Source organism: Oncorhynchus keta, chromosome 17 (genome assembly GCF_023373465.1).
Source record: "Oncorhynchus keta strain PuntledgeMale-10-30-2019 chromosome 17, Oket_V2, whole genome shotgun sequence".
NCBI lineage: Eukaryota > Metazoa > Chordata > Actinopteri > Salmoniformes > Salmonidae > Oncorhynchus > Oncorhynchus keta.
Window position 1 is genome coordinate 36,573,245 of NC_068437.1, and position 126,232 is coordinate 36,699,476.

Below are 126,232 nucleotides of genomic sequence, written 5' to 3' on the forward strand. Positions count from 1 at the left end.
ACAGAGTTGAGGAGTAAAGGGAACAGAGTTTAGGAGTAAAGGGAAAACAGAGTTGAGGAGTAAAGGGAAAACAGAGTTGAGGAGGGAAAGGGAAAAGAGAGTTGAGGAGGGAAAAGAGAGTTGAGGAGGGAAGGGGAAGAGAGTTGAGGAGTAAAGGGAAAACAGAGTTGAGGAGTAAAGGGAAAAGAAAGTTGAGGAGGGAAGGGAAGAGAGTTGAGCAGTAAAGGAAAACAGAGTTGAGGAGGAAAAGGAAAAGAGAGTTGAGGAGGGAAGGGGAAGAGAGTTGAGGAGTAAAGGGAAAACAGAGTTGAGGAGTAAAGGGAACAGAGTTTAGGAGGGAAGGAAAACAGAGTTGAGGAGTAAAGGGAACAGAGTTTAGGAGTAAAGGGAAAACAGAGTTGAGGAGTAAAGGGAAAACAGAGCTGAGGAGGGAAAGGGAAAAGAGAGTTGAGGAGGGAAGGGGAAGAGAGTTGAGGAGTAAAGGGAAAACAGAGTTGAGGAGTAAAGGGAAAACAGAGTTGAGGAGGGAAGGGGAAGAGAGTTGAGGAGGGAAGGGGAAGAGAGTTGAGGAGTAAAGGGAAAACAGAGTTGAGGAGGGAAAGGGAAAACAGAGTTGAGGAGGGAAGGGGAAGAGAGTTGAGGAGGGAAGGGGAAGAGAGTTGAGGAGTAAAGGGAAAACAGAGTTGAGGAGTAAAGGGAAAACAGAGTTGAGGAGTAAAGGGAAAACAGAGTTGAGGAGGGAAAGGGAAAAGAGAGTTGAGGAGGGAAGGGGACGAGAGTTGAGGAGTAAAGGGAAAACAGAGTTGAGGAGTAAAGGGGAAACAGAGCTGAGGAGGGAAGGGGAAGAGAGTTGAGGAGGGAAGGGGAAGAGAGTTGAGGAGTAAAGGGAAAACAGAGTTGAGGAGTAAAGGGAAAACAGAGTTGAGGAGTAAAGGGAAAACAGAGCTGAGGAGGGAAAGGGAAAAGAGAGTTGAGGAGGGAAGGGGAAGAGAGTTGAGGAGTAAAGGGAAAACAGAGTTGAGGAGGGAAGGGGAAGAGAGTTGAGGAGGGAAGGGGGAGAGAGTTGAGGAGTAAAAGGAGAACAGAGTTGAGGAGGGAAAGGGAAAACAGAGTTGAGGAGTAAAGGGAAAACAGAGTTGAGGAGTAAAGGGAACAGAGTTTAGGAGTAAAGGGAAAACAGAGTTGAGGAGTAAAGGGAAAACAGAGCTGAGGAGGGAAAGGGAAAAGAGAGTTGAGGAGGGAAGGGGAAGAGAGTTGAGGAGTAAAGGGAAAACAGAGTTGAGGAGTAAAGGGAAAACAGAGTTGAGGAGGGAAAGGGAAAAGAGAGTTGAGGAGGGAAGGGGAAGAGAGTTGAGGAGTAAAGGGGAAACAGAGTTGAGGAGGGAAGGGGAAGAGAGTTGAGGAGGGAAGGCGAAGAGAGTTGAGGAGTAAAGGGAAAACAGAGTTGAGGAGTAAAGGGGAAACAGAGTTGAGGAGGGAAGGGGAAGAGAGTTGATGAGGGAAGGGGAAGAGAGTTGAGGAGTAAAGGGAAAACAGAGTTGAGGAGTAAAGGGGAAACAGAGTTGAGGAGGGAAGGGGAATAGAGTTGAGGAGGGAAGGGGAAGAGAGTTGAGGAGTAAAGGGAAAACAGAGTTGAGGAGTAAAGGGGAAACAGAGTTGAGGAGGGAAGGGGAAGAGAGTTGAGGAGGGAAGGGGAAGAGAGTTGAGGAGTAAAGGGAAAACAGAGTTGAGGAGGGAAGGGGAAGAGAGTTGAGGAGGGAAAGGAACAGAGTTTAAGAGGGAAGGGAAAACAGAGTTGAGGAGTAGAGAGGAGCAAGGGGAAGAGAGTTGAGGTGTAAAGGAAAACAGAGTTGAGGAGTAAAGGAACAGAGTTTAGGAGGGAAGGAAAACAGAGTTGAGGAGTAAAGGGAACAGAGTTTAGGAGTAAAGGGAAAACAGAGTTGAAGAGTAAAGGGAAAACAGAGTTGAGGAGGGAAAGGGAAAAGAGTCTAGGAGGGAAGGGGAAGAGAGTTGAGGAGTAAAGGGAAAACAGAGTTGAGGAGTAAAGGGAAAACAGAGTTGAGGAGGGAAAGGGAAGAGAGTTTAGGAGGGAAGGGGAAGAGAGTTGAGGAGTAAAGGGAAAACAGAGTTGAGGAGTAAAGGGAAAAGAGAGTTGAGGAGGGAAAAGAGAGTTGAGGAGGGAAGGGGAAGAGAGTTGAGGAGTAAAGGAAAACAGAGTTGAGGAGTAAAGGGAAAAGAGAGTTGAGGAGGGAAGGGGAAGAGAGTTGAGGAGTAAAGGGAAAACAGAGTTGAGGAGGGAAAGGGAAAAGAGAGTTGAGGAGGGAAGGGGAAGAGAGTTGAGGAGTAAAGGGAAAACAGAGTTGAGGAGTAAAGGGAACAGAGTTTAGGAGGGAAGGGAAAACAGAGTTGAGGAGTAAAGGGAACAGAGTTTAGGAGTAAAGGGAAAACAGAGTTGAGGAGGGAAGGGGAAGAGAGTTGAGGAGGGAAGGGGAAGAGAGTTGAGGAGTAAAGGGAAAACAGAGTTGAGGAGGGAAAGGGAAAACAGAGTTGAGGAGTAAAGGGAAAACAGAGTTGAGGAGTAAAGGGAACAGAGTTTAGGAGTAAAGGGAAAACAGAGTTGAGGAGTAAAGGAAAACAGAGTTGAGGAGGGAAAGGAAAAGAGAGTTGAGGAGGGAAAAGAGAGTTGAGGAGGAAGGGGAAGAGAGTTGAGGAGTAAAGGGAAAACAGAGTTGAGGAGTAAAGGGAAAAGAAAGTTGAGGAGGGAAGGGGAAGAGAGTTGAGGAGTAAAGGGAAAACAGAGTTGAGGAGGAAAAGGAAAAGAGAGTTGAGGAGGGAAGGGGAAGAGAGTTGAGGAGTAAAGGGAAAACAGAGTTGAGGAGTAAAGGGAACAGAGTTTAGGAGGGAAGGAAAACAGAGTTGAGGAGTAAAGGGAACAGAGTTTAGGAGTAAAGGAAAACAGAGTTGAGGAGTAAAGGGAAAACAGAGCTGAGGAGGGAAAGGGAAAAGAGAGTTGAGGAGGGAAGGGGAAGAGAGTTGAGGAGTAAAGGGAAAACAGAGTTGAGGAGTAAAGGAAAACAGAGTTGAGGAGGGAAGGGGAAACAGAGTTGAGGAGGGAAGGAAGAGAGTTGAGGAGTAAAGGAAAACAGAGTTGAGGAGGGAAAGGAAAACAGAGTTGAGGAGGGAAGGAAGAGAGTTGAGAGGAGGGAAGGGGAAGAGAGTTGAGGAGTAAAGGAAAACAGAGTTGAGGAGTAAAGGAAAACAGAGTTGAGGAGTAAAGGGAAAACAGAGTTGAGGAGGGAAAGGGAAAAGAGAGTTGAGGAGGGAAGGGGACGAGAGTTGAGGAGTAAAGGGAAAACAGAGTTGAGGAGTAAAGGGGAAACAGAGTTGAGGAGGGAAGGGGAAGAGAGTTGAGGAGGGAAGGGGAAGAGAGTTGAGGAGTAAAGGGAAAACAGAGTTGAGGAGTAAAGGGAAAACAGAGTTGAGGAGTAAAGGGAAAACAGAGCTGAGGAGGGAAAGGGAAAAGAGAGTTGAGGAGGGAAGGGGAAGAGATTTGAGGAGTAAAGGGAAAACAGAGTTGAGGAGTAAAGGGAAAACAGAGTTGAGGAGGGAAGGGGAAGAGAGTTGAGGAGGGAAGGGGGAGAGAGTTGAGGAGTAAAGGGAAAACAGAGTTGAGGAGGGAAAGGGAAAACAGAGTTGAGGAGTAAAGGAAAACAGAGTTGAGGAGTAAAGGAACAGAGTTTAGGAGTAAAGGGAAAACAGAGTTGAGGAGTAAAGGGAAAACAGAGCTGAGGAGGGAAAGGGAAAAGAGAGTTGAGGAGGGAAGGGAAGAGAGTTGAGGAGTAAAGGGAAAACAGAGTTGAGGAGTAAAGGAAAACAGAGTTGAGGAGGGAAAGGGAAAAGAGAGTTGAGGAGGGAAGGGGAAGAGAGTTGAGGAGTAAAGGGAAAACAGAGTTGAGGAGTAAAGGGGAAACAGAGTTGAGGAGGGAAGGGGAAGAGAGTTGAGGAGGGAAGGCGAAGAGAGTTGAGGAGTAAAGGGAAAACAGAGTTGAGGAGTAAAGGGGAAACAGAGTTGAGGAGGGAAGGGGAAGAGAGTTGAGGAGGGAAGGGGAAGAGAGTTGAGGAGTAAAGGGAAAACAGAGTTGAGGAGTAAAGGGGAAACAGAGTTGAGGAGGGAAGGGGAAGAGAGTTGAGGAGGGAAGGGGAAGAGAGTTGAGGAGTAAAGGGAAAACAGAGTTGAGGAGGGAAGGGGAAGAGAGTTGAGGAGGGAAAGGGAACAGAGTTTAAGAGGAAGGAAAACAGAGTTGAGGAGTAGAGAGGAGCAAGGGGAAGAGAGTTGAGGTGTAAAGGGAAAACAGAGTTGAGGAGTAAAGGGAACAGAGTTTAGGAGGGAAGGGAAAACAGAGTTGAGGAGTAAAGGGAACAGAGTTTAGGAGTAAAGGGAAAACAGAGTTGAAGAGTAAAGGGAAAACAGAGTTGAGAAGGGAAAGGGAAAAGAGTCTAGGAGGGAAGGGGAAGAGAGTTGAGGAGTAAAGGGAAAACAGAGTTGAGGAGTAAAGGGAAAACAGAGTTGAGGAGGGAAAGGGAAGAGAGTTTAGGAGGGAAGGGGAAGAGAGTTGAGGAGTAAAGGGAAAACAGAGTTGAGGAGTAAAGGGAAAAGAGAGTTGAGGAGTAAAGGGAAAACAGAGTTGAGGAGTAAAGGGAAAACAGAGTTGAGGAGTAAAGGGAACAGAGTTTAGGAGTAAAGGGAAAACAGAGTTGAGGAGTAAAGGGAAAACAGAGCTGAGGAGGGAAAGGGAAAAGAGAGTTGAGGAGGGAAGGGGAAGAGAGTTGAGGAGTAAAGGGAAAACAGAGTTGAGGAGTAAAGGAAAACAGAGTTGAGGAGGGAAAGGAAAAGAGAGTTGAGGAGGGAAGGGGAAGAGAGTTGAGGAGTAAAGGAAAACAGAGTTGAGGAGTAAAGGGGAAACAGAGTTGAGGAGGGAAGGGGAAGAGAGTTGAGGAGGGAAGGCGAAGAGAGTTGAGGAGTAAAGGGAAAACAGAGTTGAGGAGTAAAGGGGAAACAGAGTTGAGGAGGGAAGGGGAAGAGAGTTGAGGAGGGAAGGGGAAGAGAGTTGAGGAGTAAAGGGAAAACAGAGTTGAGGAGTAAAGGGGAAACAGAGTTGAGGAGGGAAGGGGAAGAGAGTTGAGGAGGGAAGGGGAAGAGAGTTGAGGAGTAAAGGGAAAACAGAGTTGAGGAGGGAAGGGGAAGAGAGTTGAGGAGGGAAAGGGAACAGAGTTTAAGAGGGAAGGGAAAACAGAGTTGAGGAGTAGAGAGGAGCAAGGGGAAGAGAGTTGAGGTGTAAAGGGAAAACAGAGTTGAGGAGTAAAGGGAACAGAGTTTAGGAGGGAAGGGAAAACAGAGTTGAGGAGTAAAGGGAACAGAGTTTAGGAGTAAAGGGAAAACAGAGTTGAAGAGTAAAGGGAAAACAGAGTTGAGGAGGGAAAGGGAAAAGAGTCTAGGAGGGAAGGGGAAGGGAGTTGAGGAGTAAAGGGAAAACAGAGTTGAGGAGTAAAGGAAAACAGAGTTGAGGAGGGAAAGGAAGAGAGTTTAGAGAGAAGGGGAAGAGAGTTGAGGAGTAAAGGGAAAACAGAGTTGAGGAGTAAAGGAAAAGAGAGTTGAGGAGTAAAGGAAAACAGAGTTGAGGAGTAAAGGGAAAACAGAGTTGAGGAGTAAAGGGAAAACAGTTTTGAGGAGTAAAGGGAAAACAGAGTTGAGGAGGGAAAGGGAAGAGAGTTGAGGAGGGAAAGGGAAGAGAGTTTAGGAGGGAAGGGGAACACATAGTTGAGGAGTAAAGGGAAAACCGAGTTGAGGAGTAAAGGGAAAACAGAGCTGAGGAGGGAAAGGGAAAAGAGAGTTGAGGAGGGAAGGGGAAGAGAGTTGAGGAGTAAAGGGAAAACAGAGTTGAGGAGTAAAGGGAACAGAGTTTAGGAGGGAAGGGAAAACAGAGTTGAGGAGTAAAGGGAAAACAGAGTTGAGGAGGGAAAGGGAAAAGACCGTTGAGGAGGGAAGGGGAAGAGAGTTGAGGAGTAAAGGGAAAACAGAGTTGAGGAGTAAAGGGAAAACAGAGTTGAGGAGTAAAGGGAAAACAGAGTTGAGGAGTAAAGGGAAAACAGAGTTGGGGAGTAAAGGGAAAACAGAGTTGAGGAGTAAAGGGAAAACAGATTTGAGGAGGGAAAGGGAAAAGAGATTTGAGGAGGGAAGGGGAAGAGAGTTGAGGAGTAAAGGGAAAACAGAGTTGAGGAGTAAAGTGAAAAGAGAGTTGAGGAGGGAAGGGGAAGAGAGTTGAGGAGTAAAGGGAAAACAGAGTTGAGGAGTAAAGGGAAAAGAGAGTTGAGGAGGGAAGGGGGAGAGAGTTGAGGAGTAAAGGGAAAACAGAGTTGAGGAGTAAAGGGAACAGAGTTTAGGAGGGAAGGGAAAACAGAGTTGAGGAGTAAAGGGAAAACAGAGTTGAGGAGGGAAAGGGAAAAGAGAGTTGAGGAGGGAAGGGGAAGAGAGTTGAGGAGTAAAGGGAAAACAGAGTTGAGGAGTAAAGGGAAAAGAGAGTTGAGGAGGGAAAGGGAAGAGTGTTGAGGAGTAAAGGGAAAACAGAGTTGAGGAGTAAAGGGAAAACAGAGTTGAGGAGTAAAGGAAAACAGAGTTGAGGAGTAAAGGGAAAACAGAGTTGAGGAGTAAAGGAAAACAGATTTGAGGAGGGAAAGGAAAAAGAGATTTGAGGAGGGAAGGGAAGAGAGTTGAGGAGTAAAGGGAAAACAGAGTTGAGGAGTAAAGTGAAAAGAGAGTTGAGGAGGGAAGGGGAAGAGAGTTGAGGAGTAAAGGGAAAACAGAGTTGAGGAGTAAAGGGAAAAGAGAGTTGAGGAGGGAAGGGGGAGAGAGTTGAGGAGTAAAGGGAAAACAGAGTTGAGGAGTAAAGGGAACAGAGTTTAGGAGGAAAGGGAAAACAGAGTTGAGGAGTAAAGGGAAAACAGAGTTGAGGAGGGAAAGGGAAAAGAGAGTTGAGGAGGGAAGGGGAAGAGAGTTGAGGAGTAAAGGGAAAACAGAGTTGAGGAGTAAAGGGAAAAGAGAGTTGAGGAGGGAAGGGGAAGAGAGTTGAGGAGTAAAGGGAAAACAGAGTTGAGGTGTAAAGGGAAAACAGAGTTGAGGAGTAAAGGGAACAGAGTTTAGGAGGGAAGGGAAAACAGAGTTGAGGAGTAAAGGGAAAAGAGAGTTGAGGAGGGAAGGGGAAGAGAGTTGAGGAGTAAAGGAAAACAGAGTTGAGGAGTAAAGGAAAACAGAGTTGAGGAGGGAAAAGAGAGTTGAGGAGGGAAGGGGAAGAGAGTTGAGGAGTAAAGGGAAAAGAGAGTTGAGGAGGGAAGGGGAAGAGAGTTGAGGAGTAAAGGAAAACAGAGTTGAGGAGGGAAAGGAATAGAGAGTTGAGGAGGGAAGGGGAAGAGAGTTGAGGAGTAAAGGAAAACAGAGTTGAGGAGTAAAGGAAAACAGAGTTGAGGAGGGAAAGGAACAGAGTTTAGGAGGGAAGGGAAAACAGAGTTGAGGAGTAAAGGAACAGAGTTTAGGAGTAAAGGGAAAACAGAGTTGAGGAGTAAAGGAAAACAGAGTTGAGGAGGAAAAGAGAGTTGAGGAGGGAAGGGGAAGAGTGTTGAGGAGTAAAGGGAAAACAGAGTTGAGGAGTAAAGGGAAAACAGAGTTGAGGAGGGAAAGGGAAAAGAGAGTTGAGGAGGGAAGGGAAGAGAGTTGAGGAGTAAAGGGAAAACAGAGTTGAGGAGTAAAGGGAAAACAGAGTTGAGGAGTAAAGGGAAAATAGAGTTGAGGAGGGAAGGGGAAGAGAGTTGAGGAGTAAAGGGAAAACAGAGTTGAGGAGGGAAAGGGAAAACAGAGTTGAGGAGTAAAGGGAAAACAGAGTTGAAGAGTAAAGGGAAAACAGAGTTGAGGAGGGAAAGGGAAAAGAGTCTAGGAGGGAAGGGGAAGGGAGTTGAGGAGTAAAGGGAAAACAGAGTTGAGGAGTAAAGGGAAAACAGAGTTGAGGAGGGAAAGGGAAGAGAGTTTAGGAGAGAAGGGGAAGAGAGTTGAGGAGTAAAGGGAAAACAGAGTTGAGGAGTAAAGGGAAAAGAGAGTTGAGGAGTAAAGGGAAAACAGAGTTGAGGAGTAAAGGGAAAACAGAGTTGAGGAGTAAAGGGAAAACAGTTTTGAGGAGTAAAGGGAAAACAGAGTTGAGGAGGGAAAGGGAAGAGAGTTGAGGAGGGAAAGGGAAGAGAGTTTAGGAGGGAAGGGGAACACATAGTTGAGGAGTAAAGGGAAAACCGAGTTGAGGAGTAAAGGGAAAACAGATTTGAGGAGGGAAAGGAAAAAGAGATTTGAGGTGGGAAGGGGAAGAGAGTTGAGGAGTAAAGGGAAAACAGAGTTGAGGAGTAAAGGGAACAGAGTTTAGGAGGGAAGGGAAAACAGAGTTGAGGAGTAAAGGGAAAACAGAGTTGAGGAGGGAAAGGGAAAAGACCGTTGAGGAGGGAAGGGGAAGAGAGTTGAGGAGTAAAGGGAAACAGAGTTGAGGAGTAAAGGAAAACAGAGTTGAGGAGTAAAGGAAAACAGAGTTGAGGAGTAAAGGAAAACAGAGTTGGGGAGTAAAGGGAAAACAGAGTTGAGGAGTAAAGGGAAAACAGATTTGAGGAGGGAAAGGGAAAAGAGATTTGAGGAGGGAAGGGGAAGAGAGTTGAGGAGTAAAGGAAAACAGAGTTGAGGAGTAAAGTGAAAAGAGAGTTGAGGAGGGAAGGGGAAGAGAGTTGAGGAGTAAAGGAAAACAGAGTTGAGGAGTAAAGGGAAAAGAGAGTTGAGGAGGGAAGGGGGAGAGAGTTGAGGAGTAAAGGGAAAACAGAGTTGAGGAGTAAAGGGAACAGAGTTTAGGAGGGAAGGGAAAACAGAGTTGAGGAGTAAAGGGAAAACAGAGTTGAGGAGGGAAAGGGAAAAGAGAGTTGAGGAGGGAAGGGGAAGAGAGTTGAGGAGTAAAGGGAAAACAGAGTTGAGGAGTAAAGGGAAAAGAGAGTTGAGGAGGGAAAGGGAAGAGTGTTGAGGAGTAAAGGGAAAACAGAGTTGAGGAGTAAAGGGAAAACAGAGTTGAGGAGTAAAGGGAAAACAGAGTTGAGGAGTAAAGGGAAAACAGAGTTGAGGAGTAAAGGGAAAACAGATTTGAGGAGGGAAAGGGAAAAGAGATTTGAGGAGGGAAGGGGAAGAGAGTTGAGGAGTAAAGGGAAAACAGAGTTGAGGAGTAAAGTGAAAAGAGAGTTGAGGAGGGAAGGGGAAGAGAGTTGAGGAGTAAAGGGAAAACAGAGTTGAGGAGTAAAGGGAAAAGTGAGTTGAGGAGGGAAGGGGGAGAGAGTTGAGGAGTAAAGGGAAAACAGAGTTGAGGAGTAAAGGGAACAGAGTTTAGGAGGAAAGGGAAAACAGAGTTGAGGAGTAAAGGGAAAACAGAGTTGAGGAGGGAAAGGGAAAAGAGAGTTGAGGAGGGAAGGGGAAGAGAGTTGAGGAGTAAAGGGAAAACAGAGTTGAGGAGTAAAGGGAAAAGAGAGTTGAGGAGGGAAGGGGAAGAGAGTTGAGGAGTAAAGGGAAAACAGAGTTGAGGTGTAAAGGGAAAACAGAGTTGAGGAGTAAAGGGAACAGAGTTTAGGAGGGAAGGGAAAACAGAGTTGAGGAGTAAAGGGAAAAGAGAGTTGAGGAGGGAAGGGGAAGAGAGTTGAGGAGTAAAGGGAAAACAGAGTTGAGGAGTAAAGGGAAAACAGAGTTGAGGAGGGAAAAGAGAGTTGAGGAGGGAAGGGGAAGAGAGTTGAGGAGTAAAGGGAAAAGAGAGTTGAGGAGGGAAGGGGAAGAGAGTTGAGGAGTAAAGGGAAAACAGAGTTGAGGAGGGAAAGGGAATAGAGAGTTGAGGAGGGAAGGGGAAGAGAGTTGAGGAGTAAAGGGAAAACAGAGTTGAGGAGTAAAGGGAAAACAGAGTTGAGGAGGGAAAGGGAACAGAGTTTAGGAGGGAAGGGAAAACAGAGTTGAGGAGTAAAGGGAACAGAGTTTAGGAGTAAAGGGAAAACAGAGTTGAGGAGTAAAGGGAAAACAGAGTTGAGGAGGGAAAAGAGAGTTGAGGAGGGAAGGGGAAGAGTGTTGAGGAGTAAAGGGAAAACAGAGTTGAGGAGTAAAGGGAAAACAGAGTTGAGGAGGGAAAGGGAAAAGAGAGTTGAGGAGGGAAGGGAAGAGAGTTGAGGAGTAAAGGGAAAACAGAGTTGAGGAGTAAAGGGAAAACAGAGTTGAGGAGTAAAGGGAAAATAGAGTTGAGGAGGGAAGGGGAAGAGAGTTGAGGAGTAAAGGGAAAACAGAGTTGAGGAGGGAAAGGGAAAACAGAGTTGAGGAGTAAAGGGAAAACAGAGTTGAGGAGTAAAGGGAACAGAGTTGAGGAGTAAAGGGAAAACAGAGTTGAGGAGTAAAGGGAAAACAGAGTTGAGGAGTAAAGGGAAAACAGATTTGAGGAGGGAAAGGGAAAAGAGATTTGAGGAGGGAAGGGGAAGAGAGTTGAGGAGTAAAGGGAAAACAGAGTTGAGGAGTAAAGTGAAAAGAGAGTTGAGGAGGGAAGGGGAAGAGAGTTGAGGAGTAAAGGGAAAACAGAGTTGAGGAGTAAAGGGAAAAGAGAGTTGAGGAGGGAAGGGGAAGAGAGTTGAGGAGTAAAGGGAAAACAGAGTTGAGGAGTAAAGGGAAAACAGAGTTGAGGAGTAAAGGGAACAGAGTTTAGGAGGGAAGGGAAAACAGAGTTGAGGAGTAAAGGGAACAGAGTTTAGGAGTAAAGGGAAAACAGAGTTGAGGAGTAAAGGGAAAACAGAGCTGAGGAGGGAAAGGGAAAAGAGAGTTGAGGAGGGAAGGGGAAGAGAGTTGAGGAGTAAACGGAAAACAGAGTTGAGGAGTAAAGGGAAAACAGAGTTGAGGAGGGAAGGGGAAGAGAGTTGAGGAGGGAAGGGGAAGAGAGTTGAGGAGTAAAGGGAAAACAGAGTTGAGGAGGGAAAGGGAAAACAGAGTTGAGGAGTAAAGGGAAAACAGAGTTGAGGAGTAAAGGGAACAGAGTTTAGGAGTAAAGGGAAAACAGAGTTGAGGAGTAAAGGGAAAACAGAGTTGAGGAGGGAAAGGGAAAAGAGAGTTGAGGAGGGAAGGGGAAGAGAGTTGAGGAGTAAAGGGAAGGGGAAGAGAGTTGAGGAGTAAAGGGGAAACAGAGTTGAGGAGGGAAGGGGAAGAGAGTTGAGGAGGGAAGGGGAAGAGAGTTGAGGAGTAAAGGGAAAACAGAGTTGAGGAGGGAAAGGGAACAGAGTTTAAGAGGGAAGGGAAAACAGAGTTGAGGAGTAAAGGGAAAACAGAGTTGAGGAGGGAAAGGGAACAGAGTTTAAGAGGGAAGGGAAAACAGAGTTGAGGAGTAAAGGGAAAACAGAGTTGAGGAGTAAAGGGGAAACAGAGTTGAGGAGGGAAAGGGAACAGAGTTTAAGAGGGAAGGGGAAGAGAGTTGAGGAGGGAAGGGGAAGAGAGTTGAGGAGGGAAGGGGAAGAGAGTTGAGGAGTAAAGGGAAAACAGAGTTGAGTAGGGAAGGGGAAGAGAGTTGAGGAGTAAAGGGAAAACAGAGTTGAGGAGGGAAGGGGAAGAGAGTTGAGGAGTAAAGGGAAAACAGAGTTGAGGAGGGAAGGGGAAGAGAGTTGAGGAGGGAAAGGGAACAGAGTTTAAGAGGGAAGGGAAAACAGAGTTGAGGAGTAGAGAGGAGCAAGGGGAAGGAGACCCAACTATACTATCATTTGGACAGAGACACTGACCTAAGTGATGGATAATACTGGGGGGAGGTGGTGGGGAAAATTAAGAGGAGTAGAATGTGAAAGAGAGTTAGAGAGAGAGAGCAAAAGAGAGACAGAAAGAAAGTATTCGAAAGACAGAAAACGAGAGAGAAGGTAAGAACAGCTTGAAAGAGAGAGCAGGAAGAGACAGAGAAAAAGAGTGAGGCTTCTCTTCTTCAGAGCTGATGACTGAGCTGCTTTCTAGGGTCAATCAAGACTGTGGATTGACAGGTGTGCAGAGTGAAATACAAGGGTCAACTCAGGTACCGCTTGCTGTGCAGAAGCAGAGAGAACAGTCTATGGCTTGGGTAGCAGAAGACTTTAACGATTTTCCAGTACTTCCTTTCCTGGGCCTTACTTGCGTTGTAGATATGTGTTGTGAAAGCTGTTAATGGTATATAACTGCCTTATAACTGCCTTAATTTTGCTGGACCCCAGGAAGAGTAGCTGCTGCCTTGGCCCCTCCTGCCATTCCAAACTCAGCTCATGTTTATTCATCAGCCACTTAAAGGACTTTGTTTAAGCTAAATCAGAGGCCCTTTTTATGGTCCTACTCCTTACCCCAGGGGTCAGACAAGTTGGTGCTGAGGGGGACATGACCCTGGGGGCACAGAGTTGTGGCGGGAAGAGGGCACAGAGTTGAGGAGTGAAGGGAAAACAGAGTTGAGGAGGGAAGGGGAAGAGAGTTGAGGAGGGAAGGGGTCCTACATGTCAGGAATCTCGGCCCCAGTGATGTACTTGGCTGTCCGGACCACCCACTGAAGCACCATGCGATCGAGAGCGGTGCTATTGTCATACCAAGCAGTGATGTCAAGATGCTCTCAATGGTACAGCTGTAATACTTTTGGAGGATTTGAGGGCCCATGCCAAACCTTTTCAACCTCCTTAGGGGGAAGAGGCACTGTCGTGCCTTCTTCACGACTGTGTGCATGTGTATGGATAATTTTATGTCCATAGTGATTTGGACATAGAGGAACTTGAAGCTCTCGACCCGCTCCAATGCAGTCCTGTCGATGTGGATGGGAGGCGTGCTCCCATCCACAGCGAGTATAGGAAGGGACTAAGCACACACCCCTGTGGGGGCCCTGTATTGAGGGTCAGCGTGGCAGAGGTGATGTTGCCTACCCTCACCACCTGGGGTCAACCCGTCAGGAGATCCAGGATCCATTTGCAGAGGGAGGTGTTCAGTCCTAGGGACTTAAGCTTGGTGACGAGCTTGGAGCGGATAATGGTGTTGAATGCTGAGCTATAGTCAATGAACAGTATGCTCACATAGGTGGGTGTGGGCAGTGTGTAATTGAGATTGAATTGTCTATGGATCTGTTTGGGCGGTATGCAAATTGGAGTTGTGGAGTTGATTTGTGCCATAACCAGCCTCTCAAAGCAGTTCATTATTACGGATGTGAGTACTACAGGGTGGTAGGCATTGAGGTATGAAGCCTAAGAGAATGATGGTGATCATCTTAAAACGTGGGGATTACAGACTGGGGCAAGGACAGGTTGAAAATTACTGTGAATATGCCATTCAGCTGTTCTGTGCAAGCTCTGAGAACACACCCTGGAATTACCGTTGGGCCCCTCGGCCTTGCGGGTGTTGACCTGTTTGAAAACCTTACTTACCCAGGCCCTCACACCAGTCCCTCACGCCCCGGCATGATGTTGTTATTGTCAAGGTGTGCATAAAATGCATTGAGTTCATCTGGTAGAGAGGCATTGTTAGGCAGATCATGGCTGGGTCTTCCTTTGTAATCTGTAATGGACTGTAGCCCCTGCCAAACGCGGCTGGCGTTAGAGCCTGTGTAATATGATTCCACCTTATTTCTATATTGTCCTTTTGCATGTTTGATGACTCTGCAGCGGTCATAGTGGGACTTCATGTACTTATTCCTGTCCTCAGCCGTAGCCTCAGGGTTGTCTGTGGTAGCCATGTGTGTGGTAGCCCTGTCCTTTAGTTTGGCCCCAACCTCAGTGTTAATCCAGGGCTTTTTATTGGGAAAGCAGCAAACCTTTACTGTGGGGACAACATCGCCGATGCATTTCCTAATGAAGCCAGTGACGTAGGTGGATAGCCCGTCGATGTTGTCGGCGGAGTCTCGAAAGACATTCCAATCAGTGCTAGCAAAGCAGTCCTGTAGCATAATCTCTGATTCTAGTGACCATTTCTCAAACGGCGCGAGTCACAGGTACTTCCTGTTTGAGCTTCTGCTCGTAAACAGAAAGCAGCAGTACGGAGTCATGATCTGATTTGCCAAATGGTGGACACGGGAGGGCCTTGTATGCTTGCTTGTGGTTAGAATAACAGTGGTCTAGGATTTCCTCGCCCCTAGTGGCAAAGGAGACATGTTGATGGAAGTTAGGCAACACGTGTCTTAATGATGTGGAATTAAAATCGCCGGCACCCAGAAAAGCAGCCTCCAGATGTAATTTTTCCTGCTTGTTTATAGCCCCATACAGTTTGTTAATTGCCAGCTTGTTATTTGTCTTGTCCTGAGGTGCAATGTATACAACAGTCATGATAACAGCTGAAAACTCCCTCAGGCGATACAGAAGAGTCGAGAATCCATCAAGTTGTCCAAGATGCATGTTTCAGAAAAGCAGAGAATATTTCAGTTTCGTGAGTCCTGTTGGTACCAAATCCGCAACCGGATATCATCCATTTTATTGCCAATTGACCAGTAGAACGGAGGGGAAAAGTTATTGTCAGCTTAAAAAAGTTATAGCTGATACATTTTGTGAAATTAAAGTAAAAAGAATCTACAAAATAATCACACAATAGCTAAATTGGGTGACGCTTATGAATGATAAATATCTGCATCTCATCTATTAAAATGTTGTTACAAAGTTATAGTATGTTAGTAGTCTGCTGTACTTGGAAAAATAACTGTGACATAGAGTAGACCGCTTACAAGTAAGCCCATTAAACCTTATGAGCATGAATCACCATTCATTGAGTGATTCTTTTTTATTGGGGATAAGAAGGTATTCATTTTTTTTATTAGGGAGAAAGATCTAGACAATGAACACCTCCCGCCACAGTTGGTGACAACCTCTCGATCAGCTGATAAACAAGTTCCATCTTTATCAATCAGACTCTTAATCCGATTTTATATATTGGTGTATTCAAATGTCAACTCCAGAAAGTTAACTTTATGAGTTGCACGTCTCAGACCCTCATAGTGTACAGAGGTATTCAGGGCATTATGTTCAGTCTCTCATAAAGACACTTGTAAAAACATCCAGAAGTCCATAAAAGTGTTCATAAAGTCTTCTCTTCGCATTATCCCCAGCCTCTCCATAGTTTTCTCAAAACAAGTTTCAGCCTACTGTCTGACCAAACATATCTTATTAGGAGACGTGGAATGTGATGGATACATACGACTTCTATCTATGCCACACATATCCAACAGTAGAGCATAGGAACGGTAATCCTTCCACCCCCACCCTTTTCTGCTCTGTCACAGCCCACTGACCACCACCACTGCCCAGCCCTGGCCGCCCCAGGCCGCTAACTGGCCCCAGAGGTTGGTTAAGTGTCCCTATCGGACCACAGTGGAGAGGAACAGCAGATTAGCCATGATCCTATCCATCTTATCCACTAGCAGTCGGCCCCTTCATACGCTCTGTTACACCAGTGTTTAAAAGGAGGAGGTTTGTCCATTCAGGCCCTGGCATATGAATCCCAGACTCAGCGCACAAGAACAGACTCTTTCAGCCACAGAAAATAGGCCTTTTTGGCACCTTTTATTCTGGTTGCTAAGGACCCCAGGGTTCAATGGCGAGCCCCCATTGTGAAAGGACAATGGCCCGCGGTCGCCCGACGACGGTTGCCAGAGGAGGCATAATGTATGGGGAGGGACAGCGGGTGTTGTGGCCAGACGAAACGTCTCTCTTAAGACCGGCAGGATCTGGTGATTGACAGGTGGCTATATGCTCCAGTGCTGATCGCCCGCGAGGTCTGTCCTTCCTGGGGCCTGTGTGTGTGTGTTTGTGTTTGTGTATGTATGAGTGTGTGTGTGTGTGTGTGTGTGTGTGTGTGTGTGTGTGTGTGTGTGTGTGTGTGTGTGTGTGTGTGTGTGTGTGTGTGTGTGTGTGTGTGTGTGTGTGTGTGTGTGTGTGTGTGTGTGTGTGTGTTTGTGCACTACCAATAGAATAGCGTTGGTGAAACCCTGAGAGTTCTGTTTCTAAGTCAATAGGATGGGGTCTCTCAAGTTTCAACTACTAGCACATATTCTGGTCCATAACCTGCCCAGTTCACTATGGCCTTAAGGGGGAAGTATGCTCCATCAGTCAATCAAGTGCCACCTAAACACCCAGTGAGTCCACTACATGTCTGCTGACTGTCTGGGCCCCACCAGAACATCCATCAGAGCTCTTTGTTCCCCCTAGTCAAGACTAGGTTCCCAGGGCCCTCAGACTGCTTTGTAAAATGCAAAGTGAATCAATGTGGTGTTAATGTACATTCCAATGTCTAAATAGACAGTGCAGATATACAGTGTGGGATTCTGATTTCATGTGTTTATTTGCCTATAAGGATATAATGTGTTTATGCAGTTAATATATGTGTGTTTGTGTACGCTAGTACCTTTGTCTTTGTCTGTGTACCCTCTTTACACATCCCTGTCTGGGAACCAGCACCCCACAATACCCAGACAGTCCCTCAGCAGTCCCCCTGTTCATTTGGGCCCAGGGGGTAAGGGAAACCAACAGAGGGGTGGAGTGGGGTTGGGTGAGGAGCTCTCAACCAGACATCTGGAACAGTCTGGACCCTTCTCTCCCAGACAGGGACCCCTAGCACCCCCAAATGTGCTCAATATGCTCCCATCCTTCTTTCCCATTGACCTTGACCCCCCTGTCACAGTGGCCCTCCAGACAGACTGGAGTCAAAGGTTAGCCTGGTAGCCACACATCAGACATGGTTGACGGCCCATGCCTGCATTGATGTGCATGGGAAATAACAGTAATCAGATTGAGAGTCAGCCTGTTGGAATGTGGCTAGTGCATTCCTATAGACATGAACCCAAAGACTTCAAATAATTGCAGCAATAAAGCACATGAACAATCCATATGGTCCTTCTGTAGCACAGTTGGTAGAGCATGGCGCTTGTAACGCCAGGGTAGTGGGTTTGATTCCCGGGACCACCCATACGTAGAATGTATGCACACATGACTGTAAGTCGCTTTGGATAAAAGCATCTGCTAAATGGCATATTTTTTTTAAATTTTTTTTAATTTTTTTTAATTATTATTATTTTTTTTTTATATGGCCAATGGATTTATATTTTAAAAGCATTAGTTTATGTTTAAGCATATGACAGGACATATTGCTTTATAATTGGTCATTGTTGATGTTGTTGTTAAAGAGCGACTGCCTCTAAAAAGCAACTTCTTGTTTATAAAATGTGGGATCGAGTCAAAATTGACTACAAAGTGTGAATAGGATAATTTTGGTCATAGTCAGTCTCGTCCAAAACTGAGATTTGCAAGAGGTTAGGAAAATATTGTATGCCACGGAATGAAGGGTACCGTAACAGTTTTCCATGGGTTGGGTTCATTTTAATTCTGCCTACATGTCCACAGCACCCAAGTAATCATCAATTTGGAGCACAGGTGCACACCATCCGATCATAATGTCCATGGTCAATTCAATATCCCTATGGGGCTAGTTAGGGACCATCAGTAAGTTGCACTATGTACAAGTAACAATATTTCAAAAGGTAACTAGCTCCAAATTTCAATTACTTAAAAACCTCAAAACATAAACTATACATTGTATAAATTCATATACAAATATTGAAAGCATGAAATGAGACAACTGAAAGATGTGCAACATTAAAATATTGTACCATTTACATTATTTGATTTATTGACGGTCCCTAACTATCCCCAGAGATAGGCTGTCCATAGTCAAACCAATTATTCTAAGATTGAACACCAGCTGAAACGGCTGAAACGAATTGGCTAAATAATTTGGCTAACTCTTCCCACCCGCAAACACACACAATAGACACCCACATCAAACCACATCCCTAAACAGACTCACGTTTGAAATCAGTCATGGCCGCTAGCATTTTTTTATGATCCAAATCTAAAATGAATAAGGAAGTGTAGTCGCCCTTCTGTAAAACGGTATAGAATCACCTTGATCCCCTCTGTCAAAGACGCTTGGACCTTCTTTTTGGATTTTTCAGTGGTATCGTTAACAAACAGGCCTCCATAATGAAAATGAGAATTAAAAACAGGTTCAGCCCCTGGTTCGACTGTGATCTTGCAGAGTTACTCCACCTCAATAATTGCATTTGGCGAAAGGCTCGGCACACGCATACTAAGGCTGACTGACTCTCGTTCAGGCAAATGAGAAATAAGTGCACTCAGGCTATCCAGAAGACCAAAGTTAGTTACTTTAAGGAGCAGTTCTCTCTCTGTGGGTCTAACCCCAAGAAGTTCTGGAAAACGGTTAAAGACCTGGAGAATAAACCCTCCTCCACACAGCTGCCCATGTCCCTTAAAGTTGATGATGTAGTTGTTACTGACAAGAAGCACATGGCTGAGCTCTTTAATCACCACTTCATTAAGTCAGGATTCCTATTTGAATCAGCCATGCCTCCTTGCCCGTCCAACATTTCCTCATCTCCCACCCTTTCTAATGTGACTATCCCCAATGCTTCCCCCCCGCCTCGCTACAAAGTTTCTCCCTGCAGGCAGTCACTGAGTCCGAGGTGCTAGAGGAGCTCCTGAAACTTGACCCCCAAAAAACATCTGGGTCACCGCCAAGGCTATCTCCGACCTTTTTAACCTGTCTCTCCTTTCTGGGGAAGTTCCCATTGCTTGGAAGGCAGCCACAGTTAGTCCTTTATTTAAAGGGGAGATCAAGCTGATCCTAACTGTTATAGGCCTATTTCTATTTTTCCCTGCATCAAAAGTGTTGGAAAACTTGTTAATAATCAACTGACTGGCATTCTTGGCGTCTATAGTATGCAATCTGGTTTACGCTCAGGTTATGGATGTGTCACTGCAACCTTAAAGGTCCTCAATGATGTCACCATTGCGCTTGATTCTAAGTAATGTTGTGCTGCTATTTTTATTAACTTGCCCAAAACTTTTGATACGGTAGACCATTTCATTATTGTGGGCCGGCTAAGGAATATTGGTGTCTCTAAGGGGTCTTTGGCCTGGTTTTCTAACTACCTCTCTCAAAGAGTGCAGTGTATAAAGTCAGAAAATCCACTGCTTCAGCCATTGCCTATCACCAAGGGAATACCCCAAGGCTCAATCCTAGGCCCCATGCTCTTCTCAATTTACATCAACAACATAGATCAGGCAGTAGGAAGCTCTCTCATCCATTTATATGCAGATGATACAGTCTTACACTCAGCTGACCCCTCCCCGGATTTTGTGTTAAATGCTCTACAACAAAGCTTTCTTAGTGTCCAACAAGCTTTCTCTACCCTTAACCTTGTTCTGAACACCTCCAAAACAAAGGTAATGTGGTTTGGTAAGAAGAATGCCCCTCTTCTCACCAGTGTGATTACTACCTCTGAGGGTTTAGAGCTTGAGGTAATCACCTCAAAAAAGTACTTGGGAGTATGGCTAGACGGTGCACTGTCCTTCGCTCAGCACATATCAAAGCTCCAGGCTAAAGTTAAATCTAGACTTGGTTTTCTCTATCGTAATCGCTCCTCTTTCACCCCAACTGCCAAACTAACCCTGATTCAGATTACCATATTACCCATGCTAGATTATGGAGACATAATTTATACATCAGCAGGTAAGGGTGCTCTCGAGTGGCTAGATGTTCTTTACCATTCAGCCATCAGATTTGCCACCAATGCTCCTTATAGGACACATCACTGCACTCTATACTCCTCTGTAAACTGGTCATCTCTGTATACACGTCACAAGACACACTGGTTGATGTTTATTTATAAAACCCTCTTAGGCCTCACTCCCCCCTATCTGAGATATCTACCGCAGCCCTCATCCTCCACATACAACACCCGTTCTGCCAGTCACATTCTGTTAAAGGTCCCCAAAGCACATACATCCTTGGGTCGCTCCTCTTTTCAGTTCACTGCAGCTAGTGACTGGAAAGAGCTGCAACAAACACTCAAACTGGACAGTTTTATTTCAATCTTTTCATTCAAAGACTCAATCATGGACACTCTTACTGACAGTTGTGGCTGCTTTGCGTGATGTATTGTTGTCTCTACCTTCTTGCCCTTTGTGCTGTTGTGTGTGTCCAATAATGTTTGTACCATGGTTTGTGCTGCTACCATTTTGTGTTGCTACCATGTTGTTGTCATGTTGTGTTGCTACCATTCTGTGTTGTCATGTGTTGCTGCCTTGCTATGTTGTTGTCTTAGGTCTCTCTTTATGCAATGTTGTGTTGTCTCTCTTGTCATGATGTGTGTTTTGTCCTATATTTATGTTTTTTTAATTAATTTTTTTAATCCCAGCCCCTGTCCCTGCAGGTCTTTTGCCGTTTGGTAGGCCATCATTGTAAATAAGAATTTGTTCTTAACTGACTTACCTAGTTAAATAAAGGTAAAAAAAATTAAATAAAGTGACCTCAGACCTGTAAAATATGATAGACAATTTTCTATTCAATTTCATTATTGGATTTGCTATTAAATATACATAGTTTCAGCCACTGTTCTTAGTAACGTTGTTCTGTTTCTGTATCCATAACTCATAGCTCAAATACACTCTACCTTTTACCTTTGGTGACTCCCCCTGGTTTCAACCAATACTTATTTCACTCTCATCCCTGCCTCTTTGTTGTGACTGATCTTTAACAGAGAGGATGGGCTTCATCCTCACTGCACTGATCACCTGGTCAGTCCATGTGGTCCTTCTGTAGCTCAGTTGGTAGAGCATGGCGCTTGTAACGCCAGGGTAGTGGGTTCAATTCCCGGGACCACCCAAATGTAGAATGTATGCACACATGACTGTAAGTCGCTTTGGATGAAAGCGTCTGCTAAATGGCATATATTATGTATCATGTAGCTCAGATGGCTCCCCCTCTCTCTGACTGTCAGCATCCTTTCTTTCTCTTTCCTCCTCTCCATCTATCTCTCTCTCTCTCTCTCTCTCTCTCTCTGTGTCTCTGTTTTCCCTCTCTTTCTCCTTGTTTGTCTCTGGAAGATAAATCGTTCCATTAAGAGCTAAGATAACATTAGGAGATATGCCACCGATCCAAACACATTTCAAGCCATGGTCAAACACAGACAACATGAATCTACCTCTTATTCACTGGCTAAATGAGTAGCTCTAATGAATCCTGAGAGCTCTTTTCAGGTGTGCAGCGCTACAGAACGTTCAGATAGAAATGTACTGTGTAGAACAAACCTGGTTGTCTGCCATGTTGAATAGGAGGCACATTTCTACATGCAATGTTTGGAATGTTTCACCTTTCTGAAAACACTCATAATGAGTTACTCAAATTGGTTGGATTGTTTTCTAGAGTGGTGGATGAAATTGCACTTTTCTCATTCAACCTCCTAGCCTACAAGCAGTAATGGGCTATTTGTTTGTCTCTTGCTGTAAGAAGGAGGGAGGCTGAGTGTATTCAGCATTCCTCTCCTCCACCATTGGACATCAACATTAGACCCATGCTGACTCCAAAGGTTCCCACAGTTGTGTTAAGTTGGCTGGATGTCCTTTGTGTGGTGGACCATTCTTGATACAGACAGGAAACTGTTGAGCATGAAAAATCCAACAGTGTTGCAGTTCTTGACACAAACCGGTGCACCTGGCACGTTGGGCATATTTAAGGCAGTTTTGCGCCATAAGAAATTGCTTTGCAAACAAGTATGAATACGAAGATTAAAAACATATATATATATTTATATACTATTATAAATAGTAATTTACAATATACTGGAATAAAATGAACGAAAATGTGTGCCAAAATCTCTATTTCCCTCTCTCCCTCTTGTTTTCGTTTAATAGCATTTACGTTTCACACATTATGTAGGCATAGGTTATGTTGCCTTCATCAGAAGGAAAGGCCTGAACAATAGCCAGAACAAAACAGTCTGAGAAATAATTGCACTAATAAACGTCAATTATTTGACTGTGAAATATTTGTATCCCACTTTCGACTAAAATGTTTTCTTTCTCAATGGAATAAGAGAGCATCAGAACATTCACTTTCACTTGCAGAAAGGCTTTTCAATACGTTTCGTTGACATATTCCAAGTTTGATAACAATTAGCCCTACCATTAGTTGCTAATATGAGGATTCAATCAAGAAATGGAAAGGGAATCAACTTTTTTTGATTTGCCATTGTGTTGTAGGAAATGTTACTGTACGAAAATCAATTCGAACAATATACTGTAATTTCGTAAGAAATGCGAGAATGTAATATACAACATTTATATTCCAAATATAGCAAAACGTTTGAGGACAAGGAGCTATTCATATTATAGGCCTACATGTTTAGTACCAATTTTACAGGTCTAAGGTAAGGTATGAAATAATATGATTTATTAAGACAATGATGTTGAATAAATTATATTCACATCTTGTTTTGAGCCCTACTTATGCTCTGGGAAGAGAGCCAGACATCGCTCGCCTCCAATAGAGCTACATTACCCAGCTGATAAATGTTCCAGTTTATAGGTATTACTAACAGGGCGGCAATTATTCTGAGAGTGAGGCTTACGTTGTATCATATAGCAAGTGCCACGGACATAAGAGCATTTACCCGATCTAATGCATTGAGAGAGTGATGTCTGACATTCTTACTAATTGATTGTGACCTTACATTAATTGCATCTATTATTAAATGCAAGTTATTCGACGATGTCATAACAATACATCGATGAAAACGCATACGACCTAAATAAAACGGTTATTATTGAATATTAAAAGACACAAACTGGAACCATATCATGTGCATAAATACAGATTAAATAAGCCTTCGCTGTTTGTGTCCGGTCCTGAATTGCAAGCCAGTTACAGATTAATTGGAAGTAGTTTATGTGGTTACTTTCAGCACTTCGAATCCATACCATAAATTAGCCTATCTGACATATGTAGTGGTATTGCTAATTAATCTTCCCTTTCTCCCAATAGGCATTGGCTACAAATAAGGTTTTGCTGGTTAAGTGGCCTAATGTTTTGTGTCAATGTTTCATTCAAACCAATTGCAAACAATGAGATGTCAAGAATTAAAGGTACAAGGCACAAATTGTCAAGGAAGCTTAAATTAAGTCAAATTTCTCAAAAGGTGTAATTAAATAGGCCAAGATGCACATTCTCTGTCATGTAGGGCTTTTTTTTAGCTATATTCCTGACATTCATGTGAGACTGGATTTTACAGCCTGAAATGTTTCTTCTCCGTGTCAGTCTTTCAAGCCAGCCCTCAATGACTGCATCTGAGACTCCATTGCTGAGAAGATTGAACATTTCACTGAAGCTCTGTCACTATCTCTTTGATACAAATATTATCCTCTCAGACCAGCTTTCTGCATCATGTTTTATGCCCATTGCATTATCCCTATTATAATTCACACCTTTGAATTAGCTGTTCCAGTTCAGTGACACCTTGGAATTGAATGTGAAATTAGTGATTATGATCAGAGTGACACCATTCTAATTAGGATTAGCTACAAAAAGCTTAGTGATTATGTGGAGGCCCAGGTTCTTTAGGAAGAGAAAGGGGCCCCCGTTGTCTCATACCAGCTCCTCAGACTCCTCCAACATCCAAGTCCAGATGCCCATAAACTGGATGAGGGTGGGATACCCTATAGTTTGGAATTGAGGTTGATGTATGCCTTAAACAAACTGCTGTACCCCCAGTCTGAAGAAGTGAGGGGTGAAGATGTGTAGAAGGGATACAGCAGTTTGTAGGATACATTACACCAGTGTGATTAGGAGTTTAGGCATGGCGCAGATCTGACGGCAGCTCTCGAGTGATACTATTTAAATCCCGAGAGAGAGGTCAATGGGTCAGAGAAGTTCACAGGACCCATGTCTATTCTCATGCTACACTCACTGTATAGAAACATAAACAAATCCTATTCTCTACTGTGAAACTTACTTCCAGCCCCCACAGACTACTGAATTGGAAAATAAACACAATCTTCCGATTGTTTCTTTCATTTAGTACTTGCCATATAAAAATGTTAAAACTATTCCCTTTTCACAAGACAACATGATTTTAACATTGTGCAATCATCAATTATCAATCAGAAAATAAACAAAATTGTAGTTACTACAGTATTATACAGATTACCACATATTACACTTGAAATATGCCTGAAAAACTGTGTGGTAAATACCCCAGTAAACACACTCTGTAAAATGTCTCATTATTGCTCCCTCCAGTAGTCTCCTGATTGTAGTAAATCGGCTGTAATCACTAGTTAGTTTAGTTAGTTCATCACCATGTAGTGTTTGGTAAAGCCTGGTCATCAAGGACTTCCCCAAGCCTCTGTCTGTCTCTCTCAGCCAAACGGTCACTGGGGAATGGCAGGAAATAGCCACTTAATTACTGGCCCTTGATTGCTGGCTGTGACCCCTGACCTTGATATCTAGCTGGCACTGTTTGTTGTCCTCTGGGGGACTGTCCAGAGGTTGACCTCCTGACTCCAACATCTAGCCGCCACAAGGAAATTATACCAACAGGTCCATGTGCCTCGGACCCACTTTGTCTCATCAAAGAGTATGCTTTCATCACCTCAAGCTGCTAATTTAACTGACTCAATACTAACAAAGGAGGTGGAGAGTAGGCATACTTTTCAATAAATAAATATGACATTAAATTATAATAGTATACATATATAAATTATTCTGTGTTTTCCTTTGTTGTCCAGTCAAATGAGACAAATTACATCCACTTGTGATCATAAACTACAATATAGACCATTATATTCATGATGAAGAGAGCTTGCTGCCTTATATTTCAGGAAATATTTTTATACATGTGAAATACATGGGAAATGTCACAGTAAATGCACAATTTGTAAGATTACTTGTGCAGTTGTGTAAATTCTGTCTTTGGGAGATGAAAGAAAATATCATGATTTATCAATTTAAGAAAATATTTGTTAGAAAAAAAAATCTAAATGAATAATCAACAGTTCTGCAATTGTATTACATTTCAATGTATTTCAATAATTTCACTCCAACAAAACATCAATATTTGCACAGTTTTTCAACATAAATTAAGCAATATCCTAGACAACTTTGTAAGTGTTATCAACAATACCAATGATAAGCATTAATTTACTACATTTTTTCTGTCACCAACAAACATGTTTTGACTATAACAACACAAAGAAATAATCCCCTCTTGACCTTACTCCTGTCCACATGTTGTTGAATTTGGACTGATTGAGGTCAAGGGTGAGATATTGGAGGGTCCATCAAATCAGACCTACACTGTATAATCCCAATCCAGATTTGGTGTAAAAAATGGTGTCACTAATCAAGTCTGTTAAATCAAGAATTAGGAGCAGCCTCTTGTCAGAGTAAACAACTCCATCAAAACACGATTCTAACTTCAGATTTACCCTATTTCAGAAATTATAACGTTAAATATGAGAATATTCGATTACCTTATATTTAGCCTACTAATTGACATTTTATCACGTGTCTGAGGCATAGAAATTCACACAAAAAATACTGAATTCGTATTTTCTAGCACTTTTTCGTATGTTGTCTAGGCATACGTTTTAACACAGTACAAAATACCCTGCCACACTGCAATTGCCAATTTTAATATCAGGGGAAATTTAGTAAGGCGGGTGCTTGGAAGGCCTACTGTTTCCCACACACCGGGAAATGGGGCGGATTCCGTGCACGTTCTAACGTCTGGTCCTCACGTCACTGCCATTCAGTAGCCTAATGGCAGCTGGCGGTGGGGTCACGCGGAGACTCTTTCTCACATATTTGCGTGTGAATCTGTCAAAATACCAGACAACCTGATTGATAAGAACAACTTCCAGAACGCACCGTCTGTCTTGTCCACAATTGTTTTTTTACTCCCGCCTGCATAAATTAGTCTGTTATAAGCCCAAATGCAAAGGAAAGGAGCTGAAGCTTAACCCATTGTATTTCCAATGTACCAATGTACTTAAACAAGAAGGCTAAATTATAGGTTGCTTGCTTAGTTGACACTTGCCAGCTTCAAAGTTTTTTTTGCAGCATGGTAGATTACAATTGTTTTCATCACCATACTCCTGTGCGATTTTTCTAATTCCAGTTTGGGGCAGGTGTCCTTGGTCCTACTCCCCACCCAATGTGTTATTTTGGTTCCCTACATTTGCCTTCACTTAAAATATTGATAAACATGAAGCAAGACACAAATTATCATTGTACAATGCAAATTGTATAATTCTATTGAAAATAATGCGAAAGCACTTTCTTCAGGGTTTGTAAACGGCCATGTCATCCACATAGTTGCATGTATGCACACGTACACGCATGCACACGTACATGTACATGCACACACACATACATACACATACAGCAATGTCATCCACATACAGTGCCTTCTGGAAAGTATTCAGACCCAATTACTTTTTACATATTTTGTTATGTTACAGCCTTATTTTAAAGTGGATTGGGAAAAAATCCCCAGCATCTACACACAATACCCCAAAATGACAAAGCAAAACACTGGTTTTAGAAGAAAAAAAATAAAGAAATACCTTCTCTATATAAGTATTCAGACCATTTGCTATTAGACTCGAAATTGAGCTCAGATGCATCCTGTTTCCATTGATCATCCTTGAGATGTTTCTACAATTTGATTGGAGTCCACCTGTGGTAAATTCAATTGATTGGACATGATTTGGAAAGGCACACACCTGTCTACATAAGGTCCCACAGTTGACAGTGCATGTCAGAGCAAAAACCAAGCCATGAGGTTGAAGAAGTTTGGAACCACCAAGACTCCCAGACTTTCTAGAGATAGTCTCCTTGCCAAACTGAGTAATCGGGGGAGAAGGGCCTTGGTCAACCTGATGGTCACTCTGACAGAGCTCTAGAGTTCCAGAAGGACAACCATCTCTGCAGCACTCCACCAATCAGGCCTTTATGGTAAAGTGGCCAGACCCGCTTGGAGTTTGCCAAAAGGCACCTAAAGGACTCTCAAACCATGAGAAACAAGATTCTCTGGTTTGATGAAACCAAGATTGAACTCTTTGGCCTGAATGCCAAGTGTCACGTCTGGAGGAAACCTGGCACCATCCCTATGGTGAAGCATGGTGGTGGCAGCATCATGCTGTTGGGATGTTTCTCAGCGGCAGGGACTGGGAGACTAGTCAGGATTGAGGCAAAGATGAACTGAGCAAAGTACAGAGAGATCCTTGGTAAAAACCTGCTCCAGAACACTCAGAGGCGAAGGTTCACCTTCCAAAAAGACAACACCCAGCCAAGACAAAGCAGGAGTGGCTTCGGGACAAGTCTGTGAATGTCCTCGAGTGGCCTAGCCAGAGCCCGGACAAAGCTGTACATCCATGCTCTCCATCCAACCTGACAGAGCTTGAGAGGATCTGCAGAGAAGAATGGGAGAAACTCCCCAAATACAGGTGTGTCAAGCTTGTGTGTCATACATTTTCAGTACTTTTACATCAAATACAGCTTGTGATTTGAGAGCATAAGTGGGTTCATAATGTTTTTCATGATTATTTAATTGAATCAGTAAAAGAACAACAAAATCAATCAAGAGTGAAAGTCAAAGTGTGAATGTATTCCATGAAAGAAATATCAGATTTCTCCAATATTTTCTAGTCTCTTGTGATTTGGTTCTGGGTGCTGAGATTAGTATTTTCAGATATTGTCCCACCCCCATTCTTCTATGGAATGATATTATTTTTGGGGGGGGAGCCAACGTATCTCTTAAGCAGTGGCGGTTCTAGCTTTAATGGCTCCCTGGTTGAACCCCCTCCCCCCCAAAAAAAGCAGCACCATTCTGCACTAACTGTCATTTTTATTCAGACATTTGGAACAACACAAATAATCATAGCATTTAAAACTATATAAATATATACAAAAATAAGACTCAAATAATAAATATAAAAAGAAGTAACAAAGACAAATAGAAACACATTGTAGTATATAAATACAATTTTTAAAAAAAATCAAATCATTACACTATTACCCTATTGCTAACAAAAAAACACACAAATAAAACTAAATTGCACAAATCTTCCCTCTTCCTTGTCGTGGTCCTCTGGTTGTATAAACTTTGTATGACAGTGACAGAGATGGTTTCCAATAGTCTGATTGTTGTTTAGTGGTTTGGTCCATACTGTACCAGGAACACCAATAGAGTATGCAGAATCTCCCTCCCCACTGACCACTCCACATCCAAACCTGAGAATATAGGACAGAAGTAAATGGTTAAGAATCATTAGCATTAGAATGAGGACAAGAGCTACAAAACCTGCAGTTAATAGACAAGCACACGAGCACACACACAGACATGCACACACGCATGTATGCAAGCTTATTGGCAAGCTTATGGGAAGCTCAGATGCTCAATCAAGCTGAATGACACCCTACAAGGTTTAACTATAAATGCATTTCACTGCCTACCCGAAACACTTACAGAATCTATAACAATGCCAGATCCTTGGTCAACATGATAGCCACCTCCACAGTCCACTATCGTTATTTAGGCTACCATAACATTTACATTTACATTTAAGTCATTTAGCAGACGCTCTTATCATAATTCATCTTTATTTTTTGTTCATTTTAGACACTTTCAAACATTTATTTAAGCCTGAAAATGCAAACAGTATTTTTCAATATTTCAGCAAATAGGCCCTGCATGCACAGCACTGTGTGCGTTTCCTCTCCTCCATTTTAACTCTGTATGAATGGAGCTCTGTAGGCTTTAATCACTTCAGGGAGCCGGCCCAAACTCTTTCTCTGTCAATTTTCACCCACTCACCCATTCAAAAAGTCTCTTTCTCTCACCAGCCCCACAATGCAGGGTTTGTCCCCTCTCTCTTTGTCCACCTCTGATGTATTTTTGGACTGCTCCCACTTCTCAGACGGCATGCAGCGTATGCAAATAGAGACCCTTTCATTTGCAAGACCCCTCCCCTGAACGGGTACAACCTCGAAGGGGACCACACTCACACACACGAACAGACTTACAAACGCAAACACTGGCACATACAGACTGACATATCAGTTATTTTACACTGAAAAGTGAAACTGTTATCTGTCCTGGCCTTACCACAGCCATAAGGTGGTTCTGTAACACTGGAGGTTTATGCCATCCAAATGAATCCTCAATTCAACACACAGAAGCATTCTACTTCAAATATTTGTAGGCAAAGCATGCAGTGAGTGGCAGAGGGAAAGTTTTAATGTAGGGCCGTGGATGCATGGATTCTCTTCTATATGGTGAGGGTGTTGTTGTAGACTTTGAGGTAGAGTCTAGACAGGGATCAAGGGTGGGGGTTACCCTACACAGATCTACAGAGGGGTAGATTGAAGGATGGGCCAGACTGGAACTATGGAGCGTAGACTGAGTACTTGGGTTTTGGGGGTGAACTGTGTGCCTATGATCGGTTAGATTGTGTGTCTGAAGTTGGGGTTCCAGTGGGGATGGGTAACTGGAGTTGTAGTGGGGGGTGGAGGGATAGACTGAAGCTGTAGTGGGGGGTGAAAAATAACCTCACACTCAACATCAACAAACAAAGGAGATGATTGTAGACTTCAGGAAACAGCAGAGAGAGCACCCCCCTATCCACATCGATGGGACAGTAGTGGAGAGGGTAGTAAGTTTTAAGTTCCTCGGCGTACACATCACGGACAAACTTGGTCCACCCACACAGACAGCGTTGTGAAGAAAGCGCAGCAGCACCACTTCAACCTCAGGAGGCTGAATAAATTTGGCTTGTCACCAAAAGCACTCACAAACTTCTACAGATGCACAATTGAGAGCATCCTGTCGGACTGTATCACCGCCTGGTACGGCAACTGCTCCGCCCCCAACCGTAAGGCTCTCCAGAGGGTAGTGAGGTCTGCACAACGCATCACCGGGGGCAAACTACCTGCCCTCCAGGACACCTACACCACCCGATGTCACAGGAAAGCCATAAAGATCATCAAGGACAACAACCACCTGAGCCACTGCCTGTTCACCCCGCTATCATCCAGAAGGCCAGGTCAGTACAGGTGCATCAAAGCAGGGACCGAGAGACTGAAAAACAGCTTCTATCTCAAGGCCATCAGACTGTTAAACAGCCACTACTAACATTGGGTGGCTGCTGCCAACACACTGACTCAACTCCAGCCACTTTAATAATGGGAATTGATGGAAATTGATGTAAAATATATCACTAGCCACTTTAAACAATGCTACTTAATATAATGTTTACATACCCTACATTACTCATCTCATATGTATATGAATATACTGTACTCTATATAATCTACTGCATCTTTATGTAATACATGTATCACTAGCCACTTTAAACTATGCCACTTTGTTTACATACCCTACATGACTCATCTCAAATGTATATACTGTACTCGATACCATCTACTGCATCTTGACTAAACCGTTCTGTACCATCACTCATTCATATATCTTTATGTACATATTCTTTATCCCTTTACACTTGTGTGTATAAGGTAGTAGTTTTGGAATTGTTAGGTTAGATTACTTGTTGGTTATTACTGCATTGTCGGAACTAGAAGCACAAGCATTTCCCTACACTCGCATTAACATCTGCTAACCATGTGTATGTGACAAATCAATTTGATTTGATTTGATTTGGGTGGAGGTGGAGGGATAGACTGGAGTTGTAGTGGAGTGGAGGTGAAGGGATACACTGGAATTGTAGTGGAGGTGGAGGGATAGACTGCAATTGAGGTGGAGGTGGAGGGATAGACTGGAATTGTAGTGGAGGTGGAGGGATAGACTGCAATTGTAGTGGAGGTGGAGGGATAGACTGCAATTGTAGTGGTGGTGGAGGGATAGACTGCAATTGTGGTGGAGGTGGAGGGATAGACTGCAATTGTAGTGGGGGTGGAGGTGGAGGGATAGACTGCAATTGTAGTGGGGGTGGATGGATAGACTGGAATTGTAGTGGGGGTGGGGAGATAGACTGGAGCTGTAGTGGAGGGATAGACTGGAATTGTAGTGGATGTGGAGGGATAGACTGCAATTGTAGTGGAGGGATAGACTGCAATTGTAGTGGGTGTGGAGGGATAGACTGCAATTGTAGTGGAGGGATAGACTGCAATTGTAGTGGGTGTGGAGGGATAGACTGCAATTGTAGTGGGTGTGGAGGTGAAGGGATAGACTGGAATTGTAGTGGAGGGATAGACTGGAATTGTAGTGGGGGTGGGGGGATAGACTGGAATTGTAGTGGGGGTGGGGGGATAGACTGGAATTGTAGTGGGGGTGGGGGGATAGACTGGAATTGTAGTGGGTGTGGAGGTGAAGGGATAGACTGCAATTGTAGTGGAGGGATAGACTGGAATTGTAGTGGGGGTGGAGGTGGAGGGATAGACTGCAATTGTAGTGGAGGGATAGACTGCAATTGTAGTGGGTGTGGAGGGATAGACTGGAATTGTAGTGGATGTGGAGGGATAGACTGCAATTGTAGTGGAGGGATAGACTGCAATTGTAGTGGGTGTGGAGGGATAGACTGGAATTGTCGTGGGGTGGAGGTGAAGGGATAGACTGGAATTCTAGTGGAGGTGGAGGGATAGACTGCAATTGTAGTGGGGTGGAGGTGAAGGGATAGACTGGAATTGTAGTGGAGGGATAGACTGCAATTGTAGTGGGTGTGGAGGGATAGATTGGAATTGTAGTGGAGGGATAGACTGCAATTGTAGTGGAGGTGGAGGGATAGACTGGAATTGTAGTGGAGGGATAGACTGCAGTTGTAGTGGGTGTGGAGGGATAGACTGGAATTGTAGTGGAGGGATAGACTTCAATTGTAGTGGGTGTGGAGGGATAGACTGCAATTGTAGTCCAATTTGTAAGTCGCTCTGGATAAGAGCGTCTGCTAAATGACTTAAATGTAAATGTAAATGTAGTGGGTGTGGAGGGATAGACTGCAATTGTAGTGGAGGGATAGACTGCAATTGTAGTGAGTGTGGAGGGATAGACTGGAATTGTAGTGGGTGTGGATGGATAGACTGGAATTGTAGTGGGGGTGGAGGGATAGACTGTAATTGTAGTGGGGTGGTGGGATAGACTGGAGTTGTGGTAAGGAGGTGTCTGATGAGCATAAAGCCCTCCTTCCCTCAGAGCTGACATCCCCCAGCTCTGGGCCTGTGCCGTGTGTGTGTGTGTGTGTGTGTGTGTGTGTGTGTGTGTGTGTGTGTGTGTGTGTGTGTGTGTGTGTGTGTGTGTGTGTGTGTGTGTGTGTGTGTGTGTGTGTGTGTGTGTGTGTGTGTGTGTGTGTGGTGGGAGCTGATGTGTCTTAGACAGCTCAGCCTTCTCACTGGTGCACTACCCTCCCCTAGCAACCTCCGCAGGGGTCAAAGGGAAAAACAACTCCTCCGCACCACCTCCAAGACCACCTCTCCCACTGGCCAGACACGAGGCAGTTTGACAGCCATGAATATGAACTTGACGAACTTGACCCATAATACAAAAAAATGTAGAAACAAAAAGCCTGCTCATTATATAACTTTTGATAAGACGGTGATATTTGTCAAATATAAATCGGGTCAAATAATATAGAATCAGTAGTAGAATGATCAAAATGGAGAAAGAACCAGTATGCAGTATCAGTAAGAACTGAGCGTTAGAAATCTATACAGTGTTGACACTGGAAAACTGACACTCCTCTTTCTAAGTGTTCCCCGCTTCTCTCAGTTCGCAAACCTGAAGTATTTCAGAGAAGGAAAAACACAATAATTACAGAACTGTAGATAGTACTATACAGTAGCTATAAATCTTCAATCAGATTAAGAGATACACAAAGATTTTTTTTAAACAGGTCACCCCATCCTCCCTCCTCCAAACTTCATCTTCCCCTAGTGTGATTATACAGTATAAGATTACTGTAAACTCAGTCACCTAATTCTCCTCTACTTTCATTGGAGCACAGAAGACCCCTGCTCCAGGACTACTAGGGGCAGACAGACATAATCTGAAAAGTCCTGGATATAGAAATTTCTGCTGTGTCTTCCTCTATAAGATACTTAAAGACAAGGCTTTGTGCTAGATTAGTCTCGGCAAGAGTTACATTAAGGAGGACTGATGAGGCCAGCCTGACCCACATTGGACCCACAAATAAATGCGCACACACCCAGAGATGACCCATGAGCCAGGGTTAATATATATCCGAGTGAAAGTTTATACTATCCACACAGCGAGAGGGCAGTCCAGAGAGGTAACTGGGGAGCTGAACTTATTTCATTACCTGTTTGTGGGCTACTTAACTTACGTATAGAGAATGGGAAGTGTAGGAACACACATATTTGGGCTCCCGAGTGGCGCAGTGGTTTAAGGCACTGCATTTCAGTGTTAGAGGTATCAATACAGACCCTGGTTTGATTCCAGGCTGTTTCACAACCGGCCATGATTGGGAGTCCCATAGGGTGGCACAGGGTAGGGTTTGGCCGGGGTAGGCTGTCAGTGTAAATAAGAAGTGACGTGCCTATATAAATAAACATGATCACTTTTTGTTTTGACTCTCAATCACTGAAATAACTCCAAACATTAGAAAATACTTTATTCAAATAATAAAATCAATTTAGAAAAAATATCCAACAGGTCCAGAAACCTCAAACAACAGTTATATGATTAAATTAATGCTAGGCTCCAATATATTTTCTAATTCCTTCTGTGGTGGTCACCAAAGCCCACACATTACATTCCATATACGGATAGCTATGTTTGTTCAGAGATTAAGGTCAAATCTATGGTTGAGGTATCCATACACGGGAGGGGGAATCTTGGGAACATTTAGATCCCAAATCCTCTTGACACCATGTCTTAGTGCCACTGACCTCCATGACCAATCACTGAATGGACATTACCACATTCTTGATTGAAACCTGGTTCTTTGTTAAAGAACAGTTTGAAGTCTTCCTCCTTAAGCATCTCAATACTGGCACGTTATAATGACCATCAAGCTATGCCACATTTGACTTGTTTTGGATCATTTTGGTATTTTGTGTTAGAGTTGATTTTCTGTTTTCTGTTTTGATAACAATTGAGGTTTTACTTCCATACTAAATTCATATGATCTGGAACTGTTGGACAGAATGTATTATATATGAACTAACTGTGTTCTTTCCTTCATTTAATGCAACGATGGCTTAGTGTATCATTAAAGAAAACACGTAGGGGAACAGTGCATGTCTGTGAACACTGAACAGATATGCATGGACAGTACTGGGGCTGGATGGGGGGTCTAAATGCATGCATGCCCGCTTCCAGTATTTGAAAGAAAAACGTGTCTCACTAAATACTAGTAGAGTGAACATGAATACATTTAGATCGCCTGACAAATCGGTCGTCACTGTGCCCCTGCCAACGACTGTACCATCTGTCACATCGAGCTGCGCACACACCCGCGCGCACGCACACACGGGCACACACATACGCGCGCACGCACGCACGCGAGCGCGCGCACACACACACACACACACACACACACACACACACACACACACACACACACACACACACACACACACACACACACACACACACACACACACACACACACACACACACATCCCCCTAATGCTCCATTACTGATATGCAATTCAACACATAGAGATCCTTTGGAAGAGCATGCGTCTCACTGTTCCTCTACTTACAGTAGCTTGTGCTCTACGCAGGGAGACAGAAGGAATAAAGATGGCAGCTCACCATCTACACACTGTCACTTGTCTCTCTCCTCCTCCCACTTAGCATCTCTCTGCATCTCTCTCCCTGTCCTTTTCCGCTCCTTTCCACCCATCTGTCTTTCCCCCTTTTCGTTGAACAATTGTCATCGGAAATGGCATTCTATAGTTGTTTTTACCTTTTCAAAAAGCAGATTGTCTGTCAAACAGGTTTTCTTTCTCTCTTTGTTTACTATAACACAGTACACCACTTTAATAGAAAAAGAGATTAAGTATAATATGAGCAAATTGTCTCTCTCTTTCTGTCTCCATCATAGCTCCACTTATGCTGTATAGACATAAAACAAATCGCCCTAATGCAGTTACAGTATATATAGAGCTGTGAGTATCATTCATCTGAATAAAAAGGGCAATACATTATGGGCAGGTTCTGATTAAGTCTGTTCCTGGACTGAAAAGCATGCTCAATGGATATTCTCTATTTAAAGTGTATTTTAGTCCAGGACCAGTCTTAATCTGGGTCTGAGAAACCAGCCTTCCAAATATAAACGACACATTCGTTAAACCTGCATGATGAAGAATATAGATGATTAGTCCGCTGTTTAAACACACAGGTTTGCTGACAATGCTCAGTCAATCAATCACTTTTCATCTACTTCGCCCAAATTGACTACCATTAGCTTTCCTCTGATGCAGCCAGTGTTTCAGTGTCTTTTCTTTATCTTTACCTGGTTCCTTTGTGGAACCCGTACCATGCACCCCAGAGATAAACAGAGAAAAATTAGGTAGAGGAGGAGAACTTGGCAGAGAAGAAGCACGTCAGACCCACTGATAATACTGAAACACTCCCTGGCTTTTTCTCCAAATCTATTTTATCACTTAAGGCAACACAATCTAGAACGCAAAATACAATATGTTTCTCATACAATCAAAATAAGATTGATGAGTAACATTTCACCTGTATTGCAACTTATATTTCTATCATATGCCAGCTTGGTGCTGTGTGTATACTGTCAATGTATGTATTATGGCAGTAAAATCTCCTATACGTTTGTCAAAGAATATCCCAGGCCACAGGATTTACACCCTTCTTAGACATGCAGAGCAGATTGAATAGTCAGGTGGCACTCCAGTGTGTAAACCTACCCACCATCCCTCAGCCACCCAGCCAACATATCAAATGCACATATTAAACACACACCACACACACATTAAACTCAGTCGCTCACAAGACCCTCCTGATCGGCTGTGAAAGTCTAATGTCTGTGGCATCTGCTCATAGTCTAGTCTGGAGGGCCTTTCCCACCCTGCCCCAGGCCCTCCAGACCCAGGGCCTGCCGCACCACCAGCCCTTACAATGGTGGGAAAGCATGGGCTTTTTTGAAGGGTGGGTGAGTGGGGTGGGGTGGGGGTGGGAGGGGGTGAACAGCCATTGAGGGGGAGAGAAAGTGGGGCTGAATGATAATGTGAAAACGGAAGGCTCTGTTCATTAACACGCGAATTCAGGCTGCAGCTGCACATTGGCCCTTTAAGCAGACTCTCTCTCTCCTCGTTTCAGGTTGTGGGAGAAACAGCCAGGGGCACAGGGCGTTATTCATATCAGACACAAGTCTGATTTTGGTGTGAGTGTGTTTTGCATGTTCATAGAGCTTAATTACCACAGTAGTGGATACATTGAAAGTCATTTGATTAGGATGGCGAACACACACAACCATTGCAACAACCATGAATCAAGGCAGTTGTGCAATATATGCAATGCTATTTCTATAATATTTGTGATTATAATGGTCTTATCACCAATATTTGGGAGTAGAATATATACAGAAATGTGGGAGTAATTTATGAGTAAACTATGCTCACACAGATGCACACACACACACACACACACACACACACACACACACACACACACACACACACACACACACACACACACACACACACACACACACACACACACACACACACACACACACACACACACACACACACACATTTGATTCAATTTTATATAGATTAATATTAATAAAATAATAATTTGAGAATGGCAACACACAATGCAATTAACAGCCGAGTATGAGCCTTTCCTGTTTTACAATTAAACTTGTTCCTGTGAGTCTTTGTGGATAAGAGCATCTGCTTAATTACAAAAAATGTAAATGTAAATCATGCTTGATGTGTGTTTGATAATCTCCCACAAAAGGTAAATAACTATTCTAGATCAATTATCATTCAACAACTGCACTGTATATTAGTCTTCATCTGAACAAAAACATAATGAGAAAAAGACAAAGAAGATTGAGAATTAATTAATAACTATTTGCATCAAGAAAACCAACCATCAACACAACCCACACTAGCATATTTTCCTAGAGCACTAAGCCTTTAGCCTTTCAGAACAAAAATGTCCCTGCCACCCTCCAAAACACAACAAAGAATAACCAACCATATTGTCAAAATACGGTTACATTATTACATAACATAATCAATTGCTTCTCAGAATAACATATTCTACTTGAGTGGGAGGAATAGGCCTTCAGCATGTGTTCCTCTACTGTAAACCAGGAAAATACGTTGGGGGTGGGAGGGGAGTAAAGAGTAAAAAGCCGCCATGACAAGAGAAAATGGCAGGCTTTCTTGCAATCCTCCAATCGGTGCCAGCTCATTCATTTTGTTTGCCTCCCAGCCCTCTGCCTCCTCCACCTCGCCCCAACCCCTTCTATTCTAATTAGTAGTATCAGATAGGGCGAGGGAAGAAGTGTGAGTTGTGAGGAAATAGGGAACACCCTCCTCCCTTCACCACCCACTAACTATTTTTCACCCCAACCCCACCAAACACAGGACCATAATGCAACTCACGTTGTATGCCAGCCCAGCCATCTTAGGTGCTGCAGCAATGTCTCCCAAGATGGCTCCTCTCTCTGCTCTCAGCGTGCCCATCCTCTGGAGATCTGGCTTTGTCCCCATCTTGGCATAGGCACAGCGTCTCTTGTCTCCCATTTTGCAGTACAGATGGCATTAGAGGCCAGTGGGTAAAGGGGGTGGGGTATTGTGTGGCAATTCTCCTCCTCATTCGCTTTTTTTGATGATTCTGTCCCCTATTTGTGCTCCTTGATCACACCATGTTGTGAATGAGTCGCCTGTGAGGAAGGCAGGTGGAGGAGAGAGAATATGAGAATTAACAATAAAACAGACACTATGTTATGTTATTATTGCAGATCTGAAACCATGGCAACTACCTCTGCAGTTTATTTATAAGAGATAAATGTGAACACAACATTCCTGTATTGTTCCTTTAGTTCACTATAATGATAACATACAGAAACCAATTCTACAGTGATTTAGTAATTATTTAATTCCATAAGTCTAATACACATTCTACCTACACAGTGATTAAGTAATTATTTCATACCATACTTCTCCACACATTCTACTAACACAGAGGTGAATTGTCTGTCAGCTGCCTCTGGAAGATTGTATGGTAAGCACACGCACACACGCCTCTCCCAGAAGCCTCTCCCCAAATCATAATTTTTACATCACACAACCAGGCTAACAACACCACAATTAATGGAATCAAAGGAAATCTAAATTATTGCAAGATTTTGTGATGGCATACAGAATTCCCAGAATACTGTGAAGACCACACTGAGTGAAAGCTTTGGCCCATGCCTGCAAGGGAAAAGACCTTGGACTTTTCGCATAAATCCAATCTCCCTATTTGAATCAAAGCAATTAGCCAGGCATGGACTGACAGTGAGCTTCGCTGCAGCAGGTAGTTAAAGGGATGAATGAAAACTCATCTCACTTTAGAGCTCTCTAGGCTTTACAATTTCAGTTGCTTAATTCTCTGCCCAAAGCATACATAGTAGGTGAAGTACCAAGTTCAGATGTTCAAGCCCTGTATCCCGGATGCCCCTGCCCTTGTTATTGAGAGGTAGAGGTCAAGGTATTGGTAGAATTACTCCCAAGCTCTCAGATGCACTTTAATTTTAACTGCAGTCTGCAAGTGTTTTTCTTACCCATGGGTGTATTCTTAGAGTAGGCCTAAACCATACAACTTCAGTTGCATTGCTAGTGTATTGTTTATTCAAATAGCCTACACTGCCTGAAACACTTAGTGCTTTGACCATTATTTCAAACATCCTTACATTTTTTGTTTTCCTAATGGCTTGAACAAGGAATAGGCCTACAATAATATTTTGCCAAATTGTAAAAGAGATTAATTTCAGTTAGGAGGCCTAATTGTGTACACATTGGTGGTGATGACGCCAGAGAGCGCGCGCCGTTCTCTCCGAGTGGGCGCGAGCTGTTTAGCATTCAGCACCATATTCTAGAATGGACGGGACAGCTCCCAAGTGGCCAGGCTCCGCGGATAATCGCCCCAAGAAGACAAACTAATCCAACCAATCGAAATAGATTCATACAACCCAGACTAATGCCACCAACCAAAATTAAATCGAAATCGAAAAACATTTGTCAATATCAGGCCTATTTATTTATTACAAATGTAAAGAGAGGCCTGTAGTCCTTATTAGGCCACAAACATAGTCATTAGGACTAATATGTCAAGAAAAACTGTCGAGAGGGCCATATCAAAACTAAGACATGTTTTACGATGTCAGTGAGTTGGGAGAAAAGTAGGCTAGGCCGTACATCTGTTCATATTTTTTGTCTGAAATTAAAAAGTCTGCCATTTTTTATTGTTGATTTGATTCGATTTGTAAGCGTTTGACAAAATATTAAAAACACAATAATTTTGTACCAATTCCATTGCAAGCAGTGTGACAACAAATATGTTAATTGTTTTAAAATGAACAACATGGCGTGTTGCTTACCTTTGAGTTGGAACTTGACGAAACTTGTCAAAAGGCCTAACCTAGTTTTAGGCATATCATAGGCCTTATTTTCCACCGGAACAAGAATGTGGAAGTAATTTCTACTTTCGGTTATCTAGCTTTATGACAGGTATTTAACACTCATACAGCTAGATAACCAAAGACAGAAAACGACCTCCGGTTCACATTTTCGTAGACTACTTTATCTTGCTGCCTCAGACTCATGGCGGATTGGTGAGCGGGTAGTGATGGCGTGCTTCATCAGACACCTTAAGAGAGGAAGAATGACATATATGATTTAAATATGTTTATGACCATTAGGCTATACATTTTCTTTAAAATGATGGCCGAAAATAAGAGAGGAAGAATTATTTTCTATTCTAGAGATGTCTATTTATTCTATTCGTAGATGTCCATGTGGCGTGAAGACAGGACACTGACAGCAAAGCAACAAAGTAATTTTTAAAAGACCAATAAGACCTGGAATAACATGGACTATAAGTGTGTTTATACAGTTTGGCCTGTAATTACAATATAGCACCACTTATTTCAGGCTATGACAACAAAAAGGCCTATACTGATACACATTATTATTAATAGGCATGTCATTCGATTATATTTACTTTTCTAATATCTATAATAGATTCCAAATAAAACATAATCAAAACTAAGTTCTATTAACAAGTAGCCTATAAAATATCTAGGGCTACAATCGATTCGCGTTAAAAACTACATTGCCTTTGATTGAATAAAACATATATGTATGTGTAGATTACCAAAACTAAAACAAACAAAAAACAGTACGAACAGAGAGGTTCGTCATTTGTTCTATGATAAACACAAGTATTTGTATCATATGCGCATGCGACCTGGCTTATGTTGAGCCTATCTGTCACCAAATTAAATTATTCAAGTATCGTAATTTAGGGGATATCTCTACAACATTTTGAGATGTTTTCATTTATCTCGGAGAGAGAAAAATAATGGATATTCTCCTGTAGTCTAGTATGAGATCATAGTTTAGTAAAATAGTATATTATTGTGTTATATCTTGAAAATGACGATTGTAATCTAAGTAGCTAAATTCATAAATGTGATGTGAAAAGTGTTGATCAATTAGCATGACACTGACCTAACCAACAGGTGCTTTGTTACATTTAATTTGGCTAAAATAATTGGACAACACTTACACAGAAATTAAACTATTTTGCTTCCACTGAAAAAAAGGCAAAATTACATTTCTATTTACGAAATTACTAATTAGTTGTGTAAGGGTTTAGGCTGCATAGGGCGTACTGGTTTTGTTTGCATTTGGTCAGTTATTTTCCTTCTATCCATTAATAAAGGTTACAGAACTACAACCAAATTTAACAGGTCCTTGTCTATAATCAAATTACATAGGCATATAGACAATTGAAAGCAGGCCTAGGTTTACTTCTATTCTGGGAGTCTTCTTAATCGCAATACTTATTTGTTGTGTATATAATTTTAAGAACAACAACACTAGGCCTAGTTGTGCATACTAGCTTCAAAGACTGATTTGCTCATAGCCTATACGTCCCTGTTTAGAAGTTTAACATATTTAGAGGATGACTTGGACGTGCAATGAAAATGGAGAAAAGATCGTACAGGTCTCGGCCCTTTGCCACGCTTCTGTTCAACCACGTTCCGATCTAAAAACCACCGACCCGTTTACAAACATACAAGACATGAAAGGAGACCTATTTAACAGACTGTCATATGATTGCAGAGTTGCCTTTGTGTGCTTCTAGGCCTGATCACTTTTAATGAGACTTCGTGCCAATGACCTGCTTTCTGAACCAAGGGCTATTCTCCTCAAAAGCAAGGCTATAACCTACACAATTACTGTATTGTAATCTATTACTGAAAATAACACAGTAGGCCTACATTGTTATAACACTTTGGACAAGAATGTAGGATTATTTTATATTTGATGTAAAGAAATAACATATACCCCAATCTGCTCAATGTCACCGATGCCAGAAGCGCACGCCTATTTCTAAACATGGCACAACTAAAAACCGATAATTGTAAGTAAAAGGCGACCACCAGCAAATCAGACACATCCAAGGTAGCAGGCAGACCATGGACATGACGAGAGAACAGATTCATTGTAAAATGCAATCAATTCATGGAATAAGATACCATGTCAGTTCTTAGTGATGCTGATATGGCTTACTTGTGTTTTAGGTCCAAGATGAAGAAATATATTTTTGGAATCCCCTTTTTGTAGTCTTCAGTTCTATCTTCCCTCCAAGTGCGTATGTCTGGCTAATTCGCGGTCTCACTCTTCATCTGGCGATCCAATCATTGGATAAATACGCACGGTCTTCTCCTGGTTAGTCCGTCTCCTTCACTAAGTCCTCCGAGCTCTACTCGTCTGCTGCGCGCGTCCTCTGTTGACAATTTACGGCCGCCGTGACGTCATTCCAGTGACAGTTCGTTTTATGTCCAATCACAGAACCAGATGTAACCAATGGTTTTTATGTGCGCATGTGTTCGTAAGGTGCATGGGTGCCACGGGTATATAGTCTTTACATTTCTTATTAACACTTATTGAGTTACTCCATTATCAAGTCAGTGCCAATTGCTACACCGTGGGAATCCAAATGTGCCGGTTATTGAAGCGTTATTGTATGCTTGGGGTTATGGAGCAATCTACAGTATAATATATTTGGTGATTCCCAGTTATGGCTTCTTACAACAAACGTTATGACTCATATTTACTCTATAAATGTAGGCCATCACATAGCCATATAGGGAAAGCCATCACGCAGACACAAAACTAAGAGGTATTTGTAAGTTTCACTTGATAGCTATAATAATTTATGCGTAGGCCTAACTGGTGGGTAAAAGGCGATTTTTCATCCAGCAACATTGATTACAATATGGCAACGTACACGTAGGTGATTGATTAATGTTATAGTAGCCTAATTCAGTAACATTAAATTCTAACTGATCTATGGCTGAATGATGACTCAATTCCTATATGGGAGTTTATATTTAAATGTAAATTTAATTTGATTCCCTGACGTTCGAAGCCATTATATTATTTGAATTGGTGGAATTTGAACTCAGACTTTATTTTTCCATTGGACTAATCTGCCATGAATGAAATTATGACTTTTCTCTCAGTAGTTGGTCCAATGTTCTGGTGTTTATTTTGTTTGTGAACACAAACAACACTTATTGTGGTGTACGTTGAATATATGTCCCTATAAACTTTCCAATTAAATAGATGACTAATGCGCGTTGAAACAGCCTATATGAGTGATGTTTTGCGAATGGCTTTGTCCAAATAACTGTTCGAGCTTGGATATTAGTTTCCTGTCAAAAGGGACATGACTGTCTATCTCACCAAAAAAAACTGTGAGCATGTGTAGCCTACAGTTAACCACCTTGCATGGTTTAACTGTATAGCCAATCAGCCAGGTGGTTCAAGATTGACGTCAAAATTGGATGTCTATCCATGTCCATGGATAAAGTAATCCTTCTCACCCCCCCCCCCTTAAAAGATTTAGATGCACTATTGTAAAGTGGCTGTTCCACTGGATGTCATAAGGTGAATGTGCACCAATTTGTAAGTCGCTCTGGATAAGAGCGTCTGCTAAATGACTTAAATGTAAATGTAAATGTAATGTCCTGAGGACGTCAGGAAATGCCTTCAAAACTGGCCACTAGGGGCAAAATTGAGCACTATTATCAGAGCTTCTACACCCAGAGGCGCAACATCGGGAGACTAAGAAGCCAATCTTACTGAAACATACAGTACTCTAGTTAAAAATTGGACACACCTACTCATTCAAGGGTTTTTATTTATTTGGACTATTTTCTACATTATAGAATAATAGTGAAGACATCAAAACTATGAAATAACACATATGAAATCATGTAGTAACCAAAAAAGTGTTAAACAAATCAAAATATATTTTAGATTTCAGATTCTTCAAAGTAGCCACCCTTTGCCTAAATGACAGCTTTGCACACGCTTGGCATTCTCTCAACCAGCTTCACCTGGAATGCTTTTCTAACAGTCTTGAAGGAGTTCCCACATATGCTGGCTGCTTTTCCTTCACTCTGCGATCCAACTCATCCCAAACCATCTCAATTGGGTGAAGGTCAGGTGATTGTGGAGACCAGGTCATCTGATGCAGCACCACATCACTCTCCTTGGTCAAACAGCCCTTGCAAAGCCTGGAAGTGTGCTGGGTCATTGTCCTTTTGGAAAAAAAAGATAGTCCCACTAAATACCTACCAGATGGGATGGCGTATTGCTGCAGAATGCTGCTGTAGCCATGCTAGTTAAGTGTGTCTTGAATTCTAAATAAATCACAGACAGTGTCACCAGCAAAGCACCCCCACACCATCACACCTACTCCTCCATGCTTCACGGTGGGAACTACACTCACAAAGACATGGCGGTTGGAACTAAAATCTCAAATTTGGACTCTTCAGACCAAAGGATAGATTTCCACTGGTCTAATGTCCATTGCTCATGTTTCTTGCCCCCAAGCAAGTCTCTTCTTATTATTGGTGTCCTTTAGTAGTGGCTTATTTGCAGCAATTAAATCATGGAAGGCCTGATTCACGCAGTCTCCTCTGAACAGTTGATGTTGAGATGTGCCTGTCACTTGAACTCTATGAAGCATTTATTTGGACTGCAATCTGAGGTGCAGTTAACTCTAACGAACGTATCCTCTGCAGCAGAGGTAACTCTGGGTCTTCCTTTCCCGTGGGAGTCCTCATGAGAGCCAGTTCCATCATAGCGCTTGATGGTTTTTCCAACTGCACTTGAAGAAACTTTCACAGTTCTTGACATTTTCCTCATTGACTAACCTTCACGTCTTAAAGTAATGATGGACTGTCGTTTGTCTTTGCTTATTTGAGCTGTTCTTGCCATATTATGGACTTGCCATATGATGTACCAAATCTTCTGTATACCACCCCTACCTTGTCACAACACAACTCATTGGCTCAAACACATTAAGAAGGAAAGAAATTCCACAAATTAACTTTTAACAAGGCACACCTGTTAATTTAAATGTATTTCAGGAAGCTGGTTGAGAGAATGCCAAGACTGTGCAAATCTGTCATGAAGGCAAAGCGTGGCTACTTTCTCCTTCCTTAAACAATTATCGCCTCCTTCTGAAAATATTAATTTTCCAAGACAAAATCTCTTTTTAGCCTCCTTGCGAGACATGCTAAGCCCTGTACTCCCTCCACTTCAAACTCGGTCAGCCCAAACTGTTCTTCTAACTGAAGTCTACATCAAATGGGCATTACTGGTGTACAAAAATCGGTACAACGTCCTAGTTGAGTGACCCCCAAAAAACACAGCTCAATCAAAACCGGCAAAAGTATAGCAGAGCACTTTTGACACACCCATTCCTTTCCACACGCCCACTAATTTCCTTTCAACACACCCACTCGCTCATACTCCAATCGCCATATTGGGATGCAGCTACCCCCTGTCACGCCCTGATCTGTTTCACCTGCTCCTGTGATTGTCTCCACTCCCTCCAGGTATTGCTTATTTTCCCCAGTGTATATATCCCTGTTTCCTGTCTCTCTGTGCCAGTTCATCTTGTATGTTTTGTCAAGTCAACCAGCGTGTTTTTCCCGTACTCCTTATCCTAATCTCCTTTTTCTAGTCCTCCCTTGCCTGTTTCTGGACTCTGATGTGGTTTGGACCTTTTTGCCGGTCTACGACCATTCTCTTGCCTACCCCTTTGGATTATTAAACATTGTAAGACTCCAACCATCTGCCTCCTGTGTCTGCATCTGGGTCTCGCCTTGTGCCTTGATAACCCCCTTTTCAGATTGTTGACATTTAAGCTATATTTTGTCTCCAATGTTTATTGAAAACAAAGTTGCACAATGCACACATTTCTCTCAAATACATCGTTACAGTTGTTGGTTAGCTAGCACATTTTAGCCATAGACTTGGCAGTCAAAACACCTCAAAACAAGACTTGGTATCAAGAACAAGATCAAACGAGCCACTTATGATTCAACACATGGCAGGCAGTTTCTTGTCATTGTTGCTAGCTAGCCCCACTGATGTATGCTCATCGGTCGTGACACTGTCAGCTGACCCAGCTATAACAAAGCACATGGAGCAGGGCAGTGGCCAAGTTCTTGCCGGTGACCCTACCAGAGCTACAAGACTGTGACCTACTGGTGTCCACGCATTCCACTCCCTTTGCACCACAGTGGCAACATTTGAATGCATTTAATTTTTTTTATGTAGGCTTACATTTGACAGAAATTATGAAAAAAATGTCCTACAACATGCCCAAATGTAGTCCAAATAGCTGAATACAAATTTATGCCACGAGAAATTGACATATAATAAACGTAAGGTCATTCTACTGGGCCTATCACCATCATGACGTTGTAATGAATATCGGCCTATCTAATTCGTTCTGAGATTTTGTTATTGATGTGTGCCTTCCTTCATGCAGAGGGTAATGGGAGATTTATTTTCAGTTTGAATGGACAGACTGACCCCTAGCGATGGTTTTCCATAAGAATTTTTTACATTTTTTAAATCATACCTTGGTTAAGGATAAAGGCCAAATCAATTGAATAGCCCAGCAAGTTTACTTTGCAAAGAGCATGAAGTGCACAGAATGTCATCAAGAGATTGATTTTTCTATTCAGGAATAACTAAGAGACGAACATATCGTTGATTCCCATACTATATAGCCTGTTGTATTATTGTATCCGTGATCATCACATTGACTGACGAAGCAAGCCGTGCATGTTAAGGTCCATTATCCGTCAATCATTTCCCAAAAAGCCGACCCCGGCAGGACTCGAACCTGCAATCTTCTGATTCGAAGTCAGACGCCTTATCCATTAGGCCACGAGGCCGTCAAACAGTTGATGAAAACACGCGATAATATTCGATAATATTATTAGTTTTAGCCAGTGACTAATTTATTTATGTACCGTATTTTCGTCAAATACTGGCCATGTACTTTGCAAAACATTCGCTTTATTTTACACACTTCCGCAAGGGGAGGTCATCCCTGCCACTGGATATCGCTAGATACCTGGTCTGCTGCAATGTTTCACAATCCATGCCTGGAAATCCCGATTAACATTGTTTATATGTGTCACATTGATGCGAGTTGAGGATTGCAAAACGTTGGCTAGGAATTTTAGGGATATTTTTATTCTGTTGTAAACAGAATGCTCTGACCATTCTCTGCAATGCCGCTTGTAGTTATAGCAGTTTTCTAAAATAGGCCTATTTAAGAATCATCATGTTTTCATGTTGATGATCTTAATATTACATTTAATGTTTATTGATTATTTTATCAAATCAAAATCAAATCAAATCAAATTTTATTTGTCACATACACATGGTTAGCAGATGTTAATGCGAGTGTAGCGAAATGCTTGTGCTTCTAGTTCCGACAATGCAGTAATAACCAACAAGTAATCTAACTAACAATTCCAAAACTACTGTCTTATACACAGTGTAAGGGGATAAAGAATATGTACATAAAGATATATGAATGAGTGATGGTACAGAGCGGCATAGGCAAGATACAGTAGGTGGTGTCGAGTACAGTATATACATATTATATGAGTATGTAAACAAAGTGGCATAGTTAAAGTGGCTAGTGATACATGTATTACACGAAGATGCAGTAGATGATATAGAGTACAGTATATACGTATATTTACATTTACATTTAAGTCATTTAGCAGACGCTCTTATGAATAATGTAGGGTATGTAAACATTATATTAGGTAGCATTGTTTAAAGTGGCTAGTGATATATTTTGCATAATTTCCCATCAATTCCCATTATTAAAGTGGCTGGAGTTGAGTCAGTGTGTTGGCAGCAGCCACTCAATGTTAGTGGTGGCTGTTTAACAGTCTGATGGCCTTGAGATAGAAGCTGTTTTTCAGTCTCTCGGTCCCAGCTTTGATGCACCTGTACTGACCTGGCCTTCTGGATGATAGCGGGGTGAACAGGCAGTGGCTCGGGTGGTTTTTGTCCTTGATGATCTTTATGGCTTTCCTGTGACATCGGGTGGTGTAGGTGTCCTGGAGATGCTGTCCCAAAACCATCAGAAGCAGATCTTCCGCGGCGCGTAGCAGGGGTACAAGGACGAGAAGGTGAAGTGGAGTATCAGGCACCTGCAGAGGCACCAGCTGTGGGGAAAGAGGTCTCTGCTCCCTGGCATGAAGCTCCAGCTGCCCCACATGGAAGGGAAGGACATCGACGGCCACTTCCGCCTGCTGGCCCAAAAGCAGAGCCTACCCTACCTGGAGGTTGCCAGCAAGCTTCAGCAGGCTCCGCTGCCGCCCATGCCCCAGGACCTGATGTGGGAGGTGAGCTGGATGCGCTACAGGCCGGATGGGGAGGCCAGACGGGTGGATTTCCCAGACGAGGCAGGCCACACTGGCTGTGGCCGTGTCTACCACTGCCTGGTGAGACTGAAAGAGAGGACCAAGACCCTCTACTGTGGGAGGGAGGGTTTTACACTGGAGGAAAAATACTACTTTATTTCAGTACAGGACAGTTTATAACACTTCTAGGTATTTGTAACTGTAAAATGATCTGTAAGTGTAAAAATAATTTGTAAATGTCAAAAATACTGAAAGGCTTTTGTAGTGAGGTTAATAGATGGTGTATAATATTGTGTTGGGACTGGGCAGGAATGATTACAGTTATTTAACAAGGACTATTTATTCTGAGCCAGAGTGGATTGCAGTTTCACTGAATACTCTGTATTCTATCATTCTGTTTCCTGACAGGTACTCGTGGTCCAGCAAGCGTCTGATAGAGGAGAGATACTCCTGATCCAGCCAGCTGATGCCTGCTGACCTCATCCCCTTGGAGACCCGGACAACTTTATCCGCCCCCCCGGGGGGCCAGCGGAGGGAGAAACTGATTGTGGACCACAATGTTAGCTTTGACAGATCTTACATCAAGGAGCAGTACCTGCTGAAAGTTCACAGGGTTCCGGGGGCCCGTTTTGAGGTGTACTTCATCACTATTTAGTGTAATTAACAGTAATTTATGCTGTATTCACACTATAGGGCCGAATGGAACCCTACTGTGCTGGCTCTGATATTTTATTTTCCCCAGGCAAGCCCAGAAATGACAGACTTGGCTCGGTTAGGCCCAATAGTTTGAATCAGGCATTGATTGGGGTCTTTGGAGTGGCTCATGCTCTGTCTTTCGTCTGGCTGTTTCTCATAGAGATAGAGGACTCATATTTGTATCTGTGCCAACGCCATTGAGGCTATCTCAATTTTGAAGTAGTACATTTTCTTCTTCACTATTGGCTGATCCCCCGGTTGGACATGACTCCAACAGGCTAACCAGGAGGGATCAGACAATGAAGTTGGATGTCCAACACAGTTGACTACATTAAAATGGTGGAAGCTCTCAATGGCACTGCCCATGATAATACTGCCCTTTGGCCACTAAAAATCAAATCTGATTAGTCACATGCGCTGAGAAGAACAGGTGTGTAGACCTTACAGTGAAATGCTTACTTAAGAGCCCCTAACCAACAATGCAGCTTTAAAAAATACAGATACGAAAGCCCTTTATCAATCTCTATGCTGTTTCCCAATCCTCAACGATGCTTCCAGTGGAAACAGGTAGGCAGCAGGTAGCTGCCTTGGATTGAACCAGTCTCTGTATATGTTCTCTGTCCCACAGGGTTCTCGGGCTAGTTTCCTGGACGCAATGAGTCTCCACATGGCCATCTCTGGTCTGACTGGGTTCCAGCTCACGCTGTGGATGGCCAACAAGCACGGCAAGAAGTGGGGCCTCCAGGAGGTCAAAGAACACATGAAGAAAGTGGGTCGGCCTTGGCGGGAGGAAGGACCCATGATCAGTACTATCGGTCATCTAGCCTCACGATTAGTAGAAGTACACAGAAAACGATTGATTTGCAATGGTTCCATACTTGTAGAAATGTTCCTGTTGCCTATCTATCAGTTAACAAGTTCGTTCCACAGCTCTCCTTCCCTTGATTGGCTCCCTTGATTTCCTTCACGAGTCCGAAGTTACAAAATAAACTCAATGGTTAATAAATGGTTTTGAATGTTGTTGTTGTGTTTGTATGTCTATATTGGCCTTGGTGGAAGAGTGGGGTAACATCTCACAGCAAGAACTGGCAAATCTGGTGCAGTCCATGAGGAGGAGATGCACTGCAGTACTTAATGCAGCTGGTGGCCACACCAGATACTGACTGTTACTTTTCATTTTAACCCCCCCCCCCCTTTGTTCAGGGACACATTATTCCATTTCTGTTAGTCACATGTCTATGGAACTTGTCCAGTTTATGTCTCAGTTGTTGAATCTTATGTTCATACAAATATTTACACATGTTAAGTTTGCTGAAAATAAAACGCAGTTGACAGAGGACGTTTCTTTTTTTGCTGAGTTTAGCTAGTTAGTGGTGAGTGCTTGTGACATAGACTACATTACCAAAACTATGTGGACACCTGTTCGTCAAACATCTTATTCCAAAATCATGGGCGTTAATATGTACAGCTGAAGTCAGAAGTTTACATACACCTTAGCCAAATACATTTAAACTAAGTTTTTCACAATTCCTGACATTTAATCCTAGTAAGAATTCCCTGTCTTAGGTCAGTTAGGATCACCACTTTATTTTAAGAATGTGAAATGTCAATAATAGCAGACAGATTGTAACAGGATTCTTCCTGGGAAGGAGAGGCGGACCAAAACGCATCGTGGTTATTTTTATACATCTTTATGATGATAACTTGAACAATGTATAATACAAAATAAGAAACGTGAAAAACCAAAACATCCCTATCTGGTGCAACAAACACAAAGACAGGAACAATCACCCACAAAACCCAACACAAAACAGGCTACCTAAATATGGTTCCCAATCAGAGACAATGACTAACACCTGCCTCTGATTGAGAACCATATCAGGCCAAACATAGAAATAGACAAACTAGACACACAACATAGAATGTCCACTCAGATTACACCCTGACCAAACAAAACATTCCTCCTGACAGAGCTGGTGTAACTGACTCAGGTTTGTAGGCCTCCTTGCTTGCACACACTTTTTCCGTTCTGCCCACAAATATTCTATAGGATTGAGGTCAGGGCTTTGTGATGGCCACTCCAATACCTTGACTTTGTTGACCTTAAGCCATTTTGCCACAATTTTGGAAGTATGCTTGGGGTCATTGTCCATTTGGAAGACCCATTTGCGACCAAGCTTTAACTTCCTGACTGAACAAATTGCAAAAATCGCTGAAGTTGGAGACTTTTATCTCCCTCACCAATTTCAAACATCTGCTATCTGAGCAGCTAACCTGCAGCTGTACATTGTCTATCGGTAAATAGCCCACCCAATTTTACCTACCTCATACCCATACTGTTTTTATTTATTTAATTTTCTGTTCTTTTGCACACCAATATCTCTACCTGTACATGACCATCTGATCATTTATCACTCCAGTGTTAATCTTCAAAATTGTAATTATTCGCCTACCTCCTCATGCCTTTTGCACACAATGTATATAGACTCTCTTTTTTGTCTACTGTGTTATTGACTTGTTAATTCTTTACTCCATGTGTAACTCTGTGTTGTCTGTTCACACTGCTTTGCTTTTATCTTGGCCAGGTCGCAGTTGCAAATGAGAACTTGTTCTCAACTAGCCTACCTGGTTAAATAAAGGTGAAATAAAATAAATAAATAAAAAATGTCTTGAGATGTTGCTTCAATATATTCACATAATTTTCCTTCCCTTTGATGCCATCTATTTTGTGAAGTGCACCAGTCCCTCCTGCAGCAAAGCACCCCCACAACATGATGCTGCCACCCCGTGCTTCACGGTTAGGATGGTGTTCTTCGGCTTGCAAGCATCCCCCTTTTTCCTCCAATCATAACAATGGTCATTATGGCCAAACAGTACTATTTGTGTTTCATCAGACCAGAGGACATTTCTCCAAAAAGTACGATCTTTGTTCCCAAGTGCAGTTGGCCTTTCAGTTTATGTCGATATAGGACTCGTTACTGTGGATATAGATACTTTTGTTCCTGTTTCCTCCAGCATCTTCAGAAGTTCCTTTGCTGTTGTTCTGGGATTGATTTGAAACTTTTCGCACCAAAGTACATTCATCTCTAGAAGACAGAACGCGTTTCCTTCCTGAGCGGTATGACGGCTGCGTGGTCCCATGGTGTTTATACTTGCATACTATTGTTTGTACAGATGAACATGGTACCTTCAGGCGTTTGGAAATTGCTCCCAATAATGAACCAGACTTGTGGAGGTCTACAATTGTTTTCTAAGGTTGTCAGGATGAAAATATATGGCCAAACCAAAGCATTAAATAGCGACTGAACCGAAAAAACAACGTCTCTGGTTGAAAATGGCCTGTGTGGCATCGATATGAGTTAAACATTTATTCTAGTGGCAAAATTGACTACAAAGTTAATAATTTTGGTCACAAAGTCAGTATATTCAAAAACTGTATTTTATGACATCTTTGTAACTGAGGATGTCACAATTTACATGAGAGTTGGGTTTTGATTTAAACTCTGCGCACACGGGACCACTGCCTGGCACAGTCTAATCACTGCCAGCAGTAATCAAATCATTCGGTTCACAGCTTCCCGTTGTGCTGCAGTGCACGCTATCCAACTCAGACATCCTCACATTCGTGAGCTAACGTTAGCATCACAAACACAACTGTCATCAAAGATACCACTCTAGCTATTTCTTTACTCAATTGGTAAACTGATTGACCACCCCAAGATATCCCTGCACAATGTATATTTGGGCCCCTACCAGATGGAAACTACAAGTGTAATGGCTGCGCTCAATGCAATGGCACTTATAAATGTAGATCCTTCAAACACCCCCAAACGGAAACAGATCCCAATCAAAGGTGTTATCACGTGCTCCACTAAGGCAGTTATTTATCTTATAACTTGTTCTTGTGGTAAAAATAATGTGGGTAAAACAAAGCGCAAATTAAAAATACGAATCTCAGCGCATCGTAGCACCATTAGGTGCAAAAACTCAACTTACACAGCTGCGAAGCAAACCACTCGATTTAGTCCCTTCATTATATCGGCATCGAACATGTAACCCTCCTTGGGAGAGGGGGTGACCTCAACCATTTATTGTTTAAAACGAGAGGCTGCCTGGATCTTTAATTTAAAGACCCTTTTTCCCTTCGGCCTCGACGTAGACTTTGATCTGAAGCCATTCTTGTGATTATTGTGATTTTGCTGTTCATTGTAAATGTTTGTAGGCCTCTGTAGCCAAATCTGATCTATGATCGTATGCTATCCATTCATGTTTTTGGTATGTTATTTTTATATCTGAGAATTAACCAATGATATCAGGCCACACCCAGCTATGATTACAGACACCTGTTTGTGTCCTTTGACACTATATAAACTAGTCACTCCACAGTGTTCATCATTATACCCTGATGAAGACAGCTTGTCTGTTGAAACTTTGGTTATTAGGTCGTTCAATTATTGCATTTGAGCTCCAAGAGTGCGGCTCTCCTTTAATTTTTCATGGGGCTACCTGATGCCTGGCTGCAGGGACAACATGATGGAGCCCCAGGGGGAGGATGCCACGGAGCCTGTGTACCCCATCGGTAGGTCAGAGAACATCAAACAGCTCAGGGACACGGGCACCAGGGGAAATGGAGACAAAAGACAAAGGTAGCACGGGGATGAGTCAATGAGCCAATAAGTGCATTACTGACTGAATTAGTTTTAATTAATCAGTCAACTTTTTTTTAGCAGTACATCACTGGGTGTACTATACGTGCATCCACCAGAGGAAGTGTGTGTGTTGCTGTGACTTGTAGGGCCATCGAGAGTGTGTACAGTCGTGAGAATGACATTAACTTCTGGGCCACATCCTGACTGATGGCAGCCCATTCTTGCATAATCTATGCTTGGAGTTTGTCCGAATTTGTGGGTTTTTGTTTGTCCACCCGCCTCTTGAGGATTGACCACAAGTTCTCAATGGGATTTAGGTCTGGGTAGTTTCCTGGCCATGGACCCAAAATATTGATGTTTTGTTCTCCGAGCCACTTTTGCCTTATGGCAAGGTGCTCTTCATGCTCGTGTAATGGATGTGAAATGGCTAGCTAGTTAGTGGTGGTGTGCGCTAATAGCGTTTCAATCGGTGACGTCACTTGCTCTGAGACCTTGAAGTAGTGGTTCCCCTTGCTCTGCAAGGTCCGCGGCTTTCGTGGAGCGATGGGTAACGATGCTTTGTGGGTGACTGTTGTTGATGTGTGCAGAGGGTCCCTGGTTTGAGCCCAGCGAAGGGACAGACTAAAGTTATACTGTTACACTCGAAAGGGCATTGTTCATCACCAAACTGTTCCTGAATGGTTGGGAAAAGTTGCTCTCAGAGGATGTGTTGGTACCATTCTTTATTCATGGCTGTGTTCTTAAGAAAAATTGTGAGTGAGCCCACTCCCTTGGCTGAGAAGCAACCCCACACATGAATGGTCTCAGGATGCTTTACCTTTGGCATAACACAGGACTGATGGTAGCGCTCACCTTGTCTTCTCTGGACAAGCTTTTTTTTTTACGGATGCCCCAAAACATCGGAAAGGAGATTCATCAGAGAAAATGACTTTACCCCAGTCCTCAGCAGTCCAATCCCTGTACCTTTTGCAGAATATCAGTCTGTCCCTGGTGTTTTGCCTGGAGAGAAGTGGCTTCTTTGCTGCCCTTCTTGACACCAGGCCATCCTCCAAAAGTCTTCGCCTCACTGTGCGTGCAGATGCACTCACACCTGCCTGCTGCCATTCCTGAGCAAGCTCTGTACTGGTGGTGCCCCGATCCCACAGTTGAATCAACTTTAGGAGACGGTCCTGGCGCTTGCTGGAATTTCTTGGGCGCCCTGTAGCCTTCTTTACAACAATTGAACCGCTCTCCTTGAAGTTCTTGATGATCCGATAAATGGTTGATTTAGGTGCAATCTTATTGGCAGTAATATCCTTGCCTGTGAAGCCCTTTTTGTGCAAAGCAATGATGACGGCACGTGTTTCCTTGCAGGTAACCATGGTTGACCGAGGAAGAACAATGATTCCAAGCACCACCCTCCTTTTGAAGCTTCCTGTCTGTTATTCGAACAGACTGGAAGACTTGTTATTCGAACAGAGTGATCTCCAGACTTGTCCTCGTCAACACTCACCCCTGTGTTAACGAGAGAATCACTGACATGATGTCAGCTGGTCCTTTTGTGGCAGGGCTGAAATGCAGTGGAAATGTTTTTTTGTGGATTCAGTTAATTTGCATGGCAAAGAGTGACTTTGCAATTCATCTGATTACTCTTCATAACATTCTGGCGTATATGCAAATTGCCATCATACAAACAGGCAGCAGACTGTGAAAATTAACTTTTGGCCACGACTCTACTGTGAGCAGAAAGGTAAGGCGCAGTCTAGGTGTTTGGATAACTGCCTCTCTGATGACCTCATTCTGACCGACAGCTCACTGTGGCAGACGGTAAAACCCTGTCGCACACAGGATTGGTCTGTCTTCATGACATCTCCTGGATGACCATTTTTAATACATGATAACTGTGTAATACACAATGATAACTGTGATAAACACAATGATAACTGTGTAATAAAGAAGTACACACAGAAAATGAGCTGCCCATATCAATTAGGAAATCTGTGCAAATATCAAATATGCTCTTCTGTCAAATAGTTCAACAGGTGGTTGTCTTTCCTGTGCTGACCTGTAGGTGGAGTTGAGTCACCTTGAGAGTGTCAGAGGAGAATGGCGGCAGCGTGACAAGGACCAAGAGAAATGAGGTGAAGTGTCCTCTCCATATCGATGGGACGAGGGCACACCTCTCTTTTACATTGCTTGATTCTTGTGGTAAGTGCACCCTCTATCTCAGTGGTTCCCAACCCTGGTCCTTGAGTACCCCCAACAGTACACATTTGTATTGTAACCCTGGACAAGCACACCTTAACTAATCATCAAGCCATCAATGAGTTTGTCCAGGGCTACAATGAAATTGTGTATTTTTGGGAAACACTGCTCTCTCTATAGTCCGCCGCTACACTAATTGTTACCGCAAGGATCTTTAGGGTTGAGTAACCGGGTGGTAGCCGGCTAGTGATGGCTATTTAACAGTCTGATGGCCTTGTGATAGAAGTCTTTCAGCCTCTCGGTACCACCTTTGGTGCACCTGTACTGACCTCGCCTTCTGGATGATAGCGGGTGGTTGATTTCCTTGATAATATTTTTGGCCTTCCTGTGACATCAGGTGCTGTAGGTGTCCTGGAGGGCAGGCAGTGTGGAGAGCCCTGCGATTGCTGGCGGTGCAGTTGCCGTACCAGGCGGTGATGCTTTCAATTGTGTATCTGTAAAAGTTTGAGGGTCTTAGGGGCCAAGCTGAATTTCTTCAGCCTCCTGAGGTTGAAGAGGTGCTGTTGCACTCATAAATGCTTGAGACTGTTTTGGCTACAGGATGGAAACGACAACAACATGGGCGGCCCCTTCTCCAATGACTTTCTGTCCAAGATGGAGGACGGGACCCTGAGGGCAGGACAGGGGGGCACCAACGCCACCCGGGTTTTAGAGATCAACAAGATCTCCTTCTGGAGGAACACTCAGAAACACCTAGGCTCCACTGTATGTGGACAGTTGCATGTAAGAATGACCTCATAAATAGGAATTACATTGATTTAATAGAGAACAATGGTTGAAGACATACTGCATTTACATTGCTAATGATCATACACAATAAACTATCTGAAATGACTGCTCCTACAGGGTTAAAGTAAGGTGGTGTGGCTGAGGCAATGGGAGCTCCATCGCACTTTCAGCAGGCATGAGGAGGGGCAGTATGGCGCCATCTGCCCCAGGTCTTCACTGCAGGAACCATCACCTGTAGGGCTGAGGAACCAACATGGCTGACTGCCAGCAACACTCAGGTAAGAGAATAATAGAGAAAAACATATGGGGGGGTGGAAGTGGACTGGTCAATACAGATTTTTAATGGAACCACTGACATAGCCTTTGCGTGCTGTCTGTGCAGCGGGATTGTGAGCAGTGAGCTGAAGGCCATGATACAGGAGCCCCCTGGGTACCACCTGGTGGGATGGATGTGGACTGCCAGGCGCTGTGGATTGCTAACCGGCCTGGGAGAGGCCCACTTCGCTGGCATACACGGTGAGACCTCACTCCTGGCACTGATACTCAGCTTGATGCAGCATTCATTTTGTTATGAGAATCATCAGAAATCTGAGTTTCTGACAACTTCCAAACAATGATTATGCAAGCGCCCAAGAAAGTAGGCAATCTAATAATGGGGAACTCATGTTACAAAACATTTCCAGTCAGAATATTTGTGTCTGTTTGCATTTTGTGTCACATATATATTTTTTACACAATATACATGTTACAAAAGGTGGCATATCTGGCTGGATATTTGAGAAATCCATTAACAATAATAAATGTAGCCAGTTCATGTTACTGTATGTCCATGCTGCAGTGTTCGGCTGGATGACCCTGCTTGACAAGAAGAGCCAGGGCACTGACCTCTACAGTCGCACCACCGACATGGTGGCCATCAGCCGCGAGCATGCCAAGGGCTTCAACTACAGGCACATCTACGGAGCCGGGCAGCCCTTTGCCAAGCGCCTGCAATTCAACCTCAGCCAGCCGGGGGCCACCAGCAACCCTGCAGATGTATGCCCTCATCAAGGGCCTAGGCAGGTACAGGAAGGACAGTGGTGGATTGGATTTGGTTAGTGATGACCCTCTTTGTCCGAAATGTCACGCTTGGAAATAGAATTGACCATTCCAGACACAGACCTAGTGATCAAAGTGCTTCAGATTGTAAGGATGAGGGTGGGGGTGACTCACCTCATCCACTACCAGTGTGTAGTATCAGAGGGGTACAGGACAGTTAAGATTATGGCAGTTTAGAGCTATACTTTGAAAGTCATAAAGTAATCTCTGCTTGCTCTTTTGGATGTGTACACTTTGATCTAAGCACTTTAAATGCATCTACACTGAACAAATGTAATAAACACGAGATGTTAAGTGTTGGTTTCATGAGCTGAAATAAAAGATTCCAGAAATGTTCCAAATGCACAACTTATTTCACTCAATTTTGTGCACAAATTTGTTTACGTCCCTGTAAGTGAGCATTTCTCCTTTGTCAAGATAATCCATCCACCTGATGGGTGTGGCATATCAAGATGCTGATTAAACTGCATGATCATTACACAGGTGGACCTTGTGCTGGGGACAATAGGCCACTCTAAAAAGTGTTGTCACACAACACAATGCCACAGATGTCTAATTTTGAGGGAGTGTACAGTTGGCATGCTGACTGCAGGAATGTCCACCAGCGCTGTTGCCAAATTTAATGTTCTGTACCATAAGCCGCCTCACACGTAATTTTATAGAATTTGGCAGTATGTCCAACTGGCCACGCAACCACAGACCATGTGTAAGTTAACAGTATAGCTTCTGTCCCTCTCTTTTCCACTACCTGGGCTCGAACCAGGGACGTTCTGCACACATAGACAAGTCACCCTTGCAACATCGCTCCACAAAAGCTGCGGCTCTTGCAGAGCAAGGGGTACAACTCCTTCAAGGTCTCAGAGCGAGTGACGTCACAGATTGAAACGCTATTAGTGCGCACCCTGCTAACTAGTTAGCCATTTCACACGGGTTACATAAGCATGCCAACAATTTCTGCAAAAACTCTCAAACCGCCTCTGGGAAGCTCGTCTGCGTGCTCTTCGTCCTCACCAGGGTCTTGATCTGACTGCTGTTTGGCGTCCTAACTGACTTCAGTGAGCAAATGCTCACCTTCGATGGCCACTGGCATGCTGGAGAAGTGTGCTCTTCACAGATGAATTCCGGTTTCAACTGTACCAGCCAGATGGCATTGTGCGGATGAGCGGTTTGCTGATGTCAACGTTGTGAACAGAGTGCCCCATGGTGGGGTTATGGTATGGGCAGTCATAAGCTACGGACAATGAACACAATTGCATTTTATCGATGGCATTTTGTACAGAGACACCGTGACGAGATCCTGAGGCCCATTGTCGTGCCATTCATCCGCTGCTATCCCCTAATATTTCAGCATGATAATGCATAGCCCCATGTGGCAAGGATCTTTACACAATTTCTGGAAGCTGAAAATGTACCAGTTCATCCATGGCCTACATACTCACCATGTCACTCATTGAGCATGTTTGGGATGCTCAGTTTGGCTTTTAATTTGCTATTGAAAGTTGTAATATTAGAATGCACAAGGTGCAATTTCGAAATGGGGTAGTGCATCATCAGTTTTGCTCTTGTCATGACAGTCATTGCAGACCTTAGATAACTATTTATAACTTGTCAGAAATGATCATCTAAACCATGTCAGCTGTTTTTTAGCTAGGTTTTTTTAACCCATAGATTTTGTTGTAATGTTTCTCACACAAATATCAAATTAATACACATTAGAGATGGCAAAATGTAATTGAAAGCCAAACTGAGCATCCCAAACATGCTCAATAAGTGACATGGTGAGTATGTAGGCCATGGATGAACTGGTACATTTTCAGCTTCCAGAAATTGTGGAAAGATCCTTGCCACATGGGGCTATGCATTATCATGCTGAAATATTAGGGGATAGCAGCGGATGAATGGCACGACAATTGCAAGACAATGAGCTTTAAAACTGTAAAATGTTCTCTGCACCGCATGACAAAATGTGTAGAATTGCAGGAAATAAGCTATACACTTGCTAAATGTTCTCTCCACCAAGAAGAGGATTATGAACCGTTTCTGGCATGAACAGTGCTTGTGCCATAGAAATACATGTGGTTTGTGCATGGGGGTGCGGGATGTACCCTAGTGCTGGAAGGGGGCCATGAGTGAAGAAGTTTGGGAACCCCTGATAAGTTAATTACTTCATTATCTCCATGGGGAAATGTGGTTTGCGGCTTTGGGCATACATAAAAACACATAATCAAAGGACATACAGACAAATACAGGAAGAAAAAGTGAAATTCATGAGTGATCGATGATCATCATTATCAGGTTCCTTAAGTTCTGCAAAAAAACAAAGGTATAATGGTTAGAGATACTTTTGGTCATGTTGTGTATGTTGACACTTGCTCGTCGAACATCTCATTCCAAAATCATGGGCATTAATATGGGGTTGGTCCCCCCTTTGCTGCTATAACAGCCTCCACTCTTGTGGGAAGGCTTTTAATTAGATGTTGGAACATTGCTGCGGGGACTGGCTTCCATTTAGCCACAAGAGCATTAGTGAGGTCGGGCACTGATGTTAGCTGTTTAGGCCTGGCTCGCAGTCAGTGTTCTAATTCATCCCAAAGGTGTTTGATGGGGTTGAGGTCATGGCTCTATGCAGGCCAGTCAAGTTCTTCCACACCGATATCGACAAACGATTTATGTATGGACCTTGCTTTGTGCACGGGGGCATTGTCATGCTGAAACAACTTTTGTTGCCACAAAGTTGGAAGCACAGAATCGCCTAGAATGTCATTGTATGCTGTATCGTTAAGATTTCCCTTCACTGGAACTAAGGGGCAGTTAACTGGGGAAGCTCTAGCAGGGCAGAAATTTTACAAACTATGACGGTGTCACGTTGAAAGAGAATCAATCAAATGTATTTATAAAGCCCTTTTTACATCCGCCGATGTCATAAAGTGCTATACAGAAACCCAGCCTAAAACCCCAAACAGCAAGTAATGCAGATGGCTAGGAAAAACTCCCTGAAAAGGCAGGAACATGGGAAGAAACCTAGAGAGGAACCAGGACCTGAGGGGTGGCCAGGCCTCTTCTGGCTGTGCCGGGTGGAGACTAACGGTACATGGCCAAGATGTTCAAACGTTCATAGATGACCAGCAGGGTCAAATAATAATAATCACAGTGGTTGTAGAGGGTGCAACAGGTCAGCACCTCAGGACTAAATGTCAGTTGGCTTTTCATATCCGACCATTCAGAGTTAGAGACAGTAGGTGCGGTACAGAGAGAGAATCAAAAACAGCAGGTCCGGGACAAGGCAGCTGAGGCCATTCTACTGCCAATGTTTGTCTTTGGAGATTGCATGGCTGTGTGCTCAATTTTATCCACCTGTCAGCAACGGGTATGACTGAAATAGCCAAATCCATTAATTTGAAGGGGTGTCCACATACTTTTGGTGATGTAGTGTATTTTTGAACCGGGCAGTAATGTCAGCTTTGTATGAACTGAAGTTCTTCACAAACACTGACCCTGAATCAATCGAACCACTAGCTCTTCCCCCCCTCGATACCCATGTAGATCTGGCTAGGAACACACACTTTCACATTCTATCTCACCCTCTCATTATTTGGGTGTGCAGTTCTCGGAAGAGGAAGTTGGAGGTGGCAGGCCAGTGTTTGTGGTCTGGAGGTACGTTCAACAACCTGGAGAACATCGCCCACTCAGCTCAGCCGGCCACCCCTGTCCCGGGCTGCAGGATCAGCAGACCGTGAAGGATGAGTTCTGGAGAACTTATGCAAACACAATCATAAAAGCACATAAAATGTACATAATTATAACACACACACGTAACACACTCAATTGTAAGACACACTGTCTGACACTCAAACAAACACTTGTTGTAGATGAAAATATTGACATGTGTGTGTGTCAGTTCATCACCAGCAGGGTGAACTGGGTGGTACAGTGTTTGGCGGTGTACTACTCCCACTCTTATGCTGGTGGCCGTACGCTGACTGATGGAGGAGTATGACATCGACGGATGCTTCCTGTATTAGTATCCACAACGAGGTGCGCTACCTGGTCCGCAGTGAAGACCGCTACTGGGCAGCACTGGCTCTGCAGATCACCAACCTGCTCATTCACTGTCTCCTGCTGACTTCTTGCCAGGTCACCCTAGCAAAAGATCTAACATCAATGGTCTTTTCGGGCTAAATAATACATAAATGACCATGTGGTCATTTAAATGGTTGGGATGTAGCTAATTGTAAGTTAAAATTGAAACTATTGTCATTCATAGCCAGTGAATTACTCGTTTTACATGTCTCAAACGTCTGTTCAATAAGCTGCTTGTGTTCGTCCATCTTTTATCGTTGTGCTTTAAAAGTGTATGTTTGCCCATGCGCTGAGTATGCCGGACATGCCCCAGTCATTGGCTTTCTTCAGTGCCATGGACATTGACCAGTGTATGAGCAAGGAGATGACCATGGACTGTCTGACTCCCTCCAACCCCACAGGGCTGGAGTGCAGATATTGCCTACCAGAGGGTGTCTTGTATATCATCATTGTACTTCATTCTTTAAAGTCTTTGCGTTGTAATATTGTAGTGTGCATGTGATGGCAATCAGATCTATATTTAACAAAAAATATAAACGCAACATGGAACAATTTCAACTATTTTACTGAGTTACAGTTCATATAAGGACATCGGTCAATTGGAATATATGAATTACGCCCTAATCTATGGACTTCACATGACTGGGCAGGGGCACAGCCATGGGTGGGCCTGGGAGGGCATAGGCCCACCCACTGGGGAGTCAGCCAATCAGAATGAGCTTTTCCACACAAAATTGCTTTATTCCAGAAATACTCCGTTTCATCAGCTGTCCGGGTGGATGGTCTCAGACGATCCCTAAGGTGAAGAAGCTGGATGTGGAGGTCCTCGATTGGCGTGGTTACATGTGATCGGCAAATTCTTTAAAATTACATAGGAGGCAGATTGTGACAAAGAAATGAACATTAAATTCTCTGGCAACAGCTCTCTGGTGGACATTCCTGCAGGCAGCATGGCAATTGCACGCTCCCTGTAAACTTGAGACATCTGTGGCATTGTTGTGACAAAACTGCACATTTTAGAGTGGCCTGTTATTGTCCCCAGCATATGGTGCACCTTTGTAATGATCATGAAGTTTAATCAGCTTCTTGATATGCCACACCTGTAAGCAGGATGGATTATCTTGGCAAAGGAGAAATGCTCACCAACAGGGATGTAAACAAATTTATGCACAAAATCTGAGAGAAATAAGCTTTTTGTGCACATGCAAAATTTATTGAAGTTCATGAAACATGGGACCTACACGTTATGTTTCTTTTAATTCAGTATATAAAGACGTTTGTTGCCATTACAAACCATGTTACCCCCCTTGGGTTGTGCCGTGGCGGAGATCTTTGTGGGCTATACTCAGCCTTGTCTCAGGATGGTAAGTTGGTGGTTGAAGATATCCCTCTAGTGGTGTGGGGGCTGTGCTTTGGCAATGTGGGTGGGGTTATATCCTTCCTGTTTGGCCCTGTCCGGGGGTGTCCTCGGATGGGGCCACAGTGTCTCCTGACCCCTCCTGTCTCAGCCTCCAGTATTTATGCTGCAGTAGTTTGTGTCGGGGGGCTAGGGTCAGTTTGTTATATCTGGAGTACTTCTCCTGTCCTATTCGGTGTCCTGTGTGAATCTAAGTGCGCGTTCTCTAATTCTCTCCTTCTTTCTTTCTCTCTCTCGGAGGACCTGAGCCCTAGGACCGTGCCCCAGGACTACCTGACATGATGACTCCTTGTTGTCCCCAGTCCACCTGGCCATGCTGCTGCTCCAGTTTCAACTGACCTGAGCCCTAGGACCATGCCCCAGGACTACCTGACATGATGACTCCTTGCTGTCCCCAGTCCACCTGGACATGCTGCTGCTCCAGTTTCAACTGTTCTGCCTTACTATTATTCGACCATGCTGGTCATTTATGAACATTTTAATATCTTGGCCATGTTGTTATAATCTCCACCCGACACAGCCAGAAGAGGACTGGCCACCCCACATATGCTCTCTCTAATTCTCTCTTTCTTTCTCTCTCTCTCTCGGAGGACCTGAGCCCTAGGACCGTGCCCCAGGACTACCTGACATGATGACTCCTTGCTGTCCCCAGTTCACCTGACTGTGCTGCTGCTCCAGTTTCAACTGTTCTGCCTTATTATTATTCGACCATGCTGGTCATTTATGAACATTTGAACATCTTGGCCATGTTCTGTTATAATCTCCACCCGGCACAGCCAGAAGAGGACTGGCCACCCCTCATAGCCTGGTTCCTCTCTAGGTTTCTTCCTAGGTTTTGGCCTTTCTAGGGAGTTTTTCCTAGCCACCGTGCTTCTACACCTGCATTGCTTGCTGTTTGGGGTTTTAGGCTGGGTTTCTGTACAGCACTTTGAGATATCAGCTGATGTACGAAGGGCTATATAAATAAATTTGATTTGAAACAGTATAAAGCAGCTTTGGCTGTTCAAAACCCTAGGAAAAAAAACACTGATACCAGAAGGAAGTAGTGTTGACTGGCAGTGAACACACAAATGGGCTACAAAAAAATATATTTCACACAATTACATTTAATGTATAATTCTTCAGATTGTAAAGTAACAAACATGTTTACATAATGGCATTTTTACTGTTAATGAATAATTACAGCAGAAATGCTCTTACATGCTCTCAATCTTCTTAGTAAAAGCTTTTAACAAAATCATAATGCAAAACATCATTTTTGATCTTTCTCTGTACAGTATGTATACCTAGAATAACAACACATTGACTCTTCACCAAATCAGACATCACCAAAGGCTCTCTGGGAAAAGGGAAATAACAGGGTGAACCGAGCAGTCCTCTATGATGTAGCTAGTGTAGCCAGAGACTTCATGGGATAGATACACAGGTCCTCCAGAGCTACCCCAACCCAGGCACTGAGTCATCAAACCAATGACGTCAATAGGAACTACTGGTTCTATGCAGGTTCATGATAATAAGGCACTAAATAGAAGAAAACGGTCCGAAGCGGGGCTATCTGAACTTGTCCAATAAGAAACACACATTTTTGTTTTCTGATGCAAAACATTTTGCTACGGTGTGGCCTAATGAGCACGACCCAACTCAGCAGATCATCAGAACGCATCCGGATGAATGGGGGCAACTCCAGACTGGTTAAGAGAGGAGTGTACTGAGAGGTTTAGAAGGGCCAGGGTATTATTGATTTCCATTACTGCTTCTTCCTCTTCTTCTTGGGCTCCTGGCTCTGCTCTGGCTCCTGGGAGGCTATGGTCTAAAGGGAGAGGAGAGACAAAGCAGCACTTACACATGTATCCTCCTCAAAACGCACTTGGATATGTGGTGTCAGACACTGACGAAATGAATTACTTCAGCTCAGACCATTGGGTCTGGGAAAGACACAAAAACGATCCATGGAGTTCTAACTTTTGAATGTGGGCGATAGCAGTAGATTTGAGGAATGCGGGAGTATTGACAGGACTAATTAAGCATTAGTGAATTTGGTGTGACAAGTCATGTTGGGGCTGAGTGAATAGGAGACTAAATCAAAAGTTTTAGATCGGCGTCATCTATACAGTATGTGTCAGTGGTATGGTTGATGCTCACTTGCTGACTGTTGTCGTGCTCCTGCAGCGCTGCCTCCAGAGTGGCTGCGTTGATGCGGAAATCTCTGGACGTGCTCAGTTTCATGTACTGCATCAGGTTCACCTACACAACAATAACACCCAGACACCTGTTTCTCACTGTCATTACAATAATGCAGTGCTTTGGTTAGTTCTGGAGATTGGTCTATTACTGAGAAGCGCCCATACGGCTCTATATCTTCTAATTGTGTCCTCCATTCCAGATCTTGATTTGTCTGGTTACAAGCAGCTACACTCATCAATTCAATGTGAGACAATCTCCCATCCCAAACCACTCCCTTACATACCTTTGATTTCTTGGAGAGGGTGATGAGGTATTTCTCATACTGTTCTATACTGTAGATCAGGTTGGGAATGGCCTTGGTCTCACGTAGGAGTTTGGCCTTGAGAATGGGAGAACAGCACACAGGGTTTTAGTTAGACCAAGGCTCCGAAGATCAGTTGAAGTGGTTGTAAATAAAAGGTCTAACAGAAACTCTTACTGATGCTGTAGCAGTGGCCTCCCCCTCCTTTTTCTTCTTCTTTTTATCATCTGCACCTCCACCGGCCAGCTCACCACTCTGCAGGAAAACACACATCTCAAAGGTCATAACAACAAAGGCCTCCTAGCTAGAGGACAGTGTCAACAAGAAATGTTTAATTAGCATTTGCACCGGGTGAAAGTCTATCCCTTGCTGAAAAAAACAGGTGCAGACACTTAGTAAATCTGGCCCATACTGTCAAATGTCGAGGACAGAAACAAATGATGCCACCTGCTGGCAGACAATGGATGATGGGGAGGCTAGATTACGTCAACACGAGGCTATACCTGCACGTAGGTGATGAAGGAGTAGCACTGTGGAGTCAGATGAGAGCCGGACAGTTTGACCTGGAAATATAGGGGTATTAGAGATTTTAGTGGACACACGCACACCTGGGGCTCATATGACAGGTAAAACAGTAATGTACATTGGGACAATGCTGCAGACTCACCAGCTTCTCCACACGTGCTGGGAGCAGGCCCTGTTGGCCTGAGCACAGTTGAATATACTGCAAAGGAAAAGATAAGTGGGTAATTCATTTTAGAGGGAATATAGTAGGTAGGTATAGTGAAGTCAGACTTACATATTTGACCAGGGTGGTGAGGATGGTGTATGTGGGTATAGTTAATGTTAACTCGAAATGACACAACCACAAGGTTCCAGTTTAACAACGGTTACTAAACCGTATTAGCAAACTACATAGTTGCCATTGCACTCAGGCCAGGTCCATCGACAACGAGACTGCTGCGCAGGCGCACTAATAACAGAGTGATAGTCCCGTAATAACAGAAATATAGGGATACTTAAAATATGAACTTAACAGTTAAGTCAGACTTACATATTTGACCAGGGTGGTGAGCATGGTGGATGTGGGTATAGTTAAGTCACACTTACATATTTGACCAGAGTGGTGAGGATGGTGTATGTACGGCTCAACTCTCCCAGCAGTGTGTTGGTGCAGACTCCAGATGGCAGGGCGGTCTGGACCAGCTCGTTCAGGGCCGTCAGGAGAGTCCCCAGCTGCAGCGTCAGCGCCTTCTCCACTGGGTCCTGCTGGCCCGCAGCCTGGGTGGCATCATCTGGAAACACACACATGAAGATGAAGGACAAAGATGGTGCATGTGTGTGTGTGCAGACAGGACGGGGACGGACAGAAAGACAAACTAGGGCAACGACCACATTCACACACAGGGTACACATATCCTCTCCCCTGCTACTCATCCTTCCCAGTTGAGGACTAGTCATGCTGTGTGTGTACCGTACCAGAGCTGAGCCTGTCAGGGACCAATTGGCCTTTCTTCTTGGTGATCAGCCAGTCCACCTCATCCAATACTTTCCCCACCTGAGACAGCACCAGGAGCTGAAAGAAGAGAAATAGGACAAAGGTTAAGTAAGAATTTTGTCCACAAATGTACCGAAATGTCTATTATACAGTGCATTGTGAAAGTATTCAGACCCCTTCACCTTTTCCACGTTGTTACGTTACAGTCTAAATCTAAAATGGCTAAAATACAATTTTCTTCATCAATCTACACACAATACCTCATAATGACAAAGCAAAAACTATTTTTTTCTTCTGAAAATGTATTTAAAAAACAGATACCTTATTTACATAAGTATTCAGACCTTTTGCTATGAGACTTGAAATTGAGCTTGGGTGCATCCTGTTCCCATTGATCATCCTTGAGAGATGTTTCTACAACTTGATTGGAGTTCACCTTTGTTAAATTCAACTGATTGGACATGATTTGGAAAGGCACACACGTGTCTATAAAAGGTCCCACGGTTGTCAGAGCAAAAAACAAACATGAGGTCAAAGGAATTGTCCGTAGAGGTCCGAGACAGGTTTATGCTGAGACACAGATCTGGGGAAGGGTATCAAAAAATGTCTACAGCATTGAAGGTCCCCAAGAAAACAGTGACCTCCATCATTCTTAAATGGAAGAAGTTTGAAACCATCAAGACTCTACCTAGCGCTGGCTGCCCGGCCAAACTGAGAAATTGGGAGAGAAGGGCCTTGGTCTGGGGGGTGACCAAGAACCCAAAGTTGCTTCAACAAAGTACTGAGTAAAGGGTCTGAATACTTACGGAAATGTGATATTGCCGTTTATGTTTAATACATTTGCACAAATGTCTAAAAACTTGTTTTTGCGTTGTCGTTATGCAGTATTTTGCGTAGATTTGTTGAGGAAAAAAATGATTTAATCAATTTTAGAATAAGGCTGTAACGTAACAAAATGTGGAAAAAGTCAAGGGGTCTGAGTACTTTCTGAATGCACTGTATATAAATAGTTACAGATTAGTGAAGGCCATCATATATTTATTTTGTTAAATACTTTCCCTTATTAACTGAAATCAAACTTTTTCAAATCCATTTTAGCTGTCGCGCTAGGTGTTTGGTCCGAATAGATTCACAAATCATGGGAATTTGTCACGCAATGCAGACCCCCCGAGGTCCCTGTTCCCTCCGTGGCTAAAGCCAGTGTGAGAAACGTTCTAAGGTAAGTCTTGTAGATCTTGAAGGATGGGATAGGTATAATCTGTCTAAAATCCTGCCGAGCATTCCAAAAGCTAAATGGACAATGGACATAACTGTGAAGTTAACACCAAGAATGTACTTTTAGATCTACACGTGCCTAGGGGTAAGGGTCAATTAGGTAGGAAGGGTGAGACACAATAACACTTTGCATTTAAAATGCAGGTAGGTAAGCGCCACTCACTGTTGTCGGCGAGGCGGTCTTCATGTTGACGATGGCAAAGTGAGACTGCTTCTCCACTTCCAAATCCTGTTATTGTATAATTAAACCACAACAGTATGGCTACAGTAAAACAGGATTGGGGTCAATTCCACTTCAATTCAGGAATAAATTGAATTTCAGTTTAATTCCTGAATTAACAGAATTGAAATTGACCCTGCAGTAAGGCTAATAATAGAGCGCTGACATTTTCTCTCTGATCATAATGATTTCTTGTTACGGGTCAAATACTGTGACCGTCTGAAGGCTGTTGTCAGTGAGATTGCCTGGTGATACAGTGCGGTCTGTAGCAGTCGGTACCTGGTCAATGTCTCCCAGCTGACTGTGTATGTCTTGACAAAGCTCCCACAACAGACTGACGGGACTCTTGTAGAGCACGTGCAGACTGAAGAGCAGGGAGAGCAGGCCTTTACTGAACGCTATGTCCTCTGGAGGGAGGGAGGAAAAGAAAGCCAGAGAGAGGGAGTGAGTGAGCGAGCGAAAGATTGAGGGAGGGAGTAAGAGAAATAAAGAGGGAGGGAGTGAATGAGGAAAAGAAAGGAAAAAGAGACATAACCACTTCCCGTTCTACTAAATGCAGAACTCTTAGCAGCATTAATGCCAAACTGATTCTTAGGAACAAAAGCTCTTGCGTATGTTGTGACAGAATTCAAATGGCTCCATTGTGTCAGTTCAGACCTGTTCAATCTGCAGTGTTTTAAAATCAATTAATTGAATTTTAATCAAAATTGCACTATTGATTTGTGCAATATCTCATGCCATGAGAGTAACATTCTAACTTAATAAGGGTCCCCTAGGAAACTCTGACCAACACTTTCGTTCCTACAACGTCTACTGTACCAGGCCTTTTCATTAGTTGTAATGCCAAACAACACCAACCATAGAATCGGGAATACATATTTTATTTCTATGGTTCCAACAATTCACCAAAGGGTTTTAATCTAAATCACAAGTAAAATCACAATCGCAATAGTTGGTAAAAAATGATTATTTGCCCATATCATGCAGCCTTGGGCCGAGGGTTCAAAACTGCAACACTTTACCTTGACTGTTGCCATTTACTCACCAAAGCTGGTCTCCTTGCAGATTTTCACTGTCCATGTGATCATTTGAACAAACTGGGAGAGAGAGAGAGGGGAGAGAGTGAGCAGGAGGCCTAGCCCACTCATCCGAGTCCTCACTGGCTCTATGAAGTGCACTTGGGAGGTTGCCTACCTGCTGGGAGGAGGGTTCTAGCTGGCGTGAGAGCACACTCAGGATGTTTACCAGGAGCTGAGCCTCCTTGCTGTTGAAGTCCTCCTCCCCTCCATTCAGCTGGGTAAACAGTGCCCTCTGTGGATGGACAGGGCAACAGCGTTAATTTTGGCACTTTTCTTTTAGATTTAGCCTAGTCTTAATAATTTTTTGCAAATACCTTTTCATTTTTGTCACATCACATTTTGCATTGCCTCATTAAAATCACTGACTTCCATGTGCACAAACATACAGTACCAGTCAAAAGTTTGGACACCTACTCATTCAAGGTCTTTTCTTTATTTGTATTATTTTCTACATTGTAGAATAATAGTGAAGACATCAAAATTATGAAATAACATGAAATCATGTAGTAACCAAAAAAAGTGTGAAATCAAAATATATTTTATATTTGACATTCTTCAAAGTAGCCACTCTTTGCCTTGATGACAGCTTTGCACAATCTTGGCATTCTCTCAATCAGCTTCACCTGGAATGCTTTTCCAACAGTCTTGAAGGAGTTCCCACATATGCTGAGCACTTGTTGGTGGCTCCAACTTGGCTGGTTTTCCTATACTCTGCGGTCCAACTCATCCCAAACCATCTCAATTGGGTTGAGGTCGGTTGATTGTGGAGGCCAGCTCATCTGATGCAACACTCCATCACTCTCCTTCTTGGTCAAATTGACCGTACACAGCCTGGAGGTGTTGGTTCATTGTCCTGTTGAAAAACAAATGATAGTGCAAACCAGATTGGATGGCGTATCGCTGCAGAATGCTGTGGTAGCCATGCTGGTTAAGTGTGCCTTGAATTCTAAATAAATCAGTGTCACCAGCAAAGCACCCCCACACCATCACACTACCTCCTCTAAGCTTCATTGTGGGAACCACATGCGGAAATCATCCGTTCACCTATTCTGTGTTTCACAAAGACACGGGGGTTGTAACCAAAAATCTCAAATTTGGACTCATCAGAAGAAAGGACAGATTTCCACCGGTCTAATGTCCATTGCTCGTGTTTCTTGGCCCAAGGAAGTCTCTTCTTCTTATTGGTGTACCCTTTAGTAGTGGTTTCTTTGCAGCAGTTTGACCATGAAGGCCTGAATCACACAGTGTCCTCTGAATAGTTGATGTTGAGATTACTTGAACTCTTGTGAAGCATTTATTTGGGCTGCAATTTCAGAGGCTGGTAACTCTAATGGCAGTTCTCATGGCAATCCTCATGAGAGCCAGTTTCAACATTGCGCTTGATGGTTTTTGTGACTGCACTTGAAGAAACTTTGACTAACCTTCTTGTCTTAAAGTAATGATGGACTGTCGTTTCTCTTTGCTTATTTGAGCTGTTCTTGCCATAATATGGACTTGGTCTTTTACCAAATAGGGCTATCTTCTGTATACCACCCCTAACTTGTCACAACACAACTGATTGGCTCCAAAAATTAACTTTTAACAAGGCACACCTGTTAATTTAAATGCCTTCCAGGTGACTACCTCTTGAAGCTGGTTGACAGAATGCCAAGAGTTTGCAAAGCTGTTATCACGGCAAAAGGTTGCTACTTTGTAGAATCTCAAATATAAAATATATTTAGTAGTGAATATTATCCTATAAAGTAGAAAATAGTACAAATAAATAAAAACCCTGGAATTAATAAGTGTGTCCAAACCTTTGACTGGTACTGTACATACCCTTGTCCTACCAACATATTTGTATGCATTACATCCTATTCTCTTCCCAACAGCAGAAATATTACAAAAATATATAGGAACATATAATAGTTATCTGGCCATGTAAATGTCTAATTCAGCCTACATAGATATTGCACATTACATACAAAACAAACAGACACACACACGCCAGAGAGACAGAAGCAAAATCACCAGATGGTGCCACAAAGTATTGTCAAAGTAGTATGAGTTGCACCTCCGTCAGTCGGTCGTGTTATTGCCATTGTAATCAATGTTCCACAGACGCTGCAGACACATTTATGTCCAGAAGTAGAATGGGAGCTAATGACTGTTTCGCCCAGTGATGTAGTCAAGTCACTAAACCAAGTTCAAATCGAGTCCCAAGTCCCCTGTGCTCAAGTCAGAGTCCAAGTCCAAGTTATTTCTGTGCCACGTTCTTGAACTTTGGAGATAGAAATGCCATGAATAGAGCAAACGTTATTCCTTATTCATCATGTCTGAGGCATGTTTGTTCTACATAGCATACTTCCATCTGAACGTTCCAAAACGTTGGATCCTGCTGAACGCACCCCAAGTTGTTAGCTATAGCTAGCTAATGGAGTAACATGACTGAACAAGGTGTAGCCTAACAAATGGTCAACAGTCCGGTCCACAAGTAGCCTAGTTTTAGAACGGACCGCGATATGCTTTATGAATATAAAATGCGGCCCACTAATGCACAATAAAAATAAAAAACATAGCACCGCTATTATGGGTAATTTATTTTGTGCGTTAATCTCTCAAGCCATTTTCTGGGTAAAAGAGGGAGATTTGGCTACGTAACCTGGCTATGAAATGCAGTGGGGAAAGTGGGAGGGTTGAGTGAGACTACAAATGCAAAGACAGCCTACTTTTCTAAACTCAAGGGAGAGAAAAACAGAGCTTGACTGTTGTTAACTATTAAACTCAATGCTGCTATTGTTTTTAAATTTCAAAAAGCAGCTTGTGTTTCTTAACCAGGCAAAGGGTAGTGGCTGGTGGTAACTGGTTAGCTGCAGGGAAGCAAGACAGTCACCTGCTCGATGTGTATAATCAGATCTGGAGCGAAGCCTTTCTGCCCACACTCATTGCTTGCGCTCACCAGCTGATGTTGGCTGTGTGTGCGAATCCTTCCCATTGCTGAACAGAACTTTGCTGATCTTGGAATTCCTGACAGGCTGCCCCCAGGTGGTAAGGGCAGGTGACAACAAATCCGCCACGCTGATCCTCAACACGGGGGCCCCTCAGGGGTGTGTGCTCAGTCCCCTCCTGTACTCCCAGTACACTCATGACTGCGTGGCCAAGCACGACTCCAACACCATCATTAAGTTAGCTGATGACAACAGTGGTGGGCCTGATCACCGACAACGGCGAGACAGTCTATAGGGAGGAGTTCAGAGACCTGTCAGGAATTATTCTGAGACCTGTGGTGCAAGGACAAAAACCTCTCCCTCGACATGATCAAGACAAAGGAGATGATTGTGGACTACAGGAAAAGGAGGGCCGAGCACGCCCCCATTCTCATCGACGAGGCTGTAGTGGAGCAGGTTGAGAGCTTCAAGTTCCTTGGCGTCCACATCACCAACAAACTAACATGGCACAAGCACACCAAGACATTTGTGAAGAGGGCATGACAAAACCTATTCCCCCTCTGGAGACTGAAAATATTTGGCATGGGTCCTAAAAGGTTTTACAGCTGCACCATGGAAAGCATCCTGACGAGTTACATCACTGCCTGGAGTGGGAATAGCTCAGCCTCCGACCGCAAGGCACTAGAGGGTAGTTTGTTTGGTCCAGTACATACCTGGGGCCAAGCTTCCTGCCATCCAGGACCTCTATACTAGGTGGTGTCAGAGGAAGGCCCTAAAAATTGTCAAAGACTCCAGCCACCCTAGTCATAGACTGTTCTCTCTGCTACTGCACGGCAAGCAGTATCAAAGCACCAAGTCTAGTTCCAAGAGGCTTCTAAACAGCTTCTACCCCTAAGCCATAAGACTCCCGAACATCTAATCAAAAGGCTACCCAGACTATTTGCATTGCCCCCCACACACACACACACTTTACACTGCTGCTACTCTGTCATTATCTATGCATAGTCACTGAAATAACTCTACCTACATATTACCTCAATTACCGTGACTAACCGGTGCCCCGCACATTGACTCTGTACTCTTGTATTTTACTGCTGCTCTTTAATTATTTGTTAATTTCATTTATTTTTAGGTATTTTTCTTAAATATGCATTGCTGGTTAAGGGCTTGTGAGTAAGCATTTCACTGTAAAGTCTACAGCTGTTGTATTCGGCGCATGTGACAAATAACATTTGATTTGAACAGAATGATCTAGAATCTATCCAAGGTCACATCCTGTACACTTTCACACTTCAGTCACACCTGGAACTGGCGAATGTAGAAAGCAGTCTTCTCTGTGACGCTGGCATTCCCTGGCCCGTGATCACTCCCTTCCTCCACAGAGAGATCTGAAAGGAAACCACCACATTATATGTTTTTACAAACTGTTACGGACAAGACATCTGTTATTCACAAAATCACATCTACAGGAACCGACTTTGACGAGGAAGCCATTCACAAGAACTTATTTAATTCATTCAATTGACGGGTGTGAATTAACAGTTCTGTTTGGTAGTTCAAAGTGTGTGGAGTCAAGACTTGGGCTTTAAGGAAACTCCCTGTTCTGAAAGCATTGTGAATGAGAGCTGTCTGAAGATTTTAGTATTGTGGTCTCAAACTTGCTTCATTGTGTCTGTTCCGAATGTATGATCATGCGTTTTTAAACTGGAGACATCTTGGCCAGCTCTCCCTTCTAAAAAATATTCTGTATCTCAATGGGATATCCACTGTGGTTTTGCATTGATATCAATAGATTATTTGAAAGATACTTTAAAGTTTCAACTATCTCATTTCAGGATTTGAGCTTTACAGAAGACCCTTTGGTGTGACACATTGAGAATGAGAGCAGTTTGTGTGTGTCCCACCGATGGCAGAAAGGAGCTGGGCCACCCTGCCTGGGTAGCGCTGCTGCCCGGTGCTGAAGATCCTCAGCAAGCCCTCCAGACACAGCAGGGACACACTGCAACGCTTCTCCTTCTTCCCAGCATCCTCCACTGCACACGGGATGTTGGTGTACCGCCACATCAAGACACTGGGGGAGGAGGCGGAATAAACCAGTTGAGGTCACAGAGAATATGACCAGTTGATGTCATAGAGAACCTAACCAAGCGATGTCATAGAGAATCTTACTAGGTGGTGTCACAGAGAATATAACCTGCTGATCTCTCAGATAAAATCTGACCTAGTGATGTCACAGAGGTGGTGGAAGGTCTTGTCTGTGTTCTGTCCATCTGGGCCATCAGTGTGTCCAGTTTCCTCCAACTGTGTAATCTTTTGCAGAGCCACGCTCACAGCGTAACGCAGGAAGTCCCCACTAGATCGCAGTACCAACAGAGCCTCCTCTCTGCTCTGAGCGCTGTCTCTGGAAGAACACACATACTTTCAGGTGCAAGACAAGCCACAAAACACACAGGTACTGTATGACTTTGAACTAAAATGTGGCACTTGTCTATGCAGCCTTGACAGAAAATACATTCCCCCATACACACACACGCACACCTGAAGAGTGCAGTGAGCAGTGTTGACACAAAGCCCATAGACAGCAGGCTTCGAGGGCTCTTGCTGCTCTTGCCCTTTCCAGACTTCTCCTTCAGGATCTCAAACAGCTTGTTATAGCGACTAAACAGCTCCAGGAGTTCCTCGAAAAGACTCTTACTGCAACACACACAGTGTCATAGTAAAAGACAAATTCACTCACTGTCTCACAATGTAGCATATTATACATCCCAGTCCTACATATCCTCAAGAGTTTTGTTGCTTGACACATTGAAATAAATAAAAATCCTATTCAGCACGTTTCCCACTCTTTTACTTCACGGGGACGGAGTATCCTGAAAAAAACATTCCTAATTTCTAAACATTGATTTAAGCATCTGAGCACACAAGTTCATTATTCAAAACACTGATACAGTAGCTTCTCCCACAGATCCAGTGAGCCAGTCTTCTTCAGGTTACCTGTAGTTGGCCTTGGTGAAGTTGTATTCGATGAGCACCTCGTACACTCCCATCACCAGCACGGCATAGATGCTGTTCTTCACCCCCACACTGGACAAGGAGAATTCAGCCGACTTATCCTAGAGGGGGGGTTGCACAGAGATAACATCACTTCAGTCACAGTGTACTGTTGATGTAATCTCTGCCACTGGACAAGCCGTCACTGTAAATACAAATGTTTATTAATTGACTTACCTGTATTGATAAAGGTTAAATAAGGAAGATATATACATCATCCCTCGTGTACATGTACAATTCAAAACACTATGTGCACGTTTCAAGTTGATAAAGCGAAGAGAAGTTAAGTTATTATGGTTTAATTGGACACAAATATTTTTTTTATAAAGATACCTTATGGGTCCTTGAGGAAAATTTGGTCCTTATGATGAGAATCAACGCTATACCAAGTTTTGTGGTTGTACGTCAAAAGGGGCGAAGGGGCTGAGCCTTAAACTTAAACCAATTGGTGACGTTTTTGGTGTCTGAGAGTAGCGGTGTTGATATAGCCAAAGTATACTTTTTAACCAACTGGGCAATGAGACATTGCGAAATAAATAATTCCATCAGAAATAATAGGTTTGCTTGCTTGCAGTGTCGCTGCCAGCACCACTAATAAAATACAGTACTCTACTGCTGTTCATTCTACCAATCAAAAGCATTCCGCTTTTCTCCCCCGTAAGATTTTCTTAGAGTTGAACTTAACCACAAATTACACGACCACTAACCACAACCTTAAATATTACTACAGTACTCCTTATGATAAACTAAACTAATCATAACTACATATTTTAAAAATGTTTATTTGAGAGAAGGTTGAAAAAAGGCCCCTGAACAGCAGGTAGAATCCCAAAAAAGACTTGTAATGATACTGTTGGAATCGGCTAAACTTTGATAATTGAGGTAGTAAATGAATGTTAGGAAATGAAAGAGACTGGCTGTTGTGTTACAAGTGAATGGTTCTCTGAAGAAAGACAGAAGGCTTTGGAATGTGTTTGATGGAGGAGAGGAGAGTGATGTGTTGATATAGGGAAGACAGATGGATATCTGTGAATTTGGTGAAGGAGGGGATGAGATCAGGAGGTGAGGTCAGTTCTCCTTAAGGGAGTAATCAGGGTTAGTATCTGGTTTCCTTCTTTCCTGTGGAGCTATACACTGTAAGGAGGAGGAGTGTCTTAAGTAGGATGCATATAAACTGTGATATCTGAAATGTTTTGCTGTCTGATTTCAGCTGTACAGAATCTTTGGGAATAATTCAACTTGGTTAAAGCTTCTCCAGTGTCCGTGGGTTATTTATTCTGAAAAATGAGAACCTAACAGTACAGATGTCATACTTCGACGTGTGTGGACCAAACAGGACTTTCTCTATGTGACCTGCTGTAATATAATATGCGGATCTCAGGGCTCTACTCGCATACACACCTAAATATTTTGCTGTGCGACCTGGAAATTAAATTTAGGAGCATCAGTGAGCCTAGAAAAATTCAGAATTGTAGCTTTATTACCTCAAATATTGTTCATTGTGCTCCTACATTTCTTTGTGTACACCTACATTTTTCAACTGACACATGGTCCTTGTAAAATAGGTCAGCGTAGAGCCCTGGATCTGCTCCTCCTTTTTAACCAGGCAAGTCAGTTAAGAACATATTCTTATTTTCAATGACGGCCTGGGAACAGTGGGTTAACTGCCTGTTCAGGGGCAGAACGACAGATTTGTACCTTGTCAGCTCGGGGGTTTGAACTCGCAACCTTCCGGTTACTAGTCCAACGCTCTAACCACTAGGCTACGCTGCCGTAGGTAACTGCCAAATAATGGAAACACTTGAGTAAATGAGGGATACAAAGTATATTTAAGGTACTTCACAGACTGTTCTATGAAAGTCACTACTCTGATACACACCAGCTCAAAGTCCTCCAATTCACACTTGATCATCCGACGCGTGATGCTCTCCAGGATGCTCTGCAGCTCGTCTTGAAATCCCCCTTCCTCTTCATCATCATCATCGTCACTCCCACCTGCGTTGGGCCGGGCTGAACGGCGCATGCCCTGGTACCACAGCAGGCAGTGGACTGTGCAACTCAACAGATGGGCCTGAGAGGAACAGGAAGCATCTATGTCTTGATGTTCTTGTGGACCTACGCCACACACATACAAGCATGCCAGACAAGGGAGAGAAAAGCAGTAGAGTGGACTGTGCTGCTCACTAGTTGGGCCACTTCTGCACGCACGCACACACGAGCACGTGACATAATAGGCAAAAGTTAATACCAGAGGCTCCTGGAGGAAGACTTGGTCTCCTTGAGCACCGATGCATAACTCCAGCTTCACTGGGGGCAGAAGGTCCTGCTCTGGCTCATAGTACCGCCTCACCTAGACAGAACACACGCGTCAAATCACAGTGCAGTATACCACATGTAATTACACCTTAAGATATCACACACACCTGCGAGAGCAGGGTCTGCATGATGGAGCTTGCTAGTTGAGAGTTGCGGCGGAGGACATCATGGAAACCCTACAAATAAGGCACACATGACAACCTTGTGTTAGAAGATAATATGTATACTGAAAAATGTAAATACAAAAATGTCAAAGATTTTACTGAGTTACAGTTCATAGAAGGAAATCAGTCAATTGAAATAATTAATTATGCCCTAATCTATGACATGAATTGGCATGGATGCAGCCACTGGGGAGCCAGGCCCAGCCAATCAGAATAAGTTTTTTCCCACAAAAGGGCTTTATTACAGACATAAATTGTTTGTATATGGAGATTGCATGGCTGTCGATTTTATACACCTATCAGCAACGGTGTGGCTAAAATAGCAGAATCCACTAATTTGAAGGGGTGTCCACATACACTGTATATACAAAAGTATGTACTGTACATTCAGTCTTCTAACACTTATCAGCCAAAGCTGGCATTGTGTAGCTTAATCCCAAATATTTTTGTGCTGTTTTGTGAACACCTATGGTCACTGTCTTGTAATGGTCATTGGTACGAACAGATCTGGGACCAGGCTAGACGTTGTGGTGTGGGGGTTCCGACCTCGTAGAGCATGAGTCGTACATCGGCCTGCTGGCCCAGACATCGGCGCAGGCTGCTGAGGATCTCCAGGCAGAAGGCCTCGTTGGCAGCAGAGTTGTAGCGGGAGTGAACGTCCACCTGGACCTGGGCACAGGACACGTCACAAATGAATGGACCAATAGAAATTCCCTCATAATGGCTTGAATACATGAACGAAAGTGCAGGGGTACACTCAGTGTGCACTCAGTCACTATGAGTGGTGGTACTGATATCAAGACACTAATATCAGACAGACCGAGACACACACCTGGCTAGAGGAGATGGCCTGGCTGGCTTGGCTGGAAGCCATGCTACCCAGGACCCGGAAGTTCTTCAGCAGCAGCAGGAAGCCCGTCACCGCAGACTTCCTCCCATCCAACTGGCTGCAGGGGGTCAAATGACAGGAAAGATTATTTGAGTATGAGCCCAGGGGCTGTATGAATCAAGTGTCTGAGAGTAGGATTGCTGATTTTGGATCAGTTTGGCCTTTTACATCACAATGAAGGAGACAACATGGACAGGGGTGACCTGATCCTAGATTAATACTCCTACTCTGAGACACTTGATACATACGGCCCCATCTCTGATCAGAGCTATGTCTGGTTAGGACAGAGGGAGGGGGAATTTACCTGGAGAACATGGCCTTCCTCAGAACGAGAATTAGAGCATCCTTCATGGACATACTGACCTTCAGCAGAGGCTGGGGACACCACAGAGAGAGAAATCACACAAGCAGCCCCTGCACTGAGCCTGGTGTAGGGTTAGTGTGTGTGTGTGTGTGTGTGTGTGTGTGTGTGTGTGTGTGTGTGTGTGTGTGTGTGTGTGTGTGTGTGTGTGTGTGTGTGTGTGTGTGTGTGTGTGTGTGTGTGTGTGTGTGTGTGTGTGTGTGTGTGTGTGTGTGTGTGTGTGTGTGTGTGTGTGTGTGTGTGTGTGTGTGTGTGTGTGTTACCTGGACAGCCTTGAGTAGCCCCTGCACAGTGGCCAGTGGCAGGTAGGACAGGTGATCAAACGTCTCTGTCACCTTGGATGATGACTCCAGAAGGATCATGGGAGCCGAGACCACAATGTCCGAGAGAAGATCTGATGATGAAGATGAGAGAGAGAAATCAGATAACATCCAGAAACAATCCCTAGCCCCAACCGTTTGGACACGTGGAGATCGGAGAGGATTGGACATGTGTACGCAAAAGGTCCAATGCCAAATAGCAACAAACAAAAAAATACACCTATCCCATCAGAGTGCAAGGAGAACAAGATAAGTATATTTACCTATGAAATGAGTGACAGGGGAGGCCGTTTTGGTGACCAATCGGTTCAGGACTTGCTCCAGAATCTCACCCCTGATTGGCTCATGCATCTGTTTAAATAAACCAAAGAAAGTGGTTGAAATTAGAGGTCGACCGATTAATCGGAATGGCAAATCAATTAGGGCCGATTTCAAGTTTTCATAACAATCGGAAATCGGTATTTTTGGGCGCCAATTTTTGTATATATTTTTTTTATACCTTTATTTAACTAGGCAAGTCAGTTAAGAACACATTCTTATTTTCAATTACGGCCTAGGAACGGTGGGTTAACTGCCTTGTTCAGGGGCAGAACAACAGATTTTCACCTTGTCAGCTCGGGGGATCCAATCTTGCAAACTTACAGTTAACAAGTCCAACGCTCTAACCACCTGCCTCTCATTGCACTCCACGAGGATCCTGACTGTTACGTGAATGCAGTAGAAGCCAAGGTAAGTTGCTAGCTAGCATTAAACTTATCTTATAAAAAACAATCAAATCAATCAATCACTCAATCAACACATGGTTGATGATATTACTAGTTTATCTAGCGTGTCCTACGTTGCATATAATTGATGCAACGCTGGGGGATGATTTAACAAAAGCGTATTTGCGAAAAAAGCACAATCGTTGGACAACTGTACCTAACCATAAACACCAAAGCCTTTCTTAAAATCAATACACAGAAGTATATATTTTTAAACCTGCATATTTAGCTAAAAGAAATCCAGGTTAGCAGGCAATATTAACCAGGTGAATTTGTGTCACTTTTCTAGCATTCATTGCACGCAGATTCAGGGTATATGCAACAGTTTGGGGAACCTGTCTCACTGCAAACTCATTTGCCAGAATTTTATGTAATTATGACATAACATTGAAGGTTGTGCAATGTAACAAGAATATTTAGACTTAGGGATGCCACTCGTTAGATAAAATACCGAATGGTTCTGTATTTCACTGAAATAATAAACGTTTTGTTTTCAAAATGATAGTTTCCGGATTCGACCATATTAATGACCAAAGGCTCGTATTTCTGTGTCTTATTATATTATTAAGTCTATGATTTGATAGAGCAGTCTGACTGAGCGATGGTAGGCAGCAGCAGGCTTGTAAGCATTCATTCAAACAGCACCTTTGTGCGTTTTGTCAGCAGTTCTTCGCAAGCACAGCGCTGTTTATGATTTCAAGCCCATCAGACTAATGGCTGGTGTAACTGATGTGAAATGGCTAGCTAGTTAGCGGGGTGCGTGCTAACAGCGTTTCAAACGTTACTCACTCTGAGACTTGGAGTGGTTGTTCCCCATGCTCTGCAAGGGCCGCGGCTTTTGTGGAGCGATGGTTAATGCTGCTTCAAGTGTGGCCGTTGTCGATGTGTTCCTGGTTTGAGGCGGCAGGGTAGCCGAGTGGTTAGAGCGTTGGACTAGTAACCGAAAGGTTGCAAGTTCGAATCCCCGAGCTGACAAGGTACAAATCTGTCGCTCTGCCCCTGAACAGGCAGTTAACCCACTGTTCCTAGGCCGTCATTGAAAATAAGAATTTGTTCTTAACTGACTTGTCCTAGTAAAATAAAGAAAAAATAAAATAAAAATGAGGCGAGGAGAGGGATGGAAGCTATACTGTTACACTGGCAATACTATAGTGCCTATAGAGAGAAATAGTCCTATAAATACTATATTAACTATAACCTAAAACCTCTTACCTTGGAATATTGAAGTCTCATGTTAAAAGTAACCACCAACTTTCATATGTTCTCATGTTCTGAGCAAGGAACTCAAACGTTAGCTTTTTTACATGGCACATATTGCACTTTTACTTCTCCAACACTTTGTTTTTGCATTATTTAAACCAAATTGAACATGTTTCATTATTTATTTGAAGCTAAATTGATTTTTATTGATGTATTATGTTAAGTTAAAGTAAGTGTTAATTCAGTATTGTTGTAATTGTCATTATTACAAATTTTACATTTCATTTAAGTCATTTAGCAGACGCTCTTATCCAGAGCGACTTACAAATTGGTGCATTCACCTTATGACATCCATATGACATCCAGTCATAAAAAATTAAAAAAATTAAAATTGAACGATTAAACGGTATCTGCTTTTTTTGGTCCTCCAATAAATAGGTATCGTTGTTGAAAAATCATAATCGGCCGACCTCTAGTTGAAATATCAGATGAACAGGAGATATCTTACAGGAGAGCTGCTTTAATATTCAGTGTTCCAAAATACATTGCCTGTTACAGCACTCTAATATTATAGCCTGGTTAAAGCACTGAATTATGCGCTCACCATTGTTTCACTGAGCGAAATATTCAGTCTGGTTTAACCGGGTTAGTACTAATAAAATCAGCTCTTTGAAAGGCAACTGGGGATCAGAATCATCCCAAATCAGATATAGTGAGTTAGTTCTCAGCTGAGAACTAACAGATGGATCATAATCACTATAATGACATTAGCACGTGGCTGTCACTTCAGATCCTGTTCCTTATATAATCTATTAATTAATCACTGTCAGTCTACATTAAATGATCCAGGGGAGGAGGCCATAGTCACCGTACCTTGAAGCCCTCCAAGAGGATGTGTCCCCCCAGCCGACAGGCCTGCTTTGTGGGTGTTTTGGCTGTGGCGTTGGCCCCTTCGGTTGCAGTCTTCCCGAATGGTCCTGCCTTGGGGCCAAAGGCGTCCATAAGGATGAAGCCCAGTTGGACCAGCCCCTGGGTCACATGGTCCCAGCCAAACACACTGCAGGGGTCAAAGGTCAGTGATGGTGTCCTTAGTTACCACACTAGCATCCCCCTGAGGTGATGCTGGAGTAAGGATCAGTTCTCCCTTTTAGATCATAATGAATAAGATTATACGGACAGGGAGGACCTAATGCTAGATCAGCACTCCTACTCCAAACTGCTTTCTGAATACGAGCCCTGACCTGTTCTTGACAGTGTCCAGGATCATCTGAGCAAGGCTGCAGCGCTGAGGCAGCAGGTCCTGCAGGAACTTGGAGCCCTGCTGCAGATGCTCATCCTTGAAGCTCTTAGTGATCGCCCCCTTCAAAAAATCAAACAACTACACCACCAGGGAGGGAGGGGGTTAAAGGGTAGAACAGGGAGGGTCAGAGAGGCTCTTTCCCCAATGGTCTTTCCTCGATTCCTTGCGTACAGTCTCCTCATTGGAGACGTAATTTCAAGCTCCTTCCCCTCTAAATCTTCTCCTCCCATGCATTTTGAGAAGCAGGCAAAGAGAAGATACGAGGAACATAGGAAAGACAAATTGAGAAAGATAATTTTCTTTATTTTTGTGATTGGAGGTTGTCTGGGTTCCTACCTGCTCCTCGTAGCGTTGAATCCTGGCCACCGAGAGCAGCAGAGCAATGCTGAACGGACAGAGCTCCCCCTGGGACCCCTGCAGAGGACAGAGACCAAACACACAGTCAATACTGTCTAAGCACCATACTGAACATTATTCATCATACATACACGGGTGACTAAATTCCTGAATATCTGGATAATAACAATGTTCAATTTATAGACAATTTAAAGCCTCACTCCAAAAGCAGTTTGAACAGCACACCAATAAAACACCCATTCTTTATCGTTACTGTCAATCTATTTAAGGGGTGGGTGAGAGAGTACGTGAGAGAGTATCTAGGACCTTAACGCTTTTCAGGAACTCCCTCCCTAGCTCCTGGTCAAGCCGAACTGCAAAAACTATGTGCAGGATGGCTGTGCCCTCCACATGCCTCAGCTGGTCCTGAGGAATGGACTGAACCTCCACGTCCATACTCCTGCGTGTGTATGTGTGTGCGAGAGTGAGTGAAAGAGAGAAAGAAAGATCGTAGAGTCTTCTCATTAAGGAAGTTCACACACAGCTTGTCATTGAATGAGACATTATGGATTATTGGTGTCATAATGCTCACTCACTCTCCATCTTTCTGTTCCTCTTTCTGGCGAAGATCCTGCTCGTTAAAGTAGCTGATGATTCCTTCCAGGACCTGTTTCTTACAGCCCTGGTCGACAACACAAACACAAGAGGTTGTTCATTCACCAAGCTATGTGGAAACATATAGGACATTGTACATACAAACAGACACACACACCTTAGCAGCCAGCAGCAGCAGCTGGTAGACCAGAGGTGGGATCTCCTGCAGGTCTAGTTTGAGGAACATCTTCAGGACCTTCTCGACCAGGAACTGCAGCTCCTCTGGTGCCAAGGGCACATCCCTGGAGAAGATTGTTTAAGGCGGGGTGTTGATGCACTCATTAACTTAGTGCCAATGCACTCATCAACTAACATCAAACATTTCTATTGAAACCAAGTGAAGCCCAATTCTTTCAGGTTTACCTGAACATAGTGGTCAAGTGGATCACACACTGTGGGTCCCATCTGTAAACACAGAACAAATACATCTAAGTTGCATTGACCACAAGCTCTGTGTGCCATATCAGTAAGCAACCATGGCTCCCTGAAGTACATCCAACTGTTTACATCAAATATCCGTATGTGAAATGTATCCCTCTTAACAGTGCGCTGATATGAGACTATTATAACAGCACCTTAAACACAAGCCATTATAAGACTGGTGTCAGGATCTGAATTAATTGATTGTATGGTAACACTTAGAAGAAGAGTGTCACTCAATGTCATGAGGGATCTTTCTAAATGTCATTTCCAGTGTAATCCAGGACCTTACCTGCTAGTGATAGGATTATTATATATCCTTTTTAATCGAGTTACATATCGGGATATTACTTTTGGCAATATATCGCAATATTATTTTTGCGCTAGTCAGCTGTACCGGCATAGCTTGCTCTCCATCTTTTTAAATAGTGAGAATTTGCTTCCAGCACTTTTATTTCAATGACTGATCAAAACTTGCGTTCTCAAAGATCCCTCTTGTCCCTCTGCAACAGACTTATATGGTGTGCAATATGTTAGAAACATTTACTTGCAATAAAATAGCAGTATTGAAACGCAATATATATATATATATATATATATATATATATATATATATATAGAGAGAGAGAAAATCGTGAGAATCTAAATACACATTGTATCAGTACCTAAGTATCGTGATAATATCGTATCAGGAGTTCCCTGGCAATTCCTAGCCCTGGTCATTTCCATGAAAGGTATATATCTGGGTTTCCCAAACTCTGTCCTCGGGACCCCAAGGGGAGCACGTTTTGGTTTTTGCCCTAGCACTACACAACTGATTCAAATACTCAACCAATCAACAAGCTTTGATTATGTGAATCAGCTGTGTAGTGCTAGGGCAAAAACCAAAACATGCGCCCCTTGGGGTCCCAAGGACAGAGTTTGGGATGTGCTGGCAAATATAAATTTTTCAACCATTTTCCATTCAAAATATTAGGAATAAGCAAAAGCTTTGATTTCTGCTCAAACAGATGGAAAATGTATCTCAGAAAATGTCTACCAGAAAAAAAAGAAAGTCTTAAAAAGTATAAGAAATACATCAAATCACAACATTGTTGAAATAATGATCCCCAAAAACTAACATCAACACAAATTTAAATGATGGATAAATGTTTCTGCCTTCTGTAAGTTTAAGAAACCTTGCCTTAATTCCGGTAACAAAAACCCACTTATCGAAGATATTTTCTCTCCCTCATGAGAGAAGGTAAACCTATCAATAAGTTTTTGTTTTTACTGATATCAATTTTGTTATTATTAAGTGATTAAAACTGGAAATTCCGTTGCAAAAATTTAATTTTTAAAATGTTTTTTAAAATCGGTAACGGAATTTCTGCAAATGAATTGGCTACAATGGGAAATCATAGTAGTCACAAAGCACAGTTGGGTTCACCAGTTTGAACAACACAGTAGAATACAGTAAAGGAAAGTAGAGTATAGTTCAGTACAGTAAAGTTCAGTACACTAGAGTTGAGTACACTATAATGTATTGTATTGTATTGTATTGTATTGTATTGTATTGTATTGTACCATACTCTGCTGTATTCTACTTATCTGTACTTTGATGTCCAAACTTGTGAAACATAGACATCTATGAGTGGTTAAGATTTGGTCTGGTCTGGACCAACCAAATTCAGTCTTCTTTGGGTACAAAGCTCATTAAAATAATAGCCTGTGTCTAGAATAATATCCGAATATGCAGAGGATGGATATTGCATATTTATACATTTGTGTACCTATTTAGGATACATCACCATAAAGACAATGACTTTCATATCCATAATTATGCATGTCTGTGTAGTACAGATTAGGGACCCATGATAAAATTCTGTTAGCGCAAATCCACTCCACTTACTGTAGTTCATTAACCAAAATAGATTTTTTCAAACTCAAGGTGTCATGTGATAGCTGACACCGCATTCTTTCTGCAGACATTCTGAATCTTAATTCGGAGCAGATATTTAACAGTTTTTGGAAAACTTGAACACAGAAAAAAACAGAGGGAGATTTTACCAAAATTCTGATACCAAACTTTGCATCTGCAGTTCTTCCAGTAAATGTGTTTTTGTAAACATTTCTGTGAAATTGTTAAAAGTAGTCCTTGTGCATGGAGTTGTATAGTTTGTTAAACTTTTAAATCTGCGCAATTCCGTTACCATAGAATCGCCCCCCTATTACCTGCTGGAACAGAGGCTGTTGATGAGCTGCTTCTTGTACTCTTCCCCACTGAGCTCACCTGTAGATTTATCAGGGTAGAAAATAAGGGTATAGAAGACGATTTAGACAATTCTGTAAGGTCAGGTTTCTGCATTCATGGTTTTGAGTTTGGTTTTGTACCTTTGCCATAGGATAGAGCCTCAGTGGCAGCCAGGGCAGTGAGGACTGTGGGGAAGAGCTCCAGGGATTTGCCACTGCCCATCTTACCCAACTTAATGGCATCAACGAAGAGAGACGCCAGCTGTGCCAGGGAGGGGCCGGGCAGGTTGTGGGTCTAGGATGAGAAAATACAGGGACAGGGTTATTGGAACAGATGAGTCTAATTATCTTCTTTTTTTTTTAAATTTTACCTTTATTTACCAGGCAAGTCAGTTAAGAACAAATTCTTATTTTCAATGACGGCCTGGGAACAGTGGGTTAACTGTTCAGGGGCAGAACGACAGATTTGTACCTTGTCAGCTCGGGGGTTTGAACTCACAACCTTCCGGTTACTAGTCCAACGCTCTAACCACTAGGCTACCCTGCCGCCCCAATACGAAACAACTTAAGTTTAAGCATGAAAGAAATGGCAAAAAGCATCCCTCCTCCGGTTTGTGAATAAATAAATCTGCCTATGAAACTGCGTAGCCTAATTAATGGCCACGCGCAAAACAACCTTTGTAAGAAATATCACTGTACCTCTAGCATCAGCAGTCCAATGATGTCTGATGCCACCTCTGTCTGGAGATCTCCAGACTCACACAGGGGGATGCAGTGCTGGTACAGGAGCAGCCTGCGACTCGCTCCCTCTGGGGCACTGGGCGGAGAGCCTGAGAGAACACACACACTTTGAGACGCCATACTTCAACATTGCAGAAGCATCCAAAGGAAATACCATGAGACAATGACAAAGGCCTGGGTCATAGTGTCAAGAAATATTTTGTATATCACACATGGTTACCTTTGAATATGGATTTGACCATGGCTCCAATGTCCTTCCCCTTCAATGCACTGTTTGTGACCACAGTGGTCAGCTAGAGGAAAAACACCCAGAGATTATTCAAGAGTTGGGTAAATAGTTTAGCCTGGTTGCCATTCTGTTTCTGCTCTCTTATGGAAACGTCTTATGGAATTAACATGGCATGACAATGACAGTTGGCAAGACGGCACAAACAGATCTGGGGACTATGCAATACCTAGTTAGATACAAAGTAGTAATACAATGTGTCAATTAATACATTATTGAAATGTGGTCAAATGGATAAACATTATCATAATTGTGTTGTAGGGTGTTGGGAAAATTTGTGTTGACTGGTAACCTGGTCATCAGTCAGGGATGAGAGGTACTGCTGCAGCTCAGGGATGCGCTCTCCATCAGACAACGAAACTATCTTTTCCATTATGTCAGCTCTCATGTTGGACGTCTACAAGGTAAAATACATACACTTTCTGATATGATTTGCAGTGTATTGCACAATGTTCAATAGGGTGTTAAATTATAACAACGTTGACAAAGTTAGCTAGGTACACCACTGCCAGTTCACTACTAATCATTGGCTTTAAGATAACATTAACTACCTCACGTTAGGCTAGTTAGCTATCGCGCTTCCAGTCGTGTGAAAAAAAGTTGCTTAAAAAACTTTCAGATGAAACTACAATACCACCACTTTGGTTGAACCTACCTTTGCAGGTCCTAATTTTTATTTTATCGAGTAAAACGGTTTATTTTTGTATTTGTCGGACAATTTCACCAGTAGCTAGCATGCCAGCTTCTACTAACGTTTCGAATTAGCAGCGAAATGAAATTCCGTTGTCACTAGCTAGTTACCACATTCACAGAGTGAAAATTGTCAATATCGTAAAAATGTATAAAAACAAAAAGGTCATTTTTGTTTTTAATTTAAGGTTAGGCATAATGGTTATCAGTGTGGTTAGGGTTAAAGTTAGATTTGAAGAAGATACATTTTAGAAATAGTCGGAATTTAGCCATAATGTTGACTTTGTGGCTGGAGTAACTAGTGACGACCGAAATTCCCGCCAGCAAACCTTTTCCTGTTGTCAATGTTTGCATGCCAGTGATTGGCTCTGTATGTGTATGGAACGCCCACCATGTGCTGCCTACAAATGTCTATTTCTTTACAATAAAAAAAGAAAAGCAGACGAGTAAGCTACTAGCTCATTTACATTTCCAACGATTAGCTGGTTAGCTATATGAACTATTGAAATATGCATATTCCCACGTTGTATACCAGGTGTTAGCTGGATAATTTATCTGACAGTGTCAAGGAAACGTTAACAGACAGACATACGAGATATGGAAAAACATTCACTTAAACTGTCTTGTTTGCTAGCAGGTAACATCAGTGCATTAGGCTACATCGCGTTAGTACAGTTGGCTAACAACTTAGCTAGCTACAGTACTTAAAGTAACAAGCTGTGTGTTTTGACAGGTTGTCTAAATAGTTTGTCACATCATCAAAATAGTCTGTCAGACCCAATATTTCCATACTTGTGTGATTTCATAGTAGGCCTATGTTTTGTCACACCCAGCTATCTAACGTTGGATACTTTGAAATTACTTAAACGTTACTGTGGCTAGCTAGCAAGACGTTTATATTGAATAAACATGTAATTCTGTGTGTGTTCTAATGTGCTGAGGAAGTGAAGATGTTAGGTAAAGGTTAGATGCCATTCATTTAATGTTCCATCTATACATCCAATCAGCTCACTGTTTTAAAATGTACATCTTATACTCACTCATCCTCTCTCCTATTTCCATAGCTTCAAAAAGTGACCAGATGAGAGCCGGTCTGGCTGCATCACCACATGTAAAGGCAGCTGCACTGTCCTCTGGAAGATCACCAAGGACTTCAGCCATAGCCTGTTCTCGCCACTTCCGTCTGGCAGACTATAACGGAGCATCCACCACCAGGCCATGAGACAGTGGAAAAGCCTGGCTATCCACCTGCAGAACCTGCTGTTCACCTGCACTGTAAGAGACTATTTCTACTGACTCTGTAGCAATATTGCTTCCATCCCTCTCCTTGCCCCAACCTGGGCTTGAGTCAGGGACCCTCTGAACAGATCGACAACTTGTCACCCACAAAGCATCGTTATCTATCACTCCACAAAAGCTGTGATCTCCACACCTGTGCCCAGCTAGGCCTCTGTTCATGACCTCCACATCTATGCTCGGTTGTCCCTCAGTCACCCCCATCCTCTGCTCTACTCCAGTTGCTCTCCATTTTCAGTTAATTATATATAATTGTAATTATTTGTGTTCAATCGTTTGTCCCTCTGTGGTGTTTATTTAACTGTATATACAGAATAATTTTTCATTGATGTATTACTCAACAGTATGCCCCCCTTCCCTTCACTCTGAGCAAAAAAGCCCTTTGCTGAATTCTCTAATTATATTTTGATCAATTAATGTGCGTTTTTGAAAGCTCCACTGTATAAACTATTTAATTATCCTGTTTGTGTGCCCTGTGCACTGATTTCAAACAATTATTGTATATTTGTCATTCTCATGTCTTCCTCCAATTCTGTGTCTTCAATTGATTTACAATCAAAACAACTTATCGAACATTAGGTTTATAGATGTGAACTTTATATTAAATGTATAGATTAAGCCATTTATCTTATTTGAGATAAACAAGATTTAACTACTGTGGTGTTTATGTTTTTATTTAACCTTAATTTAGCAAGTCAGTTAAGAACAAATTCTTATTTACAATGACGGCCTACCCCGGCCAAACCCAAACGACGCTGGGCCACATATAGGCAACCCCTCTACAAATTCAAATCCTGAAGCGGGTGAACGGTTTGACAAAAAGAGACCGCTTTTCATAATAACAATGTATGGATGATGACAGATTTACGGGGTAAAAGGAACGAGGACTGTCGGAAGAAGCCCGATGCTATTCTAGTCTCAGATTTTCACACGAAAGGAAAATAAAGCATAAAACAACAATTCAAGGTTAAATACGTCAGCCGTGTCCGAATTCCATACATGTTGATCCTTCGTAGCAAATGCCCATCGAATTCGCTAAACTTCTTAATTCCCGGTGGCATGACCTCGATTAATGTTATATCAAATTGATAACGCGTTTGACTCCTGGCTAACACTTTTTTCCGCATCTAGGTGAATTGTATTGACAGATATTGTATTGACAGATATAGACAGATATTACTACATTCCATCACGCATTTACAACGCATGTAAATGCATAGATATACAGTATATCCACGTTTATCTGGTTGAAACCTTGTTGACAATTCAATTGGAAGTCCCTACGTAGCGCCGTCGACTTTGCGTAATAGGTTTCCGCCCAGGCACGCAAGGACGGGGGAGATAATTGAAACTGCAGCAAGTACAGTTGTTGTGGTGATGTAATGTAACCCTTTTGGTGACTACTACGGATGGCTGTGTGTGCCAGGCTCTGCGGAGTGGGTCAGTCGCGGAGGTGCAGGCGGCGACAGCGGCATAATCAACAGGACCAGGGAAGCGACTCCGACATGGACGATGAGGAAGGGGTGCGGATTGTGGGCAAGACACAAGCCGTCACTGGCGGCCCCGAAAACCCCTCGGCCGCGGCAGGGCCGAGTGTGGCCCACGAAGCCACTGCTGAATGTGGTCGTGCAAATGTCAGACTTTCGTATGGGCAAAGTGCAAGCACCGGACCACCGAACCCGCAGTCCCTGTTGGATCTGCCCCCAGAGCTTTTGGTGGGAATATTCTCCTCGCTGCCGGGCACAGAGCTTCCAAACCTTGCGCTCGTCTGCAAGACATTCAGGCAAATCCTCAGCACGGAAACCATCTGGAGAAGGCGATGCACGGAGGGTAAAATAATGCGGTGATCGCTCATCATTGCAGATATTCTTCTATCATGTCCTATGCAAAATGTGGCGTTTTATCAAACGGGAATTGACAGTAGCCTATATGATTTGGGACGTAGGTTAGTCTATAGGTTGGGCCAGGGAAGGGTCCGGGTATTGCCTTCTTGTTTTTGCAGTTTCTAGTTATATATTGTGCTTTGGTCCGGAGAGATTCAATGTAAGAGTTTTCTGAAAGCTTTCTTATCGACCAGTCTACGGGCACCGAGAAGGAACTTTGTTGATTGCTGTTATGCAATGCACTGTTCCAACCTTTGCTTTGAACACACCATTATGAAAGACTACATTGCCTCAACTATTCTTGTCGTCTACAACCCTATCTAAATATCATAACCCATAGACATAAATTACAGTAAAAGGGTTCATGCAGCTCTACCTCCTGTCAATTATTAAAATCGGAGGTCCAGAGTACTTCTAGTTTTGACTTACCTAATTATTGCGCCCATCTGGTGTCCCAGGTCCAAATCAGTCCTTGATTAGAAGGGAAGAATGAATCGGCAGAGGAATTGGCTTCAAGGCTAAATTTGAATTTGCCTGGTATACACCATGTATTGGATTTAGATTTTTCTTACTACGTTCGTAGTATCCAATTCATTATTGGGTCAGTTTTACTTTTGAAATGTGGGATGTGCATATCTCATACAAGGCTGAGGGGCTTGATCTGAATGTGTTTAAGCCCAGTGGTTCCCAAACTGTGGGTCGGCAGGGTGGCCGCGGGGTCCCCCCCACATTCTTTTCACTGCATAGCTTAGAGAGCTGTTTTATAACTTGTCAGAAATGTCCAGATCAACAAGCCTATGTCAGCTAACATTTTTATTTTGTTTTTTTAGCCCATATATATTGTTGTCAATTTAATCACTCAAATATCACATGAATACACATAGACATGCCAATATGTATAGAAATGCAAGAAAATTAGTTTTAAAAGTGAACAGTTTGTGTCATGAACAGTGCTTGTGCCCATAGAAATAGACATGGGAGCGCGGGATATTCCACAATGCTGGAAGGGGGGCACCTCGAGTTAAAAAGTTTGGGAACCCCTGCTTTAGCCAACGCTTGACTTTTATTGTCATGCCATCATGTATTGCACAGTTGTCTGGTCACTAGATCTGTATGCACAATTAGCTTTGACCAGGGTACTGTCACAACCTACTTTGTCCTTCAGTGTCACATGTCTGTTTTATAGAGAATGATAGAGGCCCCCAGTGGCCAAAAGTCCATATTGGCATGGTCAGAGCTGTTGAGGGCTTCCACTATTTTAATGGAGGCAAATAGGTGGGACTTCCAACTTCATTGGCTGATCCCTCCTGGTGACCCCGTTGGAGTCATGTCCAACTGGGTCATCAGGAGGGATTAGCCAATTGTGAAGAAGTACATTTACTACTTCAAAATGGAGTAGTCAATTCACATAATGGCACAGCTACAAAGATGAGTCATCTATCTATCTCTATGGTCTGTCTCTATCTCTCTCCCACAGAGTTTGGCATGAGGGAAGACCTGCGCAAGATAGAAGTGGTGGGTGTGTCCAGTCGGGAGCTCTATGCCAAACGTGAGTCTCTCTGTAAAACCCAACCCACTCCCTCGCCCCTACCAACTCGCTCGGAGGGTCCTTCATTGTACCACGTTGCTGACAACTCAGAGGGTGACTTCCAGAGAATGGCGAGGGGATCAATAGACCCATAAACTTCGGGACACACTCCTGACTTGAATGATGCAATTCATGGTCCACTTTTAAATAATAAATTGAGTATGATATTCAAATGAACTAACCCCCCTGTTGTTTTACCAGATTTAGACCTCTGTAACAGTTAAACATTTCATTTGGGAGGTATTTAACAGTGGAGGCTGCTGAGGGGAGGACGACTCATAATAATGTCCAGAATGGAGTGAATGGAATGGTATCAAACACAGTTTCCATGTGTTTGATTCCATTCCATTCACTCCATTCCAGCCATTACGCTCCATTCCAGCCTTTATTATACGCCCTCCTCCCCTCAGCAGTCTCTACTGGTATTTCATCTGTAACATGTGTCGCATTGTGAAATCCGACAAACAAATTCAGGTCGCTTATAATTAGGAACACCTAGGGCTGTTGCGGTGACCGTATTACCGCCACACCAGCGGTCATGAGTCATTAAGGCAGGCAAATTCCAAGTGACTTTTTAGTCATGATAATTAGGCTTCTCCAAGCTCTGATGCTGCTGATGGTCATTAGTAGCTTACCAAACTTGCTTACTGCCTGGTCCTCTGCACTCTATTGTCCCTCTAATCACTTTGACAGCAATGCAAATGTAATAGAAAATCGAATCAAACACGTGATGAGAGCCCATCTTGCGCAACATTTCTATAGGCTATGTAATTGCGTGAGAAAACAGAGTGATGGCCTCTAAAAATAGTAGGATCCCATCAGCTTTCTATAGGCTAGGCCTACAGGAGTATAGCCTACCTGGCTGGTATGAAAATTAACAATGGGAAAAGCGTCCTCCATTTGCTATTTAAGTGCATAGATGACATGTACTTTTTCCTGCTGCCCCTGTTTCAAGACAGGTGCTTGATAATGGACCATTCTAAATCAAATTTCGCACATATCATTTAGTATATGTAAAAACAAGATTAAATCAAGAATAGTTTGGTGACAATATTAGCTGATCACTTGTGAGTTATATGTTATCACTTGTGAAGGGGCAAGGGGAAGGGGGTGATTTGGGATTCAGCCACTCTAACTAAAACATCAAAAATACACTGCTCAAAAAAATAAAGGGAACACTTAAACAACACAATGTAACTCCAAGTCAATCACACTTCTGTGAAATCAAACTGTCCACTTAGGAAGCAACACTGATTGACAATAAATTTCACATCCTGTTGTGCAAATGGAATAGACAACAGGTGGAAATTATAGGCAATTAGCAAGACACCCCCAATAAAGGAGTGGTTCTGCAGATGGTGACCACAGACCACTTCTCAGTTCCTATGCTTCCTGGCTGATGTTTTGGTCACTTGAATGCTGGCGGTGCTTTCACTCTAGTGGTAGCATGAGATGGAATCTACAACCCACACAAGTGGCTCAGGTAGTGCAGCTCATCCAGGATGGCACATCAATGTGAGCTGTGGCAAGAAGGTTTGCTGTGTCTGTCAGCGTAGTGTCAAGAGCATGGAGGCTCTACCAGGAGACAGGCCAGTACATCAGGAGACATGGAGGAGGCCGTAGGAGGGCAACAACCCAGCAGCAGGACCACTACCTCCGCCTTTGTGCAAGGAGGAGCAGGAGGAGCACTGCCAGAGCCCTGCAAAATGACCTCCAGCAGGCCACAAATGTGCATGTGTCTGCTCAAACTGTCAGAAACAGACTCCATGAGGGTGGTATGAGGGCCCGACTTCCACAGGTGGGGGTTGTGCTTCTAGCCCAACACCGTGCAGGACGTTTGGCATTTGCCAGAGAACACCAAGATTGGCAAATTTGCCACTGGCGCCCTGTGCTCTTCACAGATGAAAGCAGGTTCACACTTAGCACATGTGACAGAGTCTGGAGACGCCGTGGAGAACGTTCTGCTGCCTGCAACATCCTCCAGCATGACCGGTTTGGCGGTGGGTCAGTCATGGTGTGGGTTGGCATTTCTTTGGGGGGCCGCACAGCCCTCCATGTGCTCGCCAGAGGTAGCCTGACTGCCATTAGGTACCGAGATGAGATCCTCAGAACCCTTGTGAGACCATATGCTGGTGCGGTTGGCCCTGGGTTCCTCCTAATGCAAGACAATGCTAGACCTTTTGTGGCTGGAATGTGTCAGCAGTTCCTGCAAGAGGATGTAAAAAAATATCAATGGAAATCAAAATGATCAACCCATGGAGGTCTGGATTTGGAGTCACACTCAAAATTAAAGTGGAAAACCACACTACAGGCTCATCCAACTTTGATGTAATGTCCTTAAAACAAGTCACAATGAGGCTCAGTAGTGTGTGTGGCCTCCACGTGCCTGTATGACCTGTCCAGATGGGTTCGAGGCTAGTCAAGATGCTGGAATTTGGGTGCTAACCACTGGAAAGTGTTTAACAGCAGCCCCTGTCCAGATGGGTTCGAGGCTAGTCAAGATGCTGGAATTTGGAGGAAGAAACCATCATCAATGGTTTGCAGAAAGTGACAGTTTGTGGTATTATTCCTGGACCTTCAATGCACAAGTGACCCTAGCGTGACTTGGTTTAATTAGTCAGTGTGGAAAAAGATGCCTATTATAGTCTGTAACTATGGCCCAGAGTCTTTCCAGGTCAGGTCACATAGTCTGGTCAGGAAAAACTTAAAGTCCCAATAATATACACTGCTCAAAAAAATAAAGGGAACACTAAAATAACACAACCTAGATCTGAATGAATGAAATATTCTTATTAAATACTTTTTTCTTTACATAGTTCAATGTGCTGACAACAAAATCACACATGTAAGAGGTGTTTCAATTGTTCACTAAAATGTTTCAACGAGGCCTCCCGGGTGGTGCAGTGGTTAAGGGCGCTGTACTGCAGCGCCAGCTGTGCCACCAGACACCCTGGGTTCGCGCCCAGGCTCTGTCATAACCGGCCGCGAACGGGAGGTCCGTGGGGCGATGCACAATCGGTAGGGATATTCTTGACTCATCGCGCACCAGTGACTCCTGTGGCGGGCCGGGCGCAGTGCACGCATTGCTAGGTGCACAGTGTTTCCTCCGACACGCTGGCTTCCGGGTTGGATGCGCGCTGTGTTAAGAAGCAGTGTGGCTTGGTTGGGTTGTGTATCGGAGGACACATGACTTTCAATCTTCATCTCTCCCGAGCCCGTACGGGGGTTGTAGCGATGAGACAAGACAAGATAGTAACTACTAAAAACAATTGGACGAAAAAGGGGTAAAATTAAAAATACCTTTTTTTTTAAACTGAATTTTTTTTTTTTTTTTACAAATGTTTCAACGCTGGAAATACATCACATTAGATGGACAGAAAAAAATTATATGGGCAGACACCAGAAATACTGATACAGACGGGACACTAGATGGAAGGATGGACAGAAATATGGATATAATACTGAATTTAAATATAAACATGTAAAGTGTTGGTCCCATGTTTCATGAGCTGAAATAAAATATCCCAGAAATGTTCCATATGAACAAAAAGCTTATTTCTCTCAGATTTTGTACAACAATTTGTTTACATCCCTTTTAGTGAGCATTTCTCCTTTGCCAAGATCCATTGCCACATATGTCTCAAGTTTTGAGAGAGAGTGCAATTGCCATGCTGCCTTCAGGAATCTCCACCAAAGCTGTTGCCAGAGAATTGAATGTTAATTTCTCTAAGCTGTCTTCAACGCCATTTTAGAGAATTTGGCAGTACGTCCAACCAGCCTCACAACCGCAGACCACGTGTTACCACGCCAAACCCAGGACCTCAACATCTCGCTTCTTCACCTGCGGGATCATCTGAGGCCAGCCACCTGATGAAACTGATGAATATTTCTGTAATAAAGCCCGCTTGTCGGGAAGAACTCATTCTGATTGGCTGCGCTTATGCCCTCACAGGTCCACTCAATGCTGCGTGCCTGCCCAGTCATGTGAAATCCATGGATTAGGGCCTAATTTATTTATTTCAATTGACTGATTTCCTTATATGAACTGTAACTCAGTAAAATCGTTAATTGTTGCATGTTGCGTTTATATATTTGTTCAGTATGTTTATATATCCATACTAGTCCAAAGTTTGGACACACCTACTCATTCCAGGGTTTTTATTTATTTAGACTATTTTCTACATTGTAGAACATTTAAAAAACCATCAAGCGCTATGATGAAACTGGCTCTCATGAGGACCACCACAGAAAAGGAAGACCCAGAGTTACCTCTGCTGCAGAGGATAAGTTCGTTAGAGTTACCAGCCTCAGAAATTGCAGCCCAAATAAATGCTTCACAGAGATCAAGTAACACACATCTCAACATCAACTGTTCAGAGGAGAATGTGTGAATCATGCCTTTTATGGTCAAATTGCTACAAAGAAACCACTACTAAAGGACACCAATAATAAGAAGAGACTTGCTTGGGCCAAGAAACAAGAACAATGGACATTAGACCGGTGGAGTCCAAATTAGATTTTTTTTGCAGATTAGGTGAACGGATGATCTCCGCATGTGTGGTTCCCACCGTGAAACTTGGAGGGAGAGGTGTGATGGTGTGGGAGTGCTTTGCTGGTGACACTGTCTGTGATTTTATTTAAAATTCAAGGCACACTTAACCAGCATGGCTACCACAGCATTCTGCAGCGATATGCCATCCCATCTGTCTTGCGCTTAATGGGACTATCCTTTGTTTTTCAACAGGACAATGACCCAACACACCTCCAGGCTGTGTAAGGGCTATTTGACCAAGAAGGATAGTGATGCATCAGATGACCTGGCCTCCACAATCACCCAACCTCAACCCAATTGAGATGGCTTGGGATGAGTTGGACTGCGGAGTGAAGGAAAAGCAGCCAACAAGTGCTCAGCATATGTGGGAACTCCTTCAAGACTGTTGTAAAAGCATTCCAGATGAAGCTGGTTGAGAGAATGCCAAGAGTGTGCAAAGCATCATCAAGGCAAAGGATGGCTACTTTGAAGAATCTCAAATATAAAATATATTTTGATCTGTTTAACACTTTTTTTTGGTTACTACATGTTTACATATGTGTTATTTCATAGTTTTGATGTCTTCACTATTATTCTACAATGTAGAAAATAGTAAAAAAAAAATAAAAAAAAATGGAATGAGTAGTAGTGTCCAAACATTTGACTGTTACTGTATAGACTATCAGCATATGAACTACTACCTTAACTGGGACATCTGATGACTAAAACTGATACTGAAAAAAAATCACTGTTTGTGTGATGTGTGCATTTAACATGCTAGTCAACATGGTTAGTGCTTGGTGACGGCGCCTGTTTAATTTGTCTGCATCATGCACTCTTTTGGAACAATGGAAACCATGCCCTTGATATAACTTCACGTGTCACCCGTCTTCTCATGCGAGTACAATAACAATGTGTCCCCTCTGCCATATCTACTGTCCATGAGTTAAGGCCAGACCTCGACTATGGTGTGTTGAGTTGTCATCAGTTTCTCAGTGTAAATTCTGTTATGTATTGCTGTGATACCCTGTGATTGAACTGTTCACCACTTAGTGTTTAACCCTTTGTTGCACTGTTGTGTTGCAGTGCTGCACCCATACAGACACATCCTGGGTCTTTGGCAACCTGACATAGGGCCGTACGGAGGGCTGCTCAACGTGGTGGTATGTAAATAAGAACACACACACTATTGTGTTCCTTCTTTGTCACATTTAAATAAATAAAAAATGTGTCTTTTAAATTGTTCAGCCCACCTTGTTGTAGAAATGAGTCTTTTCCCATCAAAACATTTGATTTGTGTTAGGTGGTGATCACTTTTTCCTTTTCTTCTCTCCCTTTACTTCTCTACTACACCATCCCTCTCCAGGTTGATGGGCTATTCATCCTTGGCTGGATGTATCTGCCCCCTCACGACCCTCGGGTCGAGGATCCCATGAGGCGTCGGCCACTCTTCCGCATCCACATGTTGGAGAGCAACAAGGCAGCAGTGGAGTGTATGTACGGACACAAGGGCCCTCACAAGGGGGACGTCCAAGTGAGTCCATTTTCTTCTTTTGTGTTTTGAATGGGCGTGAAACCAACATTGGTGATTTATTGTACCTGCAGTTCTTTTTAGAGGGGCAATCTGCAGTTGGCAAAAATCTGAGGGATAGGCCTGGAGAAATGTAACAACTCTTAAATTCATGAGCTATTGATGCAAGGACAATATCCACAGTATCAAAATGATGGTGTTAACCATATTTTGGGTCTATACGGTATTTGTTTATGTTTACAAACATTTGAGTTAAACAAGCTGATATTTTGGGTTCTGATGGGGTTTGACAATTGAACTACGGTAAGCTTGCGAGACATTTCTAAGTTCTATTTCAATCAATTAGTTTATACTGTATCATTAATTTATAAGTAAAAAAATGGATGTAGCAACTGTGGATTGCCCTTTTAATGTTTGCTCAGGAGTATAATTTAACTGATCTACTGACCTGGATGGCATTCTTTGAACCAGCAAGTCCCACAAGGTCAACTACTTTAAAATCTTGTATGTCTTTTGTCACAAGTTTTTGTTGATATAGCTTTTCCAACTTTGTAGTGCCCATAAGAGGGACTGTTAGGTGAGACCGACAACACAACTGATTAATCGATAATAAAGGAAATAATGACTTTGCCACTTTGTTTACTTTGTCTACATACTCATCTCATATGTATATACTGTACTCGATACCATCTACTGTATGCTGCTCTGTACCATCACTCATTCACATATCCTTATGTACATATTCTTTATCCCCTTACACTGTGTATAAGACAGTAGTTTTGGAATTGTTAGTTAGATCACTTGTTGGTTATCACTGCATTGTCGGAACTAGAAGCACAAGCATTTCGCTACACTCGCATTAACATCTGCTAACCATGTGTATGTGACAAATAAAATTTGATTTGATTTGAATGATGTGCTTAAATAGTCATAATCATCACTGATGTTATCCTTTTGTAATGTGTAAGCCGGTGCACTCACTGTGTGGTGAAGTAGTCCCCTGTCTTCCATGGCTTTGTGATTTAAGATGGGATGTCTTCTCTTATTTCCAGACTGGGAAGAAGGACGAGTTCTCGACCAAGTGCAACCAGACAGACCATCACCGCATGCCAGGGGGGAGGCAGGAGGTGAGGAGGAGAGAACGATCTCTTGTAACTTCGCAACAGTTTGTATATTGTTCTCACATGGCTGAGGCAACTCAGTATTTGTCAAATTAATGAATTAATCAATCACATATTTGTATTGCACTTTTTGCAAACACATTTAACCTCAAAGTTATCACACTGAAAGTGTTCCGATTGTCTAAGATTTGTGTTGAATCAAGTCATTCAGCAGATGGTAAATAATTGTCAAGCAGGCAAGAGTGACAGCTATGCATTGTTACAGGATAGATACTGTGATGACAGTTGATTTCGATAGGGGATTGGTGCAAATCGATAAGTGGGCATGACCGTGGGCTTTTGATGTTCTGTTGGCAGGAGTTCCGGACGTGGCTTGAGGAGGAGTGGGGGAGGACACTGGAGGACATCTTCCATGAGCACATGCAGGAGCTCATACTCATGAAGTTCATCTACACAAGCCAATATGAGTAGGTTTTCCTTATGACATAGTCCAGGGGTTCCCAAAATTGGGTCAGGGGTGTGTGCAGGTACTGCAGGGGGTCCGTGGCCAGATCTCTTTTTCTCTCTCTCTCGTGTGTGTGTGTGTGTGTGTGTGTGTGTGCTACCCTTCAAAAGTTTGGGGTCACTTAGAAATGTCCTTGTTTTTGAAAGAAAAACAAACAAATAATTGTCCACTAAAATCATATCAAATTGATCAGAAATGCAGTGTAGACATTGTTAATGATGTAAATGACTATTGTAGCTGGAAAAGGCTGATTTTTAATGGATTATCTATACAGGGGTACATAGGCCCATTATCAGCAACCATCACTCCTGTGATGGTTACACACTTAATGAAGCTGCCCGTTGAGGTCTTGTGAGGCGTCTGTTTCTCAAACTAGACACTAATATACTTGTCCTCTTGCTCACTTGTGCACCGGGGCCCCCCACTCTTTCTATTCTGGTTAGAGCCAGTTTGCACTGTTCTGTGAAGGGAGTAGTACACAGCGTTGTACGACATCTTCAGTTTCTTGGAAATTTCTCGCATGGAATAGCCTTCATTTCTCAGAACAATAATAGGCTGACGAGTTTCAGAAGATAGTTCTTTGTTTCTGGCCATCTACATAGGCGTACAGATGCCTATGATGCAACCATCACTCTTGTGTTTCGATGGCACGTTGTGTTAGCTAATCCAAGTTGATCATTTTAAAAGGCTAATTGATCATTAGAAAACCCTTTTGCAATTATGTTAGCACAGCTGAAAACTGTTGTTCTGATTAACTTCTTGCGTCGAGCCAACCCGGATCCAGGATCATGACTACAGCCTCAAGCCCATTACCATAACGCAACGTTAACTATTCATAAAAATCGCAAATGAAATGAAATCAATATGCTAGCTCTCATGCTTAGCCTTTTGTTAACAACACTGTCATCTCAGATTTTCAAAAATATGCTTCTCTACCATAGCAAAACTAGCATTTAGCATTTAGCGTTAGCATTTAGCATTAGCATTTAGCGTTAGCATCACCAGGCAACATTTTCGCAAAAACATTCAATAAATCATTTACCTTTGAAGAACTTCGGATGTTTTTAATGAGGAGACTCTGTTAGATAGCAAATGTTCAGTTTTTCCTGAAATATTTTTTTGTGCAGGAGAAATCGGTCCGTTTGTGGTGCGTCACGTTTGGCTAACAAAAAAAAACGAAAATTCAGTTATCCAAACGCCAAACTTTTTTCCAAATTAACTCCATAATATCGACTGAAACATGGCAAACGTTTTTTAGAACCAATCCTCAATGTGTTTTTCACATATCTCTTCAATGATGTATCGTTCCTGGAAGTGTGCTTCTCCCTCTGTTATCGCATGGTAAAATGATTGCTGGGAATTACGCACCAACTTAGACAAAGGACACCGGACGGACCCCTGGCAAATGTAGTCTCTTATCGCCAATCTTCCAATGATATGCCTACAAATACGTCACAATGCTGCAGACATCTTGGACGAACGGCAGTGGGGATAAGCTCGTTCACAGCACATTCACAGCCATATAAGGAGACGATAGTAAAACAGAGCTTCAGAAATTCAGCTCATTTCCTGTTTGAGGTTACATCTTGGTTTCGCCTGTAGCATCATTTCTGGGGCACTCACAGATAATATCTTTGCAGTTTTGAAAACGTCAGTGTTTTCTTTCCAAAGCTGCCAATTATATGCATAGTCGAGCATCTTTTCGTGACAAAATATTGCACTTAAAACGGGAACGTTTTTTTAATCCAATAATGACATAGCGCCCCCATAGGTTGAAGAGGTTAAAGAAGAAATAAAACTGGCCTTCTTTAGACTAGTTGAGTATCTGGAGCATCAGCATTTGTGGGTTCGATTACAGGCTCAAAATGGCCAGAAACAAATAACTTTCCTCTGAAACTCGTCAGTCTATTATTGTTCTGAGAAATGAAGGCTACTCCATGCGAAACATTGCCAAGAAACTGAAGATGTCGTACAACGCTGTGTACTACTCCCTTCACAGAACAGTGCAAACTGTCTCTAACCAGAATAGAAGGAGGAGTGGAAGGCCCCGGTGCACAAGTGAGCAAGAGGACAAGTACATTAGAGTGTCTAGTTTGAGAAACAGACGCCTCACAAGTCCTCTACTGGCAGCTTCATTGAATAGAACCCGCAAAACACCAGTTTCAACGTCAACAGTGAAGAGGTGACTCCGTCATGCTGACCTACTACTAGGCAGAGTTCCTCTGTCCAGTGTCTGTGTTCTTTTGCCCATCTTAATCGTTTATTTGTATTGGCCAGCCTGAGATATGGCTTTTATTTTGCAACTCTGCCTAGAAGGCCAGCATCCCGAAGTCGCCTCTTCACTATTGAGGTATTTTGCGGGTACTACTTCTACTTTTCTGCGTTTCAAACCTGAACGTAAAACCGCATCAAAACTTTTTATAAACAGCTGAATGTTTGACCTCTTTCCAAACAGGTTACACAAAACGTTGGAGGCTATGACATCTTCGTCTTCTCTGCTATTCAAATCTGTTCGCGGAAAAAAAAAATCTGGTACGGATTTAACCGTACAGCTGTTTTAGTAACTGCATTTAGAAAAATCGAACTTTTTCCAAAGAACTGCTGTTTTTACCACTCCCCCAACAAGTCAGACAACTTTTAGCGTATTAAATCTTCCTCTACTTCTCTGCTATTCAAATCTGGAATCAGAACAGAATTATTTTACAGCTGTTTGTAGGAGTTTATGCATACTAACAAAAACTTAAAGGGTATGCATCTTGTTCTACTTCTTTACTTTTGAAATCTGGAATCAGAAAATAATTATACTACTAATCAAGAGGTACAGCTGTTTAAGTAACCGCATCACCTAATTTAGCTGACTTCCCACTGTTGAATTAGCTGCCATGGAACCTTCAAATTATAACAATGGGGGAGCACATAAGAGCTATTATGCCACACAGCTCACTCGAAACCCACTAAACTCGCCTACCACTGCCTGTAGTTATCTTTTATCTTTAGCACTGGTCTGTAGGCTAAAATTCTGTGCTTGCCACCTACTAGAACCAAGGAATTTTGGAACATTTCTTGCCTATAACCCGGAAGTAGGATTGGAGACGACTTTCTTTTGATTTAAAACATTCTTTGTGTGGAGTAAAGGACATACTGACTTACACAACATATTCACAACTCCCATTTGACCGAAAATGTCAATTTATTCACATTCCATATCTTATCTTTGCATTCATCTCTTCATCCATTAGGTGCCTCTGTTCTGGACCTGTCATAAATTACATTCCTAATTTAAAATGTCGACTCAAGAAGAAGGGAATGGACGTGTGGCGAAGACTCACTATAGAGCGCATTCTGGAGAGAGATGCGCCTGTCTTCCACTAATTTGTGCGCATCATTGTGTGAATTTCTTTGCCCTTTGTTTGTTAATGTATTTTTTTTTTATATAGGATATTTTGCTTCAGCACTCGTAGAAGTACCTATCCTGTGTGCAAATGTAGGCCTATTGAAGTTCCTATCTGGGGATGACTGAGCCTAGTATTTCTGAGCTGCGGAACTTCTCAAAGTATTTTTTTCATCACCTCACACCGAAAGTCAACAGAGTGTTTTGCATCAATTGCAAATGACAATAGTTCCTCACTGCATTTGAAAAATCACCCCAACCCTCTCCCCACTGGGCAAAAACTGTTTGAATCAACCCCAAAAAACTACAGTGCATTTGGAAAGTATTCAGACCCCTTGACTTTTTCCACTTTTTGTTCTAAAATTGATTAAAATATGTTTTTCCCTCTTCAATCTACACACGATAACCCAAAATGACAAAGTGAAAACAGTTTTTTAGAAATGTTTGCTGCTTTATTAAGAATGTAAAAAAGATTACTTATTTACATAATTATTCAGACCCTTTGCTATGAGACTTGAAATTGAGCTCAGGTGCATCCTGTTTCCATTGATCATCCTTGAGATGTTTCTACAACTTGATTGGAGTCCAGCTTTGGTAAATTTAACTGATTGGACATGATTTTGAATGGCACACACCTGTGTGTGTATATAAAGTCCCACAGTTGACATTGTATGTCAGAGCAAAAACCAAGTCATTAGGTTGAAGGAATTGTCCGTAGAGATCAGAGATAAGATTGTGTCGAGGCACTGGGGAAGGGTAGCAAAACATTTCTGCAACATTGAAGGGCCCCAAGAACACGGTGACCTCCATCATTCTTAAATGGAAGAAGTTTGGAACCACCAAGACTATTCCTAGAGCTGGCCGCCCGGCCAAACTGAGCAATCAGTGCAGAAGAGCCTTGGTCAGGGAGAAGACCAAGAACCCGATGGTCACTTTGACAGAGCTCTAGATTTCCTCTGTGGAGATGGGAGAACCTTCCAGAAGGACAACCATTCTCTGCAGCACTCCACCAATCAGGCCTTTGTGGTAGAGTGGCCAGACGGAAGCCACTCATCAATAAAAGGCACAAGACAGCCCGCTTGTAATTTGCCAGAAGGCACCTAAAGACTCAATCTTGTTTCTCATGGTCTATCTGGTCAGTTGAAACCAAGATTGAACTATTTGGCCTAAATGCCAAGTGTCATGTCTGGAGGAAACTTGGCACCATCCTTATGGGGAAGCGTGGTGGTGGCAATATCATGCTGCGGGGATGTTTTTCAGCGGCAGGGACTCGGAGACTAGTCAGGATGGAAGGAAAGAGTGCTCAGGGCCTCAGACTGAGGCGAAGGTTCAACTTCCAAAAGGACAATGACCCTAAGAACACAAGACAACAAAAGAGTGGCTTCAGGACAAGTCTCTGAATGTCCATGAGTGGCCCAGCCAGAGCCCGGACTTGAACCCGATCAAACATCTCTGGGGAGACACCTGAAAATAGCCCTGCAGCAACGCTCCCCATCCAATCTGACAGAGCTTGAGAGAATCTGCAGAGAAGAATGGGAGAAACTCCCCAAATACAGGTGTGCCAAGCTTGTAGCGTCATACCCAAGAAGACTCAAGGCTGTAATTGCTGCCAAAGGTGCTTCAACAAAGTACTGATTAAAGGGTCTGAATACTTACAGTACCAGCCAAAACTTTGGACACACCTACTCATTCAAGGGTTTTTCTTTATTTTTACTATTTTCTACAGTGTAGAATAAGTGAAGACATCAAAACTATGAAATACCACATAGGGAATCATGTAGTAACCAAAAAAGTGTTAAACAAATCAAAATATATTTTATATTTGAGCTTCTTCAGTAGCCTCACTTTTCCTTTGACAGCTTTGCATACTCTTGGCATTCCCTTAACCAGCTTCACCTGGAATGCGTTTCCAACAGTCTTGGAGGAGTTCCCACATATGCTGAGCACTTGTTGGCTGCTTTTCTTTCACTCTGCGGTCCAACTCATCCCAAACCATCTCAATTGGGTTGAGATCGGGTGATTGTGGAGGCCAGGTCATCTGATGCAGCACTCCATTACTCGCCGCCTTGGTCAAATATCCTGTACACAGCCTGGAGGTCATTGTCCTGTTGAAAAACAAATGATAGTCGTACTAACCTCAAACCAGATGGGATGGCGTATCGCTGCAGAATGCTGTGTGTGCCTTGAATTTAAATATATCACTGACAGTGTCACCAGTAAAGCACCATCACACACCACTTATCTTCTGCAGCAGAGGTAACTCTGGGTCTTCCTTTCCTGTTGCGATCCTCATGAGCCAGTTTCATCGTAGCGCTTGTTGGTTTTTGAGACTGCACTTAAAGAAACTTTCAAAGCTCTTGAAATTTTCCGGATTGACTGACCTTCATGTCTTAAAGTAATGATGGATAGTCGTTTCTCTTTGCTAATTTCAAATCAAATCAAATTGTATTTGTCCCATGCGCCTGAATACAACAGGTAGACCTTACAGTAAAATACTAACTTACAAGCTCTTAACCAACAATGCAGTTAAGAAAAATAAGTGTTAAGTAAAAAATAGATTAGTAAAAAAAAAGCGAATAAAAGTAACAAATAGTTAGAGCAGCAGTAAAATAATAATAGTGAGGCTATACTCAGGGGGTACCGATACAGAGTCAATGTGCGGGGGGCACCGGTTAGTCGAGGTAATTGAGGTAATGTCTGAGCTGTTCTTGCCATAATATGGACTTGGTCTTTTACCAAATAGTGCTATCTTCTGTATACCACCCCTACTTTGTCACAGCACAACTGATTGGCTCAAACACATTAAGAAGGAATGAAATTCCACAAATTAACTTCTAACAAAGCACACCTGTTAATTGAAATGTATTTCAGGTGACTACCTCATGAAGCTGGTTGAGAGAATGCCAAGACTGTGCAAATCTGTAATCAAGGCAAAGGGTGGCTACTTTCTCCTCCCTAAAACAATTATCGTCTCCTTCTGAAGATGTTACTTTTCCAAGCCAAAATCTATTTTTAGCCTCCTTGAGAGACATGCTAAGCCTTTGGTTACCATGTGTGTTATTTCATAGTTTTCAGTGCTAGAGGCGTCAGTGCTAGACGCGTCACTACAGACCCTGGTTCGATCCGGGGTTGTATATCAACCGTCTCTTAGGGCAGCGCACAATTGTCCCAGCATCGTCCGGGTTATGGGAGGGTTTGGCCTGGGTAGGCCATTATTGTAAAATAAGAATTTGTTCTGAACTGACATGCCTAGTTAAATAGAGTTCGGTGAGTCTGTTGTGCGGCACACATGAGGTGATGAAGTTACACTTGAATGCAATTCAATAGTAAATGTTTGCCATAAGATACCTTATGTCTTTCTGCCAGAAGTCAAAGATCTCTGGATGGGTTGTCTGTACAACTGCCATTTTTCCCTGTGGTTCCTACTAGCGTTCTTCTCCACTTTGCTCCATGTACACGTCGCTCTTTCTTCAGAAAAGCAGGCATCACAACTTTGTTCATTTGCACAATTCACTTTCGCTTGTAAATGTCCACAGTCCACATAACATTTTCCGACAAGATAGAACTACTGCAATCTACTACTACTGCAATCTACTGCAGAGATAGCCTGCAGAGTTCTGTCATACTATCCAGGTCTGTGCACAAAAAAATCGAGCTTCTACTTCTAAAAATCTACCTTTCCAGAAACAAGTCTCTTACCCTTACCGCTTGTTATATACCACGTTCTGCCCCCAGCTGTGCCCTGGACACTATATGTGAATTGATTGCCCCCCATCTATCTTCAGAGCTCATACTGTTAGGTGACCTAAACTGGGACATGCTTAACACTACAATCTAAGATAGATGCCCTCAATCTCACACAAATAATCAATGAACCTACCAGGTACAACCTCAAATCCATAAACACGGGCACCCTCATAGATATCATCCTGACCAACCTAGCCTCTAAATACACCTCTTCTGTCTTCAACCAGGATCTAAGCGATCACTGCCTCATTGCCTGCGTCCGTAATGGGTCTGCGGTCAAATGACCACCCCTCATCACTGTCAAACACTCCCTAAAACGCTTCAGCGAGCAGGCCTTTCTAATCGACCTGACCCGGGTATCCTGGAAGGATATTGACCTCATTCCGTCAGTAGAGGATGCCTGGTTATTCTTTAAAAGTGCTTTTCTCACCATCTTAAATAAGCATGCCCCATTCAAAGAGTTTAGAACCAGGAACAGATATAGCCCTTGGTTCACTCCAGATCTGACTGCCCTTGACCAGCACAAAGTCATCCTGTGGCGTACTGCATTAGCATCAAATAGCCCCCACGATATGCAACTTTTCAGGGAAGTTAGGAACCAATATACACAGGCAGTTAGGAAAGCAAAGGCTAGCTTTTCTAAACAGAAATTCGCATCCTGTAGCACAAACTCCAAAAAGTTCTGGGACACTGAAGTCCATGGAGAATAAGAGTACCTCCTCCCAGCTGCCCACTGCACTGAGGCTAAGAAACACTGTCACCACCGATAAATCCATGACAATAGAGAATTTCAATAAGCATTTTTCTACGGCTGGCCATGCTTTCCGCCTGGCTACCCCTACCCCGGTCAACAGCCCTGCACCCCCCACAGCTACTTGCCCAAGCCTCCCCAGCTTCTCCTTCACCCAAATCCAGATAGCTGATGTTCTGAAAGAGTTGCAAAATCTGGACCCCTACAAATCAGCCGGGCTAGACAATCTGGACCCTCTCTTCCTAAAATGATCCTCCGCAATTGTTGCAACCCCTATTACTAGCCTGTTCAACCTCTCATTCGTATCGTCTGAAATCCCCAAAGATTGGAAAGCTGCCGTGGTCATCCCCTTCTTCAAAGGGGGAGACACTCCAGACCCAAACTGTTAAAGACCCATATCTATCCTAGCCTAGCTTTCTAAGGTCTTCGAAAGCCAAGTTAACAAACAGATTCCCGACCATTTCGAACCCCACCGTACCTTCTTCGCTATGCAATCTGGTTTCCGAGATGGTCATGGGTGCACCTCAACCACGCTCAAGGTCTTAAACGATGTCATAACCGCCATCGATAAGAGACAATACTATGCAGCCAAATAGACCTGGCCAAGGCTTTCAACTCTGCCAATCCCTGCATTCTTATCAGCAGACTCAACAGCCTTGGTTTCTCAAATGACTGCCTCGCCTGGTTCACCAACTACTTCTCAGATAGAGTTCCATGTGTCAAATTGGAGGGCCTATTGTCCGGACCTCTGGCAGTCTCTATGGGGGTGCAACAGGGTTCAATTCTCGGGCCTACTCTCTTTTCTGTATACATCAATGATGTTGCTCTTGCTGCTGCTGATTCTCTGATCCACCTCTACGCAGACGACACCATTCTGTATACTTCTGGCCCTTCTTTGGACACTGTGTTAACAAACCTCCAGACGGGCTTTAATGCCATACAACTCTCCTTCCGTGGCCTCCAACTGCTCTTAAATGCAAGTAGAACTAAATGCATGCTCTTCAAACGATTGCTGCCCGCACCTGCCTGCCCGTCCAGCATCCCTACTCTGGACGGTTCTGACTTAGAATATGTGGACAACCACAAATACTTAGGTGTCTGGTTAGACTGTAAACTCTCCTTCCAGACTCACATTAAGCATCTTCAATCCAAAATTAAATCTAGAATCGGCTTCCTATTTCGCAACAAAGCATCCTTCACTCATGCTGCCAAACATACCCTCGTAAAACTGACTATCCTCCCGATCTTTGACTTCGGTGATGTCATTTACAAAATAGCCTCCAACACTCTACTCAGCAAATTGGATGCAGTCTATCACAGTGCAATCTGTTTTGTCACCAGAGCCCCATATACTACCCACCACTGCGACCTGTATGCTTTCATTGGCTTAGCCCTCGCTTCATATTCGTCACTGGTCACCATAACAGCACCCACCCATAGCATGCGCTCCAGCAGGTATATTTCACTGGTCACCCCCAAAGCCAATTCTTCCTTTGGCCGCCTATCCTTCCAGTTCCCTGATGCCAATGAATGGAACGAATTGCACATACCACTGAAGCTAGAGACTCATATCTCCCTCACTAACTTTAAGCATCAGCTGTCAGAGCAGCTCACAGATCATTGCACCTGTACATAGCCCAACTGTAAATAGCCCATCCAACTACCTCATCCCCATATTGTTATTGATTTTTTTGCTCTTTGCACCACAGTATCTCTACTTGTACATTAATATATTGCCTTACGTCCCTAATCTTACCTCATTTGCACACACTGTATATAGATTTTTTCTATTGTGTTGTTGACTGTACGTTTGTTTATTCCATGTGTAACTCTGTGTTTTTGCCGCACTGCTTTGCTTTATCTTGGCCAGATTGCAGTTATAAATTAGAACTTGTTCTCAACTGGCCTACCTGGTTAAATAAAGGTGAAATAAATAAAAACTCACAGAGAATAATATTCGGTAGCTTCTAGCTATGCTTGTATAACTTTGGATTTGCTTGTCTTTGCAATTTATTTTTCAATTTTTGCTCGTTAGCATTTAGCTAGCAGCGTCTATGTGATTTCGCTATTAGTTGTGCAAATTTTGTTAGCAGTCTACTAATAGAGGCCCAATGGGCTTTTCTTTAATTTTTAGCGCCCCCTTGTGTGCCATGCCAGTAATACTGTAAATCCCAGAAAATAAGAGAAGGAAGGTACACTATACATACAAAAGTATGATGACACCCATTCAAATTAGTGTATTTGGCTATTTCAGTTACACCCATTAATGACAGGTGTATAAAATCTAGCATACAGTTATGCCATCTCCATAGACAAACATTTTCAGTAGAATGGCCTTACTGAAGAGCTCAGTGACTTTCAACGTGGCACCGTAATAGGATGCCACCTTTCCAACAAGTCAGTCTGTCAAATTTCTGCCCTGCTAGAGCTGCCCCCGTCAACTGTAAGTGCTATTATTGTGAAGTGGAAACATTTAGGAGCAACAATGGCTCAGACAATAAGTGGTAGGCCACACAAGCTCACAGCACGGGACCGCTGAACCACGTAGCTCGTAAAAATCATCGGTTTTCGGTTGCAACACTCACTACCGAGTTCCAAACTGCCTCTGGAAGCAACGTCAGCACAATAACTGTTAGTCGGGAGCTTCATGAAATGGGTTTCCATGGCCGAACAGCCGCACACAAGCCTAAGATCACCATGCGCAATGCCAAGCATTGGCTGGTGTAAAGTGGTGTAAAGCTCGCCGCCATTGGACTCAGTGGAAACGCGTTCTCTGGAGTGATGAATCGTGCTTCACCATCTGGCCGTCGGACGGACTAATCTGGGTTTGGAGGATGCCAGGAGAATACTACCTGCTCTAATGCATAGTGCCAACTGTAAAGTTTGGTGGAGGAGGAATAATGGTCTGAGGCTGTTTTTCATGGTTCGGGCTAGGCCCCTTAGTTCCAGTGAAGGGGAAATCTTAACGCTACGGCATACAATGACATTCTAGACGATTCTGTGATTCCAACTTTATGGCAACAGTTTGGGGAAGGCCCTTTCCTTTCCTGCTTCAGCATTATAATGCCCCTGTGCACAAAGCTAGGTCCATACAGAAATGGTTTGTCTAGATCGGTGTGGAAGAACTTGACTGGCCTGCACAGAGCCCTGACCTCAACCCCATCAAACACCTTAGGGGTGAATTGGAACGCCGACTGCGAGCCAGGCCTAATCGCCCAACATCAGTGCCCGACCTCACTAATGCTCGTGGCTGAATGGAAGCAAGTCCCCGCCGCAATGATCCAACATCTAGTGAAAAGCCTTCCAGAAGAGTGGAGATAGCAGCAAAGGGGGGACCAACTCCATATTAATACCAATGATTTTGGAATGAGATATTTGACGAGATATTTGGTCATGTAGTGTATGACTATGAAAATCTGGACACCGCCCAAGCCAAGTGATGATGTGGAAAACTGATTGGGTTTGCAAAAAGTAATCAATGTAAGGGCATTTATGTTTACTCCATGTGTAACTCTGTGTTGTCTGTTCACACTGCTATGCTTTATCTTGGCCAGGTCGCAGTTGCAAATGAGAACTTGTTCTCAACTAGCCTACCTGGTTAAATAAAGGTGAAAAAAAAAAAAAAAATGTAGACTTTTTTTCACCAAACTTTTAACCTAATTCCAATGACATGGTGACATTTGTTGTTGGTTGACAACTCAACCAACTGTAAATCCAAACTAGACTGACGTCTGTGCCCAGTGGGTCCTTCTCGATAGGCCTAAGTAACCACCGTGCTTCAGTGTGAAATAGCAACATATTGCTGATCCCATATCTCCAGTGAGAATGTCATAAAATAAAACATTTACAGTTATGTCTGTTCTGAGCTCATTGGCTCGGGAAACAGTCAGGGCCCAGTTGAAACAATGTTGCAAGTTTGCTATAGCAAAAGCTCAATCCAGACCAAGAGAGGTTGACAGGCAGAGGAGAGCACTTAACGCTCTTGACTTAACCAACCGCCATGCATAGTAAATGTGATTTAAAGAGGATATTTAAGCCAATTTTCATCAGGATGTTGTCTTCAAATATAACTTTGGATCTGGTAAATATTTCACATATTTTCCGACAAATCCGAGGTCCATGGCCACCGAGCATGATCCAAACCGGGATCTGAGGGTCAACTGCAGAATTTTGCATCCGACCTGTTCATATATCTGGTTGGTAATCGGGTTAAGGTATATCCGTGAAGACCTCTAGTTAAAACAGCTAAAACAAACTTCTAAAAAACTTCTTCCACTAGAGGCGCCATTGTATTTCCCTCCCCAAATGATAGCATAAACGTTTCTAATTCCTTATGCGTAATTATTACAGTTTGTATATACTTTGATTTTCTAGTAGGAGAATTTGAAAGTGTAGTCGTATTATTTGTGATGAAATATGTGAGCCAACTGCCCCACACTCTAAAGTAAATGTTGTCTATAAGACCAGACTTGACTTCATTTCACCACTTCACTTCAGTAAAATGTTTTAAGCTTCTTCCGCCACCATTAAAATATTTTTCAAAGAGCTGAAGCAAGTCGCACAATTTTTCTTCATGGAAAATGACCATCTAGTTGTCTTCATTAATGTTGATGATCCTGTAATGTTATTTTCTGACAGTAACTGCCTGACGTACCGGCGGATCTACCTCCCTCCACGACTGCCCTCTGATCTGTTGCAGCCGGGCCTGTTCAAAGGCACCTACGGCAGCCACGGCCTGGAGATCATCATGCTCAGCTTCCATGGGCCTCGCGCCAGGGCCACCAAGCTCACCGTGAGTCCCCGACTTCCACCGCACCCCGGCTGGGCTCTCACCCCGCCTGGCCCCTAATGTTTCCAAACCAACAGTTTTTGAAATGGAAAACCAAATCAAATGTTATTGGTCACATACACGTTTAGCAGATGTTATTGCGGGTGTAGTGAAATGCTTATGTTTGTAGCTCCATCAGTGCCGTAATATCTAACAATTCACAACAACACACACAAACCTAAAAGTGAAGGAATGGAATTAAGGGATATATAAATATTAGGACGAGCAATGTCGGAGTGGCATAGACTAAAATACAGTAGAATAGAATACATTATATACATATGTAATGAGTAAAGAAAAAATATGTAAACATTATTAAAGTGACTGGTGTTCCATTATTAAAGTGACCAGTGATTTCAAGTCTATGTATATAGGGAAGAACCTTCTAATGTGCTGGGTCACATAGCCAGTTGGAAGCCGCCTAGTGATGGCTATTTAACAGTCTGATGGCCTTGCAATAGAAGCTGTTTTTCAGTCTCTCGATCCCAACTTTGATGCACCTGTACTTACCTCGCCTTCTGGATGATAGCGGAGTGAACAGGCCGTGACTCGGAGGGTTGTTGTCTTTGATGATTTTTTTGGCCTTCCTGTGACATTGGGTCCTGTAGGGAAGGTCAAAGGTAGTTTGCTGCCGGTGATGCATCGAACAAACCACACCACCCTCTGGAGAGCCCTGCGGTTGCTGTACCAGGCAGTGATGCCTGACAGATGCTCACAATTGTGCATCTGTAAAAGTTTGTCAGGGTTTTGGGTGACAAGCCAAATTCCTTCAGCCTCCTGAGGTTGAAGGGGCACTGTTGCGCCTTCTGCACCACACTGTCTGTGTGAATGGAGCATTTCAGTTTGTCTGTGATGTGTACGCCGAGGAACTTAAAACTTTCCACCTTCTCCACTGCTGTCCTTTCGATGGATAGGGAGGTGCTCCCTCTGCTGTTTCCTGAAGTCGCCGATCAGCTATTTGTTTTGTCGACATTGAGTGAGAGGTTATTTTCCTGGCACCACACTCCCAGGGCCCTCACCTCCTCCCTGTAGGCTGTCTCATCATTGTGGGTAATCAAGCCTACTACTGTTGTGTTGTGAAAACAAACGTCCCTATTACGTCCCTATTATCGATGTTTGGGTAGTACCTCTTCCATTTCAAAATGTTTTCCCCTTACTGAACATGCCCCTGTCCTTTCCCCTCCCTCCCAGGGGGATCCCAACGTTCCAGCAGGTCAGCTAACGCTCGATGTGGACCTGAATCGGCCTGTGCACCTTCCGGACCTCGAGCACCAGCGCAGCGTGGAGGAGCTGTCTCGCCTGGTGCTGGGGGTGCATGAGGAGGCGCAGCAGGAGGCGCAGAGCCCAGATGTGGCCCCCCAGGGGGTTGCTGTTGGAGAGGGGGCTGTGGCCCCCCAGGGTGTTGCTGTTGGAGAGGGGGCTGTGGCCCCCCAGAGGGCTGCTGCTGCAAAGGGGGCTGTGGATGGTGGCGGGGCAGAGGGTCTGGAGTTGGCTATGGAAGCCCAATCAGAGAGCCGCCAGCCTGGGCCCAGCAGTAGCAGCAGCAGTGCTCCCTCGGAGGCCCAGCCCTTTGTCCTGCCTCTGGGGGTCATGGCCCGCAACGAGGTGTACCCCCGTACCTGCAAGATGTGGTGAGTCCATCTATTTCACACATGTTCAAGTTGTTTTGCACATGTCCTCGTATAGCCAAGAGTGCTTGTCAAATGTAGCTGCATAGCAGAGTGAGAAGAGATACTCACACATGAATGTACACTTGTAATAGAATATAATGGTAATTTAGCAGACTCCTTCATCCAAATGGACTTAAAGTTAATGCCTGTATTCAGTATATGTGGCCCATGTGGGAGTCAGACCCACACAACTCAAGTGTTACAAGCACAACTCAAGTGTTACAAGCACAACACTCCGGCCATCTGAAACATTGGATCGCAACATGTAGACTACGCAACAGGATATCTTGATCATTTTTTTTCTTCATCGATTTCAGTTTCTACGGGACAGGCCTGATTGCCGGCCACGGCTTCACAAGCCCGGAGCGCACGCCTGGCCTCTTTATCCTGTTTGACGAGGACCGCTTCGGCTTCATCTGGCTGGAGCTCAAGTCGTTCAGCCTATACAGCCGCCTGACCGACCAGCTGGCCCACGCCTATGCCCCCAACATGGAGCTCTTTGAGGCTATGCTGCGCAACATGCAGTCCTGGACATCTTGATGGGGCAGATCCACACGTCTCATACAAACATGTTTACTTAGGCCCCTACACACACCCCAATGTGTTGACTGCACCTGGAATATCTCTAGGCCCCTAGTTTGTAAACTATAAGTAATTCCCATAGTTTTTTCCTGATTAGGTCATGTGGTTAGGAAAAACTCTTGGCCCTAATTATCACTAATATGTATGTATATTTTCCCTCTATAGACCCCGAAAACACAACACGATATTTACCCACTACTGTATGCACACACAGCTTTACAACCCAAACACCTCGACACCGTCCCACACATTTCTGGGCCTGGACAGAAACAACCTTTAGCCCCCTACCCCTTAGGCACCTAAAAGTCCCCCTAGCCTATTGGAGGGAAATGTGGAGATAGTACCATATCGCTTATTATCTAATCGTCTCTCCCTGTCCAATGTTTCCCCTCCTCTTACCTCCACTTGACCTCAGTATCTCTACTGCTGAGGCATGTCCACAGGTCAAATGATATGACACTAAGGCTGCGTTTACACAGGCAGCCCTATTCTGATATTTTTTACACTAATTCGTCTTTTGACCAATTTGATCTTTTCACATCAGATCTTTTTCACAGCTGATCTGACGGGTCAAAATACCAATTAGTAGCTGCCTGTGTAAACCCAGCCAAAGGCTTCCTCAAAAGCTTCTTATTTATTTTTAAACCAAAGAAGAGGATTTGTTGACATTTCATCCCACAAACTCTGGAACAAAGTATCTGTGCCTCTGACTGCATTTTTAGCCAAATTATTTTGCTTTTTTTCACTCATTGATCTTTGGACCACTCAGATCAGTTTTGAAAAAGATCTGATGTGATTCGTCAAAAGACCAATTATTGAAAACAAATCAGAATTGGGCTTCCTGTGTAAATGCAGCCCATGAGTTCTAACTATATACCATGTCTGCATTGCCTAGGGATTTCCTATTCATTCTACTAAAGCTATTATTGTGTAACTATTTGAATGCCTCATGTTTGGATGCATGCAGCATTTAATTTGTTTAATGCCACCTGTCTCTAATTATCTTATTCACAATCCGATTAAACACTTTTGGTTTGCTGTATATTGCTTATAGGTGCACAGATGGCATTATGGAATTGGAAAAGACTGCATCTCAGGCACTTTCACTCTTTTTGTGACTCGGTCAAGGAAATGATACTGTAACTATGTTAATATTACACAATGGGGCATGTGCATATCAGAAATGATTATGTTTTATTTGCAAAATACTTCTGATGGATAGTATGTAGTAAAATGGAAATGTTGAATGAATGGAGATTTGAAAATTGCGTGTTTGGTACAAGCTTATGCTGTACTGTAGCTGTATCAGCCATTCTTAGTTGGACTGATAGCATTGTCCTTTGGATGCTTTTAATAACAGGGTGTTATAAAGATATTGCAACATCCTCAATAATAATGACCGTTTGCAAAACATTGCACAATACAAAATGTAATTCAAGGTACTCTCATACTTTACATTATTTACATTGTGAAACATGTGTGTTTGTCTCGCATTAGCCAACAGTGGTGCCCAGGGGGTCTCCTATTGCAAGTGAACTTTTCTAGGCAGGTCAGTGGATGGTTGTCTCTCAACTCCTCTATGGTTCCCTTTCCTTGACTCCTTTCCTTCATGACCACAAATGGACCAGGAGTGTCTTTCCACCATATGGCTTTCACCAGTCTTTTCCTGTCACCTGACATGTCAGTGATCATGGAGGGCAGGACATAAGGAAAATAAGCTAGTGGGCAGTATTGAGATAGTCACTATCTCATGGGAGGCTTCATTCAAAGCAGTACTTTTGTATTAGACTACAGCTTTACTAACATTAGCAAAAAACGAACTCTATAGAGCATAAATAAGTAATATATATTAATGAAAGGAAACTATTTAATAAGTATGTTTTGATATTTTTATTTTTGGGACAACTAGACATTTTTGAATCATTGCTTGTTGATTTGTGTTTTGTAAGCACATCACTCATCTGTTTGTAACTAATGCTTCTGTACACCGCTGTTTAAATGAATCACATTTGTAAATTGAGTCTTGCGCTTTATAAATTGCCAATCCCAGTGGCACGACTCCGCTGGAAACTGTTTGACCTGGTGAACTGCTCTTAATCTGATTTCAGGGAGCTTTACAGCCTACGTGCTCTTTCTCTTCTCAATAAAAGAAACAACACATTTCTACTCTCTTTTTCCACACAATAATGCTGACATTTTCCATTTAAAATAAGCGCACACATTTGCTCATTCTGCCTGCCTCTTGGATCTAAAAGCACTTTCTAAAGTGTTAGTGCAATCTGGGACGTCCCTACCTTAAACCCTGACCGTAACCCTTACCCTTGACTTGGGCAAGAGCTCACTGGAGCTGAGTACCTGCACCTCAAATGTTCTACTGCTTGAGCTCCTGTTCCTCTTATAGAATATTAGGTCAAAGTATTGTGGAGATCCTGCACTGAAATATAAAGCCAAAATGAGTACTGTAACTTATCAGTCCAACTCAAGTACTGCCCATATTAACCTTAACCATTTTAAAGGGCAACTTCAATGGGGTGAGACGTCCCAAGGATTCTGGGTAGCATTCTAAAGCCTGTCGCATGCTTACCAGTCAAAACACATTTTGTGACGTTTTTGTTCGTTTTGGTGTTCGGTAGGTTTATTTTTTTCGGCTGTTCAAGCAAACAACATTTTTACCTGAGGGAAGCCGAAGTTATGCCCCCTCGTCTGTAGTTGGTCAACAGTACTAGGTCTGTCTACTCCTAGTACAAGTGGGAACTATGTACAGGATTCTTCGAGGAAGTGTTGGTCATTAAATGCTAGACCAGTTTTCATGCAATGTTTTTCACTTTTTTCACTGCACCAAACATCTTAGTTAAAAGAGTGTCTGAGACCTTGGCAGAAACATAAAAATAAATGACAGATTTCTTTATTCATCTTAGATTAATTTAGACTATTTTGAGGAAGTGTATACTGGCTATGTTGCTATGGCATATCAAGAGGGACAAACAGTAATACACTACCATTCAAACGTTTGGGGTCACTTAGGAATGTCCTTGTTTTTGAAAGAAAAACACTTTTTTGTCCATTAAAATAACATCATGTTGATGATCAGAAATACAGTGTAGACATTGTTAATGTTGTAAATGACTATTGTAGCTGGAAACTGATTATTTTTAATGGAATATCTACATAAAACCCTTTTGCAATTATGTTAGCACAGCTGAAAATTGTTGTCCTGATTAAAGAAGCAATTAAACTGTCTTTCTTTAGACAAGTTGAGTATCTGGAGCATCAGCATCTGTGGGTTTGATTACAGGCTCAAAATGGCCAGAAACAAAACTTTCTTCTGAAATTCGTCAGTCTATTCTTGTTCTGAGAAATGAAAATAAAGAGAAGGGGGAGACAGAAAAGTTATGTTTGGGAAAGATTTTAAGTGTTAAAAGACAATGATAGCAGTGCCTATGTTATGTGTGATTGTGAGGCCCTATACAAATTAGACAGTCACAAGAAGGGGATTTGAAATAGGCCTATGGTACGCCAAGAGAACTGTAGCCTGCTGTTCAGATTGGTTAAATGGAAACTTAAATCTGGTCACTGACTGTAGATCTATGACCTCTTCAGTGGAGGCTGGTGGGAGGAGCTATAGGAGGGGCTCATTGTAATGGCTTGAATGGAATACATGGAACGGAGTCAAATGTGGTTTCCATTTGTCTTGAGTTTTATATCGTCCCAAAAATTCCATTCCAGCCATTACAATAGCTCCTCCCACCAGCCTCCTCTCTCATGTAATATTAAAGACTAACTCATGCATAATTATGTATTTCTTGCAGTAAAAGTATACACCAAATGTACATTTTGACTCAGGAACAGGAGTAGAGAGATTTCTTTCTTTCAGCATTTTGAAAGAATGTTAATGCACATTTAGGGACCATCTGTAGAGGTGCTATTATATCAGCATCATAAAAGCTGATCGTATTTCAACCACTTTAAATATGCATCCAAGCCAAACTTATATCTAATGAGGAACATGTTGGGTAGTTTTCACATCTTCCACATTCCTTACAACTGGTCAAACTGCTTTTTGAATTTTTTTTCTCAGAAAATCTTACCCATTAGTTTATTTTTTATTTTTTTCATAGCATTTTCTTCCGGGTCCCAAAACTTCTTTGCTCTGCTTAAAAAGCATAGGAAATGTTACTGATGTTCTATAATTTGACATTTTTCTGGTGAGCAAGGGTTTATTTAGTCCTTTTGGGCAACATATAATGACAGAAGAGAAGCTGCATGTATCTTATAGACAAGGTGAAAAACAAATAGCTTACCAAAATGTTGGAAACTATAAGCAAAATCATATCTAAATTGGGCCTCAAAAAATACTCCACCCCGTCAAAAAATTGTTCTGTCGTCTGACTATAGCCTACAGGGTATTTTCTATTTTTGCCGGTCAGGGTTAGGTGCGGGCCTCAGATTTTCACTTCATCACCATAGGCCAGATCCCGACCTGAGTTAAGCGTGTGTAAATTCAACGTAATATTTTTATGCACTTTTCTCTCTATCCATATTCTGACCTTGAATTTAAGTCTGAGAATAGTGCTATTCACCTGCTATTTATTTTGGGTGGATATTGAATAAATTAAGGTGTGGCGGAGGTGTGTCTACAGATATGCTGTATTCCGACTTTTACATAAATCCCAAATAATTCCAATAGTATGCAACTGCAGCCCGCAATTCGGGGGCGTTCCTCCATGTGGACATTCCTTTTCATGCTTGTGAGACACTTTTGAATGTGGTTCAATAGGGAAAGGGAAAAAAATATATTATCTGAGTTTTGTTGCCCCAGCCTGCTGTGTACCGGAGTTCTCTTTGCTAACTAGCAGGAGCGACACTAGTAGATAGTGTCCTTTGCTCCCGCCTGCCCTCACCGTCATTAACAGAACTGCGGGAAAACAGTGCACGACAGGCAGGGCGAAGGACGGGAGGCTGGGGCGACACCATGTTCACTTGCTAGTTAGCGACACCGTGTACTAGTTTGATACTGAGCGAGACTATTTGCTAGCTTGCGAAGGACACTGTCTACCGGTGTATCCCCCGCCTACAGCTAGCTACTCCTGTACACAGCATGTGGGGACAACACCGTATGCTAGCTAGCTTGCTATTTAATTATCTAGTATACGGTGTTGCCTCCCACCTCCTTTGTATCGGAGTCCTCCTTAAGACTAGCTGGCTAAGCTAGCACACAGTGTTTTTTGCTCCCAACTAAAACAGTGCATGACAGGACACTACCAGTGTGTACTAGCTATTGCTACTTACCATTTTCGCCCCTGCCTCTTCTGTGGGGTTTATCGGTGGTTGGCATCCAACGTTACAGTGCATTACCACCATCTACTGTACGAGAGGGCCCATGCCTCCTACCTATGTACTGGAGTCATAGCTTAAAAATGTACCAATAAAAGTATAAAGAGGGGTTCCTGCAGATGCAGGAATGCCCACATGCAGGAATGCCTCAAATTGTGGGCTGCAGTTCCACCCTTGCACTCAATAACTCCACCTCCATGCAAATGTAAATGCACTTGTTTAATGATACAGTATCTATGCTGCAATAGCCTGATGACACCTGGCTGTCCCCAATCCACCTGGTCGTGCTGCTGATCCAGTTTCTGCTGTTTTGCCTGTGGCTATGGAACCCTGACCTCTTCACCAGAAGTGCTACCTTGTCGTGCTTGCTGCTCCAGTTTCAACTGTTCTTCCAGAGGCTATGGAACCCTGACTTGTTCACCAGACGTGCTACCATGTCCCGGACCTGCTGTTTTCTAACCTCTCTCTCGCCCTCCCACTCGCCCTCCCTCTCGCCCTCCCTCCCTCTCTCACCTGCTCTCTCGACCTCTAGCCTGTAAAGTTGATGAAAAGCTGTGCCATTATGCAGAATTTAAATTGTATTGCCTTTTAACTTGAAGGAATGGTCACTTGAATGTCTTAATTATAGGCTACCCCAACTATCTCTGTATCCTATTTATATCATGTTAAATATTAGCCACTATCAGTATCGACCTTTAGTAGGTATAATAAGAACACATATTCAACTGCCAATCCCTTCAGTTGTGTCATGACTGTCCACGAGAATCCAAATAGGTCAGATCAGGTTTACAATGATTAACTTCAATCAGACCCCCTCTCACCCACAGAGCGGGAGGAAAGAACTAGATGGGATTAACAACTCATGTCCTGTTGTATATCAAGGGGAGAAGATTCAGGTCTCCCTCTCCAATATTCTCCAAAGGAATGTCCTTTGTTTCAAGATACTTTTCCTGCCGAAACTAACACGTTCAAAGCAAATACTGGAACAATATTTCTAACATAGAACGTGGGGAATGGTCAGAGGCGATCTATAGAACACTAATGTAATTTTGTTTGTTATTTTAGGATGACATAAAATATGTTATAGGGGAAATACTGTAACTTGGAAAGTACACCCACTACCACACTATGTGTTGTGCATGTAATATAAAACATGATGAAAGTGTTTTTGTTATGAGGGGGATGTGACATGAGAAGCTATAAGAGATCATTGTTTTTATATACCCGTGCACAGTAAGTAGCCACCGCCCTGAGTGAGGTCAGAGAGCATGTCAGCCTGACGGAACCTCCCCTTTCAAATAAACTGTATAAAATGATGGGTTAAGAAATGAACATGCAAGACCAGAAAAGTGTCAAGCTGTAGCTGCACGTTTAAAGTGGTTTGAACTTTTAATATCAACACGAGGTAGAGACAATAAACTCACCTCAGCCACCGTGCTTCTACATCGGCATTGCTTGCTGTTTGGGGTTTTAGGCTGGGTTTCTGTACAGCACTTTGTGACATCGGCGGATGTAAAAAGGGCTTTATAAATACATTTGATTGATTGATACTACTCTGCTCAAACCATCGTATTACTCTACTCTCATCACTCCACTGGGAACCGTCAACACGGCTGGCTAGCCTATCTTCAAAGAAGCATCTTCAAGAGCGAATTGAAGGAAAATAAATTATGTAGTTCTGTTCAGGACTGCACGAGAAGTCACCGGATACCGGACAACTACAGAGGAGAACAACAGTAGAAGACTTGTTGGAACCCTTTTGGACAATCAGAGCCTTACAAGCGTGCCGCGAAAAGGCCCAACTCCTTTTCCACCGAGAGAGACCCACGGTGGACTCATGTAAATACATTAATATATATATAATAATATATATATCATTTATCAGACGCTTTTATCCAAAGCGACTTACAGTCATGTGTGCACATTCTACGTATGGGTGGTCCCGGGGATCGAACCCACTACCCTGGCGTTACAAGCGCCATGCTCTACCAACTGAGCTACAGAAGGACCACACATTCATGATTTCTTACTCAAAGCGGGCAGTGGTTCGTGTGCAAAGTATATGGTTACTGTAGGTGAGTGTTGTTTCTAAATGTACCAATGTTAAGTGTTTCTGTCTCTCTCACCCTCGCCATCTCTTTTGTAACAAGCAGCCATATTGTTGTCATTCTGCTAGGGACCTATTTTTAACTTAAGCGTGTATGTTTATCCTGTGTTGCCATTTAATTAGCTAGTAATAAATAATTAAACCAATTTGTGTAGTACTGAATTAGTTCCTGTTCAGAATGGTGATATGATACGAGGTTATGATTAATAAGTTGACTGTTTATAGATGTGATAGGTAAATGTGATAGGTAAATACTTTTTAGAGTTTAATTCGGGAGATGGTAACTCTTTAAAGAAACACTCTCGTGGTGCCCCAGATCCTAATGAGTTCATTGTTACATGATTAATTTAAATCCTGTAACAATTAAACGTAGTTAGTTGATTAGATAAATAACAGTCCTCAGATTGTTAGTCAAGCCACGACAGCTGGTATAGCCTACATTATCATTCAATATAATTACATTGTTTCTTTAACTTAATTTGCTTCCTCCGTAAACGCCATCACAGCCATGTGGTTGTTGCTGAGGATCAGATGATAATATAAAAAAAGACGTTCTAATTAAACCGTTATGGTGCGGAACGCAGATCAAGCCGTAACTGTTTGAAGTCGATGCATGGCGCAACACTTGGCTGTGTCATCACACAGTAACCACACATGGTTAGTGCAGGCAATAGATGAGGGTATAGTCTATTTTTGAACACGAATCTACCTATTATAATTATATGTACACTAATCTTCCAACATTACCATGGGTTAAAAAACAATGTAGCAATTTTCTGAATGAATCAAACCATAATTTTCTTTATTTTGTGCGTAAAGGCTCTCCAAACCTGTTTTTTTTATGATTCATAAATACTTTCCAAACCCTAAATAATCTACAAGAACAAAGTATTTTTTAAATCTATCAATTGGTGGTGAAACTGAGATGAATATGCATATATTTAGATGGCTTTCTTTCATTGATCCCTAATTTTCTGAACCTTTTCTCTTCATGTATTCTATTGAGTCTGTCGACAGAATTTGAACTGAAAGTATTTAAAGGGATTTAAAGGGATGGCTAAGATAAATGCACTTAGGCACCTTCATAAGGTAAGTCTGAATACCAACTACTGGGAAGTGTATTGGAAAGGCATGCATAATGTAACGGTTTTCTAGGTGTGGTGAAGGAGAGTCGGACCAAACTGCAGCGAGTAGATTGCGATCCATGTTTAATGAACAAAAAAACAAAACACGAATCTAAAACACAAACACTACAAAACAAAGAACGTAACGAAAACCGAAACAGCCTATACTAGTGATAAACTAACATAGACAGGAACAAGGACACTAAGGACAATCACCCACGACAAACTCAAAGAATATGGCTGCCTAAATATGGTTCCCAATCAGAGACAACGATAAACACCTGCCTCTGATTGAGAACCACTCCAGACAGCCATAGACTTTGCTAGATCACCCCACTAGCTACAATCCCAATACATACACACCAAAACCTCAAGACAAAACACACCACAATACAAAAACCCCATGCCACACCCTGGCCTGACCCAATACATGAAGATAAACACAAAATACTTCGACCAGGGCGTGACACATAAAAAATGCGTAATTTCCTAAATCGTAATCTGGCCCATACACAGTGCCTTCGGAAAGTATTCAGACCCCTTGTTTTTTCCCACATTTTGTCAGGTTACAACCTAATTCTAAAAAAAATGTTTTTTAAATCCCCTCATCAATCTACACATAATATCCCATAACAACAAAGCAAAAACAGGTTTTACGAAATATTAGCAAATTAATTACAAATAAAAATGGAAATATCAGATTTACATAAGTATTCAGACCCTTTACTCAGAACTTTGTTGAAGCTCCTTTGGCAGCGATTAAAGCCTTGAGTCTTCGGTATGACGCTACAAGCTTGGCACACCTGTATTTGGGTAGTTCCTCCCATTCTGTTCTCTACAGATCCTCTCAAGCTCTGTCAGGTTGGATGGGGAGCGTTGCGGCACAGCTATTTTCAAGTCTCTCCAGAGATATTCGATCGGGTTTAAGTCCGGGCTCTGGCTGGGTCACTCAATGACATTCATAGACTTATCCCGAAGCCAATCCTGCATTGTCTTGACTGTGTGCTTAGGTTCGTTGTCCTATTTGAAGGTGAACCTTTGCCCCAGTCTGAGGTTCTGAGCAGTCTCGAGCAGGTTTTCATCAAGAACCTCTCTATAATTTGCTCTGTTCTTCTTTCCCTTGATCCTGACTAGTCTCCCAGTCCCTGACTCTGAAAAACATCCCCACAGCATGATTCTGCCACCACCATGCTTCACCGTAGGGATAGTGGCAGGTTCTCCAGGCGTGATGCTTGGAATTCAGGTCAAAGAGTTCAATCTTGGTTTCATCATACCAGAGAATCTTGCTTCTCATGGCTTGAGAGTCTTTAGGTGCCTTTTGGTAAACTCTAAAAAGGCTGTCATGTGCCTTTTACTGAGGAGTGGCTTCCGTATGGCCACTCCATCATAAAGGCCTGATTGGTGGAGTGCTGCAGAGATGGTTGTCCTTCTGGAAGGTTCTCACATCTTCACAGATTAATTCTAGAGCTCTATCAGAGTGACCATCGGGTTCTTGGTCACCTCCCTGACCAAGGCCCTTCTCCCGTGATTGCTCAGGCCACTGTGTTCTTGGGGACCTTAAATGTTGCAGAAATGTTTTGGTACCCTTCCCCAGATATGTGCCTCGACACAATCCTGTCTCGGAGCTCTATGGACAATTCCTTTGACATCGTGGCTTGGTTTTTGCTCTGACATGCACTGTCAACTGTCCCCGTCATTTGCGTGAAGAGAATACAGAGAAAAAGGAGGAGATCTGGCTGGGTTATGGGAATTCGTAGGCGAGCGAGTAAAACTAAAATGGCGTCCATTCTATTGGCAAACATGCAATCATTGGAAAATAAAATTGATGATCTACGAGCAAGATGAATCTACCAACGGGACATTAAAAACTGTAATATCTTATGTTTCACAGAGTCGTGGCTGAACGAAGACATGAACATCATACAGCTGGTGAGTTTTACACTGTATAAGCAGGATAGAACAGTAGCCTCTGGTAAGACAAGGGGAGGCGGTCTATGTATATCTGTAAACAAAAGCTGGTGCACGATATCTAAGGAAGTCTTGAGGTTTTGCTCGCCTGAGGTATAGCCTCTCATGATAAGATGTAGACCACACTATTTACCTAGAGAGTTTTCATCTGTATTTTTCGTAGCTGTCTATATACCACCACAGACTGATGCTGGCACTAAGACCACACTCAATGAGCTGTATACCGCCTTAAGGAAACAGGAAAACGCTCATCCAGAGGCGG

The 126,232-nt window shown here is 43.0% G+C and overlaps 2 protein-coding genes, 1 long non-coding RNA gene, 1 other non-coding gene and 1 pseudogene across 7 annotated transcripts; 2 read left to right on the plus strand and 3 right to left on the minus strand.

Moving 5' to 3' along the window:
* Positions 1 to 24,649: 24,649 nt before the first annotated feature.
* LOC118396170 (uncharacterized) lies at positions 24,650 to 42,010 on the minus strand. The gene is made up of 4 exons (XR_004828147.2): positions 41,702 to 42,010; positions 39,502 to 39,770; positions 37,523 to 37,803; positions 24,650 to 28,195 (listed from the first exon to the last, which is right to left on the minus strand). It is a non-coding gene; the product is annotated as an uncharacterized LOC118396170 (long non-coding RNA).
* A 4,315-nt stretch (positions 42,011 to 46,325) lies between these two features.
* Positions 46,326 to 46,398, minus strand: trnar-ucg (transfer RNA arginine (anticodon UCG)). Its single transcript has one exon. It is a non-coding gene; the product is annotated as a tRNA-Arg (tRNA).
* A 1,050-nt stretch (positions 46,399 to 47,448) lies between these two features.
* Positions 47,449 to 61,890, plus strand: LOC118396029 (DNA polymerase subunit gamma-1-like; annotated as a pseudogene).
* Positions 61,891 to 63,891: 2,001 nt separating this feature from the next.
* fanci (FA complementation group I) lies at positions 63,892 to 91,841 on the minus strand. 4 transcript variants are annotated; one of them, XM_035789710.2, is made up of 38 exons: positions 89,054 to 89,195; positions 87,616 to 87,720; positions 87,258 to 87,330; positions 86,996 to 87,126; positions 86,438 to 86,591; positions 86,279 to 86,336; positions 84,008 to 84,049; positions 83,763 to 83,886; positions 83,587 to 83,672; positions 83,318 to 83,450; positions 82,991 to 83,068; positions 82,596 to 82,732; positions 82,228 to 82,411; positions 79,654 to 79,741; positions 79,334 to 79,464; positions 79,014 to 79,084; positions 78,653 to 78,767; positions 78,367 to 78,489; positions 77,764 to 77,832; positions 77,589 to 77,690; positions 77,220 to 77,411; positions 75,284 to 75,402; positions 74,828 to 74,983; positions 74,511 to 74,690; positions 74,194 to 74,360; positions 73,592 to 73,677; positions 69,478 to 69,594; positions 69,329 to 69,380; positions 68,563 to 68,690; positions 68,227 to 68,292; positions 66,770 to 66,866; positions 66,401 to 66,585; positions 65,958 to 66,014; positions 65,794 to 65,853; positions 65,468 to 65,545; positions 65,273 to 65,368; positions 64,948 to 65,049; positions 63,892 to 64,615 (listed from the first exon to the last, which is right to left on the minus strand). In XM_035789710.2, the coding sequence occupies exons 2-38, from the start codon at positions 87,709 to 87,711 to the stop codon at positions 64,553 to 64,555; spliced, it is 3,996 nt and encodes a 1,331-aa protein (XP_035645603.1). In that variant the 5' UTR covers positions 87,712 to 87,720; positions 89,054 to 89,195; the 3' UTR covers positions 63,892 to 64,552. The 4 variants fall into 4 exon arrangements, with proteins under 4 accessions (XP_035645603.1, XP_035645601.1, XP_035645602.1 ...); XM_035789708.2 differs by lacking the exon at positions 89,054 to 89,195 and adding an exon at positions 87,979 to 88,136; XM_035789709.2 differs by lacking the exon at positions 89,054 to 89,195 and adding an exon at positions 87,875 to 88,017.
* Positions 90,335 to 117,597, plus strand: LOC118395787 (F-box only protein 31-like). The gene is made up of 9 exons (XM_035789713.2): positions 90,335 to 91,139; positions 92,670 to 92,741; positions 98,398 to 98,474; positions 98,678 to 98,845; positions 99,895 to 99,969; positions 100,321 to 100,430; positions 112,996 to 113,149; positions 114,377 to 114,816; positions 115,173 to 117,597. Exons 1-9 carry the CDS (start codon positions 90,719 to 90,721, stop codon positions 115,393 to 115,395), a joined length of 1,740 nt encoding a protein of 579 aa, XP_035645606.1. The 5' UTR covers positions 90,335 to 90,718; the 3' UTR covers positions 115,396 to 117,597.
* The last annotated feature ends 8,635 nt before the right edge of the window (positions 117,598 to 126,232 follow it).

What these genes read in the sequence shown, in the direction of transcription:
- fanci (XM_035789710.2), bottom strand. Translation starts at nt 87,711, where the DNA reads ATGAGAGCTGACATAATGGAAAAGATAGTTTCGTTGTCTGATGGAGAG. An exon ending in GGCTCTATCCTATGGCAAAG is followed by an intron (nt 86,337 to 86,437) that starts GTACAAAACCAA and finishes ATAAATCTACAG; the next exon opens with GTGAGCTCAGTGGGGAAGAG. An exon ending in AGGAAGGCCATGTTCTCCAG is followed by an intron (nt 78,768 to 79,013) that starts GTAAATTCCCCC and finishes GACCCCCTGCAG; the next exon opens with CCAGTTGGATGGGAGGAAGT.
- LOC118395787 (XM_035789713.2), top strand. Translation starts at nt 90,719, where the DNA reads ATGGCTGTGTGTGCCAGGCTCTGCGGAGTGGGTCAGTCGCGGAGGTGC. An exon ending in TCGGGAGCTCTATGCCAAAC is followed by an intron (nt 92,742 to 98,397) that starts GTGAGTCTCTCT and finishes GTTGTGTTGCAG; the next exon opens with TGCTGCACCCATACAGACAC. An exon ending in CCAGGGCCACCAAGCTCACC is followed by an intron (nt 113,150 to 114,376) that starts GTGAGTCCCCGA and finishes CCTCCCTCCCAG; the next exon opens with GGGGATCCCAACGTTCCAGC.